General features: G+C 40.9%; 3 protein-coding genes across 3 annotated transcripts; 2 read left to right on the forward strand and 1 right to left on the reverse strand.

The window, feature by feature from the left end:
• Positions 1-26184: 26184 nt before the first annotated feature.
• CRYBG1 (crystallin beta-gamma domain containing 1) lies at positions 26185-69461 on the forward strand. Its single transcript, XM_065631216.1, has 21 exons — positions 26185-27646; positions 33230-34685; positions 34774-34950; positions 37473-37520; positions 37629-37747; positions 39138-39300; positions 40270-40409; positions 43136-43262; positions 43543-43578; positions 43948-44090; positions 44346-44472; positions 44564-44709; positions 51185-51311; positions 51481-51513; positions 53267-53376; positions 53641-53770; positions 57429-57568; positions 59906-60029; positions 61216-61374; positions 64181-64343; positions 67831-69461. Exons 1-21 carry the CDS (start codon positions 26895-26897, stop codon positions 67917-67919), a joined length of 4509 nt encoding a protein of 1502 aa, XP_065487288.1. The 5' UTR covers positions 26185-26894; the 3' UTR covers positions 67920-69461.
• A 1198-nt stretch (positions 69462-70659) lies between these two features.
• On the reverse strand, positions 70660-96341 carry RTN4IP1 (reticulon 4 interacting protein 1). Its single transcript, XM_065632027.1, has 9 exons — positions 95993-96341; positions 93333-93484; positions 92445-92513; positions 92111-92235; positions 86686-86734; positions 85000-85136; positions 82635-82818; positions 81188-81280; positions 70660-70793 (listed from the first exon to the last, which is right to left on the reverse strand). The coding sequence occupies exons 1-9, from the start codon at positions 96246-96248 to the stop codon at positions 70677-70679; spliced, it is 1182 nt and encodes a 393-aa protein (XP_065488099.1). The 5' UTR covers positions 96249-96341; the 3' UTR covers positions 70660-70676.
• Positions 96342-96428: 87 nt separating this feature from the next.
• QRSL1 (glutaminyl-tRNA amidotransferase subunit QRSL1) lies at positions 96429-110510 on the forward strand. Its single transcript, XM_065631584.1, has 11 exons — positions 96429-96548; positions 96766-96925; positions 98176-98274; positions 99527-99623; positions 101360-101536; positions 103847-104022; positions 104142-104254; positions 105792-105984; positions 106375-106492; positions 109281-109486; positions 109975-110510. Exons 1-11 carry the CDS (start codon positions 96525-96527, stop codon positions 110184-110186), a joined length of 1575 nt encoding a protein of 524 aa, XP_065487656.1. The 5' UTR covers positions 96429-96524; the 3' UTR covers positions 110187-110510.
• Positions 110511-144179: the final 33669 nt, after the last annotated feature.

Below are 144179 nucleotides of genomic sequence, written 5' to 3' on the forward strand. Positions count from 1 at the left end.
TCCATGTACTGGTAAAGAGAAGATGTATGTACCTACAAGTTTCTCCTTCCTCCTTTTAGTGCCTCATGCTCTCTTCAAAAGCGTGGTAATTTCCAAGGCCTCCTACCTGCTCTTCTTTTGCTTCACTGTAAAATCAGTTATTGTTTTCATTAGCTATATGAAAACATGCCAGACACATATTGCTGTAGACCAGGTAAACATACTCTGAGCGTTTTTGACATAATTAGCTCTACTATTTGCTAGCCAAACATATGGCAAACAATAAACTACTTGGTCTATCATAAATATTCACCCCACCATTTTTCCTGATTTAAAAATTCTTACCTCCACAGACAAAGCTCTTCTCCAAGTGCCTCCAACAATTGATAGGCCTTGCAAAACATCTGGGAGAGTTTCATAACACGCCTAGCGTGTTGCAAGCTCCCTTTTTCCCCTGGGCCCTTGAGGCTCTGAGTGAGTGGGTATGGTTACACAAACAAGCCCAGGTGAAGAAAGCCAGGGTGTGGGCTGACAGCGCATCAGCTCCTTTACGGTAACTGTCCCCCCGCCAGCCCTTGCCCCATGGCGAGTTTCTCTGCAGTGGGTTGGGACAAGCTGCTCCATATTTGGGCTGGAAGGAGAGAATTTGGCTGGGCAGTCAGGGCAGAGGTGGTGCAGCGCTGTGCCTTCATACCCCAGCCTGCCCCTGGGAGCTTGCGTGCCTGCCCGTGCCTTCAGGCGGGAAGCGTACCGCAGCCTTTCCCTGGAAAACTGCCTGGTGCCATAAAGTAAAGCTTTTGGGAGGCTCTGGTGAGCTCAGCTCATCAGCAGATTGTTGGGAGGATAGACGTTAAACCATGCAGAAATTCAAAGAGTGCTTCTTCTCACCCATTTGGAAATCTGGAGTTGGCTGTTTTCCAGCGTACCATCTTCGGGATGAAACTTCTCATGCTGCTTTTGACAGATCCAGCTTTCGGCGTGAAACTGTGTCCTTCAAAAAAAAGGCGTCTGAAAGAAGCAAGTGCTGCCTCACCATACTCTGAAAGCAGCAGCTTCCTGGCTAATGCACCATGGACCTGTCAGCACCCTGAGGTCTAATGGTGTCTCAGGGACTGATGGTCCTCCACTGTAGCCTGGAGTGGGCTCGTGGGGCTGAGGTGTGGGGGTCCCCCCCGGGGGCCCCTGCCTCAGTTGCTGGAAGGGATCCAGCAGCTGCCTCCCAGGTGGATGTTGCTGGCTCACCTGGGGACCAGCACAGCCCCCTTCCGCAGCAGGACATGGGGGATCCTGTGGAAGCATCATGACTTGCTACCTAGGAAGTGTTTGCTCCCAGAGTTTCCTCCCCTTGGCACTTTGACATGTGGGATTGGTGGCACGTTGTTTTCTGACATACGTGCATTATATAGCACTTGGGGTGCAGACGCTTGGCACCAGCCCAGCAGTGCCATTGCGCATGGTGGCCTCTCGCAGAGCGTTGGTGTCACCTCAGCGTTTCACAGCTCTTCCAGCCGCTTCCCACGGTGTGACGTTATTTTCCTCCTTCTTACTTGGACTTCAACCAAGCGCCGTCCCAGTCTCCTGCCCATACTATAATTTGTCACTTGTTCTTCTGCCACTGAGTTGATAGTCCTCAGTCTGCAGTTGCTCCCTTGAGCAATCTTACAGAGGTCTCCAGTATATACATTAGACAAGGTGGGGTGCAACAGGATCTTTCAGCACTAGGTGAGCAGCTGGTTAATATGACTTTTGAATTCTCTCATATACAATGTGTGTGGAACCACCCCAAAAACAACCTCCTCTGGTGGAGGCAGGAAATGAAAATCAGGGTGGAAAGCTCAAAGTCAGCTATGGCTAGAGGAAGGTAACCAGCTATTCAGAGCGATGCAGTTTCTTCCTTAGAAATAACTAAATAAACAAAATAATTGCACACGTTTATTGGGATATGTGTTAAAATGTGAAAACATTTTCACCACAATTATGCAATAAACCAAACACCTCAGGACATTCTATGATTCTATGACAAATATGCCTGAGGCTTTTCTGCTCCCTTATTAACTCTTTGAAAACTTTTTCGCAGTCAGTTATAAAGCTAAATTTGAAGCTAAAGCTGTACAAACAGAACTAGATTTGGGACTTCGCTGTGTCTGGAAAAGAAGCCTATGGGAAAGGGAATTTTGATCCAACTCAAATGGAAAATATACATATTTGAAGGACAAAATAAAACATTTTGGCACTTTTTTTTTTTTTCCCTTGAAAGTAAAATATTTGGTATGGGTATTTTCTGCCTTAAGATCTCCCAGTGTTTCAAACTGGGGTGAGTTCATCGGATGGCCACCAGTACAGTTGGAGGCTGCCTGTGAGGCTGCACTTGTCCTGCAAGGAGAGGATGGAGAATTTGGGCTTGTTCAGTCTTGGGGAAGAGGCAGCTTTTGGGGGGCGATGAGGAGCCTGGAGTTCCCTGAGTGCATGTGAGGATGTCATCAAGAAGACAGAGCCAGACTCTTCACAGTGGTGCATGGTGGGAGGACAAGAGACAACAGGCAAAAATTAAGAAAGGTGAGATTCAGGCTGGCTGTAAGGGAACGACATATTTTTGCCATTGCCCAGAGAAGTTGTGATGTCTCTGTCTCATTTTCAAGAGTTGACAGGTAAAAGCCCCAAGCAACCTGGTCTGATCCCGTTACTGACCCTGCTTCGGGCAAGACATTGGAGCAGAGACCTCCTGGGCTCCCTTCCAACCTGAATTGTCCCATGATCCTATGAAAAATACATCCAATTTTGAAATAAAATATCAAAATACATAAATTTTTTAAAATGCTGGATTTTAACTAATTGTTGAATCATCTAAAGGACTAAATCTATAAAATGTAATGTTTTAGGAACCTTTTTAATGAAATCATCTCTTCAGAGAAGTCTGTATTCTTGCTACTTTGATTTTTCAGAGAGTGAAATAAAAGGGATGATATAAGTTGATCAGCTTTTGCTATTTTATTTCCCTCTTGGGAGGAGACTAAGTGAACTTTGCCATGTTCTTTGGATTCAGAATTTCAAAATTGACACTGCAGAATAAACATAAGCAAAATTAGGTCCACTAAGCTTTAGGACTGACTTGCTAAAAATTAAAGTGTTGTTTTAAAGATCATATACACTTTAATTGTGACAGCATCTACCCAATAAATGTCCTTCTATTTCAATAATTCAACTGATTCTTTACCGAGACAGCTTCCAGAAGGAAGGTGAACAGAACGTGTGATGTAATGTGGAACTATAAACCCAAATGTTGTACTGTGTCTGTAGAGTTGGAATGACATAAAATGACTAATATTTCTGCCTTGTGGCTCTGATGTGGTTGTCTTGATGAATATTGTATTCAGTTTTCAGTTGTTTTGTTTTCAGGAAAAAGCTGATAAGTTAGAGTTTCAGATTGCTAAAGCATCTGGGACAAATAAATGTCTAAGAAGAGGAGCAAGTAGTTTGGCTAAAATAAAGCCATAAACTTTAGAAGTACCAGAGGCCTGGAACCACTACAACAGGAGAAAACAGCTTAGTGTGTTTTGTCAAGAAATAACACAGATATTAGCTCAGACTTTATTTCACTAGGATGTCTTAACTGAGCAATGTTTACTCTTCTTTCAGGTACTATGATCTCTCAGGCAGACACTGTACTGTTCAAGAAAACCAAACACCAGCAGTAATCTGTCCACACGCTCATGTTGTTCCATCGATATCAATGTCTACTGCCTCATTACCAGCAGCACTTAGAAAGGTAAGAGAAAACTAAATATCTGTGTTTATATAAAATATATATATACACACACATATATCATAAAGAAGATGACTATTCTGAAAACAGAATTTAATGCCAGTTATATTTTTAATCTTCCTTTAAAGGACCTGTGTTTGAAGTGCTGGAAAATTTTCAAATCAATATCTTATATGGAAATAAAGAAGGTACATAATGACTATAGCTGGCATGAAGAGCCAACAAAGGAAATGGCTCAAGGAGATCTTCTACATGCTCTCACAAACCATATGGCTTTTTTCTTTTGTTCATAAAATATGTATAAGCCAAAATAATAATGGAACAGTGTCTACACTTTTGCAGTTTTTCACTTAACCTGTACTGTTTTCTATGTTAAGTTTTATTCCAGAGAAGGAGAAACGGCTACACATTTGTTTTCTAGTGTTCATTTAGCTCATGTAGTATTACTCATTTGCTTGGCAGAAGTGTTACTGCATGGAAGCAAGCTAGGGAAAATGCTAATTACTTCTGTCCTAATGTGAGAACTTAATTTCAGATTGCAGACAAGGTTGTGCAATGCCATTCTTGTCTTTATTGTAATCTTTCCATGGAGAGAGAAATACCTTTTTTTTCCACATTAGCAAAGGTAAACAGCAGGCCAGTAATTGAAAAAGTTGCTTTTTTCTTGGTCGCGGAACTAACGTTCATCTGAATATATTTGATGAGGGCCTAAAATATTCTGTCTTTAAGACAAAAAAATGTGTTGTCTAGTCTTGTCAAGCCAGAAAATCTCATCTACTAATTTCTATATGAGGCCTTTGGAAAAGACTCATTGGTCTTTAGATGAATACTCAAATAATATAAACCCCAAACATCCTTTGTGGTCTCATTTAACATCTTAATTCTATTGATACTGTAGAACCATGCCTACAAAAAAAGCTCAGTTCTTCACAGTTATGAAACAGCAAAATGGTGCAGTACTGTGGTGGGCTGAAATTTCTATTGCAGTAGAACTAGCTGGAGAATTAGATTTCCAGCAGAAAAAAAATGCTGTTCACCCTATTGCTGTCTTGGATGGGCTTCTATATTAACTACTTGCGAAGACTTCTCCTAGAAAAGAAAGTACGTTTGACTTTTTTTTCAGTGGAAATTTAAGAAAGGCAGAATTCAGCCGTTACTTAGTGAGCTCTGAGTTGGCATTTTGTTCTTCTTTTGGAATAAATTGCTTATACTTACAGCTAAGTTAAACTGTTAGAGTGTCATTCCTCTAAACTGGAACCAATCTATTTGTACTGAGAACATTTAAAAGCCTTTAAAGGAAGCATCAGAGCAGGCCACATCATTTCATAATTTGATGCATAAGATTGTTAGTTAAATCATAAAAATAAAGGAAATTCTGTGTGGGGTGTGTGTGTGAATTCAGCAGTTTCTTCTGTCTTGGGATAATCCGCTAATGTGCGTAATGATAAGGAGTCACCTGCTGATGATAGATGGTTCATGGGGATCAGGATTTAATGAAGCCCTGCCTTCCCTCAGCGTTTCTTGTGGGAGAGCAGTAGAAAATGGTGCAGGACACAGAACATAAGCTGTTTGCACCAGGCTCCTCTCTGCTGCTGTCCTCTCTATGGAAATCTGTTCGTAAGTGTTTCAAAGGTGAATGTACTAAGTAGAGTCTTGCAGACTAACTTACACAGCCTAATTTGTATTATCCTCTATTTTTCCCTAATTTAGGTTATTCCCTTTACCTCGGATAATTAAGAGCTGACTCCAGCAATGACTAAAACAGACAAGCACTCCTGCATTCTTTTATTAATTAAACAGTCTTCCTAAGACACCTTGCTTATCAGTCTCTGGAGCATTCTAATGTTTGCTTTTGCTTTCTGGGGGGAAAAAAAAAAAAAAAAAAAAAAAGCTAATTTTATTTTGCCGCTTTCCTTTTCCTTTTTGTAGTAGCGATCATTAAATGACGGAGTTCACTTTCACCTAAGTTCCCTTCTACTCTCAGCCAGTTCATGCCTACTAGTCAGCAGAAGATCTAAAATAGCCACTCCCTTAATAGTTTTCTTCACCTTCTGAAGAAAAAGCTGTCCCCAGCATATTCCAAGAACTTGTTGGACTGTCTGTCTTGTATTTCTTTTCCAACAGAAAAAAAAATTAATTCCAAAAAGTAATTAAAGCCGCCAGGTTCTGTGCTTTTGGATGCTTCCCTTGCTTGATCAAAAACCAGTCTTCTCTCCACCCAATTAACTAGTGTGTAATAAACTTCTATCATAATACAACCTGGTTTTCCCCTTTCATCTTCTTCCAGGGTTGTTTAAGAAATCTTCATCTTACTATTCCTGTACTTTACAGCAACTGTTCTTGATATACACTGCAGCTTTGGTTCTCTTTCTTTTTGTTTGACTTTCATAAATAGTGGTGGTAAAACACCAGGAAATTAAAAAATGTTTTAAGTCACTTGTTTGATAGTGTTGTAAATGTTGTGTTGCCCAAAGTATAAGGCAAAAATATTTCCTCTCACTACATCATTGTTTTAGGAGAAAAGCAACATCCTTGTATATCAATATTGCTTTGTCATCAAATACCTCTGATGCTGATTCAGATGTCCTTCTAGATCTGTACTAGGATTTCCACATTCTCTCTCTTTGTAAGGTGTTCTGGAATTTATCACTTCGTTCTATTGCAAGCTTCTGATTTGAACAACTGAAAATGTCAGCTATATAATAATGAAAGATTTTAAAGTGCTCTTATCAAATATATAAATAACATATGTTTATTAAATCACTGGAGGTAACTAGGTCTATGATAAATTGATAAATCATACACATTTAAATATAAATTTCATTTTCTTGACTCTTCTAGTCCTGTGCTATTCAATGTGCAAAACATTTGTTTAACAAAAACGAAGGTTAGCAGTTTCTATTTTGGTATTTTGGCAAACAGAAGTTTGGTAACATACTATTAAATACTAAAAAAACCCCAGAAATAATTTCTAGATATCAGTTCTGTGAAATACTCTATTTCTAGATTTCTAAAACTCAGGTTATTCCTTTTCCCGAATAATGCATTCTGTCCCTGGTTACATTTGCACAATTCAGTTTGGCTCAATGGAGCTAAATAAGAGGATTTGGTGTCTTTGAGTTTGTTTGCAAATGAAACCAAAATAGCTTGATTAGATTCCTGTTTATATTTAGAATGTCTATGCAGATAGCTGTGGCCATAATTTTATGACTGTTGTGGGTATTTTATATCTTTGAGACTGTTTAATAAAATGATGTGGCCAGCATTCTTACTATGAATGAAGAAACAACTTCCTGGATGTTTGGTTCATTCTGTTCTCTTCAAATGAATAACAATGCTCTTTGAGGACCAAATCACAGATAAATGTATATTTTTGAAGTCATACAGCTATAATGGTGACAAAATAATAATACCAATTGAGAAGGACTCCTACCTGTGATATGGCAAACTCAAATGACCTTAAATTATGTAGTTAAATAGGCTTTAGGCTGATAGGTTTCCAAGTAGTTAAGCTGAAAGGCATTTATTTCTGTAGAGAACAATTTCAGATGTAGATTGGCTTCTGCTGATAGTAAAATGAGTGAATAGATTTTGTAATCCTTCATTATTTATACATTTCCTGTGGATTAGGACTAGTGATCACAAAAAATCTAGACTTTAAAATTCCATATAGATACTTAGGTCTAAACAGGTTTTTTTTCTAAGTCACATCTATGTGCTGTAATGTTGTTTCTCCTCTTATATTCAGGTGTTGATTAGTCATATTTTCAGACCTATAACCCAGTACCTGTCTAAAGGTTTCTCAGGATTCTCCATCTAGATAAGAGTTCTCACACCTACTTGCTACCTGAATACAGCCACTGCCTTTCACACAAAGATGCAGTCCGATGACATGAATATTTAACTAAGGAAACTGGGTGGAGTACTTCTAACACCCAGGTGTGGCTCTGGAAGCCCATTTTGATTCTGTGTCAAATTACTGGATTAAATGAGTTTATTCTATCACTGCCTTTGCCATATTCCTGAGACAGCAGATATGCAGATCCCTAATTCCTTCTGCTCTTTTAACATATCTGTCAAGATGATAGTTTGTCAAGGTCTAGGATATTTTCAGTTTAGGATTCCTCATCTGCTTCTTTAATTTCATTTCTGCCTTGCTTAGAGCAATGTTAGCCAGACATCCAGCCCAGGTCCTCATACTGCTTCTCCCTACAGTGCTTTATTTCCTCAAGAAATAGTGAAACTGAAAGTCTATTGGGGATCCCACAGGGTTATAAAATCACCTCCCAGAGTGATGTTTACATGGTAGAAACAAAGTATTTTATACTGCCATTTGATAAATTTCCAGTGCCAAGTAAGTGAGAAAGCAGGTGAGCCACTTTCCAAAGTAACAGACAACAAAATTATTGGTTTGTGGACAGGTGAGAGGAGCCTGCCCTGAGGAGAACAAGTCTTTGCCTTAAGGTTCACCACAATTTTTAACAAATAAGGCCTTTCAGTGGTTAGCTGATCTCCTCCCAAAACTCAAAACTGAAAGAAGGCATCCTTCTCCAGCCTGGAATCAGAAAGCCCAACAAAACCTTACAGCCGAAGTCCTACAAAGTGAGTCACGCAGGAGCTGATAATATTTGCTGGTGTAGGTTTTATAAGAGGACGGGAAAAAAAAAACCAAACACAACAGTTTCAGAGCACTAACCTGCCTTGTGCAAAGACCGAAGGGTGAAAAGGAAGGGGAAATTGTATGATGCTATAGGATGTTTTTCTTTTGTGCTGGAGGGATGGTATAGCAAGGCAGTCAACTAAGAGGGGCCTAGATGGAGTGGGGGAGTGTGCTTGTTCTTTGTTTTCTTTTCTTTTAAAATCTGGGTAAGCCCTCAACTGTTTGGAATAGGTTATACCTTTCCAGCTAATGAAATGTTGCAGCAGGACAATGTTTCATTGTATTACCTGAAAAAAACCCAAGGAACAACCAGGGAAAAAAGCCTGCTCAGTGCTGTTCTGGACATCTGGATTCTTGCCAGAATTTCTACCTGCTTAACTACACTTACGCTCAACTTCTGTATAAAATAATGCACTTTGCTCTTTCTTTTGTGCAGACTGTTCCTTGCTACTGTATGATGCTTCCAGTCACCCTCCTCCATGTCTAACTCGTTTCCCTGAAGTAATGGTTGCACTTTCCATCTCCCTCCCGGGCTTAACAAGTTGAATCATTTTCCTTTCCTTTTAAATTTCCTTTTTTCTTTTTTTCCCTTTTTTTTTTCCTCACCAAAAATTTCCCCTTGCTACTAGACCAATAGATTCAAAATCCCATGATAATCTCCACAAAAAGCTGGCATTCCTTTACTCCCTTTTCAATTAGTCATGCTTGTGCTCACTCTGGTAGGGCTACTTTTTAATCACGTTGCTCCCCATTGTCATTCCTACAGAGGAGAGAGCAGCCTTGCAAGTTTTAAATTTTAAAACATAACTTTTAAACTCTTCCAATAGCCAGGTCTGCCTATGACAATCATCTACATATTATGTGCCTCTAGTGCACTAATTTCTGGGAAATCTGGAGAAGTAAATTTCTTCAGTTTAGATCAATCAAAAAATACAGCAATAGAGATATTTATAGGCTAGAATATATATAGGAATTTTATTTACATTTATATATTTACAGATATATATGTATGGATGTATACTTAAATGTATGAGCTGAAGAAAGTTTGGGGGATGTTACCCATAAGCCATGGATTTGGGATTGCTGCCCTGATATGTTCATATGAATTGAAGAAAACAGCATATAGAGAGAATAGAAAAAGATTAAATGTGATGAAGCATGGATCACATGAGAGCTCTTTGACAACATTCAGAGTATCTACATTACTAATTGTCTGTATGGCTTTTAATATGGATTTTAACAGGAAGTTATTGTGCTTGCCAGCACAGTAATTCCTTATTGTGGTTTAAAATGTCTAGGAAAACATGAGAATGTTATAATAGTTTATCTTAAGTTTCTTTTTTTTTTTAATCTTTATCCTATCTATGCAATTTGTTCCTATTCTTGGGCTGCAACCATGCTGTAGTTTGGGCAGGAAAGTGATGTTAAAAGAAGAACACTGAAATCTTTACTTTGAAATTCATGGAGAGGAAAAAAAAAAAGTAATCAAATTTTCAAACCAAAACAGTTGAGTAGGGTAGAGAGATGTGGGAAGGAAAAACTACTGCCTCATTTTGTCCTAGCAATGCCAGAATTTCTTACATGGTTGACAAAGGATTTATACACTTAGCAAAAATTTAATTTGCTCTGACCTTTAAACTTTTGAAGTTTTTATAGGATGTTTAGCTCTGAGTCATGATATGTTTTGCAATATTTTGAGATGATTAATACTGAAATATTCTTTCAGAATTATTTAGTTGATAAATATGCAATTCATAATTAAAAACACACCACCACCACAACCAATAAGATGCAAACAGAATTTAAATAGTACTGAAATTATCATGGAAACCAGAAAATACAGAACTGGGACAGAATTTAAATGCTGACCATTTAAGTCACAGTGATGTCTCCCACAAACACTTGTGCTCTGAGAAGCCACTGTATCTTAAATTACTTGTCCACAGTATTTGGTGAGTAGTGTCACAAACCAGTAACCTGAAGTGATGTGGTAAAATGTTAAAACCCAGAAAGTACAGGGGGAATAACTTGAAGATGGCTTCTATTGAAGTGCATTCCACTGAGAGAATTTTTAAGAGCACCGTCTACAGAGATATAATGGCAGTGTTGACTAATGTAAGTATATTTGACAGAAAGCAAAATTGGCCCCAGCATGTACAGATAGACTTTGTGTAATACCACCAGCTTGCAAGAACCCACATGTAGCCCAGCTCTTCCTAAAGAACTATGCTAAATAACAGCAGAGGACTGAATTGCATTTTTGTTATTTCTTTTAGTTTTAATAACTTATGGTGCTGTCTTTTAATATAAATATTTATCAAAATTGACAGTAAAAACTGTAGAAGTAGCAGAGCCCCTAAACAAGCAACTTACTTTTAACAGGGCATGGGTACTGCTGTACCTGTAGGAATGCTGAATCAGGACACTGGGACAGCCAGCCATAGTTGTAAGTCACCACTGGCGATGCTTCTCGGGCTGACAGATATAATTTCTGCTTTAAAGAACAAATAAAGATAAACATGATATGAATTTGTGTACCTCAAGCACTTTTGCTTTTGGGCTGCGATAATTGCATTTCCATTGCTTTATCTGTTTCTGTCTTTGTCAAGGCCTCAAAAGGAGGAAGGAGAGGGGACAAGAGGGATAGCAGAGAGGAGAGACCAAAAAGATTGCACCAAAGGAAGCCAAAAAAACCAAAAGCAAGAACAATTACTTGTTTATAGATTAAATTCACAGCAGAAAGAAAGCAAACCCAAAAAGATAAATAGGAGTGTTCAGAATACTGAATAAGCTGTTTCTGTCATTTAAGTGCTTTCAGTTACTGATATCAGGTTTCTGCTTTTCCAGGATTCTACCGTAAGTCGGGTTGATTTTATGTCTCTGGTTGAAGAACTACAATTCTAGTAATTGCATCCTCAGAAGAGTAAGCCATTCATAATAGAATATTCTTTCTAACATGATTGATCTGTCTGAGGCATACAATGGAATAAAGAATTCCTGAGTTAAGCATATCTATAATGATATGCACCTCTGGTTAAGCATCATTCTGCCCAGATTTCCCAGGACACAGCAAGCATCCATAGCATTGCAGCAGAGATGCTCTGGATACAAAACTGTGATTCCTTCAGAGAAGAAAATGCCAAGCGCCCTCAATTCAACCTATTTGTTAATAATGAAGGCAGGAGAATCCAGCAGCTGGTTATACACATACAGTCATACTTACTCTGTAGGCAGAGACCAAAATTCTGAGAAGTCCCAATGTTAAAAAGCTTGGACATCAGGTCCACTATAAAACTGATTATTATGATTTGGCTTTGTAACACAGCTCACTAAGGACCTGCTCATCCCTTTACCTTCCAAAAAGTCTGTAAATTTATGGCTAATTACAGCACAAGAGAGGTTCTCAGCTATCCATGACAGAACCTCTCTGAGTATTGCTCAAGAAAATTACTTCTCTGCTTAATAAAATAGCATTCTGCTGACTAGACTGATGGCATCATTGCAATTTCCTTGTCTGTCCACTTTTTTCCATACTCCCAGCTCATTACTCCTCTTATCCCCATTTGAACCACAAATTCATTTCAGTAGTAACTTAAAATGGTTTTCATTTTGCTACTTCCAACTCTCTTAGTTCCTAAAAGTTAGTTTCTAGGTTATGTCCAGTTCTTACAGCTGGTTCAAAGAGACCTTGAAACCATCTTTTCAATTTTTAGTGCTTTTTGGTGAGGAGTTTAGCACAAGAGCATTCCAGCTGTGGTTGATTGCAGGTGTACAGGACTACAGCTGACAGCTAACTCGGGCCTTGGAGAAGTGCAAAAGACAGGAGGGAAGATGACATGGAGTTATTTAGCATTTTCATAGAAGGAACATAGCTCCTAGAATATTGGCGCGAGAGGAATCTGTCTTGTAGTCTAACAACTTGGGCATTCAGGATGGCAACAGGTGTAGTGAGTCAAGAAGATTCGCTCCACCCCTTTACAACATAAATTTGAATGTAGAGTAGGAATACCAATAAATTCTTGTTCTGATAGACATCTTTCAAGTACGCCCAAAGTTTATTGAGGAGATTGTTGGGTTTTTTTACGTGCAGTTTAAAAAAAAACAAACACAAAACCAACCAACCAAACAACGAACACCAAACAACAACAACAAAAACCCGTAACATGTCAGACAGCTTACATTTATTCACTCTTGACTGGCAACTTAAGACAGATGTCACTTGGAGTGGAGAACTCTCCTTTCAAGCAGTTCAACACATCCACGTTGGTGCAGAAGAATTAGAAAAAGCCTATGTCTGACTTTACATTGGACTTGCATCTTGCATAGTTTTCGTGTTGAGCTATGTTTGGAATTGAATTACATCTGAGTTTTTGCACGGTCCGTGCAATACGGTGAACACATTTAGAGGATGCAATGGGTGAAAATGTGCTTTTGTTTGAGAAGGTTAGAGACAGCTTAAAATGCAGTCACATAAGCAATGGTCCAGGAATGCGATAGTGCTGAGGTCTTCAGGGCTGGATTGCAGAAAAATCTACAGTCCTCCAAGCAGTGACAAAATAAAAGGCCTATCAAACTGGCACAATACTGCACTTTGCAGGAGTGAGATAATGTGGACAGCTACCTGCTCAGTGCGGCATTGCCCAGGGAAGGCAACGAACCATTCGTGCATTGCCAAGTATTAAGGAGGTCTGTCATCAAAGATCAAGCGTGGACAGTATGTAATGAGTCTGGTAATGGTGACATGGGAGTGTGCACCAGGCAGTCCAGTGTTACCAGTGGCCATCCTTTATCTGCCCCACCTTTGTGTATCATCGTGCCAAACAGCCAGCTACATAGCATTTCAACATTTCACTGGGGTTGCTCATGCTAGTATGTAACTCTCTCTTAGGATGACACCAGGCACTTCACTGCCTTCTCCCCAAAGGGCATACTCCTCCCTTCTCTTTCCCGTGGTGAGCACAGTCCTGTGAAGTTGTTCTTTGAATCACCGGGGGTTTGTTTCTGGCCTCCACACCAGGCTGCTCTGCAGTGTGGAGAGCTGTAGACTCTTTTGCATCATGCTTTTCTTGTACCACTTCCACACTTGTGCAATGTGTTGGAATGGTTTTCAGGACCTTGGCAGGTAGCTGTGCTGTGCTTTCTCTCTCCTTGGGTGTGACCCTATTTCCATTTTGCCATGCTACGTGACCAGGTGGCTCAGCATATGCACAGTACACCTGTGCACCCTCAGATCTGAGAAGATTGCGACACAAAGCTTTTAGTAATGGTTCATTCCTCCTGACCAGGCTTTTGCCACTTTATACGCTATATAATGCATATGACCATTAGAAATGTGTGTGTGTATATATATATATACACATTTATGTGTGATTTATTGCTCTGTAGTTCCAGCAGCAGTTTAATAATGGGTTTGCAAAAGGTAGTCATGAAAAAGTTCATCTTTCTGATTTTATTCTCTTGGGAACTGAATTATAGTGAATAAACTGGAATGCTCCTTCACTAATCCCTTTAAAACAAGCACTTGATCTGCCATGGCTCAGGATTTGCAAAGGCAAATGTGATGTGCTTTAATAAAGAATTGCCTCTAAACTACTGTTTGAGTAAGATTAAGAGATTTCTAAAAGAATTTTACCATTCTGACAAACTAGCACTGCTGATATAATTTTCAAAATCACAGCGGGTAAAATTTCAATAGGTAAGTTTTGAGTTTGTTGTGGTTGCAAACAATATCTAAAGATTTAAATAGAATATAATGTATTGTTCTACAAACATTGGTTTTTTTAATAGTGGAACTTCACATCGTAATTTCTTCTAAATTAAACCTTATGACATGCAAATAAAAATATAGCCTCTTTTCCTCTCCCATCTTTACAATTCTCCTCCCTTTTTTTTTCTTTTCATATTACCAGTTTGATTTCTAGGGTATATTTACTGAATAAGAGAATACTAGTCTAAGAGAAAAATAGAGATTGAAAAGTGTAGCTTTTGAAAAGTCTGACTAATCTGAACAAACTAAAATTGTAATTGTTTAGCAACCAGAATTTAGATAAAAAAGAACATGAAGATCTGTTTACTTTTTTGGATTTTGTCTAGAGAAACTTGTGATTTTAGAAGGCTTATTAGTGGTAATTCTGGCTATTCCCGTTCCCTCTACTCTGGGGGAATTTTGATTGTTTCGCTTCTGGAAATGCTGAGGATATGTTTTTCCTTTGGCTTGTAAGACTTAATTTTTATCAGATAAATTTCTGACTCTTGGACCTGAAAAAGAAAAACACTTTCCAAACGTGGAAAAGGTATAGGCAGTTTGGGAGGGCTTTTTTTTCTTAAGCAGCCGCCCAGCGAAGCAGCAGCTCACCCTGCTCATTGCTGGCTGTTGTTCGGAGCCTCGCACCCAGCTGGGAGACTGAAGAAACTTGTTGGGTTCCTGACGTGGCCGGCTGGGGAAGCCTGAGCTGCCGCAGAGACAAAAGATGGAGTCACCTGCAGATGCAAAGGGTAGGTAGCCAGGGGAGGAACCATGCGGAGTAGCAGAGGTTTGTCTTCCCACTCCCTTCCCACCAGGTGCCAAGAAGGTGTGGGAAGGAAGCAGTGGAGTAGGAGCAGGAGAGAAGACACACGCCTGCCTTCTGTCTGCAGGAAGCACTCGTCAGCTGCCAGGCTTTCATGGGAGACAACCAGGTCCCGCCTATGTTCTCCAGCACTGACAAATAATGGAGTAAGCTTATGCGAAGTGGTCCCCAAGAGACGCTAATGGAGCGGCTTTACCGCATCTTACTTAGAAAGGATCTAAAATAGTTTGAGCCCAACACTAGAACTGTTGTAGTTAAAACTGTGTTGAATTAATCACAGTGCTTCTAAGGGCTGGCTTTAAACTTGCCTTTGTAATGTCTCTTGTTCTAAGCCACAGACACCAAAGCCAATCCTAGAGTATGCTGGATTTGCCTATGCCCAAACTAACCTCTTATTCAGAAATTCAAGTGCAGAATCAATAATCTTGACCTTTCCTGGAAATGCTGGTATTTATGAACAGTAGAGTTTAACTCCGTTTGATCCAATTCCCTGTTGCATTATTTTTAATCAACAAAACATATTTTTAGAGGTAAAACCTGAATCTTTTTAAGAATACCAGGTAGGAATTTGAACTTTCATCCAACTATACGCTAGTAATATAGTGATATTTAAATGCTGTTGTAGTTAAATCTCTTTAGCAGCTAACATTCAGTAGTTTGGGTGCACAGTAGGATAATGCAACATGTCTGTAATTATACATCTGTAATAGCAGGAAAACATACATCTCCCTTTTTTTCCAGAAGTATTAATGTATCTGTTTTCTGGACAGACACGTATTGTTTAGTTTAATGTTTTATATACTAATAAGTTCTGTTCAGAGCCTAAAATAAACACACCTAAGAATATAAACGTATTTCATTAAAACATTTTCTCTTAGAAGTTTCTCTTGCTTAATGGTGAATATTAGGCAATACTGATGTAATTATGGGATTAAACGCAAAGAGTTTGCAGGACTATTCCACTTGATGTAATTTTTGCCCACTGCACTGCAGCGAACCAGTGGGTCTTGAGTAATTCCTATCTTCTCTGTACTGGCTTTACAAAGTTTACTCTGATTAATAATAAGGCAATTCTCTGTAATAACTATAATAATAATTAGTTTGAGGAAATCTGGGAACCTTAGATGAACACTGTTATTTAGAATAAATGCTAAATTATAACATTGTAATTCAAATGTAAAATGAGATGTCCAGCCATTTTTATAAAGTCAGGATAAGGTATTTTCATAATAATAGTTCCTTGTACTTAGTACAGTTCATCTGTACATGATGAAAAATCTGTACATCAAAAAAGTTATCAAGGAGTATAAATACTTTATACATTTTATAAAAGGGCTCTTTGAAGCACATAGACTATCAAGCCCAAATTTTCCAAAGCAGCTGCTATGTTGGGTGCCTTTATACTGGGGATTGACTTGAGATACATTTCAGTTGAAAGGTTCTGTTTGTTTAAAGATACCAAATGGTACCCTGGGATAATTTCTAATACAAGTTACATTGCGTGATTTTTATCTATTTAATGAGAACTTCCATGGGGGTTCTATTCATTTCATATTTAAATACACTTTGGTTAAATATTGTCTTTTTTCATCCTGTTGGATGGTTTTCAGAATCATAAACATAGCGTAATTTTTTCCTGTTTCAGGATTGTCACATCTGCTTCCTAAAACAAGCATGTCAAACATGCAGTTCGCTTTGTTGTTAGGTTTATGAAATTTGGCTTTGGTCAGACTAGCAGTCCAATTTGGAGCTTGTTTACGGTCTTTATTCTTTTGCAGTTTTATAGTCTCACATTAACAGCACAGTGCTGAGAAGGATGGCTTTCTACCTCTTGCCCTGTGTGCCTGTGACAGCTTACCTTCTGCTGTGCCTGACCTGGGGAAAATCCTCATGTTGCTGGCAAAAGGCTTTTAGTTTTCCATTTATAGTTTCAGACAACCTGTTTTACCCAACAAAAAGAACCCCAGTTTTCTAAATTTCAAATGACATAACAAGTTAGTTTTAGGTACCTGGAGCTAGAGCTGCTGAAGGACTAAAACACTTAGGTGCTTAAGTTAGTTAAACTAACTCCTAGGCATATTTTCCCGAGACCAAATTAAAACTTAAGGGAAGGACCCAGGTTTCCTAACTAGAGCAAGCAGAGAGTGAGACAATCTATAGCCCTCATCTGCTGAGCATTTAGAGCTACCTAACAAGTAAGACTGGGCACAGGAGCTTATTAGAAATCCTGCCTTGCTCTTGAGCTACATGCAGAATCATGCAGAGATGCCCCAGCGAGCCCAGGAGCCAGCCCAGTTAGCCAGCACAAAGCAGCCACATCAGTACCATGTTTGGAAAAGGCTAATAATATATGTGGCTCCTTAGGATTATTTCCTCTTTGTCCCGTAATAATTTAATGTCAAAATGTGTAAACAGTCTTGAGGAGACAGATTAGAGTATCCGGAATGAGATTCAAGTACTACAATGAGTCTGACAGTTTTAATACAATTTCCACAGTCTGATTTCAAAGATGTTTTCAGTCTACATGGTTTTTCTTCTGGGAATATACATCGGGTTTACTGTATCTAAGTGCTTAGCAAAGAAATAAATTCAGATCGCTACTTAAAATACTTTTTCTTAGATGAGAACAACGCAGAATGGTTAATGAGTTGTCACCTGTGCATTTTTAGCTGACCTAACCAGCAGTTTTTGTTTGAATGTAAGCTTAGTAGTATTAGTGAAAACTATCAGTTTTTGCCACAGTACCTGATTTTGGGTTGCTCCGGGAATTTACTGATGCTTTTATGAAATTCTTGCATGTGCACTGAAATGCTGCAAGATTTTTCCAAAAGTCATGTACTTTCAACACTATGGAGCTCCTGCTGACAGCAACAATTTTGTGTGAAAGCAAGAGGAAGAGATCAAGATTGATGGTGCCTAAGAAAGGGCTGATTTCCAGAGATTTACAGCTTCATCTGCCGTACACTCTTAGATTTGCAGCAAGATAATCCTATTTCCTCTCTCCAGTAATTATACATAAGTACTGAATCTAAAGGGAATTGGAAAGTGTCATGGTGAGCTATAAATCTAAATTAGACAACTTAATGTTAAATCTATACTTAGCAATATACACCATTCAGAGTTAGTGGCAGGACACTACGCTCTCACAAAACAGAAGAGAGACCTACAAACCTACAAGAAAGAGACCTAGTAAGTGCAAAACTACTTATGTAACAGATTCTTCATCATTCTAAATTGCATTCAGGATTGAAAAAAAGGAGTTACATTTATTAGTTGTGGCTTCTGGTTAGGGAAACCTAAAAGACTTCCAAGCCACTCTCTTCCTCTCCCAAATGCTTTTGCCATTTATCCTCTGTTGCTCAACAGAAAAAGTACTTTCAAGTTCCTGTCTCTTAGAACAAAACACAGATAATATATGTTTATTTTCACTCTTTACTTCAAAAGAATCTTTACACTGAAGAGATTATCTAATGATACAGCTCTGACCCAGCAGCAAGACTCGAAATCCTGAGAGCAAAGATATGAGGCTAACTCATATCAAAATTCTTCACTTTCTCTTATATTGAAACACAAAGAGTTACAAGTACAATAATCTACATTAATGCTATTTTTGCATATAATTTTATATCTGGAAGTCTTCCAAGTTCAGAAGAGTTTAAATATTCTGTCAGTTCTTCAGTGTTGAATAATCCCTGCTCATACTTCTGGTGCTGCTTCTTTTCTGCTTTTTTGAGTCTCTTTTATAGTGTTATTTTACCCCAAGTTGCTAGAACAAATACAGATTTAATATACCAACTCAGGAAGGTGAAGAACCAAGGATGCCTGTATAAATCAGTCTCTTACTGAATAAAGGCACATGTAATTTTTTCTTTAGCCATCTTAAATGTGGACCAGCAAACAGTAATCGAGTTTGTGAGAAACAACGTGTGTGGTATATTTTTTCCTCCTGTTGCATATCTGCGTTCTAGTATTGCATGTTAATTAATGCATGCAAGGCATTTGCCCAACACTGACTTCACAGTTCTTTGCAACAGGTTCTCTCTTCCTGTGGAGGCACTTACTGAAGGGCTTGCTGCCACCCTTCTGCAGCTCTTTCTCCTATCCTCTAATTGAGTCCCTTTCATAGTTGTAATTTGTCTGCCAAATGACTTATCAGTTGGAAAGGCTCAAGTCAGATACTACTTCCTTTTTTGCTTGTTTTTAACTGAGTGCTGCCAGAAGAAAGAAGGGGTTAAAGTGTGGGAGGATTGCTAAGAAAAAGGGTTTGGTTAATGACACACAGGACTGCATCTCACACACCATAGTTTGTTTATCCTTCTGTAAACAGCAAAAAGAATTATCATCATCATGGTAAGGCAAACAGCACTCTTGGTTTTTTTCCCTCTTTAAATCCCACCAGAAATCTTTAGGTTAATACAAGATTATTTTTTTTTAAATCATAAAATCAACTGATCTCCATTAGTTTTACAGAGTGTCTCTTTAAAGAAACTGACAGACGCTACTGTTGACAGAAGGGGAGGGGGTAAAGATTTTAGTATATGGAAATAACTAGCTCTGGGGAAAAGGAGATGGGAGCAGGCATGCCTTTTCTGACATGCCTGCTCTTTATATCAGCCTCCTTTCCTAAGTACGCATGTAAGGATCTTTTCAATTTTTATTTATGCTTCTTTGTCTTTCCTGAGCTTTTTCGAAAGATTTCTATTTATTTGATTTTGCATGATTTGCTTCTTTCGGTTTTGCTGATACATCCAATATCTAAATCTGTGTTTGACACCTAAGAAATAATATGGGATTTATACTTACATCTATGCTTTTTTAACTGATTATTTCCTTTCAAAAAATCAGTTAAACATGCAGGCTCAGTATTCTCCTTAGTCTGTATGCTGTTGCAAAATGGTCAATTTTCAGTGTACATTTGAGCTAAAAATGTAGTTTTACATTGAAAAAATAAATTGGAAGCAGATAGGTCCTGTTCTCTTGAAGACATGAACTGCTTTGCTAAAACATCCTGATTTAGTATAAAATATAAATAGTTTGTAGAAAAATATGACTACTAAGAAAGCTTACGTTTGTTTCACTTCATCCTGCTCAACAGTGTCACATTTATTCCCTGTATACAGAGCTCAGGTGAAATTGTTTAAAATGAAGCTATTGCTATTTATGTTCTCTGTGAAGTGTAGCAGCCAAAGACCTGGAAGAGGCAGAGAGTGAATTCTGTGCTAGAGTGGACTTATTACATTTAAAGTGTATTGCTTTCTGTGCCTCTGAAGAGGACACTGTCAACCTGGAATCTGATATATTTAAAAGAAAATGCTAAAAAAAGTTTAATGTGTATTTGCCAAACTCTTGGTATTTGGAAGGAGGCAGTGTGTGGGTTCAAAAAACATAAGTTGTACTTTTCGTAATAGAAACCCTCTTTTGTGGCTTTGTGAAGGGTCAGCATAAATGAGGAAAAATTGTTATAGTGAATTGAAGTAACTCAAATCTAGTTGACTGATGGCAAGGTAACTGGTTAAGTTTAGAAATCGTTTAGGTTAAGTGGAAATATAATTGCTTTTTTCCCCCTCAATGAATCACCAAAAAAAAAAAAAAAGTTTCAGGTCAAATGTTTTATTAACTATATTTTTCTCGTGCTTTTTAAATAAGAGCACGAGCAAAAGCAGCAAGCCTTTATTTCTGTCTACAACTCCCTCTCTCTGCCAGTAGTTAGGGCACTCACCTGTGGGAGAGCTGCATGAATTCTTCTCCCTGTAGGGCTTGAAACAGAGACTCGAGTGGGTCTTGTGCTCCTCAGATTTTTCTCGTTTAGCTTTTATTTGTACATCCTTCCTTCTAGTTTTTTTACTAACATTTTTACAGCACATTGTGCTAGAAATTAGTCCAGCCAAATTTTCAGCCTAACAAAGCCTGACACTGCCAGTGTTGAATATTTGAGCCTCAGCTGCTGCAGAGCCTGAAGAGTAGTATATTTATTTAAATGTTTTTGGCTAAGGCACTTTTTGGGATATCACGTGACTGCTAGAACTCTGAGGCTTTCTGTTTCTCATGGTTGTGAAAATCATGATACTGTGATTTAAAGACAACCGAAGTTCCTGGTGTTCCAGTATGAACTTAGAAGGGTTCTACATTATTAGAATTGTTCAAGATAGAAGGGTCTTACAGGTTTTCATGTTACTTGAAATCCAGTTATTTAGGACCTTCTAGTGAATTACAAAGCTCAAACTTCTCTTCACTAAATAGTTTATTGCTTTTTTCCCCTCTGAAGGTGAACATATGCTAGCAAATAAATGTTTCCATTACAGAACTGTCCACATTAGATATTAGCGCCTATTAGTTACCACAGAATTGCTAATGACTAGTAAGAATACTAGTTTTTTCTATGATGTCTGCTCTAAGAAGTGTTTTCAGTCATGTTCAACTGACTCAGATGAACTAATCTAAGAAAACAACATCCAATTGATCCCTTGAGACACAGCCTGAAGTTCTGATTCAACACATCACAGTACCTTATGCTTTCTCTCCACCGGAGACCAGCAAAGCACATGTTTAATTACGTTGTTAAATTAAGGGTTTGGCTGTGGCAACTTACATTAACTAATGAGAAAAAAAACTCCAGCCCAAAACAGAGGAAATATTTTAATGCTCACATAAAGAGGTATGAATATAAATACAAACAAGATTTACATTTCTTGGTTAAGAAGGCGGTGTTTTCCTTTCAGATTAGAACACCGCTTTAAAGATTCATGCAGTGTGCTTGAAACGGCATCCTCCATGCTGTCCGAGCAATGGGTAGGCGAGTCCTCTGGCTTGTTTAGTTGCCAACGCCTTTGATCAGGGATTTCTGAAACAGCTAACGTCTCAAGGGTAAGAATGCTTGAGCAGAAACACGCTGAAGGAGCCTGATCCGCAGAGCAAGGGTACTCCTTGCCTTCTGAAAATCAAACATTTCAGAGCTGTGCTCTTGAAATCAAGTGGTCCTGTGCTACGCTCTGTCAGGCTGGGCCCCACTTCGGGACCTCTTGAGAAGCTCGGTCTCTGTGCCCTATTGCACTGGCAATACTGGCTCACCTACATTTATCTGAGTTAAAATACAAGCTCTTCAGGGCAAGCACCCGGCCTTTTATGTGTTTTGAAAGAGCTGTATATAATTAAGGTACTTTGTATGAAGAAATTACTTCAAAACAGTTTACATAGGGCAGCTATTTCAAGATCAAGAAAAAATCCTTAGCCTTGTTCCCTGAGGAAACAAGACTTATGCGACTGGACTGGCTGGCTGTCCCTCCTCCCTTCGATCCAACACCTTTTAACTTGTTGGACAGTTTAAACTACATTCTAAAGGGGGAGACGTCTCAAAGATAATTAAGTTCCCATGGACTTTATGAAAATCAGCTGCTGGGAAGAGAGAAATCCAGATCCACAGTTCAAATAACTATTTTTTTTTCCAAGTGTAATCTTGCAAACCTAAAACTTGACTGCAAGTGTAATAATGATGGTCAGGTTGATAATGTAATCCCAACTAATTTAGAAGACTGACAGCTATTTTACATCCAAATATTAACATGCAGATCGACACCATAATGAAGTTAAATTTCCCCTATTTTGGTGTTTCACCAGTTTTTAATATGAACAATATATGCATCCTCCTCACACTTGTAGCTTTTTAAATTTTTGGATAAATTAGGGTTACTTATTTCTTATTGGCTTAAGTGTTGCTGAAAGTTTCATATTTTAACTTTTTTTTTAGCTAGCAACGTTCACTACTATCTCCTTATCCTTTCTCTATAATTAATTAGTACTGGCAATACTTACATAGAATCAAGAAATTAGACAGTAATTGGGCTGCATTACTCATGATTGTTGTATCTGATAGGGAAATTTATAGTTGCTTTTGTTATCACTAAAGCACTTAGTAACCGTCTGAGCAGTATGAACTCAACGCAGTCCTCAATGTTGCTCTTTATTTCATAGAGTGTTTCGGTTCTGCTGCTTGAAAGAAGCTGGCGAAGGGAGGGAAAAGACAGATTTTCTCATTTTCTAAAAAACCAAAATCAAATCAAACAGAAAACAAAACAACCCCAAACAACAGCAAAAAATAACACCTCCCCCCCAAACACCCCCCCCCAAAAAAACCCAAACAAAACCCAAAAAAACCCAAACCCAAACCAAAACAACCAACAAGAAACAACAAAACAAACAAAAAACCTCCAACAACTTAAATTTAGGGGCATGATTATAGACAAGCCTATTTGAAAGCCACTGGGGGAAGATCACTATGTGTGTGGACAAAGGACTTTGTTGGTGGTAGTCACTCATCAGTTGTGTAACAGATGTAAGAAAGGCAGGGTAAGACACGGGTTCCAGTGGATTTTGGTTTGATTGTAGCATGGTAAGTTAACTCTACATTTTCCCCAGTTCAGGTTTTCTGTATTTTTTATGTGTTTGGGCAAGCTTTGCTGCTGCACACCATTTCTCGGGCAGTAAGCAGGCTCTGCGGGGCTCTTCCAGAGCCATGTTTCCCAACTCATGTTTGGTGGACTTACAGAAGAGAGGCCAAATATTAGTCTGCTGATGAAGCAAAAATAACCAGCTTAATACTTTTTCACCCGGAGGAGGAAGCGACCGTGTAAAAAAGGCCCTTATTTTCTTCAATAGCCAGAGGGCCAGACCGGCCGCGGGCCGGGCCGCCCGTCCAGCCGCGGGCAGGCTGACCTGGTGTCTCTCCCACCTCCGCGCAGAGCCCTCGAACGCGCCCAAGTGAGACCTGCGTGGCCCTTCCTGTCGAAGCTGTTCCACTTCATATAAGTAATTAAGCGTTAATTAGAAGAGGACTTAGTTTAGCATTCATTAAACGTTAAATACTAATTGAATGCCCGGGGAGAGCGCCGTAACCATTAGGCCGCGGAGCCATTCTCACGCCGCCCCGGCCGGTGACGGGGCGGACGGGCCGGGGGGAGCCGCCCCGTTCCGCTCCCCTGCAGCCGGGGCCCGGGCCGGCTGGCGGCGCGCCAGGGGCAGGCTGAGGCGGCGGGCACAGACGGCAGCCAGCCGCGCCCGCCGGCCCCGCGGTTGCGAGGTGGAAAATGCGGGTTCGTCTCCCCGCAGGGCTTTGAACCGACATCTCCCACACGGGCTCCAGCCGCCGGGCGGTGCCAGCCCCAGCATGCCTACCCGGGCAGGCCCTGCCGTGGGGCCGGGGAGAGCGACGCCTGCTCCCGGGCGCTTGCTGGGGCTCGGCACCTCCGCACCGCCGGGGGAGGCAGCGGCCAGGGGGAGGCCGGGCCGCCCCCTCCCTCGCACACCGCACCCCCGCGGCCCACAGCCGTCCGGCAGACCGCACCCGCTGGCAGCCGGTGCGCCCGCTGCGCATGGGGCGGCCGGACGCAAAGCGGTGCCCGTGGGCCGCGCCACCCCTTCCCCTCGCCCTGGCGAAGGGAGAGCGCTGGTCCTCTCTCCTGGTCCAGGTGCTGCTTCGCGCCGGGCAGCCCTCGCTACAGCCAGGCGGCGTGCCTGCGCGCCTTCAACCCTTGGCGCTTCTCCCTTAACATCAAAAGTTCGCCGGTTTTGCCCGCGGCGGCGTTTTGCCCTCGATAACGAGGAAGCCGCCGCAGCGCGGGTCGCTGGGGCACGTACGGGATGCCGCGCCCACTCGCGCTCCGTCGCCCCCTCGACGGCCTCGCCTGTGGCCGAGGGCGCCCGCTTTCCCGCGCTGCCCGTCAGCCTCCGCCTCCCACCCTCCGCGGCCGAGGGAAGTGGCGCCGCCAGGTAGCGCCGCTGCCCGCGGCCGGGGCGGTGGCTCGGGGCGGGCCGGGGCGCGCTGCGGGGGCGGGCGGAGGCGGAGCGCCCAGACAGCTGGCGCCGGGGCAGCTGCGCGGGTAGCGGCGCGGTGCGTGTGGGGCAGCGCCGCGCGGGGACCGCCGGACCGCGCCGGGCCGGGGGGTGAGTGTCGGGGCCGTCTGCGGGGCCCCGGGCGGGAAGGCGAGGCGACGAGGCGCCCGCACCTGCGGAGCCGGGCGAGGATGCGGTGCGGATCAAGTCCGCCGCGGTTCCTTCCTTCCTTGCTTCCTCCCGCCCGCCCCGTTCAGGGCCGGGGAGGAACGGCGGCAGCTTGTGGCGGGGGGGAGATCCGCCTCCCGGTAACGCGCGGGCCGCGCAGGGTGGTGGGTGCTGGGGTGGTACCGGCCCGGCACCGCCGGCTGGGCCCGTACTCCGTAGCCGACCCCGCGGGGATGGAAGCGGCGGCGGGGGGGAACCCTCCCGACCCCGCAGCGGAGGTCGCGGGGGTTTCAGCGCCGCCCGGCCTGGCGCTCGACCGGAGAAGAAACTCCTGGACACTAGGCAGGCGGTCGCGGCGTCTGCAGGAAAAAAAAAAAAAAAAAAAAGTCTAAAACGTGCTCTCCTCGGGAGGTCTGGTCCGCCGGAGTAGGAAATACTGGCGGTGTTTTGAAATGGACATCTCAAAACAAGTATTCATCGTACCGGCATGTAAAATGTGCTAATGTATTAAAATGCAAATATGTATGTATACTCGGCAACGCTGTTGCATGTTTCCTGTTTACCATGTTAATTAGAAGTTATAAGAGAGAACTTCACCAGGAGTAATCCAGGGCAGTGTTTGACCCAGTAATGCTCATTGACTGATGCAGTGACTTTTATAGTTCTTGGTTTTCTAGCTCAAAACACAAGCCAAGTATTTATTTGACTTCATTAATGAGAAATGTATGAATTGTAATGCAACTTACACCTTTGAAGCTATTCTCTACCAGCGCAAGTGTCAAAACTTACTTCGCCAGTGTGGAGAGAAAGTTAAGCTCCCCACTCTTGTTTTTGTAAGGAAGATTTTGACCAAGCAGGTTGTCCCCAGTCTTGCAGACACCAGGGTACTTTCCTGTATTATTTGGGGTGACAACTAATTGTGCAAAAGTTTGAGATTTGAGACATAATGTTGGTATTGTAAGGCAAGATGAGTGTACTTGCAAGCAAACACAGGCAAAAACATACAGAAGGATCTTGGGATTTTCATTGGTTTTTGAGGGTGTCCTTTTTTGAGAGCTAATGTTGTTCAGTAAGTTGTTTTGTTCTCATTCACTGTGTCCTTTTAATTTATAGGTGGTGCCAATACAAACAAATGTATTGCAGAGACAATTTTTACACTAACCAAATGTTTGTTTGTTTGTTTTTGTAGTCCACCTCGCAATTTCCAGATTCTTCCAGAGAAGAGAATAAAAAGAAACCAGTTTTGGAAAGACTTGGAAATTTTTTTGGTACAGGGAAAAGGAAAACTGTCAAAAGTTCAGTAGAACACACTTCACATCAGAAAAGGGAGAGGTCGATTTCACCTCACAGAGTGCAGCCGATACACTGTAGGCACCTACAGGAAGTATGTGAAGCTCCTCAAGTACAGAAGCAAGTGAGAAACGTGAGTGCTGTTTCTGAGACACAAGAATATAATTTCAGTAGGGAAGCAGGACTGCTGTATCACGATACTGTTTCAAAATGGAGTAGTAGGGGAGCCTCTTCTGACAGTGGGTGGTCAGCAGATTGGAGTGGCAGCAGTGAAACCATTAAAGACGCTTTCTGTGAGAGTAACCTGAATGTGGAAACCTCAGAACTGGAGACTCAAGAATCCATCACAGATATAAATAATTCCACAACTCCGGATTTCATAAAAAGCCTGAGAAATTTGTCTAGTGAAGACTTAGAAAAGAGTATCTTAAGCCACAAGGAGCTCGTGGACACGTGGGTGTCTGAGGAGCCCGGGCATGCAAAACCAAAGGATTTGCCATACGACTTGGAATCTGTGACGAGTGAACACACGCATTCTGCTAGAGTGTTAACAGTCGATATCTATCTAAGGAAAACAGATGAACTCCTTAATGAACCTGTGACTGTTACATCAGAAGAAAATTGTAGTGACTTGGACACAATGGATAAAAAAGCTGCTAATAAAAGATCTGGAAAAAGGAGAAAATCTCAGTCGTCTAGTGACATTCCAAATGGAGAGAGAAACCAGATTGAGACTACTGCAAGAGAAGAGTCTGTTTTTGAGGATGATGTCCCTTCTGAGGTGTTTTCAGACAAGATAATAAACTCAGAAAGAAAAGCGAAGTCTCCGCAACAGACTCCTGAGAGGAATTCCTCTTCCCTAAGTAATAATCAGGACCTAAAAGTTGGATCTGCTCACAAAGGGGCGTCTAAAACTGAAGCTGACAAAGGCAAGCAGCAGATCTCAAACACAACCCCAGCAAGGAGAAGATCATATAAAAAGAATCAGTCAGATGCTGTCCCCATTTCCCCTACTGGTTTGAAGGGTCAGGTAAAAGATAACTCCTCAAAAAGGCAACCTTTACCATCGCCAGAGAGTAACCCAGTGACAAAAAGAACTTCAGTGGAAAAGGGAACTATACCTGTGGCTTTTGGGGAAGACAGCTTGGAGTCTCCCAAAGTTTCTTTGTCTGATAAGACAGAAGACGCTGCCTTGGTGTTTGCTGAAGGCAAGAATGAGACCAAGGCAGTAAAACCTGGTAATGGTTCGGATGGAAGAGCTTTCTTGCGTACTGATGGGATTAAAAATGGAGACTTGTGTGTGTCAGCTGAGAGACAGACAAATTCTGATTTAGACAGCTTGAAGCTGAAGAGTTTGGATGCTTCCAGAACAGTCATGACAAAGATTAGCCTGTAAGTAACATAAACCAGTTTACCTTATCCTGTATCTGTAATTTTGCTTGCATCTGTGTTTAGGATTCTATAGGAACACTAGCCATGTATCTTTTCTCTATCTAGATTATTTTCAGTTAAGAACTGCCCTTTTTTAAAACAAAAGTCATAATTTATCACTTAACAAGCATTTTAGTTTACATGTGTTAGAAAAATATTTTATTTTCCTTTTTTTTATAGGCATGGAGTTTCTTTGTATGTCAATACCATTATATGAAATAAATTAACATACATAAAAGCTACTCTGTCATCATCATCAATGCCCTTGTTGTTGCTCAGATTAGTTCGACTGTCATTTATCTTAATGTAGTTTTGCCATCTGTAACTAGCTGAGGATATGGTGGAAGATTTTCTATGTGAAAATCATTGAATAAGGAGTGTTTTCAAGTTGTTCTTTGAAACAACGTAAGTTCTGCTGTTATTTTATGAAGAAACATAAGATGCAATGTAGAACTCAATACTTCAAATCATATGATTTGAAATTTGAATATGCATAGTTGCTTTCATAAGTATGCGCAGGATGAGTAATGTAAATTTTTATGCATGTGAATAACATCAGGCATTTGCAGAATTATGCATATATTAGTTTGCAGGATTTGGTTTTACACTCAAAGACATTGTCATCTGTCAACAGAGGTGATTGGTGCTTTACTTAGGATTATAAAAAAGTGGATGTATTTATAACTGTAATCACTAGTACGAGTCCAGCAGTTGATCTCCTGGATTTTAGTTTGTTCTCTTCTATAGTGAATCATTTTATTACATTTATCGTTTCTGTTGTTTGATTGTCACAGCAATATACTATCTATTACTGCTTTCCTCATTCTGATAAATTCATTTATAGGTGTCAGAGTACACTGAATCCTATAGGTCCACCTGAAGTACACCAGCTGTTCAGAATTGTAATTCAGTTGTGTTAGGGGGATGTGAAGGTTCAACATTATGGCTTAAGAAACACATATGTTTCCAACTACGCATCCCACATGTGAGAAGCATAGGAGCATTAGGAGCAATGTCCTGTGCACGATTTGTAATACTCCACATCTGATTTTCTCATTCGTAACTGAATTAAAAGCACCTAGTACTGAAAATTAAATTGCGGTGGTTTTGTACATGGCGATGCTTTGCCATTGGGCAGTATAGATCACAAACCTGAAGTTTTCTATCTTCATAATGTCAGAGGAAAGGTAGCTTTCATATTTTTTTCTTTGTGTTGCAGTCATGAGTGATGATGAAGTTTATAAATGCTTGTGTAGCTAGATTTCGTTTTTCTGAGTATCTCCTTGGCTTGCCATACAGTGAATTATCTTCTGCTGTACCCGTAAAATAATAGACAAGTATCCTTTCTGACAGATTTAATGAATAAACAGCTTGTCCTATTTCACCTGATTTTATGGGGCGTGTGGCACTCCGTGTCTTGGCCTTATCTGCTGCTATAGGAACTTTAGCCCTGGGTGGGGGCTGCTGTGTTGCATGCAGGGTTCCTGATGCATCTGATAGCTGTCATTGCATAGCACCACACACTTTCTTTAGCCAGACAAATTGATATGGTCAGATTACCTGGTATAATTTGTAGTCATTCATCAGCCCACGCGAACTATAAACCTGGATGTGGATTAAGCTGCTGTAAAACGGGAGAGGAAAAGATGGTGCCGTTACTAGAAAAAGGTGTGGTTTTGTTCTCTTGTTACTGCTTTGAACTAGAGAACAGATAACTTTTCCATTTTCAAGGGTTAAAAATATTCTTGCTAGATTCTTCACATTAATCTCTTTCAGGTTGAAAAATACTTGTTTACTCACAGACTCATTTATCTCCTATAAGTTGGATTTAGTATAATCAAAGTAGCTTTTAGTTAAAAACGAGTAATGTCTCTTACTAATGACATTGTGCCAATTCTGGGAATCAAGTTTCTTTAGAAACAATTTTAAAATAAGTCAGTTTTGCTGGTTCCCTGTAAGTAATGATAGCATTTCCGTTCTTTTCTCCTTTTATGTCTGTATACTGGGCAATTTGGAAGTCACGAGATACTTTGCTTCTAGCTTTTGAAAGGGAAATCTGTCAGGTTTGAGACTAAACTGAGGTTGATGGTACATCTTAATCAGCAAATAAAACCTCAGGCAGTAGTTACTTTGATGTGCTTAGCGGAAAACTTGGCTTCAGTTGTCATATTTGATGTTCAGACATGGTTTTGTAGTTGCCTTTGCATTTATGCCCACTTGTTGATTTATTCTGCTCTGTTAACATGCCGTTTTTCTTTGCTCACCTCAATCGGATGTTTTGGCATCAATGCTTTTTGGCATCGGTTAACGTGCTTGACAGGGTCCTTTGGATGGGATGCTTCAGCTCTGTGACTCACCTGCCATGTATGACTGTTCTGGGAGAGGTTTAACTGCTTGCTTCCACAGGTTAGCTGCAAGGTGTAGCCAAAGAGAGGGACATCAGTATTTCTCTTGTGCCGGCTTGTTCCTGCCATTGCAGATCAGCAGTGGGTGGTAGGAATCAGCCACACTGGGCTGTTTGTAGGAAAGTGTTTTTGCTGCTAAGTGAATCCATCTTTCAATATTTTTCCCCCATACTAGAGGGGAGGCTTAAAGGATACTCAAACAACATCTCCTTTTAAACAAGCTTGGAGAGACTGTTCTTGCAATAAGATGCATCTTTTGGCTATATATAAAATCAATATTTCTTAGTAGTAATGAAAAGATTAGAGGAGTCCAGCTGTACTGGATGGAGCTCCAGGGCTGAGCTTTCTATTGCTCTTCAGTCTCAGCTGTTTTTTCTGCTGCTGCTGTGCAGAAGTACTGCAGAATGTAAAATGCAAAGTGCTGAAGTGGTTGTTTCTGTGTAAATTTACAAAGCTTGAAACTATACCTTTGAGGTGTTAGCTGTTCATTTAAAACAGGTTTTAGGCATGGCTGATAACTATCAGTGTTAACTATTACACTTGCTTGTGTCAAGGCACAGAGGGAAATACGGATTTTGTTAAGAAGATACAAGTTACGTTGAAATGCACGAGAAGTGCAAGTGACACTGACAAAAAGGTGGTATGGAAGCGAGTTGGTTAAGATAATGAGGCCGGTAGCAATACCTCTTGAAAATACAGGTAGAACGAGAGGGTAAGTGCCGCCTTCTGGTCAGAAAAGGACATGAAGGGTCCTGATGAACAGCAAATTCAGCATGTGTCAGTAGTCCATGTTTGTAGCAGATGAAGGCCAAGCCTGTGCAGGGCTACATTGGCAGGAGCGCAGCCAGCAGGTCAAAGGAGAAGATACTTGGTGCTTGTAAGGCTGCCTCTGGGGCATTACATCAAATTGTACCTCTCCCTTCTCTTCCAGCTCTCTTCTGGTACAAGAGAGATGTTCACAATTGGAATTAGTCCAGTGGTGAGCCATTAAGAAGGTGGTGGCACTAGATCATTACCATGTATGAGGAGAAGCTGAAGCAGCTTGATTTGTTTGGCTGTGACAAGAAGTATATGGGTAGACCCCAAACATCTCTCGCTACCTGTAGAGGTGTTATAGGGAAGGCAGAACCAAATTCATCCTAGGTGTGTGGTGGAGGGGCAATGGTCATGGTTCCAAGTTGCAACAGTGAAGTTTCGGTGGGATATAAGGGAAAAATAATTTACAGTGGCAGTGGCTGACCTGCTGCAATGCTTCCCTAGTAAGGTTGTGAGATCTTGACCCTTAGAGGTACTCAGAACTTGGTCAGACAAAGCCTTCAGCAACTTGATCTAACTTTGGAGCTGTCCTTGTTTTGAGCAGGAAGTTGGACTAGCTGGCTTTTAGAGATCCCTTGCAACTTATATTAATTTTCCAAAAAAGAAAAATCATAGAAAAATTTGACTTTGAAAAGTTTAGGAAAAACAGTCTTACTGCAAATGAAAAGTAGGCTCTAAATATATTTAATTTTGTGTGGTGTGATAGTTGCCTCCCTACTTTCCTTCCCCCTTTCAGGAATAATTTTTTTCTGTTTCTAGACTTACATTTTCCAAGTGTGTTTTATTACCTCCTACCTGAAGTAGGGCCAGTCCTTTTAAAGTTTATTATTTCCTTCTTTATTGATCACTTACCCTTCATAAGAACTTTCCAGTTGTGAACCAATGTAAGCAGGCTGGTGATTACAGTGAACACTGTTGGAAAGTTCTCTCCGAAAAGACATGGTGATTACAACAGTTGCCTTCTATATAGATTCTTAGGCAGCTGATTTTGGGTTCCTTCATTTATTTCAATAAGTTTGTTCCTCATGCTTTTCTCAAGAAAAGAAACTTGTACAAGTCTTGCTTTAGTAGAGTTTACTTTCTTACTTGGCATGAATTTCTTGAGGAAGAGGAGAAAGGAGTGGTCTCAGGTTTTGGGTCATTGATGTTAACTTGTACCTCACGCTTCTTGGGCTAAAGAACTGTGTAACAGCTCAGTGAACACAGTTCGTGCAGGTAAAAAAGAAAGCGCTTAAATACCAGAGCCATCCGTTGATTGATAGGCTCTGGAGATCATTGCTGCAAGCTATTACAGTTTCTTTTCTCTCCTACCACCATCAGTTTTCATGTGGTGCTGTTTCTGCCTATTCTGCCATTGCTTAGTGTCTCCAGATTTCTCTATGGAGAATAGATCTGCCTTTGAGGTGATGGTGGGCTGACTAATGCTGCTGAGATCTGACTGATAAATTTTGAAGATGTGTGCTCTGCGTCTTCCCAGCTGTTCATGCTGTTCCTGCAGCAGCAAGTGACATGGACAATTTTTCCTGGGTATAGGTATTCAGAGGCTTAAAACCCTCAGCCACATGTCATCAGCCATCTGCCCTTGTGCATGAGTGCCATGTGCTATGTACTTGTACATGCTTCTGTGTCCACACTGACAGAGAAGTTCTATAAGTGTCTCCTAACTCAATTGTTGTAAAATCAACGGGGTTGGCTTACACAATTTGTTAGCTGACTTTACCTGAAGGGAGAGTCCTCACACATGGTGTTTGCCTAGCCAAGTGGTGATGCAGTGATTGGGGACAGTTACTCCTTCCACCAGCCCTAATGAGGCCAGCAGAGGTCTTTCACTTGATTTAAGGTTGCTTCTGCAGTGTAAGGGCTGCAAATAATCTGGGCAGATGTCTTCAAAACTTCTTGGAGAGGTATATTCAAATGTTAACCAACTCATTATCACCTTAATGAATTGCTATTTGTTTCCTAAACTCTGTAGGGAATTGCGTGCATGTAATTTATTCTGCCTATTCACTATTAAATTTCAGTGTCTGTCATAAGTAAAGTTCTCTGCCTCAGTTGCAGATACTGTAGGCTGCTGTGCTTTTTGTTTTACTGAGCATTAAAGAACTGCGTACATGTTTGAAATGTATTCTCCTTTTTAATGATTAAATTTGTTGTTGCTGTAGTTGCTCCTTTTTTAGTTAATTCCTTTTGAGATACCAAAACTTAGACTGAATATGACTGTGGAAAATTTTGTTGTAATACTACCTCTTATTGTTTTCAAAATTGTTACAGTCTTTCTAAGATTAATCAAAGATGTAACTCTCTATCACTTTGCTTCCTGTAGTCCAGCCAAACCGAAGAGTGTAGAGCTGAATTTTAAAGCATCTACGACTCAAGACAGTTCAGAAAGTGAGCAGGATACTCTTGAAAAACCAGTTAATAGAACTAACAGCAACATTGCCAACAAAATTTCCTTGTTTGAAAATAAATGTGCTAACCAGAGCCAGAAGCCTACTGACATCCCTGCTTCAAAAAATAGTACTGTACCAAGCACATTTGTGGGCAGAGCAAAGCTAAAATTTGGAAAACAACCTAAGGAAAGCGAACAGCCTGATAAAACGTTGGATAAGCAAAGCAGTCGCCAGAAGTTATTTGAGAATGGCATACCAGAGAAAGAAAGAACTGCAGAATTAAAAGGCAAAAATGAAGAAGGCACTGCTCCTCATGGGGATGTTGGGAAGACAACAGAACTCAAAGTAAAAGCTGCAATATCCCTTTTTAACCAAAACAGCAAAATTGATGCTGGTAGTGTCTCTGTGAAGCAACCTGATCCAGAATTAACCACAGCTAAAAAAGAAAGTTTACCTTTTAAACTGTCATTGCACTCGCCTACTAAAAGTGAAAATGCTCAAGATACTTCCCACCAAAGAAACAACACAAGCTCAGAATTCCACAGAAATGAAGAAAAGATACTGCCAAACACAGAAGTTTTATCAGCTTGCACTGAAGATAAATATCCTCTACCATCTCATCAGGTTCCTAGGTCAGAATTTAGGAAGATTGAAAATGGAGATAAAAAGGCAAAGCCGGGAGATTTGAGCCTCGCAGCACTGCAGTGTGATGACAGCAGTCAAGACAGCATATTGATACTAGAGCACAACACCAATACACCAAAGAGCCCGGGCAAAACTTGTAATGGATCTGCTGAAGATGATAGCGTTTTTGATTCCCCATCTGACATGAAGAAGTTTGCAGAAACAATAAAAAACTTGGACAGCTCGGTTTGTTTACCCCAGAAAAAGAAAAGGTCAAAGCTTCCCAAGTCCCCAGCACCCCACTTCGCAATGCCTCCCATTCATGAAGACAACTTAGAGAAAGTATTTGATCCTAGTGTTTTTACTTTTGGTTTGGGAATGAGGAGGGAAAAAGCACAGGATCTGTTACCGGCCCAACAAATGAAAATGCAAAGCCTGGAAACGATAGCCAGAGTCCGGCCCAAGCGTGCATCAACAGAGCAAAGCATCATATTCAAAGCCCTGCAGTCATGTAGTAGAGAGGAACCTGCCTTCCCTCAGGAAATAAATGGAAAGGAGAACGGTGATGGTGTAGATGGTGAAATTAAGAGATCCCGGCTTGAAAAAAGCTCCCTCTTCTCAAGCTTGCTCTCTAAAGAAAAGTTTTTAAATCCTTCTGTCACTTCAGTAAATAACAGTGCAACAGGTTTTACAGCTGACTCCTCAGGGATGCCTCCTCTACCACAGGACGCTTCTGGGCCATTCAGCATGTCTCAAAAGTCTGAGGTAATAAAGATCATTCATGAAATGCAACCATGTAAAATTTTGTCTGCTGTTAATTTTGATGACTCTTAATTTTGATTTTGCAATTCAGTCTCTTTCAGATACGAAGTTTCCAAGTTTTGTGGAGAAGTACATGCAAGGAGATGGTGTGAAAAAAGAACTAAGCTTACAAATGCCCAACTATGGGAACCCTGAGAAAAGTTTTTCCAGCTGGTTAGGGCCGAGCAGATACGAAGCAAATGTCCCTGCTGGTTTATTAGAAGTGGATGTAAGTATTGTGTAGTTTAAAATCTGCCTGGAAAGCTATCCAGCTTTTTAATTTTCTATAGACAATATGCATACATTGGTTTCTTTTCTCCTCCAAGGGACATACATAGATTACAAATACAGAGGTGAATGTAGATATGATACCAGTTTCATCTGATGTTGGCTACACATGAAAATGAGATGGCATTTATTAACATGATTATTTTTCCTCACAGTGCCCTTGATTTGAGACTCTTCACAGATATTAATTGAAAGTGTGTGTTTGAATATGTCTTCATACTTGATTTTGTATTATTTTGTAACAAATCTCATGCTAACTTTATTTTTTGTTGTAGATTAGTAGAATGTTTGTATGAACTCCAGAAAACCTGTGCCTGCTTCTGTTGTCAATAACATCTCTCCTTTTCCAGTAAGATGTTCAGCCATGGCACTGTTAAACGAGTAACAGGGCAAACTGTTTTTAGCCTTCTGTTTTCATTCCTGCTATTCCCATGCATTTGATAGAAAATACGTATTATTTAAGAACACTTTAAGGAGTGGATAGTAGTGATTATTGAAAGTGCTGCTACAGTGGAGGGCTGTTTGTTTGACTGATTATGAGCATCTTTTCATCATGAGTGAAGGCAAACGTGCGTTTTCCCTTCAAGGCAACTTTAGCCTAATGTGGGAGATCTTTGTCATTTCTATTTTGAAAATGATGAACCAATGTCTTATAGTACCTGTTGTTTCTGTTGTTGTGGGCCCTTACCGTTACCTGAGAGGAAAACTATAATCAAGAGATCTAAGAGGCGTGGGAAGAAATATAATCTCCAGAGTTTATTAGCCCCATTAATGTGATCCGTGGAATTGAAGCAGCGTATAAGAAGTTTGAGAAGTACCTTTCCAAAGCTAATGGTTATCTGCTGTTACAGTTTTATTAAAAGGGGTGGGGTAGGGGTAGAAATAACTCTTTTCTACTTCACCTTGCAGAAGGAAATCACCCATGATACCTTGCCATTGTGAGGATGTAGACTTTCCTTTCTTGGGAAGTTTTTTAATTAGTGTGGGGGTGAAAATTAGGGAGGTTATTTGTAGTGGTGTAGACTTATGCTGTCAGTTAAATGGGCTTTCTTACTCTGGGTGGTCCTGCTTGGATTTAAAAACTTGAGTTTAAAGCTAAATCACTAGTACTGATTTTTTTTTTTTTTTGCTACTTAAAATGTTATCCCTGCGTGGGTTTCAATTTTTCAGTAGTGTGGAGGCCTGGTAAGGCAAGGGGGTAGGTACACACGTAAGGCTGCTCTTGAGAGAAGCCCGTTAGGCTCTGTCAGGTCCCAGGACTTCTACAGCGCTGTTGCTGACTCTGAAGTGTCTTGCTCAAGTTAGACAGAATCGAAAATGTTTGTATGTTGTGTGCCTGCTGTGCATCTTCCACTGACTAAGAAAATGGTGATGCAATGCCTAATGGGCAATGTGAAAGAAAAGAGTAAGGGCAGCCCAAAACAATGGCTTTGGCATTCCTTGAAACGCAGAGCAAGTTGTGACTGGCATTGAAGCACAGGTTAAAAAAACCAGTCATGCTTCAACGTGTCTTGATGATGCCTACAAAAATCTGGTGGTGCTTAGGAAATCTGTCCCGAGACCACTGCCTGCCCTGCACGCTGAATGATACGTTCACGTTCGTTCCTTGCACGTGTTGCTGGTTACCCTAGGCTGTAACCTATTTAGGGGCAGGACCTCTTTATGTTTTTTTGTTTGTTTGAATAGTTCCTAGAAGAGCGGAACCCTGTCCCAGAATAAGCACTCTGGTGCCTGCTAGGAAACCAAACACATAATTAAAACACTTCATTTGTTTTAAGATGATGTGATGCAACCACAATTTTCCCATATATTCTGTATCATGTAATTTACCTGTAACTTCAACATTGTTTTAGATTTTGTTTACCTCAATGTGTTTTATTTGTTCTCAGCATTTTTAGTCAGTCTCATGCTTTTTGAAGAAACCTATCTTGTTACAAGGTATTCAGCACAAAATTCATTATGCTAATTAGTTCATACATGTATATGCCATCATGCCTCCTCAAGTGTTTTCATATATTCCTTCAAAATTATTTCATGCTTTGTGGATACCACACATATAAATCTTCATTAATAGCTTTATAATTGTAGAACATGTACTGTATTAATGCCAGTTTTTTAAGTAGTCTGTTGGTATAAAACTCCTGAAATATATAGGAAGCTGATCATCAGGATTTTAAAGCATTTCAAGCCTGAGGTTAGTTGGCATCAGATTATAATTTGAAGTTGTTTTGGTTTGGTTTGGTTTTTTTAAGTGTGTAAATTTGTACATTTGTAGCAAAATATTGATTTTCAGGAGGAAAAAGGAATTGAAGCAGTAAGTAGGTGTAGTTGAAGTGTTTTTTACTATTCAGACTAATTTTTGTTTTGTTTCGCTAGCTCTTTTTTATAGCTGAGCATCTTTATTGAATATGTTTTTGGTTTGGGAGTTTGTTTTGTGACTTTTCTCTCCCCACTGTCTCCTAGGCACTTTCAAGAAATGGACAAAGTAAAATCAATCCCCGACCTGGCAAGGTAAGATCAATTTTATTATCTTTATTGTTCCTCTGTATGTTTAAAGCATAGCAAGGTGAAATTATATGTTTGGGTTTTGGTTTTGTTTGTTTGGTTTTTTTAACACAGCTGGTGATATACTGTGAATCAGACTATCAGAAAGATGGTATTGAAGTTTTCCATGATGTTCTGGATTGCAGTTCATGGGTTCTGTCACCAACAATTTTAGTTAAAGTCATCAGAGGATGGTAAGAGATGAATTTTTACTCTTTAACACTGGTCTATCCAAAAATCTTTTTGAAAAAGAACCAGCATGTAATTCACAGTAAGTCTGCCTTGCAAGTGGTCATGTAACGTAGATGTGAGCAAGAAATGTGGCATTTTACCTCTGCAATAAGAAGTTTTGGATCAGGAAACTTATTTTGCTGACTAATTGAGTGTTACCATATGGAGGGATGCAACATTTCACCAGGTGGGATGAAATGGCAGATTCTTTCCACCTGTGCTGCTGTTTGACTGCTCTCCCCTTTATGGGTTTTTGCATAGTATTTGGATTGGGCTTAAAGCTGGCAAAGGATTTGAAAGCCAGGTCTGACATGGGTTTGGATACAGAAGATTCATTCCGTGTCCAAAGGTATGAAGTGATGCTGTAGAGATAATTGAATGTTTTCTCTGATAAGTCCAGGGGGAATTTTTCTCTAAAAACTAGATTGCCTACGAGTAATTCAAAACAAGTTAATCTCCTACGTTCTTCATCGCATTAACAGAACAGTCATTACTGGTGTGGATAGGTGTCAAGTTAAGTTGTGGCCAGACTATAATGCAGTCAAATAGCAGGTTCTCAAAAGTAATGATCTGATAGTACACTGCAGAAACATGGGCTAGCGGCAGTAGGAGGTGCTGGGAAGCACACTGATTGCTGTTTGGCTTCAGAAAATTGGAATGAAAATCTTCTGGTCTGCGTGAACCAGGTGTCTTCTCCAGCATGGACTAGGGGACTGGATTTTGTTTGTTTGTTATTTTTTGTTTTGTTTTGGTTTGTTTTTTCCCACTTTAACTGAGAGCACCAAGGTGGGGGGTTGTATTTGCAGATGGATATATTTTTTTATAGAGTTATATATTCAAGCCTACCATGAAAAGTTAAGTTGTGCTTGTCTTCTGAGCAGTCTTATCATCCTTTGACACATCTACACCAGTCCCTGTGGAACTCCAGGCTGCTGTTCACAGGATCCAAGTAGCTTGTCTTTTTATTCAATGATGCAGCAGTCTGCAGTGTCAACATTTTCTAACCTGCAAATTGGTTCTGATTAGTATCTTATGCAAGAGTCTGGTGTTCATAGACAGAGTAGTCTTGCTGCCCCAAGTCATCAATTTAAAAAGGTGGAGGAGTTTTTGATGAAGTTACAAAGTCAGCAGTAGGCATGTTTAGTTTTTATCATGGCTTTTAAAAGTATCACAGAGAACAGAAATGGCTTGCGTCAACGACGTTGGGCAGATAAGCTATACTGAGGTGGTGGGAAGGGTCTGGAAATAATACTTCTTGTGAAAGGATTTGTTGAATGAGAGCGTGATTTTTGCAGATCGCATTTGATAAAGCAGCATTAAAAATGAGATTGTTTTTATTATTATTATTTTAAGCTGGATACTCTATGAGAAACCAAATTTTGAAGGCCCGTCTATTCCCTTGGAAGAAGGAGAGCTGGAACTCCCAGATATTTGGGGTGCAGGTACTTCTGAAGAGCAAAATGAATGCAAATCTCTAAAGCCTGCAGTGATTGGTTCAATGAGACATGTTGTTAAGGCAAGTAATATAAGTAAAGAAAATTTTATATAGATCTTAATGTTTGGTGATGTTTTATACTGATACGAAGAGTGATTGGTGTATTAGGACATAAATGTAATGTGAGTTGTAAATGTAGGAAACAATCTTCCACATTGAATTTCTTGTTTAATCAGAAATGTGGGGGGGTTTTGCACAGTGGGGATTATGGTAACATCCACTGGAAGGCCAGGGCAAGAAAAAAAAGTGTTTTTCTTTAGAATAGCCTCCAAAATTATATGTACAGCTTATGCTTTTTAGCCTGGTCAATGTCTCCTGAAAAACATCCCTGAAAACCATCAGTAGTTCCACACTCCTATTTTCAAAAGCATGTGTGTGGGGTTTTTTTCTTTTTTTAAATATAAACTGAATTTATACTCCACATGAACTTTAATTTCAAACACCAAACCTTGTTTGATACTCAAAAAATAGCCCTGTATGCACAGACTTACCAGGGAGTTTCACACATGGTGAAACAGCCCTCCGACACGCACTTTTAACCTGCTATTAAGTAGTCACCCTTGCAGGCTGCCTAAACAAGCGTGAGCTATAAAGTTGTTTGACTAGTAAAGGAAAAAAGAAGAATATACATTGCTTGAAACTACAGTTCTTGTTTAAATTGCAGTTCTCTTCAAGAATGGCTTGCTTGGTGTTATATTAGGATTTCATTTGCTAGAGGGAATGTTAACTGATGAAAGAAGATGCATTCCTAGATGGCAGAAAATAAGCAACATAAATGTTGGTTAGAGATGGACCAACTGTCTTGGTCCAAACAGATACAGGCAGACTGGCCTAGTTATACTTCTATTGTAAGTGTCTAATAGCAGTAGTAATTGACAACAGGGGAAATAATTTAAAATAAACAGGTGTTTCAAGACTGATTTAGTTATCCACATTAGTTACAGAACTTGCAGCACAGATTAAGTGATTATGGCAATCTTCGTTTTTCAGGATTACAGGGTTTGCCGAATTGATTTGTATACAGAACCTGAAGGGTTAGGAATCGTGACTTCCTTTTTTGACGACACTGAAGAAATCGGGGTGTTTGGCACCACTCAGAAGACTTGTTCTATCAAAGTACACTGGGGCACGTAAGTGCATAGTTCTGCATGACTGTGTACTGCTATGAAAGGAATTTGTTTTAAGCCATTTTTTATACCTATCAGACTTGCAAGCAGGGTATATTTATTCTAGTCCTGTATTTTGGTAGCATTTGTTGACAGTAGCATTAGTACGTCATTGTAATGCTTCACCCTTGGAGAGTTTGACCTCTTAAAATGTTTTGTGTTGGAGCCAGTTTTTCTTTTGCTGGCATGTAGTAAAGACAGAGTAACCCTTCTACGTTTGTAGCAAAAGAATGAGTTTACCTCTCCTGCTCTTTCTCATTCAGACAGACTTATCCTAAAGGAGAGTCGGGGCATGAACGGTTGTGATACAACCACATTTCCTACTTGCTTTCCTCTAAACTTGAAATTACTGTATTAAAAGAAGAAATTTTTCGAGCCCTTGTGTTACAAAATAAGACTTAGTGCCATGTGTGGACACTGGAAATCGTTCTTATATTTCACAGCGCACTTTAATCTGTGTTTTTATGGTGATGTTTAAGGCATGTATGTTCTGTCAGCTGAAAATACCTAGCTTTATGAGTTTTGAGTGTAATATATGTCATGAACTAAGCAAGCTTTTATGAGAAGGGAGACCCCTTAGGAACAATCCAGACACTGTACCAATGGTAGTTTGGGTAATTTAGTAAGCAAATTTGTAAACTGGTACTGAAAATATGCTGGTAAAGGTATGCAGAAGAGGGGAGGCAGCTTTCAGAAAAAGTGAGAGAGTGGAATTGCTTTCAGTGGTGTTGGGTCCTGCAGGATGTTCTACAGGGTGTACAGACTTGGTTGCTACCTGTTGGCCATGTCATGTTTGGGCACTGACAGCATTTGCCTTGCTGCAAATAGCGTATTTAACGATCAAAAACTAAAGATAAGTATCACATACCGCTGCAAAGATGTATTCCAGTACACCGCATGATGGATAGGGCATTTTAGTTGCTAGGTAAAGGGTATTTTATCTGATTAAATCTTCGGGGAAAAAATGAAGCACTTGTGTATATAGGAAAACTTTGAAGTGTCCAAGTAGTAAGTTCTCTGAACTGCAAGCTTAGTCCAAGTAATGGAATCAGAAATGTAGTCTGGAGGTTGATTATTAATTGACTTAATCTACCTCTCCACTTTTTTTCTGTCCCTCGCTTAAAAGCATTCTGCGAATAGCGAAATGACAAATTTTTTGGAAAGGAAGCAGGGCCTGTGCACATCCTGCACAACTGGTCATTATTTTGCATCAGTGTGAGAGCTTTTTTTTTTTTTTTGCACTAAATCTGAGTAAACTCTTACAGTCTTAATTTCTCTCTGTTGCATTTGAATCTCTTGAGAGAAGACAGACTAATATTTGTACCAGGAAGCAAAATAGACATTTTGAAAATAGTCTTTCTCGGGCACCAGTTCGTTAGTCAATTGTAGAAAGAAGTCTCTTCTGCCAGTTGCTTGCATGAGAAATTCAGTAAATTGCTGCTGCTTTTTTGCATGTTGCAGGGTTTTTTCTTTCCTTTAGTTTACAGGCAAGGCACAGTTGACTGTGTTGGCAGTTGAGGGAGGCTCTGACTCTGAGTCACCTTGCCACGTGGGTGTGGTTGTATCTTCTTAAAAGTTTTCCAGTGTTGGTGCCTAATTGTTCTTTACTAAAAGCTGCCAACAGTAATGAGTCAATGCACCTTCACCTTCTGATTGTACTGTCTCCTTGGTGTCCAATGTGTTTAAATTCTTGCAGTGGAGTTGAGGGCTTACTGAGCGGTTCTGCTATAGGGCGCACAATATATCACACATTTGGCTATAGACAATGCTAAAACTAAAGCTCCTTCTTTGTTTCTTGGAACTGTATGTCTGCAATGCCACGATGCCAACTTGTGCCAGTTTACATCAGCTCGGAATCTGCCTTTTAAGCATTGTAGAGTGATTGATTATTTTAACATCTTTCTGATATCACCAGATTTATACATTATGATCATTACACAATGAAAGGGTTGGCTGCAGTAAGTGTTCCTGTTTAGTATGTGGTTTATACTGCTCCATGCTGCGCTTCTGAGAGATCAGTAGATTTAACCGTAAGAAATATATTGCCATCGTCTATGCAGAGATCAGCAGTATGCCTCTTCGTTTCCAGTAAGTGGTTACTGGTTAAGATTTTCTTGAAAAAGCTTTGAAAAATTACTGTTGCTGTTGCAGTCAGGAGTTTTGAAAATTATGTCTTTCGAAGCAGACTTAGCGGGTACAAACCATGAGGAAGTAGATTTCTAAGGAGTCATCAGATTTTTCTACATTTTAATAAATAATACAAGTTCAGAAATCTCTGTTGAAGAGTTTTTGCAGCAAATCCAAGTCCAGGTCCATGGTTCTGCATACTTTAAAACTATTCAAAAATAATATGCAGTAACTAACCTTAAGTCTTGCAACTTCAGTCTAAAATTTGTGTTGCCCCAGATCAGACAGGGTCAAATTCTTTACTGTCGGTTCATTGTACTGATTTTTTTTTTTTTAAGCCCGTTCCAATGAAACACATGCATTGGTGGTGGTTCTTGCAACGACACGGAAGTTTGCCAATATGTCAGCTTGTAGTTGACAATTTTAATGGTAAAGTCAAAGAAACAGAGTTTTATTGAGAGTACAATGATGTGTTTTCTAAAGTAAGCACATTGTCTTGTTCTTTACTGTTCAGAAATATTCTGGGGTTTTTATCTTTTGCTTTCCTCTCCCTCTTGCTTTAGATGGCTAATTTATGAAGAACCTGGTTTCCAAGGAGTCCCTTTAATGTTGGAGCCTGGTGAATATCCTAATTTAGCATTCTGGGAGAAGAAGGAAGCCTACATCAGGTCTATGAGGCCCTTGAAAATGGTAAAATACTATGATTGCAGGTTACGTGACCTGCATTTCTATGTTAGAAATAATGTAAGTCTTTATAAATGAACATTTTTAGCCTATAAAATTATTGAACTTTTAACATTTGATTGCATCTATTTCTGCCTTTAATCTTCTTATGCTCACTCGTGTTCTTCAAGCAAAGATTCAACTTAATTCTGTGTTTTTATGAAGAGTTGATGACTTAAAGTTGTCTGTGAATGGTCCAAGTAAGAATAGACAACTTATTTTTTCTCCCAATTTTTTTTCTTCACAGGGTGGCCGCAAAGTTGAATTCGGTCGAGAGCCAAAGGTAGAAGTCATTATTTATGTGATTGTCCAAATGTATTTTATAACTCATGAGCTACACAAGGGTAGATAAATAAATCTTGATCACGTACTGACTACTGATGGTTTAGTGGCTGGTCCTGCTGTATGTGACTACACCATGAAGCTGCAATTCCGCTCACATTCATGCATCCATCACATATATATTAACAGCCATCTGGATAATGCAGATGAGTAATGAACATTCAAGCCCTCACGTTGCATCTCTAAGGGAAAGAGAGATCCCACTAATTATTTTTGTCATCTTGCCTTCTCTCTGTATGTGCCCATGCGAAAGAAACTGTTGGCAGAATTTATCATGCTCTCTGCAACTTTTACTTCATTTGTGTTACAGATAATCATTTATGAGAAGCCTTTGTTTGAAGGGAGACATGTGGAAATAGAATCAGAAATCTTTATGCTCGATGACAAGGAATCCGAAGAAAATACAAGACTTCCACTTAAATCAGTGGGATCCATGAAAGTACTGGGAGGAGTGTAAGTGTGGGAAAACACCAGCAATATTTCCCCTTCAAAAGAAGTAGTAACCCCGTAGATTGGAAATTGCATTTGACAAATACAGTACGCATTTATTTTCTCTCTTCCTTGTTTTGGGTTTAGACATATGCCTGGGTTAAATATGCAAGTACTCCCAGCAAAAAAAACAAGTTTCACAAATCTCTATCTGTTCTATAACCATGCAGAGTGGCAGTTGTCCATTTTCACACGCAGACTCTTGTTGTTCTTGTTTAGTTGGGTTGCTTACGAGAAGCCTGGGTTTGAAGGCCATCAGTACTTGCTGGAAGAAGGAGCGTATCGGGACTGGACAGACTGGGGTGGCTATGATGAAGAGTTGCAGTCACTGCGACCGATTATTGGCGTAAGTTCCAAGAATATGTAGTAGGCATCTCCTGAGTGCACTGAGACATCACGTTGCATTTTCCTTATGATGCTTCTCTTTGTTTTAACAGGACTTCACAAGCTCCCATATGATAATGTACAGTGAAAAAGACTTTGGATCAAAGGGTTCCAGTATTAATGTATTGGGAATTATTTCCAATTTGAAGGACACTGGATATGGGCTGAGGACACAGTCTATAAATGTGCTAAGTGGCGTGTAAGTGATATTTTTAACAGCTGTTTAATTTTAAATGTGCTATTATTTTAGAATTTTATAGTATTTGTAGATGTTTTTCGGCACTCTGACTTCTAATATCTGTGTGGAGTCTTCAGATAAAATTTTATGCCCTTGACCATGGAATGTGAAAAGTATGAAAAAAGCTCATTGTTTTTGTGAATGTGTGCAGTAAGTTGGTTTTCTTCTCACGGCAAGATCGGACGGTCCCAGGAAATGCTATCTGACTGATACACAAAGTATGAAAGCGTATGAGATGACATTTCGTCACAGAGGCAGAAGTAGTTCGCTCTCACGGCTGGTGGTTTTTTTTTTTTTTTTTTAAGCATTTCAACAGCAAAACTGTTATGGAACTAATTTCCAGTTTTGAAACTAATTTCCAGGCTTTTTATGTTTGACCAGAGGCAAATACCTTGCTCTTGTTCAGTTTTATGTAAAATGAGGATAACTCTTCCCATGCTTATTAATACATTCTGATATTAAGGAGACTTTAACTGTTCTGAAAAGTAACACTGCTTTTGCAGTGAATCCTATAGGTCAGGAGTGTCAAACTCATTTTCACCGGGGGCCTCATCAGCCTCGCACTTACCTTCAGAGGGCCAAATGTAATTTTAGGACTGTATAAATGTTAGCTACTTCTACATTTATGCAGTCCTAAAATTACATTTGGCCCTTTGAAGGCAACCGCGAGGCTGGTTTGACACCCCTGCTGTAGGTTAACAGTGTTTTAGTACCATGGCAATGTTATTTATTGGCTTTTTGTTTGTTGTTTTGGGGTTTTTTTTGTTGTTTTTTTAACACAGTGGTTCCCAGAACTTTGCACTGGCATGGCCATTAACAACTCTTAGTCTCTGTGCCACGTGTGTTGTCACATGCATGTGACAAGTTGACAGAATTTGCTGTTTGATTTGTTCGGTACGTCAGTTGCAGATTGAGTTTCACTGTATTGCAGACTGTATTGAAGGATTTTGGAAATACAAACAAGTATTAGCGATCATGTCTCCAAGCATACAAAGTTACTTAAAGTAGTAGAACCAAAAGAAGATGAGACTTGCAGTCTCTCTCCCTGCCTGGAATGCAGGTGACTTGCTGAAATCTCTGCCTTACCCAGCCACACCCTGCATCTTTCTGAGTGTTATCTGTGCGCTACCTCTGCAAGTTTTGTCTGGATAAAGATTGCAGAATCGAGCTCAGGGCATTCCAGAGGAATGCTTTTGATTATGAATATGGTGCGACAGTGTGGTGTTTTGTGTTTTTTTTCTGCCCGGTGACCTTTGAAGCCACTGTGCCCTTTTGTCTTCCGTATCTTACAGAAGAGAGATTAATGGGAGTCACCTCTGGAGGTTGGGAAACAACTTGTGGGATACCTATCATGCCCTTTGTGCAGTTGTTCTAGTAAATGTCTGTTGCAGCTGAGATAGGAATCATGCTTGAGTTTGAGTATTGTAGTAATTAAGAGTGAGTGTAATATTGTGGTAAAGGCAGCTAGAAGTCATTACAAACACAACTCTTGTCCCACAGACTCTGCCACTGCTCCTGTAATCTCGCCTTGTGGTCTCCTAAAGGTGTTATTTGTAGCAACAAGCTTTTTAAAAATTTAGGTGCATTGTTCATAACAGGTGATGAGCACTCAACTCTTTAACAGTCTTGTGTGACCCTTTTGTTTCCAAAAAGTTTGTAAGTGTTTGGGGTTTTGGTGGTGTTCTTACTAAATGCTAATGTGTCAGAAAGGTTGAATGATTCACATTAAGTCATGCTTGGTAATAAAATGCTTTATTTTAAGGGTTAAGTTACTGTTCAGGTAGAAAAATTTTATATCTTTCCTTCCAAGAAATCAGTCATAAAGCTATGAATAATCCATTGAGCAATTTCCCGAGCTGTTTAGACTTTAATGTAGATGATGTCATAGTGAACTGTGACAGATTCAGTAAAAGCTTGTCATAATATTTTGAAGTAACTTTCCCAGTATCATGCTGAAAGTACTTCATTAAAAAGAAAAAAAAGTTAGAAGCCCTGAACCTGTCATAGCAATTTTTTAACTACAGGTATCTGGGGTAAGCAGTTACAGCAGTAACAGATAACAAATTATCTGTATTTCCCACATAATTACTTTGATTGCTCTGTAATTTAAAGGGTATATCAAAGAAAAGAAACCCTGACACTGCAATGCACAAATATTACTGAGCAAGTTTCAAGGTAAACTGCATCTCTAAACTGTATGCTGAGGACAGCCCAGCTCTGCATTTGCAGAGTGAATATTTCATTTTGGGGTAATTGAGCGCTAGCTGCATTAAAATGTTCACCTATTGCGTTTCTGAAGAATGTTTCCAAGCAATATTTTAACATCCATTGTAAAGACATCCTGAAAAAAATATCCTAAGGTGGTAAGGACTGACTTATTTAAAAATGAAAACGTTTTGCTCATGAGCATTCTTCAGAGATTGTCCAAGCATAAAATCCAGGATATTTTATTATTCTGCCATTGGGGCAGGAGAAAGCAATCCAGACTGCCTGAAAATAGGAGAGACCTGCCTTCTTTTAAGTGGGGTTTGATCTTCCCTTCCAAATTGGCAGAATTTTAAGTGAATGAAAATGAAAGTATTTACTAGCAACAGGTAACACCCTTTACAAGTTTAAGCAAGTACTAAAGTTGACTGTTGTACAATTTTGATTTCCTCTCTGCTTAAAAACTCTTCAAGTTTATATTTAATAGTGATCAAAATCACAGGAATTGCATGTTTGAAATGTGCCTTTTCTTTATCCATAAACACACCAAACGTTTGCCAAAACTACTGAAAAAGCCCCTGTCTTTTTGTTTATCCTTTTTGAAGTCACTGGAATAACTTTTCCAGTAGTTGTTTTTTTGGTTTTTAATATAGGCATTCATTTTATTGTGGTCCTATAATCAGGTCTGGTTTTCCCCTAATTTTCAAGTAATTAATTGACAGCACAAATTTGGCTGCTTCTACATATGGATAGTAGTATTAAGGAAATAATTAGATGACGAGTAGTTCATATACAGGAGCCAGAATGTAGTAAATTTAATATAGATGCACTTGGGAAGGTAACATGGGTGAAACTAAAGAGACATGAGGTACAAGAACAAACCTCCCCTGGCAGCTGAGAAGGGCAAGAGCCCTTGGGTACCCCGTGGGAGAACATTTCGAACGAAGTGTCCACTTCCCTCCATCTCTGAACTGAACTGATGTTCAAAGAAACCTTTCAAAGAGTCACGAAGTCAAAGTTTGCAGGTACCTGGGTACAAGGAATCACAACCACAAAGGGATATGATAAAGAATCTGTTTTTCTTTCTTTCTTATAAGCAGAATTTTATTACCTCACCCTCTCTGTTAATCATGCTACAAATCTGCAAGTGCCAGTTCACTCCCTGGCCCTTCATGGTCTATTTGATTGGCATATGTAGACCAATTTAAACCTATTGTCTCCATGTAGTATTTAAGCTTGAAAGATTGTGGATTCTATTTCAGACCTGAAGGAGTGCTGCTGTGCCTGAAAGCTTACTTTCTACAACTATGGCTTTTAGTTTAATGAAGGTGTTGCCATTTCTTTGGTAGCTGAGAGAGAAGGTCCTTCCAGGACTCGGGTAATCTGTCCTGTTCTAAGATGAGTCTGAGCAATGCAAAAAGGGAAGTTACCCCTTGCAGCTGATGTTTGAAAGAGCATGCATGATGAGAAATGGCCAATGTTTTAAAAGGTGAACTTAGGTAAGATGAATCTGTGGGCAAAGCTGACTTTTGTCAGGTTATCTGTCTCTGGATTCTTTTCTTGGCTGTTTCTTCCAGACCCTGCTTGGAGCCGCACTTCTTAGACACCAAATATAAAAACGATGCTTTTCTCTGCATCTCTGGTTCCAGGGGCATGGATTGTGCAGAGAGTGAAGGTCTCCAGCACCTCCCTGCCAGCAACCTGGGCTGAGGTGTTGCTCAGCCTAACAAAGGCGATTTTTAGGGCTGGGGGTTACAAAACCTGTTGTGTTAGGAGAACTCACTCCCTGTGGGGCAGGGTTGTTATTGCCACGCTGCAGAGCATTGCTCCAGTTTTTGTGGTGCCTGGCAGCTGGGATATGACTCTCTTGCTGAGATACAGAGGCAACGTATTGCTCTCCAGGCCTTTCTGTTAGTGAGAACTGGGGTTGAGGCAGAGCTTCTTCCTAGGGATAGTCTTGAGGTCTGACAGGTTTAGCTGGTACTGAATTCATCTGCCTGTCCTTGATGTTGTTATTACTACTCTCAGCAGCTTGCACGGGCTGCTGAATGAAGTGGAAAAACACAAGTATTTCACCAATAAGCTCTGACTCTAGAAACTCTCTAACTGCATGGGCTGACTTGCATGGGAGAGTGATACTTACTTATTTAAATCCCATTGGCTTCAACATGAACGTATGCTTAGAGTGAGATACATTGATTACTTCTATATTCAGGCTTCTTTTTAGATGGGGAAAATGAAGTAACTGGTATTGAGAGATTCTTAAGAAGCATCTGGCATGTTTTATTGTTCACTGAATATAAGAAACACTTGTTTGCTTAGATGTCAATCAAGTTAAACTGTCATGTATTGTAGTTGTACCCTGGCAATTGCGCATTGAAAAAAACTAATGAATGTCTGCTGAAGAAATTGGTGAAGGAAACCTCATTTTCACAGCCTTTGGTGTATGTGGCGTACAGGTATAGGCACACCTGAGACATTTAAACTGTCTGTTCAATTTATTGTACATACCGATGTCTCTTTGATGAATTACAATGAGGTGATTTTGAAATGTGCTTTGATGTATGCCTTAAATAATTAGTGTGCAACAGGTTAGAATAATTGATTATATCTGAGGCAAACCAAGAGATGCAAATAGTGATAAGTGTGAATCACTGTATGAGTGTTTGCCATGGACAAATAATACAAAGTTCATACTCTCAGTACCTACGTGTTGATGCAGCTTTATTTCGGTTTGAAGTTATTCCTTGTATTTGCAGAGACTCGGGCGTTTGTTCTTGGAATAAAACTGCAGCTTAATAGAGTCTGGTTGTTTGACACACATATATCATTTTATGGTGAATTTAGATGGTGAGAGTTGGCCACCACTGCAAATTATAAGTTCCGTATAATTTTACTGCTTTATGATGTGAAATTTTTCGGTATTGTTGAAACTCTCTAAGAAGACTGCACTGAAAGTAGGTTTTGGCACAAGCTATTATAGCATGCACTCATGCAATGGATTGGCTAAAATCAAAAGCTGGTTGACTATGAGTAGAAGATTTTCTTGTAAAACCAGGAACCAGCAAGAGGTCCTGATCTCCGCATAAATACAGTGAAGGAAACTCAGCTGTCACTGTGGCCAGTTCGAATATCAGCACTCAAAAAAAACTCCAAACAACAAAAAAGGATGAGTTTAAAAAAGAGCCAGAATGTAATTATTGGAAAATCTGGGAAGTCTGGCAATGAAAGGCGACAGAAGTTATGCAGGTTATGGCAAAAATAAAGGTAGTGTCTGTGGGAATGCTTTATCTGGGCTTTCAGTATGGAGCCAGCGTTAGAAGAATGCTGTAATAGAGGGTTTATTGACTATGCATAGCAAGACTAGGTGATAGGAGATACTTCAGACTACAAAAAAAGTGCTACTGGGGTAACAATGTTGGAGAGATGTGTGTAGTGATTTGGTTGCATTTCTAATACTTCAAGTGTGTATCTCAAAAGTTCAGTGTCTTTCAAAAAGGCATATTCTGACTGAGACTGGGCTTGATGCACAAATCTGAGTTTGTGGCCTGTGTCAGGCATGAGATCTGACTGAGTAGTCATAATAATGGCTTTGAGTTTAAATAGATTAAACTGGTCAAATTTGTGGTGGTTTTAACTCTTAACTTTCAAGGATGTTCTTCCCACTGATGCCTTGAGTCCTAGCAGGGAACAGCTTGCTTTCGTTAGCATATATGCCTGTTATTACAACTCAGCTTTCTGCTGTGGTGTGTGTTTGCTTAAACACAACTGAACTGTAGGTACAGGCAACATTAAAAATCAGTATTCCTGTCTTTACTGCCCAGATGGCTCTGAAGATCAGCTTTATCCAAAAAAATTGTATTCTGATATCTGTCCGTTTTTCTAGAGAACTTGATCTAGATAAAATAATAGAATTATGAAACATCTCGAAATATTCTTACTGGAGACAGCTTTTAGGATATCTAGCAGATGATGTATTTGAACTCGTGGTCTGCTTTCGCTAATTCACTCTGATTCATATTGACATAGTAGGGTGAATGGAGGTGAAATTTGCATGGGGTTTGGGGTACCAGATACACGGGTTTGCTTCGGGTTTTAATAGCATCACAGTTCAGCACTGGAGGGGAGAAAGTTTTTATTTGTTCTTACATTATGTAATGAATATAGGCTTCTGTATTTTGGAAAAGTAGTGTGACTTCTGCCCATCGCTCTCTTCTTCTGTCTCTATTAGATGGGTGGCTTATGAGAATCCTGAGTTTACAGGGGAGCAGTATATACTGGCTAAAGGGCTATATCCCAGCATTGAGGCATGGGGAGGAAAGAATTGCAAAATATCTTCAGTTCAACCCATCGTTATGGTAAGGAGTTCATTTTATACTTGTTTTGCAAGTTTCTTTGAAGTATTTGGAGTTACACTTTTTCTACTAAATTGAGTTTATTTACATTTTTAAACAATAACTAATAGTCAACTTTTGTATGTTATTTTACCACTGTTAAAAATATTTTTTCCCTTCCAAACTTTTGCAGGATATCGTTGGAAGCGAAAGGGGTAAAGTCAAGGTAGGGTACTTCTTTAAGTGCATGAATGATACTGTGTAGCATCTGATATGTGTATAAATAAAGAAATGGCTTTTTGTCGAGTGTGACACCCAGGTATTTGCACAGATGGTTGACTAGTCAGACAAAGAGTGAGAACTGCAGATGAAGGAAGGCTGCCTACCAAACCTCTTAAGTAAGGCGCATTAAGGCCCAAGGAAGATAGGATCTAATTCACAGCTGCCATTAGAACTTTCTCAGGGCACAGGCAATGCTTTAGTTTAGCAAGTGAGCTGTTTTGGGGTATCAGTGGTTGCTCTGAGGAGCTGAAGCCCACAGACCTCTGTGCAGGGGTGCAGGTACCCAGCATCTGTTGCTGAGACGAGGGCTCTGCCAGGTTAGATGTTGTTGTTCATGGTACAGTTGTGACTTAATTTGTCTTGAACCTACTTCTTTAGTTAACAGTTCTGCTAATGGTGGTCACACTTTAAAGGAATCTCACTCACAAATACTGCTGAGTTGTGCTTAAAAGTTAGTGCCATCTTTGTCCTTAACTAAGAGAAGGAAATGGCAGGGACAACTTGTCTGTTCAGTGAGTTAACATATTTTTATGTTGGACTGTCTCCTATGTGCAAGTACTAATATGTAGTTTTGACAGTGAGGCTAATGTGTGGCTTTTTTCATCCTTTCATAAGTCTGAGCCTTTTAATGTTTGTCCCTGTGCAAAGTTATTCTTAATTTCAGTCAAAATGGCGAATATGTCATGGAACTAAAAATGAGGTAGAAAAGTCTCAGCTGTCTCGTTTCACATTCTTGATTAGTAGCATGCCTCACTGAAATCTCCTGCATAGGGATAACGTATAAACTATGGGGAATAAAAAACTCAAGGCTGCTTATTTTCAGCTATGTGCATGAAAAAATATTTGCATCTTTATGTTATGTGCCTGTTAAGACTTTATCCTAAGGAAACAAAGAAATAATGGCTTGTAGTCAACAGCCGGCATTCCTTGTCAGCATGTTTCTCTTTGGAGAACACTGTACATGCCCACACTCGTATCTCTGCTAAGAGTGAATAAAGCTGGTAGGCATATGATAATGTGAATGACTTCTGTGTGATCAGGGTTAATTATCCTCTAACCAAATTGGCAGGTTTGCTGCTTAGAAGTTGTTTTTTTCTTTTTAACAAGGACAAAAGCCTCTGGGTGCCATATCCTCTCTTATCCTCAGAGAAGAGAAAGAACATCTGACGTGACTGTAACTGTAGCTGCAATAGGCACATAAAGCCCATCTACCCTGGGAATGTATACCATGCCTGTTGTCATGCTGTTTGAGTACTTTGCCAAGATTATGCACCGTTCATGTTCTGAGAAACAAATAGTTTTCATGTAGTGGGAAGAATGCGTATTTTGGAGATTAAATGGATTAATAATCCAGAACAAAACTGTTTATGGCCTTTTAGTAAAGATGTGCCTATTCTGACCTTTCTGTGGGAATTTAAAAATCTTGTCCAGCAGATGGTCCAAGGAGCTATCTTTTTTAGTGTTGTGTTAATTATTTTGTATGTTACTGAGTAATTTGCAGCCAGAAGTAATTATTGGTATTGTTACCTTTCTGTCTTGAACAAGGATTGCAGCACTGAAGAGCTAACAAAAAATATATGTAACTGAGGAAATCTGAGTGGTTTAAGTATGTTTTAGTCTAGTTATAGAATGGTAGAGACATGTTACTGAAGGTTGACGAATTAATTTTTTAAAAATATGTTTGTAACTTTTTAAAGGTCCAGTTATTTTCAGAGCCTGAATTCAAGGGTAACTGCCAAATATTTGAAAAAAACACAAGATGTATTGATTCATTTGCTGTGAAGTCTTCAAAAGTTTCAGATGGCAGGTAAGTTAATATTGAGTGAATATTGAAAAAATCACTAAAATAGTAAAAGTTTTAAAAAAGCAACCAGCTTTCTAACACCTGCAGTGATTTCACATATGGGGACTTACAGAGAACAATGCTTTGCAGTTTACACATCAAGCTTTAGCTTGTCAGGACAAAACATTGTAGATAATGTTTCTGCTAAAGACTGAGAAACAGAAACACTAGCATCATTTTACTTGCATGGAATTCTTAAGAGGCAATTTCTTCTCCTTCTTCCTGCAGCTGCATAGTGTATGACCAGGAAGAATTCGCCGGTAACCAGTATGTGTTAGAAGAAGGAATCTATCCTGATCTGATGGCGATGGGTTGTTCACCCCAGGCAGTTCTAAAATCGTTACAGATTATAAATATTGTAAGTAAAGCTATTAGAAATATTGTAAAGATAAGTACACTGATGAGTCTGACCTTCCTGTTTTTTGCAACAGTGAAAATGCTAGGGATGCATAGACAATGGAGGAGTATTTTTTTTCTTTTCTTTTCTGTGCAGTGGCAGTTAAATGTCCTAGCTGCAGTCAGTTTTTTTTTTTACCTTGGTGCTGTTTTTCCAGAGGAAAGGATATCACAGAAGCAGCTGCCTGGCATCACTGTTCTTAGTGACAGCTTATAAAAGGACTTCCTTAAACGGAGTCAAGGATGTGTCAGACTCTTTATTTCCCAGTAGGAAAGACCACTTAGAGTGGATTGAGAAATGTCAGTAGGACAGTGTGAAGAAATATCTGTACTGTGGACCTTGGGTTTTATGCATATTAAAAGAGCAGACTTAACTAATCAACTTTGCATTAAATACATGTAATTATAAAACAGTATTGCTGTCATCAGGGAAATGCAGTTTGACTTAATCACAAACTAATGCACCCTTCTAGATAAAGTAAAGCAACACCTGGTGCCATTTGGCAAAATCAGGCGGTGGTGGTGTTGTGTGTGGTGGACACAAACTAAACAACATTTACATATTTTGTAACTCATCGGTGGTGAGGAATGAGTTTGCTCAAGCCTATAACCAATCATTATGATGGATCACGTATGTAACCTGCAAGTATCTTTTAAGATCAAAGTAATTGCTAGCAAAATGTGGTCAGGAATCCAGGAACTTCTGGCAGTATGAAGCGGTGGTACTCATTTTAAAAAAGGAGGAGCACGCTATTGACTCTGTTCTTTGAATTTGGCAACTTTATTGCACTCCACTGTAATTTTGGTAACCCATCAGTGATGTAGCAGTTGAGGAAGGAGAACTAAAATGTGTCACCCTCTTTCATGTCTCTGGAGCATTTGGATGTACAATGTAAGCAAATATCTGCAGTGAGTATGTCTGCCTTCCGAATTCTGGCTGTCCCGTAGACAGATCCTATTCAAAACAATAGATGTGTTTCTAGCCAAGCTTGGTGGGTGATGACCGTGAATTAAAACGGGCTCTTTTGTACATGTCAGTATTGAGTTCCTGGGTCTAAAATGCTTGTTTCAAGCTGGAAGAATCAGCTTACTTTTGGCAGATTTATTATTTGTGACAGAAACTGTTGTGTTAAAACAGCCAAATGCCAGTTCTGTGCCTCTTTAGGGTCTTATAACTTCTGAAACTTGCTCTAGCCTTAAAATTTATCAGACTTCAGACAGCAGCATGGAGCTGCATCTGTCTGCCAGTCACGTGCTGCTGCTTCCTCCTTCGGAGGCTTCCTACCTGCAGAGAAGAGGAAAATGGGTTGCTTTGCTCAGCAGTTTGTTAGCAAGCCAGAATACAGAGCGTAAGGAGTTAGGTGGAAATGATCAGTATAATATACTGTTCATTTTTCATAATTTTTACAAAACCTTGAACCTTATTATTCTAGTTACTGGTTTAACCTGTCAGATTTATTTTGAGACTGTTTTTTTGGCGGCGCCAATCTTAATTCCTCCCCACCATCTGCCATTCCCATAACTTTCCTTGTGATTCACTGTGACATTTCAATACAAGAAGCACCTTTGCTATTTTAATGTGTAACATTACTATACTTACCTAGTTTAACTCCCCTTTGCAGGGATCCATTTGTAAGGGACTGCAGAAAAAGGAAATGAAAGGGATTTTTGATAAACTTGGAAGTGGAAGTTAAAAGGGCCTTTGTTCATAAGCTCAAGGTTTTTTTTGTTTTTTATACCACTGTATCTTTGCTTGATTGTGCTTGCTTTGCATGCTCCACATATTTGTGTTACAGATAGAAACCAGCATTTTTCCTTCTTTTTCTTGAACATACTATAAAAACAACTGTGAATGTGGTTTATACTTGAACAGTCATGCTGAAAATACTTCTTTTTAATGGGCAATTCTGTGAAATAACTAGGCGTACAGGAGCACCAACTTCGTACAGTGCAGTACCTGGGAAGTACTGAAAGAAAACTCGTGAGCAGACCTTGCGCTTCTCTCTGTGGGGAGCATTTTATATAACAGTGTTGCTGCTGAGTCTAAAAAATGCCCAGAGTGGAAGGTGTGGCGGAAAACTGGAGGATTTCCTTTTCTGTCTGGGTGTTTTCTTTGTAAGTAGGTTGTTTCTGAAGTATTGTGGATGGCTCAAGGGCTGCTGCCTGACCAGTTGCATGTCTGGGAGCGCAGTGCAGGTCTGTAAAAGGGCTGAGGGGTCAGAGACACTGGGACATCATCGTGGTGTGACTGTTCCCGTTGGGCTCTTTACCTGTGATGAAGCGCGACAGTCTAAGTGGTGTTGACCTGTCATGGTGGGGATGAGCATACTCCGATTTTTGGATTAAGCTGAAAGGCCCCTCGTGGCATTTTCCGCAGCCCTGCAGCCTGTGTGCGATTGGGAAGCGCAGCTCAGCTGCCGCGCGATAACCTGGCCTGCTGCGGAGACAATGGCGATGCTCGTGCAACATCGTCATCCGGGCCCCGAAACATCTAAAGGAAGATTAAAGAGGAATTTAAGCACTGTTCTAGAAGTTGGTAGACATGAGGCCTTGCCTAACGAAGTCACAGGGAAGCGCGGATATCTGCCGTCACGCGTGTACAGTCAGCTCTGCCTTGGCGGGCCCGTTTCCATGCCTGAGGCCAGATGCGAGTCTGTCGAGACTTCACGTCGTGCCGGGCGTTCCCGGTGCAGTTGGTGTGTTTCGAGCGTGCCGAACACATGCCAGCGGGAAGGAGCTCTGCTGGCTGTGGCACTGGTTTTATGCAGTGGCAGACTTGTGAGACAGGGCCTGGCAGGGTCGTTTTTATCAATGAGGGATTTCAAACCCTTACCTTCCAGCTTCCAGGGGAAGGCCTGGATTGTGAGAGGTTGTTTCCAGTCTGCTATAGATACCTTGCTACATGGAAAAAGAGCCCAAGGTTCATTATCCAGAAGGCATTTAAGATGGATTCAGTAATGCAGGGAGCTTCTTGTGGGCAGAATCCCTTTGACACCAGAAACATTTTGACAGCAAGGAAGAAGAATCATCTCCTCACAGTAGTTTGGATGATTCAGATGTTACAGTTTTTGCTCGAGTCATGAATTTCACCTCAGAAGTATGAATCTCAAAGCTTTTGTCTATTCAGAGATTGATGTTGCCTTAACCTACTGTAAGAATTAAAAATGAGAGCAGTAAGTGATAAGCAGTGCTGACAAGGCTTTCATCATTTGAAACTGTAGAAATCAGTATTATCTTACTGTGTTTTCAGGTCTGAAGATAAAAATTCCTACACTGAGTGGGGTTTAGTGCAATGGAAAAGGGATATGCCATTAATTAAAATGTATTTTAAAACATACTCAAGATATTATGCAAGAAACAACCACAGAAGACATTTTTGTGTGCCTTAGGGAAGTTTTATGTTCCATGCAAGAAGATGCCTTGTGCATTTTGTATAAGGGCTCTTTATTAGGTTTTTATTTCTTTTAAGTAACCTGTTGCAGAGCAAAAACATTAATTAGGGTCTTTGATCTCATTCAAGAAGAAACTTCTGAAATAAAAGGGCTGTGCGGAGTAATGATGTTCACAGGCACCATCTGGAGTTGTAACATCCTATAAAAGTGCTCATCTTCCTTTTGCAGGAGCTGTCTGAGCCACGCATAGCTCTTTTTGAAAAGGTGGGTTTCCAAGGAAAGAAGATGGAGTTCAGTGAAGAAATCTTAAATCTCCAGTTCCTGGGATACAATCCTCAAATAGCTTCAGTTCAAGTCCTTGGCGGCATGTAAGTTTAAAATCACTTTTTGATTTCTTAGAATTATGTACTTATTAAACAGAAAAATTACAGGTGTTAGAAACCAAGGAATATAAAATTAGAATATCATAATGTATATAGTGCATTAATGCAGTTTCTTCTTACAGAACCTTTTAACCTCCTGTTTCAACAACTTGTTATCACTGACTGGTGCCCTGTGCTAGATGTTGAAATGAATTTGAATAAAGCTCACAAGGAAACTGATGGCTTCTCTCATGCCATATTATAAAAGCTAGCTTGCATAGCACCCTTAAAACCAACTTCTGTGTTCATGGTTTAGCTCTCAATCATTAAGAAATCATTCAGTTTGTGATCTGTGTCGTAAGTTTAAAATGCTCTAATACGTCTTCACGTTCATCCTTTTACCTGGATGTCATGAACACAGTGGTACAATCAGATCATGAGCTGGCCCCTTTTGGCTTCAGTAATAATCCTTTTTACTTCAGGAATTGGGTCAGACTCTTGGTTGTAAATCTAGCAGTTAAATTCATTAGCTATTTTTAAGCAATTGTGCTCTCTAAATTTATTTTTGAAGAATCATGTAAAAAAAAATAGTCCATGATGAAGCTTAAAAACTGTCTGGAAGCATTTTGAAAACTACTGTACTATCTTCCAGCATTCAGCAGATCTGTTAAATTTATCTTTTTGTGTTTTTCCTGTTTTTAAGCTCTACCTCCAAGATACTTGCCCCAAGTGTATGTTCAGGTTTTTTCTAACTTGAAGAATGTAACTTATTTTCTTTAACGATAGATCCATCTTGCTTTGCATTTAAATGTGTTCTTTGGAAGCGGTGGATTTCCAAGGTGTGTGCGAGAGATGCTGATGAATAGCTTAAGGCTGCCCTCAAGTGGATAGCTGATACCAGCTCTGTAGAGCAAACCATTTTCCCCATCTGGATAAACAGGTCAAAGGGTTTCCTTAGCACACCAAAGTTTGACATATAAAGGTCATAAGAAAAGGTACATGCTCCGTATTTAAGTCTTCTGAGATTTCAGCATCTTTCACCAAAATCACAATATAGTTGATTTTTCACTTTCCATAACATGAAGTCAAACATCAAGTTACTACTTTGCCAAGAACATGGTTACCATGATTCCAGGTAATGGAGTTGTGACTTGTGCATGTTTTCTGTCCAATTAATATATATATTTTTTTCTGGTTGAACACTGGAAGCATGGAGAGTATGATATGAAAATTCTTATTTCATTATAGCAGTGTCAGCTGCTGAAATGTGTCAAGGTACAGGTTTTGGAGAGTCCTTACCCCTACTGCTTCCCTTATTGAAGGGTTTTTGTCTTCTTTTCCTTATGCTGACACCCGTTTATAATCCTCTTAATTTCATACTTGGGGATAGATGCATACTAAGCTGTGAAAAAGCACCAAAATTAAGGTGAGTGTTCTTGTTCCACATAGAGATGTCTACTAACAAATCAGTCGGAGGAAAGGAGGTAACATGAAAATGTGCATCTTGAGTGTTCATGTACTCAACCTACGGCTGTTGGACAGTCCAAGCAAATCAGTGTGAGGAAACTCAAGAAACTGCACTGTATTGCAGCCTATTTCAAAGTCTAGTTGTAAATTACTGCCTGTGCCAGTAGTAGAGAAGTGTGAGTCAGGTTCTGACAGGTTGCTGTCAATGTGATTGTAAGTGTGGTTGCACGAGTGCTAGGGAATGTTAAACAAATTTTTTCTATGTGCCTTTTTTTTTCCTTCTCTCTTTCTCTGCCCCGCCCCCCTTCAGGTATTTGGAAAGAAGAAAGGTGCTCTGAACTAAAACTTCTGTCAAAATACCCTAGAGAGCTCCACCTTGTTGCAGTTCCAGTATTTGCTTGTTGCAATCTGCATCCCCAGTGGTTCTTTCCCATGTGGGTCAGGCCTGTCAATTAAGACACGCAGAGCTACTGGTTCTGTACATGCAGCAATCTGGCATATGCAGCATATGAAGCATATACAGATTTGCTCCTTGAGGAGTCACAGTGCCTCCTGAAAACAGATTGTATTTAAAGTTGGTTTCTCCCTTTTAAGGCAAGAAAATGCTTTGCTTCATTCAGCTTTTAATTATTAAATAGCACGACTTTAAAATATCTAATATATTCATCTTAATGCTGTTGATCTAAATCAGGACGTGATTTTATTATTTTTGAAGGCCTGTTAAAAAGAAGGTCACTTGCTTTCCAAAGCTAAACACTACTATTTTGTGGGACAGATTCCTATAAACCCATTTATTGATTCCAGAGCAGGATTTGGCAGTAAAAGCATTGTCTTTTTTTTTTTTCTTCTTATTTTTCTTTTCTTTTTTTCTCCTAGATGGATAATTTATGAGCACAGTAATTACAGGGGGCGTCAGATGTTGTTATCACCAAATGAAATTCCAGATTGGTATAAAGTGAGTGGCTGTTGTCAGATAGGTTCTCTGAGACCTTTGCTGCAGGTGAGTAGGCTCTGATGTGAGATTGTTGAGTACTAATTTATATTTTCTAATGGGGTGGGGGGATATTATACAGTTTAAAACAATGTTACAGTTTTGATGCATGTCACGAGCTTCAGCAATGGCAAATGTATAAAGAAATGTCTCTACAGTTTTGCTTGTAATAAAATCTATTTGATTATGCTACATGGCTTTGCAGTTCTACTGCTTAAACTGTTCATTAAGCATACTTTAAACCAAAGTATAGAAGACAGCATATGAAGGATTTGCTACATTATTTTAACATATAAGAGCTATAACTAGTATATATAAATTACTTCAAGTTGTTTTATAATTAGCGCCCAAACTGGTCACTGGTGTACTGTCTGTACTATCTGCACTATTTTTGGAACAACAAGAAAATTGGTCAACAAAATTGGATACTTCAATTAGTAGTGATTTTGTGTTGATTTAGAGGAAAGGTCCTCACCTGCTTATTACATAGCAGCATAATTCACAGAACTTAATCTCGTGGTATCCTTTTCATTTTGTTTTCTAACTAAGGACCACATGATTTGGTCCAATGCTGCATCAGTCCTGTAAGCTTTAACATTTGAGGTCCTTGCTGCGCCATATTTCATTCAGGAAACAATTTTTTCTGATTCACAGATTACTTGTATCTGTAGCCAAGTGCATTTGCTTGCTGTCATAGCGTTGTCTCTGCATAGCCCTAAGCAGAGTTAGGGTTAATGCATTTTGACTGCCCAGGCTGAGAGCTTGTCTGCACAGAAACGTTGATGTGTAACAAGCTGCAGCATGAATGTGCAGGGTAATAGTTACTTGCTGCCAGTGAAATAAGCAGCATTGCACAAGTGCACCCTGAATGAGAGCCAAGAGCATCTATACAACAAATTAGCAGAGAGAAGTTAGGACTGCTCTGAGTCAAAAATTCTTAGCTTTCTGCTGTGCTGATTTCAGTGCCTAGGAAAGCCTAAAACTCTCCATGCCAGAATGGCAAGTTCTCAAAGCTTGGCTTGTTCTAGGCATTTACGGACTTTGGAATTAAATGCTAAAATAGAAAAGTTAAGCTTTCTGAAAGAAAGAAGGAGGCACAGGGTTCAGCACTGAACAGTAATTGCTCTGAAGTTAACCAGAGCAGGATTTGTTCTGCGCTGAGACTGTGCTTAAAGAGTTGTGTTGTTTTTTGCAGAAACGTGTGTACTTCAGGCTTCGAAACAAGGAAACAGGAAAATTCATGTCAGCTGATGGAAACTTAGACAATCTGAATCTTCTCAGAATACAGGTTGCAGAAGATACAGACTCAGATGCTCAGATCTGGGTTTATCAGGATGGATTCATAAGGTGCCAGGTGAGGTTCAAGTTCAATGTGAATTTTCTCTTCTCCAATAGTAGGGCTTTCTGAATTCAATTCCTACTGCATCATCTTAATTTATTTTATAGGCTTATTCAGTTTCAGCTGTAATATCATCTTCAGGGTGGTTGGTTTGTTTCTGTTTGGGGTTTGGTGGGTTTGGGGAGTTTTTTGGTTGGTTGGTTTTGTATTTTTTTTTCCTTTTTTTTTTTTCTTTTCATGTTGAACTCTGGCTTTTTCATGTAATATGAACTAGTTGTATGATACCACTTTTGATGTAGTTGAAATTTTGAGAGATTTTAGTTAGCCTCATAAGCACAGTCAACACCAGAAGATCATTGTCTTGTTCTTCATGAGCATCTTCCACTTTCATGCCCTCGTTCTCCACAGCGAAAGTACCACAAAAGCATCCAAGCAGGGGAGACCTTTTAAAATGCAGACCTTTCCTGATAATATTTTGAACTAGGCATACCTTGTGGCAGGGCGATTAGTGTAATGCAGGTTAAATCCTCTGCTGCATTAAGACAAGCTTAAAGATAAAATCCTGCTCTATTGTTTTTTGGGGGTTTGTTTGGTTTTTTTCTGGTTATCGATGTATTTGTTGAATTCATCCCTTTTCCATCCCACTATACAAGTTTCCAAATGAAGTCCTACTTTTCTCACAGTCCATGAAACTAATTGTGTGCGATTGTCATTGAGGAGAGCAAAGGTATGCGCAGTTCATAATGTTTAAGCATGAACAGTCTTAGGTAGGGATGCCAGCCAAAGAAAATTAAGTTACTTTAATACTGTTAAAGAGCTTGACTGCAAAGAATCATGTGAACGTTTTCTATAGGATTGTATAACTTCAAAGAAGCCATTTATAACTATGTCATCTATGCTGGAGGGAAGAATCTTACTGTTAATAAGCTAAGGGATTGTTTGGACATGTTTACAGGACACATGCAGTAGTAGAAGGGATTTATGCAGACAGCAAAACGATGCAAAGTAAGCTAAAAGCTTTAATATCGCATACAAAAGACTTCTTTCTTGACAGCACCTCTCAAACATTTCACTGAAAGCACTCATATCACGACAGCGTGGTATAATATGGCTTTGGATAAATGCTTTTGGTTTTTGTCCCCATCTCTGCGTCTCATAAAGCAATTTTTCTGTGCACAGAAAATACACAGCTGAGCTCCATAGCAATCGGGTAGCCCAGCGAGGAGTGCAAGCTGGCAACGTTCATCTTAAATGAATTGCAGTAAATGTATTTTGCACAAAAATTTGCTTTTCACCACATTTTGAAAAGAAAATTAAGCCGGCGGGTGGGGAAGGACATGCACGTAGGCAGAGACAGGTCATCGGAAGAACTCGTGCTCTTCCTCCTGTAAGCTTGGGTCATCTCACTGACTCTGAGTCACGGGATCTGGAAGTACACCCGAGGTTTCCAAGGAAGGTGGTTTAGGTGGGATAACGAGTAAGCAGCTTATGAAAGACATTTTCCTCGTTTTGTCAGAAACAGATACAAATAGCAGATGCTAGTTCAGGTTTCCTCACTCTACGTGGGTTTCCTGGAGATGGGTGAAGGAGTGGCCTAGATACACATGAGAATTTCAGAACTGCAGAATTAAATTGACTTACTTCAATTCTAGGTTATGGCAAGAAGTATTGCTTTTTCAAAACTGTATATTTAATAATTTAGGGCCATATCAGCAATGGCAGATGGGTGTTTGTTTAACCTGCCACTGAAGTCCATTCAGAAGTTACAAGCTGTCTTATGGTGATCTATTGAAAATCACTGTTCATGTAGAATAATTAACTGTAATGTACTACTAATACAGCCTTAATAATTTTTTCAAGTAAACTTGATTTTTGCCAGTTCTTTTTTTTAATCATAAAGACATTTTCAGAGTCTTGAAATCAAGTAATAAAAATTACTAGGAAAACAATGCAGAACAAAGAAGAAAATATTATTGTGATACACCATGAAATTAATACACTGTATACTGTGCAGTTATGTCCTTTATGTCAAAAGGTTACTGCAGAACTAGAAACGATTAAAGAACAAAAAAAGGACGAGCAGAGGAGATGGAGGGGCTTCTATGCAAGGAAGAGATGAAACAGCTTGGACTTCTAGCCTGCAAAGGGGGCAGTTTGAGGGATGATATGATTCAAGTATCTGCAAACATAGCGTGGACAAGACATCCCTTAAAATAAGGGAGGGGAAGGGGGGTGAGGAGAGTATCAAATAAAACTAGTAGTTGCCTATCAATTTTTTTTTTTTTTTTTTAACAGTAGTAGTTAAGATTTGAAACTGCTTGCCACAGAAGGGTTATGATACAGAAAGTTGTACATGTAAAAGGGTTACATTGATCTCATTGCGAAGTGACTAACAAACGCACATATGGGACAGAAACCATCCAGATATTAAAGGCACCAGCTCAGCATGGAAAAGTCTCTGGGCTGGAAAGTGCTGTAGACTGGGAGGGTTTACCAGGAACATCCTGCATACAAGAGCAGAGTGAATGTAATCTTCCCTAGCATCTATTATTGGCCATTGCTAGAGGCAGGTGCTAATTGCACCTTTTGATCTGATACAGCATGGTTATTTTAATGTTCTTATGTAGTGGAGAGTGTCAGGAGAAACAGGAACAAAAGAAAAATCAGTAGTCTTGAGTTTGGGGCAAAAATACATTCCTTTAGGGAAAGTAGTTCTAGATTCTGTTCTCACCTGCTGACGTCTCTCCTATCTGATTAAAAAACAGAGGATACTAGAAGCAAGACCTTTTGAATAATTGTTGTTGTCTTTCTGATGATACAGATGGCAGAGGATTGCTGCCTGACAATTGTTGGAAATCTTATAACTCCTGGCTCTAAACTTGGTCTGTCATTTGAGCGGAATGAAGACAAACAATATTGGCATATTAGTCCAGATGGCAGGATTTATAGCAAGATGAAACCTAAGCTGGTTTTAGATATCAAAGGTAAGCAAATGTGTTATCTCATTACATTGTGTCTTAATTACATAGTATTTACAGTGGGATAGGCACTAAACGTGCCTATAAATTAAGGATGGTGTTATAGTTACTTTAATCTAGAATCAAAAAAGACCCGATGAGCTAGTCTGACCTCCTGAATTATACAGGCCCTGGGACTTCATTTCATTTTTCCTACATAGAGTTTAGTAACTCACAGTACTTGCTTATCTTGTATTCCCAGTGTCCACTCATTGTAGATATCCTCAGCTAATTTTACATGGCACTGGGTGATGTGAATATAATTATTTAAAAACACTGAAGCAAGAAAAACCTAGCTTCTCATTAACTTTAATTTGTATAGAGCAAATTTTCTTATATAGTAGTCGTAGATGCAATAGCCACAGGATATTGGGAAGCTGTACACTGATGTGATTAGATGCAAAAAGTTTTTTCATTTGTTTATTAATGGCTACACCTTTATTGCAAACATGAGATTCTGCTATAGGAGCCCAGGTTCTGTGTGCACTTGATGCACGTTTTACATTGGCTTTTGTACAGCAATTTGATTCATGTAGATACAATTTCTTCACTTTGTTTTCAGAGTTTCATAGAAGGTATTTAAAAGCAGCAAATGGAATGATGAGCAGAACTTGCATTATCAGATCTTATATAATACTGCATTGGGGGTGGATGGAATAATAATTTCCTTTAGCTGTTCAATTTTTTTTTTTTTTTTTAGTTGTTTTAAAATTAGTTTTGGATTGATACTGTGACATGAAGTGCAGCAATTACAAAAACCAGAAAAATACCAGGGTGAACAAGTCAGCTCTTTGGAACTAAAAAGGGCAACACTGGGAGAATTGTGGGAAAATTCTGTGATGCAGCACTGGCACAAATATTCACAAATTCTCTTTACTGCATGTAAAGCTACTGGTAAGTTTAAAAACTTACCAAAAAGACTCCAGTTCAAGGGAGTCTTTGGTCACAATGACCGCATAGCTTTTTCTAGAGTCAGTTCCGAGTGGCACCAAACAAGCAGAAATACTGTTATGCTCACTTGTCTTCAAGTAATGAAACTAAAAGCAATTATGTATTCTGCAGTTATGATTGAAGAACTTCACAATGGATAGGTCTGGTGCTGAAAGTATAGATGCAGTCTTAAAAAATAATACATCTGTACTGTAAATATGAAAGAGTAGGTACATTTAGCTTTTATTCGAGAGAGTCTACTAGGAACATTAGCTGTTTCTGCCACTTCTACGGATCCATTCTTGACCACAAATGGAGCATCTCTGAATTCTTCAGCAAATGAAGGGAGGTGTTCAGCTGCGTAGTTTCCAGTGCCACCCAGTGGATACACACAGCGCAAGGCCTTGTCCAGAGCACCCTCTTGTTCTGCTGAAATAAATCCCATCTTTGCCCATTGTAACATGTTTACATTCTATCAGACACCGCTTGCAAAATATTTTCTGCCCTTGCAGTGATAACGGAGCCATGTTATTTTCTGTAGCTGCTGGTTTTTTTGTTTCCTGCAGTAGTATTTGATCTGCTATTCCCTTTTTTCTCCTCTTTTTCTGAAGAACTTTGCAAGTATTTCTGCTGTGTATCTCCACTGCTTTTTAGTAATTGGGAAGGAGAGAAATAATGTTGCTCTTAACCTTCTCAGAGATGTTTCTGATTTGAGACAGTGGCACCAGAAAGCCTCCTGCAAACTCCTGAATTGGAGATCAGCTAAGGTGCTTGAGAGGCCATTAGTACAAAAGAGCTGCTCTTGTATGTACCTTCCCATGCAGGGCTCAGGGGCTTAGCAGATTTCTTTCTGAGATTTGATAGAATTTGTATTCATTAGACCCATTGTAAGCCCTCAGCTGCCAGGCGTGTTTTCTGCTCATTCGGGGGGCGGGGGGGTGGTGAGGCTGTAGGGGTGCAGAATGAAGGACCGGTTCCAGTATAAGTTGGGGAACGACCTGTTGTAGAGCTGTGTAGGGGAAAGGGACCTGGGGGTCCTGGTGGACAGCAGGATGACCGTGAGCCAGCACTGTGCCCTTGTGGCCAAGAAGGCCAATGGCATCCTAGGGTGTATTAGAAGCGGGGTGGTTAGTAGGTCGAGAGAGGTTCTCCTTCCCCTCTACTCTGCCCTGGTGAGACCTCATCTGGAATATTGTGTCCAGTTCTGGGCCCCTCAGTTCAAGAAGGACAGGGAACTGCTGGAGAGAGTCCAGCACAGGGCAACGAAGATGATGAAGGGAGTGGAGCATCTCCCTTATGAGGAAAGGCTGAGGGAGCTGGGGCTCTTTAGCTTGGAGAAGAGGAGACTGAGGGGTGACCTCATTCATGTTTATAAATATATAAAGGGTGAGTGTCACGAGGATGGAGCCAGGCTCTTCTTGGTGACAACCAATGATAGGACAAGGGGCAATGGGTATAAACTGGAACGCAGGAGGTTCCACTTAAATATGAGAAGAAACTTCTTCTCAGTGAGGGTGACAGAACACTGGAACAGGCTGCCCAGGGAGGTTGTGGAGTTTCCTTCTCTGGAGACATTCAAAACCCGCCTGGACGCCTTCCTGTGTAACCTCACCTAGGTGTTCCTGCCCTGGCAGGGGGATTGGACTAGATGATCTTTCGAGGTCCCTTCCAATCCCTAACATTCTGTGATTCTGTGACAGTGTCCGTAGGGGTGTCCTGGTCGGCTCAGGCAGCTGCTTCCAGCGGGAACACTGCCTGCTGCTGGGGGTGTGTCGTACTACCCCAGCTGCATGTGTATGTACTAGAGATATGATAAGAAAAACATGTCAGTTCTGACTTCTCACTCCAGTTGAATGTTTCTTTGAGTTCCTTAGGTCAGAATACTAACGGTGTTTCTCTATGGGGACATTTTTGGCATTGCATCACATGAGCAAATTAAGCCCCTCCAGGAAAGGGTTACATTTTTCATTCAGGTATGTTCAGCTGCTGGTTGAAACAGCTGAATGTTGGGTGATAACTCTGAGTATGGCAACTTGTGATACAGATGGTCAAAATACAGAATTATATAATAATGGCTGCGAGTAAATGAGTACCAGACCTTGTCCCTGGTGTGGTCACACTTGTATTGCCTGTTAGTAGCAGGACTCAGTTCATCCTGTAAACATCATCTTTAGAGCGAAGTGACAACGGACACGGTTGAGGGGAGACCGAACTGTTAAGCTTGACTTTTGGGAAGTGACAGTCTGAAAGGAGGTACACATGACTGTACTGGAGTGTTTCCTTCCTTTGCCATCCGGGCTGAAAATGCCGAGGTACTTCATTACTGAAGGGGTGGAGAGGAGCAGAAAGGCTCCCTTGTTTCAAAATTAATTTCGTAAGCAGGCAGTAACGAAAATTAGTTTGTCTTTTCAGTGCCGTGGGGAGAGGAGAAACTGTCTGCACCAGCACTTTCAGAGCTGCCGTGAAGCCCAGAGTACATCTCTTATGTCAAAGATAATTTACACTCTGAAATTTTTCTTTACAGGGGGCACACAGTATGATCGTGACCATGTTGTCGTCAACACAGTCAGTGAAGAAAAGTTAACGCAGTGTTGGGAACCACTTGTTGTATAAACCCAAACAAGCAAAGGTGATGTTTGAATTGGCCACTGTTCTGGGCACTAGAATTGGCGCTGCCGTCTCTGAAGGATACAGGATTGACAATGAGAGTTTTGTCTTTTCTTTGCCATTTTAAAAAGAACAAGCAACAGAATTAGTTCATCTCTCTAAGATTATTATCCCTATAAAAGCTTGAGTATCTCTCAACCTTTTTTTAATGTATTTTTTAATCATCACAATGCAATGTGGGAGAGCGAGTGGTAGTATGCCTCGGGCTAGAGTGGAAGAACTAAAGGTGGGACAGATCCCATGGAGAGACAATTGTCAGTGAGTAGTTAATCCAGAATAGTCAGTAAACATAATTTTAAATTATTTTTTAAAGGTTTTTTTTTTTTTAACTGAGAGAAGGGCTAAAAAACAATTAAAGCTTATTTTATAAAGGACAGGAGTGCAATGTGTATGTGGGTATAGCAACCTTGACCTATGGGCTGTAGTACAGAGAAATATTTACTACTGGAAAGTAATATATTTGTTTCACTGGAACGAAGTTATGTTTACTGAAAGTTTAAAGACTTCTAGCACACAGCACATCCAAAGAATTTTTCACATGTGGCTTCAAATAGAGTTAGTATGCTAATATAGTAAGTCCTAAATTAAGAAAAAAATCTGGATTTTCTCATGTAGAGAGATGATGTAAATTAGTAGACGTTTGTTAGAAAAAGAGAGGGCTGGCAAAAGGATACATCGGAATGTGAAGAACTTGCCCATTTCCCAGGCTGCTTAACTTTTTGAGTTACAGGTATTTTATTTCTTTGCCAAGTCAAGTTTTTACCTTCTAAACCAGTTCCAGTAAGTACAGTCTTCCTGAACTCCAAAAATCATATCGAAAACAAGAATTCCTAGGGAAAGTATCACTCTACATGACTGCAAAAGCACCTAAGCGCTGTGGTTACTGAGCTTTTCACAGCCATGGAGAGTGCCGGACTGCCAGCTATTTCTGGTGATGGTGGAGAGCAATGTCTGTGGTGGGCGGCTGGCTCCCAGTTGCTGCTGGGAAGGTGTCAGACTGCTCCAAGCCTGGTCATGGGTCCATTCGTAAGGGCTGTGCCGATTCACAGTAAGGGTTACTGGTTTAGTACAGAGTTCATGACAAGTAAAACATACTGGTGATTGCAGGAGGTTCTTCTGTTGCCCGGCTCTTAACCCGGTTTTGCTCATTTTCCTTAATAACATTGGCAAAAAGGTAAAATACAAAGTCGTGTACTATGCTGCTGTGTTTTGTTCTGGCTTAGACCAGTGTTACTACAAGCTGCTCCTAGGAGCATCCAGGCCTTTGTCTTGCATAGTAAGTCTGTTTAAAGTTAATATTTTCATTACTATTGTATTGCCTCAAAGGATACTGGTGCTTTTATTATTATCACCCTAGAGGAAGTGCCTTACTAATTTTCTTCCTTTTGTACAGATGTACTGAAGTTTTGTTGCTCTGAAATGTGCTGCTTTTAGTTCTTCATAGAAAATGTGTTGTTATTGGTTCCAAACGGTGGTACTTTGTCATATTGATGTGCTCTTGCTATATATAATATAGCATTTTACAAATAAATATAAGTTAGGTAACTTTTTATTGACATTATTTTTAAAGGTAGAAAGCTGACATTGGACAGTTTTCCTTCTGTCTTATGCTCTTCTCTGTCCATCATTCCTCTATGCCAGCAAGCTAACGGGGAGTGAGTACATGGTGTGGAATAGTTGTCAACACTGAGGAACGGATGCTTCTCCTGTACAAGTGCGCGTTCAGTGCAGTTGTCCATGTCGCCACAGTTCACATGGCTGCTGCTTCTATCCTCTAGTGGAAGCACTGCATGATGTGGTTTTCCATCAGTGGAGCTGTACCACAGTAAACATGCAGCTCTCAATTGAGAGGTTACCGTTTTCCTTTGATCTACCTGCATAATTGCAGGGGAAGTCACTCCGTAGCCGGTCTCTGGCAAAATGGTGAGTTTAAAACCAGACCCACAGACACACACCTCTCAAGCACTTCGCCCCCACCAGCAGCAGGAGCAGCATCTCCTGATTACTGACAAAAATCATGTCTAGCCTACCTGCATGAACGCTGTAGGCAGCTGAATCTGTGCCAGGAGTTAGGCAATTAAAATAATTATCATAGACTGATTTTGTTCCATGCTTCTACTGAGATTATGGCAGGAGAGATTTGGTCAAAGTGTATCAAGATTAAAGTACTGGTCTTGAGACAGCAATGTGACCACTTAACAGAGGAAACGTTCACAGATTCTGAGAGTGAACTAAATTGAATTGTAATATATAATAAGGGTGGACAGAACTAAGAAAGGCCAAGGAAAAAAAAGGACAGCACGATTTTCATATGGACAATTAGGTAAAAGCATCCCTCACCATTTCAGTACTTAGGTAAAACATCTGGAAAATAAAAGTTCCAAGATCTACAAACTGAAAATGCTGCCAGCTGTTCCTCTTGTCCCAAGAGTGAGGAGCATCCTGCAAAAGTCACAACTACATTCTTAACATGAATGCAGAAATACCTAAGGGACATTAGTATTTCTTGTCTGCATATCAGCAGTTATTAACAGGCAGAGTATTGAGGAATCAAAGAGGCTTTTCTAAAACAAGACTTTTTAAAAAAATTATGCATCCTGTGTGAGCTCTTAAAGAAAAAACAGTTGCTACGTACCAATTCATGTTCAGGCATAATTTACCAGTAAAGGATTGACTGTGGGCAGAGTAATTATTAGAGAAATTTTATTTTTTACTAATTACATCAATCACTGTTTTTCCACGTGCATGTCCTCCTTCCAACTTCAGAAAGGCCTTTGGAACTTCAGAAAAAGAGAAGACTTGATCAATAACTGGTTGAATCTACAGAATAAAGAAAAAGTGTCACTATATTAGGAATAATGTATCACCTTCACATTTCAAAACTCCATAAAGAAAGAGGTGAGGTTTCTTTACAGTATTTAGGGCAGAAGTTGCCCAGTGATGTAGTCTTTTCTCTGAGACCCCTCTGCATCCAGGAGAAGGCTTTCTGCTGCTCTTTGCCCACATTTTGAAACATCTCTACTAGCACAGTTAAGAGCCTTCACCTGGGACTCTTAACAATACAGTCACCATGCAAGGCTTGAACTTCTAAGTCCTTTTAAAAACTTACACCACAGTTGTCCACAATGATACAGTGAGAAAAGGAAGAACATTTTTTTTCTCAGATTTCTCTACTGCTTTTCTTGTTAAGAATTTTCAAAAGGTGAGATGTTTTAAAGATACCTATGAATCTAGTGCCTATCTGCATCACTACATGCCTCAGTACCTTTAAAAGACTTGGCCACAAATGAAGTACAAAAAAAAAAAAGTCCACAAACCTTTGTTGCTGAATCATTTAGATACACTTGAAAACTCAGCCCCTGTGTATTCAATAGGCATACATCATTAAGCCCAGCTTGCACTGACTGCTACTTCGGCATTAATTTTGTAGAGTAGCCTTCTGGATTGTTTTAGACTTCATTTCTAATAATGAAGGTAAAACCACTCTATTCACTGTCCCCATTATTAACTAAGGAGCTCAAAAACCCTACAAATATTTACTTTAGATGTCACAGTTTACTGACAGAGGCAGAAGAAATCCCAGCTGCTTCTGAAAAATACTTGCCACTGCTGGAAGACACTTTTCCTATCATCAAGTTTTGAGTCAAACTAAAACGTGTGTACAAAAGTACTTCCTACACATCCTTCCAAACCTACCCTGAGGTTGGTCTCTTGGATTTCCTAACACCAGCTCAATGCATGTTCTTGCATTGATGAACTGATCCTAGTCTTCTGATCAGAGGAAGACATGAGGCATAGATGAGTCTGCAGCGAGTTTTTGAAGATCTGAACCAACAAACACCCTATTTACTGTGCTAGAAAAAGATCCTTGTTACTTTTATCAGTGAAAAAATACCTTCAGGCTTTCCCCTCACAGCTACTAGCGTGCACACTGTCTTATTGAATACTCCAGAACTGGCAACTGCCCTTTCCTGGTAGGATGCACATCTTGCTAAATAGAGAAGGAATACAACAGCAATAAGGAGACAATTTGCCAGTGTCAGTGCTGTCTTTCAAAAAGCTTGCTTGCTTTTCACCAGAAGGCAAGGGCTACGTACTCAGACACGCTGCTTAGAAGGTGAACGTGCAGCACCTACCAAGGAAAGGTTTGGGTATGCGCGCGTTCTCCAAGCAGCAGCACTGACCACCCAGCACCCTCCCCAACAGCACAACAAATGCAATCTGGTAGTTGTCTGTGCTCACATAGGTCCTTTTCTCACCTTAATTTTCTCTTTATTCATACACAGTGCCTTACTTTGAAGTCCATTCACTGCACTGAAGTAACTACTGGTTTTGCTTATATAGCAGTAATCCAAGACATAAATAATCAAACTATTACACCACAGTATCTTCTAATCTTGTCACTTGATTTTCCTTTTCATTTTGTTAAGGCAAGCTTAGCAGTAGCGTGAAGCTTTACATGGCAGAAAAATGGGAATGCGTGAACCCCTCCAAAGAAAAAGTCAGACTTAGCAGCCAAATCACTATGAAAGCAACTGTGCAAATAAATATATTCACTAAGTGCCTCAAACTTGTCATGCTGCAGGGTACAAGGCTGGGTAATTTCTTCCCCTTGTTCTGCCAGGACAATCTCCACAGACAGACCTGTAGCAGAGCAGCCAGAAAGGTACCGTGTAACACTTTCTGCTGCTCAACTGGGAAAGTAATGTGGTACATGAATAACAGAGTTCAAGACAAAAGCATGTTTGGCCAACACCCAGCATCAAATGGATTTGTTGTCTTGGGCATCAACAAATTCAGGGGCGTGGACCCAGGGCAGCAAAACCACACTGAATGAGACCATGGTTTGGGGTAAACTCAGCATCTGAGTGAACTGTAGCTTCTGTGACTATCAGCAAGAGGAACGTGCTGCTGATCACTAGCGACTGTTTTGGGGAAGACAAACCCTTGTTTTCATAGCAGAAGCTTGGGGAAAGAAAACAATTCAGTAACCTTTTGAGACAAGCACAAGTGCAGCACTTGTACAAGTACTTATTGTTAATAGCAGTTATGTACAAAACTGTGCTTCAGTTAAGAAAAAAAAAAAGAATACAGAAACTCAGCCTGCTGGAGCATGGACACAGCTGACCCTCGCAGGCCAAGAGGCTGGGAGGAGGGGAAAAGGTATTTGGGGAAGAAAGCAGTGAAGCAGCGCAAGGGATGGGAAGCACAAGGGATGCCTGGGAAAGGCAGAAGTTAATTTCAGACACTTGCAGCCACTGAGGAAAAAAAATGAACAAGACACTTCAGCGTTCTGCTACCTGCAGTTCATTTATGGTTGGCTGCAGTTTATAACCCTGACAGAACAAAGTATGTTATGTCCTCAGCCGATTAGATAAAGTTCAAAGCATCACATTTCAAAAGTGGTGACACAGGGATTCAGAGGAACCCTGAATTCAGCCTCACAGTTCAAAACACCGTGTGTATTGCAGCCACCACATACTCAAAGCCCATCTGCTACATTGATGTAACCTCTTGCGCCATTTAAATGCCGGCTTTAGGCTGTGCTATAGAGAGACATGAATACTGAATTGATGATCCTGACAATGTAGAGCATTAAATATTTTATCTGGCTGGCTGGTCAGTCCCATTGTTTGAATAACCCTGAAAGGGCTGACCGTGTTGCGGCACAGTGATTCACTCAGCCTTTACCATAATCCACTGACTAAGATAAAATTTCTTCCTGTGAGCAGACAAACAAGTAGGGGAGCGTCTGCTGTTTGTTGAATGTGTGATAATAAATGGAGATTAACCGGATAATAAAAACACTGCCTATTTACAGCCACACATCAGTTCCTTGCCAGGAGACACCTATTTGTTCAGGGAAAAGGGATTAAACTAAAGTCTGGGAGAGAAAGGATTAACAGACCCGCATTGAAATGTTTATCTGAAAACAGACGGGGCCTGAAAGGTATTTTCTTCCTCTTCATTCTCTCCAATGCAGGACATACTATAGAAATGAACCTCAGGTCTCTTGAAATGAACTCACGTGTTTGGAAAAATGAAAAAGAGTAATTGCTGATGCTGATTAAGGCTATCCTACACAGAGCACAGAAGTGATACCCCAAACAACCCAGCCCTGAACGCAGCGGGCAGCGAACAGGCCCTGGCAGGAGTTCACTGGTCTGCAGAAACGTGCTCCTGCTCATGGCAAATTCACGTCCGCCCTTGGAGGTCCCCATTTCTGTGGTAGCAAGGACACAGTCTGAACCTATCCAGAGGGGACAAGTAAGAAAACATGAAGGGAATGAAGATGGCTTTAACCCTCATATTACCAACAAGTGAGTGTGGAGCTGCTTCCCACCACTGGAGGGAGAGCCAGAGCCTCGGAATTCTCAGAGGAGGGACAAACTGAACCTGGGAGGCCCTCAGAGCAAGCCCAGCTCAAAGCAGAAAAGAAAACAAGTGCTCTCATCCAAGGGCAATGACAATGCATTGGGCTCTCCCCCGGGTTTGTAAAGGATGGCTGTGTCAAACCTGCAGGGCAGGCTTGCTTTGCAGAGTGCCTCACGGCTCGTGTACACACTTTGGAAAAGATACTTGCACGTGCACAGAATGAGAGCTGTGATGTGCTCCATCAGACCTCAAAATCCTCTCAACGGCTCGCCACAAAGGAAAAGATCTGCTTGCCATTTTGGCTAGCTGAGTTAGAAGATAAAGGCTGCCTTCCTCCCAAAATTACCACCATGTCCAAATGTGGTATATGAGCACAAATGCAGAGCTTGATACTCCCCTTTGGCCTTGACTGAGTCTCCCTTTAATGTCAACAAGAGACTTGAACAGAAATCATTACAAAGAACAGTCCCTGTCCTGTAACTACACATTTAGTTATCCATTCAGTACTTTATTGTCATCTCAAGGAAAATGTTGGTTTGGGACACTACTGTTTCTGTCATTTCTTCCTTTTAGCTGAGCATCTCCTTCTCTACTGTACTCAAGTTCAATGTTCTTTGGGTCTCAGTCCCACCCCTTTCTTCATCCTTCCTTCCCCTTAAAATGGCACACAGCAATGCACACTGAGCTTGCTATTGCTTGCCAACATTAGGTTCTAGGGTCAGTCCTCACAGAAGAAAAAGATTAAAGTTCTTATCTTCTGGAACAGCTGGCTCTGGTTGCATGTTGCATGGGTAGCTTTGCAACTACACAATACTATGCTTTTTACCAACTTGAGTTTCAGAAAATATGCATTTCCATCCAAAAGCACATTAAAGGGTAGCGGGTACATGATAATTCTCTCCCAAATACCTAACAGAAAGAAAAATGATCCAATGATCCAGTGTCATACACCCATAAAATGGTGGTGTAGTGGTTAAGACATGGGAATGGAAGGCATGTGTCATCTTACGAACAACTGTATTACCAGGGGTTTTTTCTGTTTTCCAAGCCAAGGTACATTCTTTCATATAAAGCCTCTAACAGCAGCCTACAGCAACTCATAAGTATCATCTACAATTATTAAAATGCTATAAGATAAATCTAAATTAAGCAGGCTATCTGAGTATGGTTTGGAGTGTAGAAGAAGCTTAAAAAAATCTCTAGTTCATTACTTAGCCCTGGCAGAACAGCTTCTACAGAACACAAGAGCAGTAGGAAATTGGAACAAGCCCAGAATTGTAGTGTGTGCCAGCCCAGCCCAAGCTTCTATCAGTAGAAGTGAGTAAGATCCTGGGTTTAGTTACCTACTGAACTATACTGAAAAACTATTAACTCTCTTTTCTGGAATCCCCTAGCAGTCACATTCGTGGTAGTTGGCCTGCTATTTATGCTAGTAATTCAATCAATCTGGGGCAATGCTACCATGTAATTAAGACAGAACAAATCATAGAATCATGGAACAGCTTGGGTTGGAAGGGACCTTCAAAAGTCATCTAGTCCAACCCCCCTGCAATAAGCAGGAACATCTTCAACTAGCTCAGCTTGCTCAGAGCCCCATCCAGCCTGGCCTTGAACGTCTCCAGGGATGGAGCATCTACCACCTTTCTGGGCAACCTGTACCACTGTTTCACCACCCTCATTGTAAAAAATTTCTTCCTCCTGTCTAGCATGAATCTCCCTTCTTTCAGTTTAAAACCATGACCCCTTGTCCTATCGCTACAGGCCCTGCTAAAAAGTCTGTCCCCATCTTTCTTTTAAGTACCGAAAGGTCACAATAAGGTCTCCCCAGAGCCTTCTCTTCTCCAGGCTGAACAACCCCACCTCCCTCAGCCTGTCCTCACAGGAGAGGTGTTCCACACCTCATTGTGGTTTATGTGAACTTACATATCCAAACCCTATCTCTCTCCACAGTATGGAAAATTTCCATTAGTCTTCTCCACAGACATTTTAGGATGTAATCACACAACACTCTCATAAAGAGCATAAACAAGCTACCATGTTCTGCAGGAAGAGGAGCAGATGTGTTTTAATAAAAATCACAGTGGTGTTTTTGGTGGCTGTGACAAAATTCGGATAGAGTTTCCTTTTGGAAGAGAAAGGACTGAACAGAGCTTTTGGCAACCTCTCCTTGATCAACATCTCTGGGCTCTTGCCAAGCAACCTGGCAAGCAGAAGCACTGCAACAAGAAAACACCAGATTTTTTAAAGTGCAAGCTTTGCGGTTTAGCATGGAGAAAGATGGTCATCAGAACAAGTGTGAGTGACTAAAGAGAGCGGGAAGAAGAACTGATCTCTAGTCAGTTTAGACATTTAAGTACAGAATTGCTACCCTGGTGTCCTTTTTCACACAGGGAGAGTAAATCCAGCACAACCCAAGGGCATGTCACCTCAGGTACCTCAAGATGCCTTAGCACAGCCATAAAGACAAAGACTGGAATTACTGCAGAGAAGGCCACATTTAGAGATGACAGATTTGGAGAACGTTCAAGGACTCAATATGTTACATTAGCTGTTTGATATTCATACAGATGAGAGAAATCTGCAACAATTGTGCAACAAGAGCCAAGGGAAAAGCTACTTGCAGAACTATAACAAGATGAACTGGAAGCAAATCAGTACGCACAGGTTAGGACAGAGTCAAGAAGCTGCGATAACCTCTGCTTGCAGGAGGAATGTAAACCATCTGAAATCATGGCCATCCAAACAACTGAAAAACCAAGTAATGTCAAAGTGGATTACCATATCCATGTGTGTTTATTTCCTGAATAACCAAGACTAGCAATAGAAAACAACTGAATTCCACATTTTAACAGGGTATCTAAGAGCAGATGACCAAGAGTGGATAAAGGGCATTAGCCCTCATTAGTAGATAAAGAAATTATGGTCACAAAAGGTTATGTGATTTGTACAGCATCGCACAGGAACACAGCGGCGAGGCCAGAGAACAGTCAGCATCCTGTCCTCCAAACCACAACAGCAGGTGCTAAGGCCAAAGCATCCAGTGCCTTCAGCAAAATGTATAATCAACACTACCCACAAATTACATTAATAAAAGCATGCAATTGCTTTTCTCTTATGTGTGCCTGTGCTGTAACATTTATCTAGAAAGCAAACACCACAGAGAATGACCTATTCATGTCATGATCAGACTCTACTTGTCCTTTACCCTTTCTTCTGCAAAACCAATTCTCAAGCCCATCTGATGCAGCTCTGCTCTGAAGGAAAGAGTATGAAGCCACCAGAAATACTGCACACTCACACACCTGCACTGCATTTAAAAGGTACTGAATTAAAATGAGAATTTATAATTTCTGTAGGGCTGCAGGTTGACCCACATCCTATCATGGTCCAGCAGGAATATACAACATTCTTAGTGCTCCCCCTTACTACACTAAGGAGTCTTTTGAGCCCGCCTTCTTCCACCAGGCTTTATAAAAGGCAAAGTAAAAACTGGGTTATAAGTTAGAGGCTTTCTACAAACTTACATAGTTATATGAGTTTGGTACATTTTCACCAAGGACTAAGCAGCACATCCTTAGAAAGGAGGAAAAAGTTAAGCAAGTAGCAAAACCCAAGACTGTCAACGGTAAATCCACAACACAGACCACAAATACATCCAACTAATTTCTAACAAGCCTTTCAGCGGTGACGCTGGCAGCAGAGCCCAGTGCCGATGCCTCAGCAAACAGCCTGCCAGCAAATCTGTGTCCTGAACTAACGGTGCTGTTGATCTCACTTGTCTTTAGATGATCATTCACCAGGAACGTCCTGCCATGGAAAGAGATCCCCAGCTTTGGACACGTGCTTCATCAACTGATGTGGTGGAGCTCGCGTTAAGCCAGTCCTTACTGGCTCGTAATTAAGTGGCAAAGTTCAACCCACAACAGGGACTTTCCAGCAGTACAGAAAGTAGCCAGTATCTCTAAAATTTGACAAGGAAATACTTGATTTTCTCCATGCCCACTACTGTTGCAGTAGCCTCCCAGCCCCTCAGTCTCAACAATAGTCTCTTTGCAAGATGTTCAGCTGCAAGGCAGAGAAAACAGCTCATAAACAGAAAATGGTTTTATAATCCCCAGAACTGAGCTGATGTGCATGTAAATTGCAAAAGGAAAATTACTCTCCTTTCTTGTACCACCAGCTGCACTACTATTCTTCTTCTTCCCATTAAAAATGCTGTTAAAAGAACTCACCAGCTGACATTTTGCAAATCTCTATTCCTTCCTGCAAAGATCATCCATGTGAAAACCAAGTATCTTTAAGCAAAATACCCTTTTTGCTTATTCTTCATCCACTAAAGGATTGAGAACACTTTTGCTTTCGCAAAGGAAGATAATGAACCCATCAGAATTAAAAATCTGTGTTGGTGCAAAAGGACTAAAAGAAAAAACACTGACAAATCAATATGATCTGTAACTGCTTCAGGGGTATGCTCCTCAAAGCTTCACCTACTGTAATATCATCTCTTTTAACCATCAGCTCTTCTTAATTTCCTTCCTTTAAATCCCCCCTCATGATTAATACTTTCCTGAAAAAGCCTCTCATTTCTAGGAGCTCTCCAGTTGCTCTCCTATTCACACTTCATACAATTTAAAAATTAAGATGTGTGCAACAGAAAAGACAATTCACTGAAATTTCAAAATAACTACACCTGCATTACTCAAAACTGTGTTCACTCAAAACTAAGTTCAACAACATGAGCTCCCTTTGCTGGCTTCCCCAAGTCTTCTTGCTACATTTATTGCTTTGTGTTGTTCATGTTTGTTCTGAGTTTTTGGTGGTGGTGGTTTTGTTTGTTTTTGTTTGTTCAGGTTTTTTATTATTACTTATTTCTTATTTATTTTCATTTAGTTATGGGAAATTATGGTACACTTCCTCCAGCAATTCTCTCCTGCCTTTTTTCCAAATACCTACTCTTCTGAATGGATGATCTGTCCATTCAAGAGAACTCTTGTGTCTAGACAATAAAGGTCATAGTCTTACTCTTAACATCTGTCTAAATGGAACACATCTGGGTCTTATACTGATGATAGCATGGGTGTCTACAACATTTTACAAAACAGAGTAAAATACTGCTAGAATAATGACTGTGCAGATAAACAGTCTGACATTACAACCTGTTTTTGCAGACAGACGATAAAAGACCAAGCAAACATCTTTGTCCTCACAATCATCTTACAACAAAAAGTACATCAGGACACTTATATATGTATGGCGTACATTTTACATGGCATTACAGTTCACCTGTCCAGATTATTAGGCAGAGAACACCGATTAAGCCCTATCTCTATTGCATAAACAGGTGTTTCCCAAGAGGCTTTTATGGGCAAATTCTGCATTTGTTTTGCATACAAGGTAGGAGCAGAACACAAAACAATAACTGTCTAAGAATCAGGACTAATGGTAAGAACGAAGACAAGGGCATTTCTGTTTCTCAGTTAATTATCATTTAGTAGTGCGACTGGATGCAGTCACAGGATGAGGAGTATCTTCCAGCGTTTCTTTCTCGGACATGGCATAACACCTACAGCACTGGGCACAATGCAAAGCAGAGCGGTGCAAAGCTGTAGCCAGGAACATGCTTCACCACAGCTTATTTGCTGCTGCAGCCTCTGTTTACGAGTAGACTTTTTAGGAAACACTGACTTTCCACTGGCTGTGTCAGCAGCACACTGGTCACAACAGGGGAACAGGCGTGGCTCAATTCAGGAAGATTTTTATTCTCAGCAGCAGCACTGAGGTGGCAAATAGAAGCAATCAGGCCTTAAGTACAACAACAATTTAGTTACTCTTCTCCAAACTCTGAAACATAATGTATAGCGAAAAAGGAGATCAACACTCAAACTTTGAGAGAGATATTTTTTTTCTAATATGCACAAGTTTTGAGCACAAGGTGGCCTGACAGTTTGCATATTAGAATTACCAGCTGTCAGGGCAGACTCTGCTTCCGCCTCCGCTTAGGTACCAGATAAAAAGATTAACAGCAACTGCCCGTATTCTCTACTCTGAGAATTTTGCCAACATGAAATTCTCCAAAAGAGGACACTGCCAGGACCTACGGTACCACACAGTCCCATAAACAGGCAACTGACCGCTCACACTGACACACATTTTGTAACAAGCTCATGAACCTGAAAAGATCAGAAAAGCAGTAATCTCTCTGCCACTTCATACCTTTCCCGCAAGTCCAGTAAGAGATTCCTCAAAAGCTTATGAACACTCACAGTATTGCAAGTCACTATGCTGAATTAGCACAAACATTATACTCCGAAGCACTAAAATAATGAAACATAAGATTCTTGTCACCACTCTGCCAATGCAGATAATCTATGACCTGCAATAACCTGGATATTCTAGTTCTGTAGACATTATGGGCAGGACTAGGCAGTTTTGCGTATGCAGATACACACAGTCATGTTCATTCTGACCAAATGAACCAAGTGAGGCCTCTTAAAACATTCCATTTGCAGCACCAGTGTTCATGCCAAATGATTCCCACTGGCAAAAACAAACAATCGCTGCACATTCTTACATCATAACTTAGTAAGGTTTGCTTTTTTTAAAGTAAGGGTAGCATAGAGAGGAAAAAGGTAGGACAGTCTTAAGGATTATGAACTCCTAAATTCCATGCAATAGGCAGAAGCTAGAAACCGGAGCAAGTAAATTCTTAACTAGTTTTCCTCACTGTGACTCTCGTAACATTTTACTCCCTAATTGTGAAATACACCATTTGTGAGTCAAAGCAGAACCCTTATAAGAGCTGAAAGGCACAAAGAGCCAAATAACCATTATTGACATACCTTTCCAGAATTAACTAGTTCTGCTATTTGATCCAAACTTGGGCCACTTGGCATAAAAAATGCCCATCGATAATGGACTCCTTTAAAGAGATGCTGTAAGAAACATCAGAAATACATTAGGAAAATCATGAGACGAAACTGAAATGGGAACTAAAATTAATGACAGATGCACTAGAGAAGTAACTTAAGAAAAAGACACAGAAATTATAGGCCAGTGTCTGAAAAGAAAATGTCATCTAAGCATGTGGATTAAATGTACAGACAGGGATGTTGTATTACCACAATAGGATCAGGGTGAATTTTGTGTCCAATTGCACAAGTCAGCTAGTTGAGAAAAACAACCACCTTGTCTCTGCAGCTAGGAAAAGCATTATTTGTTACGTACAAGAGAAATGGTGCTATATGTTCATACACATCCGCAAAGAGGGTGAAATAAACCCAGCAATATGACACTTAGAACCTTCCACCTCAGTGTCAGTGATTAAATTTTCCACCATCACATCTGGCAAAGTCATCACTGTCCAATGACAGATGGCAGCTCATATGAAAAGCATTTTGGGAAGACCTCACAGGCAGAAGTGAAGAACACCTCCTCTAAGTAAGTCATTATAGGAATAAGAGCCTTCATCTGCCAAAGACAGATGATTTTTAATACATGGCATACAATGCTCCTCATCATGGAAATGTGCGCACTGAGAAATAATATTACATGATTTCTTCCCAGCCCTTTCATTTTGTTTTGGAGCTTTCCTTTGCAAGTATTGGTGCAGGCCTTAGAATCTCATTCAACCATGCCATCACAGGAATACCATGGCAACTGCTTGAAAAGTATTCATTTGGAGAGCAAGTACACACATTGACAGAAGAAAAAGTTCTAAAAAGCCTCACTGATCGGGCCACTGGCTGAACATTTTAAGGTCCACTAATGAAAACTAGAAAAATCAGTATCACCATCTGGACACATGAACATGAAAGAGATGAAAGACTTTCTAGCCACCCTCAACCACTTTTATTAATCTCTGGTGCTGGAATAGGATGAAGAGAGTCAGTCATGGAACAATGTTTTGAGAGAAAGTCTGACCAGCCTAAAGCAAATAGCAAAATTACCCTCACTTCAGTAAGGAAGGGATCTGCGCTTGTTTACCATGAAACACGGGCTGTCAGCAGGACTCACCAGGGAGGCTTATGGAGAAGGTCACAATGAAAAGCACAGTAAGAAGCCAAAACTTCAAAGCACCCCAAACTACCACATACACCAATCAGCACCATCTCAACACATTTTTTTTTTCAGTGCAACAAAGAAGGAAAGAATAAAAATGCATCTGAAGTATACTTAATGATATATGAGGAAAATAAGACAGATTAACCACATGACTAGCACACAAGCCACAAAGGAAGCCACTAGAGTACTACATAATATTACAGTATATAGAATTTTGTCAAATACCTTTACAGTTTTGGAACCAACAGTGACTCCTGTTCGTAACATGCCATCAGCCACTCCAAGTTTGTCCATATTGATCAGGAAAGGTGTCACTAAGGTAACATATGTTGCTCCCGACCATTTCTTCAGGAGATCTAGAGCCCACTTCTCAGTGGATCCACCGACATTATCTAGGATGAAATCAAATCTGCAGACACAAAGAACAGGTTTAAAATCATGATATGGAGAAAATAATTTCATCATAATTAGACTAATTCATATCAGAAATTTGTTGTAGTTTATATTTTTATATATCACTGCAATGCATTAAAATAACTGCCTGCAAGACAGTGGCAAGAAAATCCCAAGACTTCAGCTAAACCCCAGCTTTACTGTACAATGGGAGCTAAATTTACAAGTTATTGCCCATTCACTGCACAGCAGACATGGGCTATTTAGGCAACTTAAACTGCTCTTAAACTCCAGAAGGCAGACTCTTAGAGGCACAACTACATTCTCCACTTGCTTAATGCCCTCTAGAGCTCTATCTCTTCAGCCCTCCCACTGAGACCACTGGAACAGCCTTGAGGCCTGGTCCTAGCACTGAACAATATGCTATGTGCGTGTAAAAACTAGTCTGGATTCACACCCTGCTTAGGAACATCTCCTGTACACACTGTAGTCACGTGCAAGTCAGTTCCAGGGTCCAAAGTTACATAAACGAATTACCCTACTAATCTTTACTTCCTCACATCTTTTCTGTGACCCGATCCACAGCTTCACTTCCAAAGGTATTTTTTGACCTCCCTATTTGTTTTGGGACCATTTTACCTTCACTCACGGTTCTTTTCTTCTAATCTACCTATCTGACATAGACTCTAACAGCAAAAAGGGTCTAAAACCTTCTCCCCGTGGAATGGGCATGTGCACCCTCTGGCAACAAGCCACGGTGTCAGCGTTCCTTCTCATTAACCCAGCATGTGAGCCTGTAAAGCCTGAATAGGGCAACAGGGAGCTATGCACCTACTATGTTAAGAGGCACAGCTCGTTCTCATTTCCATCTGTAAATTTCCAGAAATCTCCAGATTGCAATAGATATGTATACACACATAGAACTAAACTAAATAACCTACAAATAAGAGAGAAAATACTTTTATTGAAATGAAATAGAAAAGTTCTTCTCTCTGGAAAGACACAGCTTTCCTGCCTGTCTTCCAAGGATGTGATTTCATGTTAAAGTTCAGTCACTCTAACAGGTAGCTGCCAACAAGAGAAATTAAAATAAATAAAACTAATTGCCCAGGAAAAACTAGCTTGCTATGGGGTCTGAAGAGTCAGTACAACTGAAAAGGGAAGGGAAGAAGGACCATCTCTCTTAGCATACCTGGCTGATCGGCTTAGTTATCCCATAAAACTGCACCCTAAGACAGTGTTATTGAGAGCTCCTAAAAAGGGTCACTTGCAGGAATGGGTGTTTGGCATTTCAGATGTTGAACTGCACAAAGGCAAATTTAGCACTGCTTGCAAATGGCTAAGTCAGTTGCTGCACATCCTGCCCATACAGACATTGCTGGCACCCTCACTGTCAATCTCAGGCCTGCTGACAATCACACCGTAGTTAAAGGGCACACGCCTTCTTAGCACACTTATCAGGAAGATTCTTTCATAGATTAAACGGCTTCTATTTCCCCTCACAGAAAGTTAACTCAAATCTAGCTAAAAAGAGCTGTGTAAATACCATATTCAAATACAAGTCACAGTAGACCAAGTTTAAACAGATGGAAAGATTATAAAAGAAAAAAAACAACAAAACCTTCAGTTCTAGAGAAAACCTCCAAGCTAGTTTAAACATAACTGCTGTGACAAGATAAGTGTGATTGTTTATCAGAGGCAGCAGTACTCAATGTTACAGAAGAGAAATTTACTCCCAGTTGAGCCACACAGTGGCTAAAGACCTTCAGGCAAGTCACTTAATTGCTTTGTGACAGAGTTCTTCCCTTTAGAAGATCAATTTTACTATTTACTAACCTCACAAAGGATTTCTGAGATTTATTTTAATTTAGTCATGCTTTGTAAATCCTCCAAGATCCTTGGATGGAAGCTGACAAAACTGTTCAAATCACAGCCATTGAAGAGAAGCATGTGAAAGTGAGTTGCCTCCACAAGCCCAATTAACTGGCTTAGTCTTACAATGGAATCCGTGCTTGGGATATTCACTTGGCAAATTGCATTCAAAAAGGGCTGGGATAAATTTGCTTTATAACGCTTTAGAAATGGGGGGAAAAAAAAAAAAAAGAGGGAGTTCTGGTAGACTGGTGTCAAGCAATCAGAAAGCAGAAGGTCTGACGCCAACTCCTTCATCTTAGTATTAAGCGACACAAACACGTACAAGGGTAATGATTTAAGTTGCTCTTCCAGATTTCCAGATTTGTAATCAATCACATCATCGGCTCCAAGCTTTTTCAACAGTCCGCTGGCATCGTGAGAACAAACTGCTGTCACATGAGCACCCCAGGCCTTCACTAGCTAAAAACAACCACATAAAAAAAAGTTCAAAGTTTAGAATTTAGTGAAACATCGAGAACAACTTAAAAAGCCAAAGTCTCATATTCACATAATAAATGACCACCTTTACTAAGAAGCGGGGAGACTGTGCTCCAACACAGTGTAACTTGTCACACATCCCACAGACAAAGGGTTAGAATTTATCAGTATTTAAGGAGGTTTTGGGGAGGGAGGAGTTGGTATGGAGGAACGCAGGTGGGTTTTTTTAATGCTACTTACAGATACCAAGTCTCAGGATAAATAAGGCCTCAAATAAAATAGTTTGCCATCTGAATCTGTCAGCTGAATGTATACCAAGAGGTACTGTCCAAGTTACCCACCTACAAAACTGTCACCAGATCAACCATTAAATATTTTAAGTATTTAAAATTAAAATATTTTATATTCCTACCTGCTCATTAAATATTTCATACATCTACCTCACTGTAAATAGCTTAAATATTCATGAAAAGAAGGCAGTCATCTCTGATGTACCACAGGGAAGATGTCAGGTTATCTTCTACTCCAAAAACTATAGCAAAGTAAAGGATTTTTGCTAGTTATTTACCTCTTTTGTAATCCCATTTTTCATTCACAATAATCTTTTTTACGTTTATTCTGGATTAATTCACGTAGTTTACTCGGGATTAATCAGGTAGAAATCAGAACTAGTCAGTGGCTGGTCAGCCTTCAATGCGGATCTAATTCAGCCACCTGATTTATCACGGATCAGGCAAACAGCACACCACTAAAAATTCTCCTGTAAGCCTCTTCAAAACCACTGTGTTTATGGTCTAGTAACACGGAACGCAGCGACACAATCACCCAACTTCTATATTTTTCATATTCTCAAGAGAAAGATGTTTCAGCATGAAATGCTGAACCAAAGCATTTAGAACCAAAATCCCCAAATTAAATGAGAGCATGAAACGAGGATGTTCCACAATTAATGGATCAATAAAACAGTGTGTTGACTCTCCAAAGTTTAGAGCTGCTGGAATGAAGACAGACAAAAGGACAGCAGGGCAAAGACAGTGAGGGAAAGCTAATCGAAGCCACTGTGCTTTACATTCACTGCACAGACAATCCCGATGCCTCTCATATCATTTGACCACCTGCAGCGGTTATGGTGGATGATACATTCTCCATCAGTTTTTCTACTCATACACCAAGTTCTTTTCGTATTTATGGAGCAGAGCTGACTGAAAGATAAAGAAAACAGGCTACATCTTTCAAGTTACACCAGTTAGAGATTTCCTGCACCCGAACTGTGAAATGTAATCTTTCACTACCTACACTCACAACTCCTTTCTTTGAAAGTCTTTGCTTCCTTCTTTAAACTTACACAACATAATGAATGGAAAGCAATAAATCTGAAAATATCTCACTTTTAGAAACACCAACCAGATTGATCATGCAGATCGATCGGTAGCTTGCTATTTCACTATTCCTTCCCTCAATTCCCTTGTTAATTTTTTTTTTCATATTGAATACTTTGAAGATGCATCCTGGTCATGCTGGTTTATATTACCTGTACAGCAAACGTACCAACTCCTCCTGAAGCTCCTAATATTAATACTCTGTAAGAGAAAATTAAAACATATTATAGTTCTTTAAATAAATTCTATAGTCACTACGTGTTCTAATGCTTCTTATACGTATCTAATACCAAATTATTTTAAGCAGAAGATCGTATTTGTCATTCCATTTACTTAGTGGTTAACTCTTCAGATAGCCAGTAATGTGACTTAACCTTGCTGATCGCGTTTCCTGTGCCAAGAGCATTATCTCAACACAAAGAGACCTCCTGACATGTGCTTTCCACTAAATCCAGGCAGTGGAGCTGTCAGGCAGCAACATTTAGCACACAAAACCCCTGTCACTGTCCTCAGCTTTACCCAATATAATCGCTTTGTTTGGGATCAAATCGGTCTAGAGTCCTTCTGTCTCCCAGACTCTGCTGTCGTATCTCCTAAGGAAAAAAAATTTGGTTCACCAAGATTTTACAAAAATTGGTATTATCTAAGAGAAAAAGTGGTTTAGGATCACATTATTTAGGGAGACTGAGACCTTCAGAATATAGGGAACGTAATTTTCTCATATTGCATAATATTTATCTAGAAGAAAGACAAAAATACAATGAAGTAGCCTCACCATAAACAAGTCTAAGTTCTGTTAAATTAAGATATCTGCCTTTTTCCTTAGAAAAAAGGCAGTCAAATTTTTCTAGTTCAGTATAAGTCAACAAGACCATGTAAATTCCAGATTGTGGGAACTGGCACACAAGCAAAAAAATGAAAGAGTATATTACCAGATTATTAGCAAGTGAGAATTCATTTTGACTGAACTCACTACCCTAAATTTCATAAAAATGAATACAAGTTTAGTAGTGTGAGACCCTTACTGCTAGCAGCCTAATCACTGCTCAAAAATTTCATCCAGATATTTTATTAAATAACTAAACTTCAGAAAGGGAATTAGTAAGAAAGCCTTGCCACTGAAGCTACAAACACTGTTTGTACTTTGGACACTTTTGCTAATTCTAGGACAAAAGGAAGATCCAAGACAAAATCTTGGCACGGGACTGGGGAACATGATGTTTCTCAGAACTTCTGTTTGCCAGAAAAATCTGAGTATCTTCAGAAGCTGGTGATGTTCCTGTTTTTTAAAATCTCACTGTGCTGGATGTTGAAGGAAATTGGCTTTTACAGTGCAAAACTGGACTACACAATCTGGAGTCTCAGTTTACAAAAATTCTTTGAAGTAACCTAAGAGACTTGGCTTTGGTTACAGTATCCATTTTAAAATGCTTCCTCTTTTGTAACTGATCAGATTCTGTTCCCTCCTATTTCACTGATCCGAGCTGCAAAATTCAGATTAGGAATCTGAAACCACAATGCCTGCAGCCTTTAAATCTGCCAAAAAGCACTTATCCTCAGAATCACACTTCTAACGACAGACGCCTGAAGCAACGTTCATATTTAGATTTTATTATACTTGAAAAGACTCAGGAATGCTACACTCAAGACATGGGGATAAGCCCATCTCTATCCTTACAAAGGACAGTCACAGTTAAATCCTTTCAAAGAAACCTTGTCAAACTGCCTTTCCAATTTTACTCCTTGCTTAAAGGGCATTTCTTCCACTTCAGATTTTGGAGAAAGCTGTCATTTTAAAATGTACATTTTGCTCAAAGATTTAGGTAACATTGTCAGTTTTGGGGAGCTGCTTGGTTAGGACTTTTATTTATTTTCCTCTTCAATAAAAGCCCTTGAGATTCTTCAGGTAGAAATAAGGTCCAGATTTGGTTTGTTCCTATGTTACATGGGCTACTTTTTACCAAACCTTCTAATTATTAAAACTCTCTCATACATCGTGATTTTAAGAAAGCTGTTCGCTTCAGAGACAAATGATGTCTGCTCAAGAGATCCATGTGCCGCAGCTCCGCAGATCAGCATTTTAACAGCACTGGGGACAGCAAGACATGTTGTTTGGCACAACACAAGTGGGGAAGCGTTCAAAGGTGCAGGACCTGTTAGGACAGTACTGAAGGATCACAGATGGTGGAAAGTGCCAAAACAGGCCCAGTTTTGTTTGCACTGCCTCAGGAAAACACAGGATCAAAAATAACAGAGACACTACCTGTTTCACTGCAAAGATGAGCTCTGGAGTAAATAATATGTAAGCGTGTGCACAACGAGGGAACAAACCAATGAATTATTTGACCTGAACAGAGATCCAAGAGAATTGATTCTCTAAAGAACAAAATAAACGTTCATAGCCCAGGCTCTGCTCCCTTCTGACAGAGGCACATAATTCACCAAGCCCCATACGAGGCTCTAGCTGTTCAAATAACTGGGGTCAGCAGATCTCTCCAGATGATCACACCGTAGGATTTAGGTTTAGCCTTTTCTCCCTGGGCCCTGCTCAGAAATATGGCATCAGAAACCAGCATCTGAGGAGCCAGGATTTGTTTCAGCTGTGACTCCCTCCGCGAAAGTCACAGGGCAGAGGGGTGGCGAGTGGGTGTACAGATCAAGAACTAGCATTTTGTCCAGATTATAAACAACTAACAATTTTCAGTGATTCAGCTACATGCCAAATCAAATATATATACATTTATTGAATAAATATATCTATTTTATATCTATATAAAATCAAATTCCATTTGATTATGCCAATAAAATGTCCCTAAGAGATTTATTTTTGTATCAAGAAGCATTTACCCTATCAATAAGTTTTACAACCTACACTCACTTCATACTTCTCACAGAATCACAGAATGTTAGGGATTGGAAGGGACCTCAAAAGATCATCTAGTCCAATCCCCCTGCCGGAGCAGGAACACCCATGTGAGGTTACACAGGAAGGCGTCCAGGCGGGTTTTGAATGTTTCCAGAGAAGGAGACTCCACAACCTCCCTGGGCAGCCTGTTCCAGGCTGTTCCATCATAAAATGATGAAATAACACAAAGACTTTGAAAAATTATTGTCTTGGGGTATTATATAATTCAAATTATCATTGTAACAATATAAGCCACGAGTGTGCATTTAATAGCTTGTAGCAGCAGAATCCAGTATCTCTCTCCCGAAACCCTTAAATGTATAAAATATTCCCTCTGCATTTATATAAAAGACCTTTACTTAATGTGAAAGTTTTCAAGAGTTTCTCCAGTTGTGAAGTTTGGTTTTATCATGCTTTTTGTGAATACAGCAAACAAGATATTTAACAGCTATTGCTGAAGAAGCATATCCCCTTTCTACTGAAACAGGACACTGGCACATATGGGAAGCTCTCCAGGTATTATCCACAGAAAACTTCAAAACAACAGACTTACTCTGAACGTTTTGGATAACAAGAACATTCACTTCTAGCTTATGCAAGAATATTGACATAAATTGCAGTGATATAGGATAAAAGTTCTGGAGAAACAACTAGAGTTGTAGTGAAGCAGGAGACATCACAAATGAACAATTTGAGAGCACACTTCAGGTAACTTGTAAAAACAAAACTTGTGAAAGTGTGTGCAGATACAGCAGATACTCCTGTCACATCAACATAACAGTCAGACATTGGACTGTTGGCACGTATTTCTGGTTAGCCCACCCTTCCACCTTAAAGAGGCAAAGAGAATAATACACACCAATAGAAAAATCTCGCTGTTTCTAAGATGTGTTAACACTGCAATAAAGTATTAGTGAAGTAGCTTTCATCAAGGCATACAGATGCTCTTTCAAAGTAAGACACACTCTTGTGTGTATATACACCCTTCTACATAGCTATTTACATACACCTACAGGAGACAAAGAGACCAACATAAAATCACGTAAGTAGATACCTTCTTACCAAACATATTAAATTATTTCAAGAAATTAAGAAACATTACATAAATTCTTGTCTTGTTAAATTAGTGCCTTGAGAGAGTAATATGAAGCTCATGGAATATACTTTTGCACAACCCCTTCGTGCATCTTATGTATTTTCCTACAAAAACAATTTCAGTGGAATAAAACTACCATCACCTAAGTCATTATCTGCCATTTTTACAACTCAAAACTACTAGATGGGAAACATTATAATTTTGTAAGTACAATAAATTTTTTTTGCTTGACAGAGTAATTATTTATTGGGAACATAAAAGTAAATCTTAAATGTGAAGACATTATATAAATGCAGTTCGAATTTCATTTCTAACAATCTAAACACTTGCCTGAAGACTGGAAAGATACTTTAAACAAGGCTAGCCTATCAAAATATCTTTAGGTCAATTCTATTTACATGTGACAGTTGAGATAATAAAAGAAGACTAAATACTGAAAAATAAAAAGGACAGCACTGTATCTAGAATTTTACCACTAGCTGGAAGTTAATACTGATGTCTCTTTGAAACTGCTTTAAATTTTGCAATTTCATTTTCTCAAAACATTGTTTATCTTTAGAACAAACAATTATTGAATATATTCATGATGAAATTTACTGTGACATACAAACAACAACTTGCTCAATTATCTTCTAACAATGCGGATGAAGAATTTAACTAAACCTAGTGTCCTTTGCAATGTGTTGCATTACTACAGTTACACACAAGATAAGAGGAGGTCAGGCATCTAGACTCCTACGGCGCAGTAATTACTTTATGACCTAAATTTTTGGTGCAGCAGAGTAATTTTAATGATTATTTTTCAATTTCAGTATTTTTACTTTTACCCTTCTTCCAATTCTGAAGATTTTGCTATCTATTTACGCAAATATCCAAAGGCCAAAATAACCGCAAATTTCAATTATTGGGAGAAAAATGGTTATCTGCTCTAATCTTTCAATGCATTTTTCCTCTTCTGTCCTCCATCTGCCATTGTCAGATTAACAGGCTGATAAACAAAGCCAATTTTTCTATTTGATTTGGCTGCTCATCTTACACATTCTTCTCTTGTGCATTCCTGACCTCATCAAAGTTCTGGCCTACAGGTCAAACAAGACCCAGGCACCTGCTCATTTCTTTCTAAAAAGCTGGAAAACCAGTCTGTTTCAAATGGCCCGTGCATGCAGTGAACCACATCTCTGTGGTTAAGAGGGCTTTTTGCAAGTTGCAAAACAACTGAGAGAATATTATATTTGGCTAGCTGTCCTAGCAGGCAGAAAGGCAAAGTCCCTACAAATTCCTACAGATACCACCCTTGAATTCTCTCTATAGTCCTATACAATGATATACAGTAGACTACCTCTGTATAGTCACTATATAGAGGAAGCAAGCAACTGGGTACACTTCAGTTAAGGTCCTTGTCTGAGTCTCCCTCTCTCTCAGCAGTTGTGTAGACTGAATCCAGCATCTTCAGGCCAGCTGGTCCTTGTGAGCGTTGTGGTATAATAGCCTTCATCACTGTGGGACATGTCTTAGAAGCGGCTAATTAGTAAGAAAATGCAACTCTAAAGTGTTAGCACCAGAACTAATTACTTACCTTTTCCCACTGCAATTACTTCGGTTCAGTCCTCCAACTTGGTTCACTGCAGACCAGGCTGTGAGACCTACATACGGTAAGGAGGCAGCTTCTACGTGACTGAGACATTTGGGCTTAAAAGACACCTGAAATAAAATCAATCGTACCTGAGTCACACAGCAGATCCTTCGTGACACTGAAATATTTAAACAAGCTTTACTGAATTGCAGATTGTGCATTCCATGTTTTCAACTATCTTTGTAACTAGCTGGAGTCTAAATCAATCCGACCACTAAGAAATAAAAGTTACCTAGACACCATTTTTTGTCTTTTAGCCACAGTTCTGGAGGTTTACCTCATTTCCACTGGCTACCACAAACTCTGACAGAGTGCCCTGTTTCCATGGAGGAATTGCTGCCCACACCTAAAACCAAACAGAAAACAACTATCAGTTTTTGTGACTTCGCACATGCTTGTACCTTCATAGAAAAGTTTTCTTCACTAAATAAATATTTTTTCCAATTTGCAGAATGTCTCCACTATTGCTTATCAGAAACCAGTATAGCTTACTCTTTACACAAAAAGCATCACAGGACTGACTAAATGAAGTACTGCAGAGCTATGTAAATAAATTGTACCATACTGTGTATAAGACATAACTTTTCAAAAAACGCAAACAATTCCATGCCAGCATAGCTCAAATTAGAGGAGAGGAATCAGAATTTGCTATACTAAAACTGCTGAAATGTGAAAGCGACAGGTAAAGGGGAAAGCAAACAATACCAGGATTTATGTGAGCACTCATGAAGTGTTTCTTGGGTAATGCCAGAGTTACTATTCTAAGTTACTCAAGAAAACCAAATAAAACATGCACATGATTAATCTCTTCCTGTTAGAATTCTATCTTTGGTCAAACATGAAGGAGCATCTTGAGTGTGCACTTATAAATAGGTAAATTCCTCTATTGCTACCACTGAAATCAACCAAAAACTGAAAACCAGAAGGGAAATCCACTTGCAGAAGCAAGTCTGGGAAAGAGCAAGTTTTTCAGAGAAAAAAAGGTAGGGAAGAAAGCATTCTAGGGATTTACTGCCAGATAATCCTCTAAGAGAGTGCAAAAACATTAAAAAAATAATTTTCTTCAAAGGAAAATGAAAGCTGATCATCTCATAGTATATTTTAACTATGCACTGTAGAAAAAAAAAAAACAAAACAAAAACGAAAAAGAGAATGGTGGTGTCACCTCATCTCCAGGTTTGAAATAAGACACACTCAGTCCACATTCCATAATAACACCAGAGACATCTCGTCCAAGTGTTAGTGGAAATTCAGTGTCCGCACTTTTGAGTTTCAGGGGATCCCGCTTCATATTTAATGCAGTTGCACCATAACCACCTGCAAAACATGAAATTAATTACGACATACTGACAGGGGTTTCATTTATTAACTGTACAATTCCAGTTAGAAAGCACTGTCTTTACCTAATGTGCCTCACTTCTGTTGTAACTTCAGCATGCAAAAAAACAGCAATATTTTATACTTTCACAGATTTTACAAATAAAGAGCAAATCTCAGTTCTGGTTTATCTGTCCATGAAATGGTTCTCCATTATAAAAATATTTAGTATGTGATAACACTGTCAGAAATTCTAAGAAGTCTGCTAGAAACACTCCATTTTCCAACAGCATCATGTAGGTAGGAATCCAAAAGAACTTCCAAAATGGAAACTTGCCTTTTCAGATTAAGTACTGTAAACAAAGCAACATGAAATAATCATAAAAACTATTAAGGCACACATCCTAAGATGATTAACCTGAACTTCTATTGAATAACCAAAAGCTAAATGCTGCAAATTACCCATCTAATAACTCTGCCCAGCCCAAAAAAGTCTACATTCGGGCATATATGGCCTTTCAAGCGTTTGGAGAAGTCTGCCTGGGTGCCCTATTTTTCTAGAAAGTGTTTTTATACTGAAAAAAACAAAAACAAAAACAAACAAAAAAACCCCACAAAAACAGGCATCCTGAAAGCACAATGAAAATGTAGTTTCTTCGAAATACTTCCATATCAACTCAAAATACCAGTAGCAGCCCCACAGTTCAACTGGGTCGTTCAGCTGGAATCTTGAGATAGCAAAAGTTCCATAATCAAACCTACAATTATATACAAATATTTTTTTAAAAAATAATTTATTAGAGACCCAGAACACAAACTACAGCTCTGTCAGTAGGCTTCCTGCAGGTAACTCTGCATGTGCTACTACATCTGATTTGATAGGTAAGGTCACTTCTCAACATGAAGCATAAGGTCTTCTACTACCACAACTTCCTTCCTGTGTTTCATTCCTCGAAACTAAGGAAAGAAAAAAAAAGTCTGATAAAATGTGTCAAATACAAAGACTCAAGTCAGTCAAAGATGCAGATTTCCTGGGCCAGATGACAGCAGGTACTCGGATACCAGTTCAGGAAGAAAGCACATGAACACGAACGTGGTCTGGATTAGCTCACATGTGCCTCATTTGAGGTGGAATCATAGAATCATTTTGGTTGGAAGACACCCTCAGGATCATTGCGTCCAACCATAACCTAACTCTAGCACTAAACCACGTCCCTAAAAACCTTGTCTAAATGTCTTTTAAACACCTCCAGGGATGGTGACTCCACCACTTCCCAGGGCAGCCTGTAACTGACCTTCAGCCCCGTTCACCTCAAAGAGATGGGAAAACCCAGCACCTCTCGGGGGAATGCTGCTCCTTGGAAGGACCAGTCTCTTGACAAGCGAACACCAGCACCCAGATGGTGGGGACGGGGAGAAGGCCATGAAACAAACCCCACCATGGTGATGCTAGTGACAGAAGGAAGCTGGCTTGTGAGCTGCAAGCCTGTGAAGAACAGCAATTATCTATTCACAGAATCACAGAATGTGAGGGATTGGAAGGGACCCCGAAAGATCATCTAGTCCAATCCCCCTGCCAGAGCAGGAATAGCTAGATCAGGTTACACAGGAAGGCGTCCAGGTGAGTTTTGAATGTCTCCAGAGAAGGAGACTCCACAACCTCCCTGGGCAGCCTGTTCCAGTGTTCTGTCACCCTCACTGTGGAGAAGTTTCTTCTCAAATTTAAGTGGAACCTCCTGCGTTCCAGTTTGTACCCACTGCCCCTTGTCCTATCATTGGTTGTCACCGAGAAGAGCCTGGCTCCATCCTCGTGACACTCACCCTTTATATATTTATAAACATTGATGAGGTCACCCCTCAGTCTCCTCTTCTCCAAGCTAAAGAGCCCCAGCTCCCTCAGCCTTTCCTCATAAGGGAGATGCTCCACTCCCTTCATCATCTTTGTGGCCCTGCGCTGGACTCTCTCCAGCAGTTCCCTGTCCTTCTGGAACTGAGGGGCCCAGAACTGGACACAATATTCCAGATGTGGTCTCACCAGGGCAGAGTAGAGGGGAAGCAGAACCTCTCTCGACCTACTAACCATCCCCCTTCTAATACACCCCAGGATGCCATTGGCCTTCTTGGCCACAAGGGCACAGTGCTGGCTCATGGTCATCCTGCTGTCCACCAGGACCCCCAGGTCCCTTTCCCCTACACAGCTCTACAACAGGTCGTTCCCCAACTTATACTGGAACCTGGGGTTGTTCCTACGCAGAGTTTTTCCCCTCAACACACGCACTCCCGTCTTCAGAAATGTCTTTTTGCACCGTTCTTTCCCCAGCACTTCGTCTCGGAGAGGCGGTTTCCCACAGGGCTGGGGGTTGGGGCTCCGGCACTGCCGAGCCAGGTGCCCACCGGGACAGGCCGGCGACAACGTCTGGGCGATTTCGGACACCGGGGAGGGACACGTGGAAGCCTCAGCTCAAGCACAGCCCCCTGCCGCCGGCCCAGCCTGGCCGCGCAACTTACTTCTCATGCTGAGGTCGATGGGGTTCAGGCTGGCGGCGTGAACCTTAATGATGACCTCGTTGGGGAAGTCTATGGTGGGGAACACCATGTCCCTGGTGAAGCGCAGCACATCGTTGCGGCCGTACCGGTCTATGACCCAGGAGGGCATGGCGGACCGCGCCCGCGGGGAGGCGCGGAGCCCGCGCAGAGGCGGCTGCACCCCCGCCCGCGCCGCCCCGCGCAGCGCCCTGCCGCCCGCCGCCCCCCGCGACAGCATGGCTGGGGCAGCCGGGCCGCGCAGGATCGGGCTGGGACGCGGCGCTGCCCCCTGGCCCCGGCACTCAGCCCCGCAGCCCCGGCCTGCCCTCCTCCTCCCTCGCCCCGGCGGCACCCACGGCCAATGGGCGACCGTTTTCTTGGCCGCCCTGCCAATGGTGCTGCTCGGTGTTGGGGCAAGATGGCGGCGCCCAGGCGCCGCGGCGGGAGCGGGGTGTCGGCGGGCCGGCGGGCGTGAGGCGGCGGCGGGGAGCGGAGCGGAGCGGAGCGGGCCGCCATGCTGCGCGCCTCCCTCCGCCAGGTGAGTGGCGCCCGCCCGCCCTGCGAGCCGCCGCGGCGGCGGGGCGGCGGGCGCGCCGCGGTGTCCCCTCACGGCCCCACTCCCCGGGGCAGGCGCGGCGGGGCCCGGGGGAGCCTTCCCGCTGTGTCGAAGCGGCAGCGGGGATCGCGCTTTAGCCCCGCGACGCCGCGGGCGCTGTCACCGGGCCGCCCTGAGAGGGGAGTGGATGCGCTTCCAGGTGTCGGCAGCCCTGAAGGAGGGACATGTCACCCCCACGGAGCTCTGCCAGAGGTGCCTTTCCCTCATCAAAAGCACCAAGTTCCTCAATGCTTACATCACCGTGGCGGAAGAATCTGCTTTGAAGCAGGCTGAAGAATCGGAGGAAAGATACAGAAGAGGTATGTGCCAGGGACAGGAGTTGGACTCAATGAGCCTTGTGAGTCCCTTCCAACTCAGGACATTCTGTGATTCTGTGTTTGCTCCTATTTGGTACTAGTCCTTAAAAAGCTCTCGTACAGGAGCTCTTCATCTTAGATGAAGCAACTTTGCTGTTTAAAGCAGGTGTATGTGCTGCTGGTTTAACTATTAGGGGATGAGGATTGCGGTTGATGCTTCAGTGAGTCCGTGCTCATGGGTCTGTGCTTGGCACCCACTAGTGTATTCGCTTAAAAAATCAAAGGCAAAATGTGGGCCAAACCAGGTGAGCACTGTGGATAAAATGGGCTCTGTGCTTCTTGACCCGCACAGCTGTTGGTTGCCGCTTCTTTCCCCCAGTTATTTTAAACCAGCAGCCAGCAGTTGCCGTGCACAGGGAGGTGCAGTGGGTCTTTTGCAGGCCTGTGGACAAACATCTGGCTCAGCCTGTCAGGTTTTAAATTAAGAAAGCGGGTGAAAATAAGTCAACTTTGTTCATCGCAGTGATGAGCTGGTGAACAGAGCAGCATTAAATCCTGTCATCTGCAGCATTTAGAGGCTGACCATCCTCATTTTCCTTTGCAGTTCCTGGAAGACAGAAAAGGGAAATTTTCACCTAATAGGGTAATTTTTTGTCTTTCCTGGATGACACTTGCTGTCCTCTGACAGCTTAAGAAAATTGCCAGCCAGAGTGTTTTGCTTCCTGATGTAGGCATTTTAATTTTTTTTTTTTTTTTTTTGCTGGGTGGTGGAGAATCAATCATGTAGAGGAGACTTTCTGTGCTTCAGTGATTTTTTTTTTTTTTTAAGATCATATCTGCCGTTTATGCCAGGTAGGCAGAATTTATAGCTCCCAGCCTGGGGACGGAGTAGATTTAGGCAGCACCTATGGCTGAAATAAGAATTACATGGTCACATTTGAAGAGGTAAGCACTCCTTTGGGATAGCTAACCTCTATGAAAGCAGCTGCCTGTCTTGCAGACTTAGACACGTTGGCAGAGCTGTTCTTTGCAGGTCCAAGTCCTGTCTGGGCAGAATGTTCGACGCTGGAGTAAGAATGGAAGGTGGTTCTAGCAAACGTGCCTGATAGCCATCAAATGCCAAGTGGATAGCGTTTTTGTTTCCAATAAACACCCAAAGGGGCATGTAAAATAAATTGTAGTTGATGAGAAGACTATACATATAGCACACTTCGCTTTAATCACTGTTGTCTTTGCAATAATTCCCAATGCAGGTCAGCCGCTGGGAGTTTTAGATGGAATTCCTATTGCAGTAAAAGACAACTTTAATACAGCTGGCATTGAGACAACATGTGCATCAAACATGCTAAAAGGTACAGTAGAGCTTTTAATGTAAAATCAGATCTCATTTTGGAGCTCTTGCTCTTCTCTTTAGGGGGATTATGGAGTGGAGTCTTCCAGAAATCTAAATATTTTTTAAAAATGAGCTCAACTAATTTGTGAAATTATGGTTGTCAAATTTCTTCTGCCAGGCTCGTCTGGTATTATAGATATGTCTTTTTTATTGTGTAAGCACATTATCTCCTTTATTAAGATAGTTACATGCTTTTAACAACACAATCTTCATTATAGCCCATATGCTAAAATATAATTTTCTGTAGTTCACATTTTCCTTCATGTTACTTTTAGGTCTGCAGGAGAGCAGTCAGTACTATTTGCTGCTGTTCTGTTTTGTTGATTTAAGTAGTTTTTTCATATGGCTGTAAGAAGAGTAGACATTTTCTCTATATTCCTGATAGATGGACTTGTTCTATAAGATCTTTTAATTTTTTTGAAATTTCCTAAGCTCATTGTTTCTATTAACATGCCATTAACATTTTCAAGGCGTTAGAATGTTTTCATAGTAAAAGCAAAAGTAGAAAACATTTCTTATATCTCTTTTATTCTGCACAAAGCAGAACTGAAAAGTTTTGTGGAAGATAGCTCAAGTAAATTAGCAGAACCCGAATTTGATTATGGGGGTTTTTAATAGCAGAAGAAACAAAATGTGACTTTGCCATTTTAAAAAGTGTTATATTACCTGAAGTGCTTTTCCTTAAAGCACATTGTCAGACCTGTTGTGATTGATGGCAATGTAGTGGCTGAGAGTATTAGGAGTGATGTTGTCCTTGTTGTTCCCTTTGAACGTGGGGGTGGAGAAACCCCTGTCAATATTCACAGAAGGAATTGGTTGCTACCTGGGATCTCATTTAAGTGTCATGGTTCTCATCCTAGTTTATGTAAGGTCTAAGTGGTCAAGGGTCTGATCACAAGATAGCTTGTGGTGAACCATATGCTCCTTTATCTCATGGTAATGAGAGACTTCTTCTAATTTTAGACAATTCCTGCAAATTGGCTGAATACAGTAATTTGCTACCTTTGTGATAACTTGTTTATGTGAAGTTTTAGCTCCACACTCTAGAAATGTATAATCCATTACTCATGTCATCTTGAAGCAAAATTTTGGCACTGTGAACCGACAATTCTTATGCACAAATAATGACAACTTCGAAGTGTTCGGAGTAGCTACTTCTAAAAATCAGCTATATCTAACCAATCACACTTAATTGTTCTGATTGTTTTCAGGTTATATTTCTCCTTACAATGCTACAGTAGTTCAGAAATTACTGGATCAGGGAGCTGTGCTTTTAGGCAAAACAAACCTAGATGAATTTGCAATGGGGTGAGTGATGTTTATTATTTTTAATGTGTGATTGCACATTAAATAGAATACACACCTTCTGTTCCAATCTACCTGTAATGCTTAACTCCTTTCTGTGAGATCAGAAGAGAATGCTTACCTGTGAAGAGTATATAGAGTTGTATGAATTTCTCCCTGAATATTTATACTGTTGTGTAAATGATACTGAGTTTTATGAACGTAGTGTTCAACTGTAACTGTGTTTGAGGGGAAGGAAGCGATACAGCCTTTGCGGAAAGCCAAGGACAAGCAGACTTCTTCCAGATCCAGTCATGTGTTAGTAGAATTGCTTACATTGCCAGTTAATTGCTGCCTTTTTCTCTCTCATTACTGGTGGTTTTTGCCGTTAGCTAATTATTATCATGCCCCCAATGGCAATCACTGCCTCTGCCGGTCAGCCACTGGAGTAATTGGTACAAGTACTTCCTGATTTGCTGCAAAGATGCTAATCTAGAGCAGCACTTTAAATTATCTAAGCTAATGTTGGTGACTTTTTGTCAGGAGCACATTGGAAAGTGCTCTCACAAATTGATTCTCCAGCAAATGGGTGAAAGCAGCCAAGCTATAGCAGGGAACAGCATTGGGCTGTTAGGGATGGGAGTCTGTCACCGCAGCTGCTGGGTCTGGAAAGGAATGTCTGGGACTTTAGCTACCTGTGAGAAACAATGAGTGTTGTGTTTTGGTTTTGTTTTTATTTTAGCTAAACCAAAGACAGAGGTTTGATTGGGAATTCACATGGATGGAGTGAAAATACTTTGACCGTATTGTTTGGATAAAGTAATTTCTGTGTCAAAGACACACTCTTCAGAGGAAGAGTAGGGCAAAAGCCTGAAAAAGCTGATTATGCAGTGTTACAACTGGTCTAAGCTCATCAAAGCGCAGGATTCTCTTAAAAAAGCTTGTCCCACCCCTGGCTTCTCATTTCTGGTCTGTGTGTTTGCCTGGTCTCATGCTAGCAGGAACACCGCTGCATCGGGGAGCTGATCCAGCTTGATAGTAAAGATGTCTCAGTAAGGTTAGTTTTCAGCTGTGCACTCTGATGACTTGGCTGATGACACTGGCACCCTGGAGCCAGGGGCAGCATGGGGTGGAGATGGCAAGGAAGGAGGAAAGTACCCTGTGCCTTCACTCCTGGTGGCAGCTCACGCTTAGGTAACCACAGGCTGACTAAAACCAGTTTCTGAGAAGCCAGTCTAGCGCTCTGAACCAGTGAACTGTGGCCTCAGGAGAGGGCTACAGAGTGAGTAATAGTGTGTTATTTACAGAGAAGTGATTGTTCCTGCTACTGCAGGGTTTTCCACATCCCCCCATCTACCAGTAGCATGGTTTTCCACAAGATTGTGGTCATCTTCTTTTGCATGTTCCAAATGTGGGGCTAGGAGATCAGAAGACCTTTGTTTTGAAGGAGACATGCAACTTTACTGTTACGTTGCTTAAATTGGTTTTATGGTTATGTTCTTTTCAGAGGTATTAGCAGAAGTTAGAAAGAGGTACAAGTTCAGGTTCCGTGTCAGAAAGGGATGAAGATCTATAGACTTTAGAATTCTGTGTAACATTGAAGTTGACTGCACAAGTATTTACGTACACCAGTCTTTTTGTGTTGAAAATGAATTTGCTAGGATGAAGGATAAGGAATTTGGTAAAGAAAAAAAAAACTTGGTGAATGCAGTGTGTCATCTGTCACTTCTGTCTGTATTTGTCCTGTCTGACTATCTTAGATCTGGGAGTACGGATGGGGTATTTGGACCAGTCAGAAATCCCTGGAGTTATTCAAGACAGTACAAGGAAAAATCTGTCCCAAAATCCCATTCTGAGGATGAAGAGTCTAACTGGGTAATAACGGGAGGGAGCTCAGGAGGCAGTGCGGCTGCTGTGTCATCTTTCACATGTTTTGCGTAAGAGGCTTTTTAATTTTTTTTTTTTAATTAATTGTCTCAAAATATGCTGCAAGGTTTTAATTTTATAATTTTATCTTAGTCTAGTTTGAAATGGGAGGGTTATTTGCACTGGTATGAAAGAATTTATTTCAGCATCCCTAGTTTATTCATGGCATATCATGAAGCCAGAAGGAATCCATGTAGGCAAATTCAGGCTCATTCATTTTAGAGTATTATTCGGCATACTGATATGACCACTTCGGACTGCCTGTAATAAAATGGTGATGACAGTAAAGGAACAACAGTTTTATTGTTATTCCCACGTACTGTCTTAAAATTAACATGGGGTTTGTGACACATCCTCTTCCTGAGTAAGTGCATTACACGAATATACCCTGAAAACGTAATTCAGTAAATGAGATCCCTTAATTTATAACAGTATAGTAGTCTTTCCTCCCTGCTTTTTATAGCAGAGATATGTAATAAAACATGAGGTTGGAGTTCTAAAACCTTTCAAATCCCGTTCTTAATGAAGGGATACACAAATACTTACTACACAGATACTTATAAACCTATCTGTCTTCAGAAGTTAGAAGACAGTTTTAGTTTTGGGGGTTGGTTTGTTTGTTTTGGGGGGTTCTTTTTTTTTTTAAAAAAAAGGAATTTAAACAAGACAGATTTTTTTTTTTTACAACAATTATTATCTACATGGAATATCAGCACACTAACGAATCAGTTGTCTATACCATCGTCTCCATCCAACTGTTAAATCTGATCCTTAAAGCTTTACACCTTTCATTTTGTGCAGCTTTTAGAGCTACATAGTGAAGCACATTTTAGAGAAGATTATTTCAGTTGTCCTCTTAACTGGAAGATATTTAAGAATGCTCTTTAGTTACTGTGTCCTTGTTTACCCATAGAGTATATTATTAAGTGTCTATTTTAGTGTTAAAATATTTTTTGCTGGTATTGATTACAGCTTTTTAAAAAAATGTATTTTTATATACAACTCCCAATTTATTTTATTATTTTTTTAATGATACCTTTCTTCATCAGATTGCCCTTTGCTAGGATGTAGTCTACTCAACATTTTACTGCTGTTGGAGCCGAACTCGGTGCAGCCATTCCCAAGGGCTGCTGGTCAGAATGGCCTGATCCTGATGGGGTCTGGCACCTTCTCTTAGGTTGCTGGGTGTGCTGAACTCCCAGTGTGCGCTGCTCAGCACTTTGTCAGATCAGGGAGATTTTTCGTCCAGCTTTTTTATTGCCTATAAGCTATGGTATGTCCACTCTATTAGTTTCTTTCAGGCATCAGGAATGCTGCCAGTATTTGGCTTTTCAATTTGATATTTGGATGTACATAAAGGCTACAAAATTGAGGATGTTTTATATCAACACAAAAGCTTTGAAAAAATTCCGCTTCAGCAAAGTCAATTGAATTGTTTCAGCCATCTCAGAAACAAATGGCTATGGGAGAAGTCACATACCCATTTCAATAAAAATTATACCTCCTTCTGAAGTTTAATTTATTTTTGGCAAAGATTTGGATGAAGCTGTTTTATTTTTTAGATGGTGCTTGAGTTAAAATTATTAAAAACAAGAGAAGAGCAGGCTTCACTTCAATATGAATTTCCAATTCCATTACGGTTTTTGAAATAAAAAAATCAGTTTAGAAAGAACAAGGTTTTGCCTGTGAAGGAACAAAAACAACAAAAAGAAGTCAACTTTAAAACAAACAAACACAAATAACTGTATTTTAAAAATGCACATAAACTACTCAAAACTGGGAGTTCTGATGCAATGCTTTGTAGGTTTGGAAACAGAAAAACATCCTAGACTTCGAAAAGTAAGCCCTATTATTAGGAGGAAAAAGTGTGCTATGTTTCTATTTATTTGTATACTGGAAAATGCTGCTTCATAGTCTATTGGCTACTGCATAAATAAGATATAATTTTCTGAAAAACATACACTAAATCTTATGAGACATATCTTTTGGAGTCCACAGAATTGGAACAACAGACCAACAGAGAAGGCAGAAGTAGATATTTAGGGCCATATTCGGATGGCCTAAATCCTGCCTGTTTACCTCTGCTTTGTGGAGACAACTGGGCTCTTGTGATGACTAATTCAGAAGCCCCGAGAAAAAGAAGAGAACAGATAAAAAATAGCAGACATAGGGAGCAGACTGAATTTTAGGCTGTATGATTATGACTTCTAATCTGGAAGAATTCACGTGTTTTTAAATCCATGCATCTTAAAGCCACACAGTTTTATTATTTTAAAACGTTCTGAATTATTTTACTAATGATGATCCTTTTGAAACCATAGAGCCTTAGGGTCAGACACGGGAGGATCTACCAGAAACCCTGCTGCTCACTGTGGTGTAGTAGGTTTAAAGCCAACATACGGACTGATCTCTCGCCATGGTCTCATTCCTCTAGTGAACTCCATGGATGTGCCAGGAATCCTCACCAGATGTGTGGATGATGCAGCAGTTGTGTTAGGTATTCCTACTTCATATGTCTTTGTATACAACATGCCTTTGTTTACAACATTCTCTCAAAACAAATTGAATTCTGGCTGCCCAGTGTGCATTTTGCTGTTCTGTCGTGTCGTATTTCAGGTTCACTTGCTGGGCACGATCCTAAAGACTCCACCACAATTCAGGAGAACTTTAAGCCATTTGAACTACCCAATTTGACTGATGTCAGCAAGCTCTCGATAGGAATTCCAAAGGTAACATTTAAATCCTGTCAACAGTTGTGGACAGGAACAGCAGATAGGACACGTAACCAACAAATATTTCTGTCTTGCCCACCACCTCCTGGTCTGTCATGATTTGAAACAGTGAAGACAGTACAAGCAGCTTCTGGAAAAGAGCAGTATGTGCTCTGTTGCCTGTGCAGGCGATTTGGAGTGAGCATATGCTAATGCTTCATCTAAAACATTTTGTCATGGTTGTGGGAAGCACTGTCAGGAAGTTCCAAGGGAAATGGGGAACTTGGTTCTCTCTGTTGGTCTTTCATCAGTCACTCGTATAACCTCAAACAAGTTGCTCTTAGTGCCTTCTCATATGGTGAGGTTAGTGCTGCTTTGTGCAGTGCTTTGAGAGACTTGTCTAAACGGCACCGTGTTAACATGAAGCAGAATTTTAAAGGCAATTGAGTGGCACAAGGCGCTGTGATTCACAGAGCTCTAACAGCGTTTTAAATATTTAATCTTTAAATAGACAGCTGTAATCTGATGTATGCAATTCAATCATGTTTGTAACTGTAAGGATACTTGCAATTTGGGACTTCAGCCTATTTTTAATTTAGTAAAGGCTCTGCTTTCAAAGAGACAATCTGAGTAATATTTGTTGGTTTGACTCTCAGTATTTGAACCTGTGCTAGAACAGGTATAACAAAAGATTTAATTTGGTAAACAGAAATGTCCACTGACCAATTATTCAGGATCTGTGAAATGCAAAAATTGTGTGCCTAGAAAACTAACTACCTGCATACTGTTTAGATTTTGATAAATCTAAAATAGTGGTATTGGTTAATTATTCATATCCTTTGGACAGTTGTTTTCTACTGCTAAAGATTATCCTGAACAGATACATCCATGTATTAAACATGGGACATAGCTACTCAGAAATCAGACAGTATTCCAACCCTGATATTGTGAGTTAGAACTAAAGGAAGTATCTTCAAAACTACAGAATTTTAATAGAATATCTTTAATTTAGCTCTTAAAGAGGAACAAAGCTTATCTAAGTCTTCTCCCAACACATTGATTATAGTTCTTCTTTGGTAGGCTGTGGTGTTCATTTCAGTTTGCCGGTTGCCATTGATCGGCTGTGGCCATCATTTCTTTTTATTTTTCCTACTCACAGCAGCCCTAGTATTAGGATTTAAACCTGAACTAGGTTTAATTAGGATTTAAACCCATGAACTGCAAAGCAGTGCAGTATATTCTCCATGAATAGACAAATAAGTGGATAACTGGGCAATTTCTCCTTCAGAAGAAAATGCTGAAGTTCCATGGTCTGCGATATGTGGGTTGATCCTACTGAGATGAACATAATATTCTTAAGAAGACTGAATCCTGTTAATTTAATACTGTTTGATTGTATAATATTTAGTAGATGCAAGAATCTTAATGAGTACTTGAAATCGCATAGTGGTGAGGTGAGAGTTTCGATGTATTTTAGCAAGGCGTATTTGCATTTTGGTGGGCATTAGAAGTAAACCAGTATGTAAAATCACTCCCCTTCTTGTTTTTCTCTAAGGAATATCATGCACCAGGGCTTTCTAGTGAAATTCTGGCTCTCTGGTCAAAAGCCGCTGACCTCTTTAAGAATGCAGGGGCTAAAGTAATTGAAGTGAGTCTACCACACACTCGTTACTCGATTGTCTGCTATCATGTGCTGTGCACAGCAGAAGTGGCATCAAATATGGCCAGGTTTGATGGACTGGAATACGGTAAGGCCTTTAAAAAAGCTTTTTTCTCAGACAATAGAAACCTTGCTGGATGCCATTAAAAAGTGTTGGTTTTAATATGCTTTCATGGTTGAATGTTTGGTGTTATTTCTCCAAGATGAAATAGGGTAAAAGCCCTGTCCAAATAACAGTGAGTAAATAAATACATATTTTAATATATTTCACTTCTAGACACATGAGTGTCTGGGCTTAAAATCTGTTTAATATTTCTATAAGAAGCCAGGGATATGCTTTGTTGGTTTTCCAGAATAGTAGCATGTCAGACTGCAGCAAACAGTGGCCCATTGTATTACTATGTGTAACATTACATTATGTTGTTAAATCTTAAGGACTACAAAAAGTATTCATTTCCAAATTGCTTTTTCTTTTCAGGACACCGTTCTGACATGAACAAGTCCACAGAAAGTATGTATGCTGCAACACGGCGAGAAGGCTTTAATGATGTTGTAAGAGGAAGAATTCTGTCAGGAAACTATTTCTTGCTGAAACAGTAAGCAGAACATCTTGAAACTCAAATTTACTAAGTTAACAATTTTTTAAGAAATGGTGATGAATTGTTCATCATGACATGAAAAAAATTGTCCTTACACTAGTAGCTACTTGTATTATTATTATTGCTTTAGCTATATAATATCCAGTGAACTTTTACAAATGAATGAAAATGTTTTCTTGATAGTGAGTCTCCTGAATTAAATAAGCAAAACAACTTAGTGATTTTTTTTCTTCCCCTACCAGAGTATTATTGGCACCCATTAATTAAATTAAACAAAAATCTATCCTGTGTTATCACATTGAAGGCATTACTGTCCTGGTGTTAAAAGTTCTGTAGCTGTTAATCTCATTAAAATTACATAGGAAAACTGCGTGTGTATTCTAGTGAGGTCTTCCAGAGAAAGCCAGAAGACATGGCAATTAAATTAACTATAGTTCTCTGCCTCAGTATACAGGGAACGGAAGGCACTGGCGAAAGTACTGAACTGGTGTCTTTACAGAAGACAGATTTTTATCCAGCTTATGTAGAGAAGCTGGTGCATGGATCGATTTGACTTTTTTTCCTTAGTTTTCAGTCCTTATCCAGCAGTCCTAATTCATGTTAGTAAAAGTGCTGTTTTTCTCTGTCTTTATTCAGGTAGTAACAGAACTATTAGTCCTGTAATCAGTTTCAAAGCAAGTACACTACAGAGAGAGCTCTGTCAGCAAGAGTATTCATCAGATGTGACATCTAGTTGCTCTCAGAGGCACGGATGTTGTCAGTCAGTATCTAACAACCAGCTTTTTATGGAATGCTGATATTTCTGCCAAATTTCCTTCTGGTTACAGTGGTCCAGATCAGTTTTCCTAAGCCTGCTTTAAAATTCATGTAGTTCACTCTTCCGTGAAGGAATATACAGTTGGCTTCCATCAAGACTGAGCAGGAGAGTCCTGTTCCTGTCCACGGTGATTTACTTTTGAAGAACAGAAAGCATTCTTAAATAGTAGAGAAAAATCATCTGTGTCTCCTGCCATTGTTGCATTTTAGAGATCATTTTTATCTTGCTTTTGAAATCTGGAAAATAACTAGGTTATTGTTCAGGAAGTTCTGTTTAATATTTTTATCAGTGATCTGGATGAGGGGATCAAGTGCACCCTCAGTAAGTTTGCAGACAACACCAAGTTGAGTGGGAGTGTTGATCTGTGGGAGGGTAGGAAGGCTCTGCAGAGGAATCTGGACCTGCTGGATCGTTGGGCTGAGGCCAGTTGCATGAGGTTTAACAAGGCCAAGTGCCGGGTCCTGCACTTGGGTCACAACAACCCCAGGCAGCGCTACAGATTCGGGGAAGAGTGGCTGGAAAGCTGCCTGGTGGAAAAGGATCTGGGGGTGTCGGTCAGCAGCCAGCTGAACATGAGCCAGCAGTGTGCTCAGGTGGCCAGAAAGGCCAACAGCATCCTGGCTTGTATCAGGAATAGTGTGGCCAGCAGGATTAGAGAAGTGATTGTGCCACTGTACTTGGCACTGGTGAGGCCCCACCTTGAATCCTGTGTTCAGTTTTGGGCCTCTCACTACAGAAAGACATTGGGGTACAGGAGAGAGTTCAGAGAAGGGCAACGAAGCTGGTGAGGGGTCTGGAGCACAAGTCTGATGAGGACACATCTGAGGGAACTGGGGCTGTTTAGTCTGGAGAAAAGGAGACTGAGGGGAGACCTTATCGCTGTCTGCAACTACCTGACAGGAGGTTGTAGCATGGAGGGTGTTGGTCTCTTCTCCCAAGTAGCAAGAGATAGGGCAAGAGGAAATGGCCTCAAGTTGTGCCAGGGGAGGTTCAGACTGGGTATTAGGAAAAAAATTCTTCACGGAAACAGATGTCAGGCATTGGAACAGACTGCCCAGGGAAGTGGTGAAGTCACCATCCTGGAGGTGTTTAAAAGATGTGCAGATGTGGCACTTAGGGACTTTCTGCAATTAACAGCTAGGATGATTTCATAAATCTTTAGATTACTCTAGCGAAGTGGCTTTTGGGCAGTTTCAGATGTTTTATCTACAATACCCCATTCCCTTTTTTTTTATTTGTTTTGATAGCTGTGGTTTTAGATGGCAATTACTTTTGAAACTGAACTTCTCTGAATTTAAGGATTCCACATTTACCAGTTCTGCATATGAAGTTAATAGGAACAATAGACATAAAGCTGACTAGTTTGTTTCTGCTTCAGAATTGTGTAAAGACAGTTTAGAAATCCACAGAGCACATGTTTACATGAGGAAAAAAAGGATAGGAAAAATCTGGTCTTTATAGTATTCTACAGAGAAGCATACTACAAACACATACATTGTTTTAAGTCCATTTGGAGTCCTCTGTAGATGATGGGACTTTTTCACATGCTTTAACTATCTTGTTGGATTGAATCCTAAATGATTAATGCCTTTTTTCAGGCCTGCTTAGTTCTGTATTGTTTCTAGGCTTTGCTGTGCTGCCCTGCAGTGAAATTCAGTACACGGTTTAGTTTCAGAATGGTCATAAGTGTTGTTTTGATTTTTAGTTAATTATTGTAAACTAGGTTTTGTTTTCCCTTCACCTTTCTTTAGCAGTATGCCCTCATCTCTTCCTTCTCTGACAGCTTCATTGCTATGAGACCATAAACACCATGTTTGATGACTAAGCTTCTGGTATGTCAAAAACTCAAATACCAGTGTTAGTCTCTTAACCAGAAGGAATACTGGGCTTGTCTGTTCTACAGTAACTAAGAAGTTCTGTATTTGGGGAATTAAAGTGTCAGGCTCTCATGCCCATATTTCTTTCTAGGAACTATGAGAATTACTTTGTCAAGGCACAGAAAGTCAGACGGCTCATTGCCAATGACTTTGTGAAGGTTTTTGGGAACGGTGTTGATATTTTACTCACTCCTACCACTCTGAGTGATGCAGCTCCATATATGGAATTCATCAAAGAAGACAATAGAACCCGCAGTGCGCAAGATGACATCCTAACGCAGGCTGCAAATATGGCTGGTGAGTAGGGACAGGGATTTAACTACGTTGTCCCCACCTAGTAATTTTTAATGTCCATCCCTTCAGCTATTTAACCTCTTCTTTAGCATGAAGGTATTTCACCCCTGTGTTGTTAAGTCTTACAATGATAACCAGGTGTAAGGTTAGTTTATTGATTAAATGCTTTAAAATGGAAGACTAGATTTTAAAGTGGGGCACCTTGGAGCTGAGTGTGGGCTGCAGATAAGATGAATCCATTCGAGTTCCAGAGACGGAAATCTCTAAGGAGAGTTGATTCTCTTTTCAGAGGATGCTGACTCCTTAAGTCACTCTAATTCTTTTGTTGCGATCACCTAGCAATATCCTTAGTTCATTGACTCAAATTATTTTAACTAGTCTTTTTCCTCTATATAGCTTTTTTTCTGGTTCTTTTAGAATTATTACAAAAATTTCTCCAACTGGATTTGTTTAATAGTAAGTGTGTGTATGTGTATCTTTTTTTCCTTCAGGACTGCCAGCCATAAATGTTCCTACAGCTCTTTCAGAGAGGGGCTTGCCAGTTGGGCTTCAGTTCATTGGACGTTCATTCCAGGAGAAGCAGCTTCTCACTGTAGCCAAATGGTTTGAAAAACAAGTAAAATTCCCAATGATTCAGCTAGAAGAAGTGAAGAGGCACGATCACGGTGTCTTTCGGCATCAGAAATCTGCTTCTTTTTCATAACATGGGACTTGCTAGTCAGCAAAAGCAAGAAAGCCTGTGGATTGGTCTGAAAATGGTCTCCTGCAGTTAGTTCTCTTTTGCAGAAATAATAATCCATTTTAAGAAGACCAAATGCAGTAATTCAGGATGGAATCATAGCAGCTTGTTACTGTGTAATTAAGGCAAAGTGAATCATTAAGTAAATATGTCTGGGTTATTAAGAATCCTTTCTAACGGATATTAAAAACACCAAGTTGAAATTATGTATCTTATGGCTGTGGAGCTGCTTTTTTCCATCCCCAGAGAGTGTGTAAGGTATCTGGCCCATTAAAGAACTAACCTGGACTTTTGTGTGAAAACTGCATGGCTGCCAAAGGGCTTAGTTTCCTTCTGGAGCATAGACTTTTGTAATGGCAACAACCAGACAAGCTGTCATGGAACAAAGGTATCAAGGATCTGTTCACCAGCAGGTAAATACAAAAGGAAATGGGAATAACATACTGATAGTTCATTAAAAAAAAAAGTCCCTGCTTCTCATGAACTCTTGTAGGAGGTGAAATAACCACCAGGTTTACAAATCATGCAGATTGCTCTGGTTACATCCATTGTAAGAGTGATGAATTTCAGATTTCTTCTGGGGAAAGATGCCTAGTAGTCCTTGAGTAGTTATCTTCTTCCTTTGCCTCCATTCTTTGTAATCAGCACTTAAAATGAATACTTATTAAGAAAGAAATTATCTTCTTCAGTGTAACTCTCCCTAAGAGTAATACCACCTATTTCTTCATGGACAGTCATTCAACACAGTAACAATTTGAAACAAATTTCCAGACCATGATGTTGGTAGACTGGAAGACCTACTAAACTTGTTGTAAATGTTGTTTCCATTTTTGAAAGTTGAAAAAGTATGAAGGATTAAGTTTGTAGATTTGTTTTTGTATCAGATTCGCTTTCAGTCATAGTCTGCAGTGTGTACAGATGTAAAAAGTATAGGGTGGGGAAAATGATAGAGATGTTGTCTGATACAGTAACATCTTCCTGAATTATGTCTTGCCTTGGACTGTAATGTCAGCTATATAAAAAAAAAAAATCACCATATTTCTAAAAATTGCAAATGAATTGGTGAATTTTCCACACCCAAGGTGAGTTGTTCCAATACCTTTCCCACATGATAAAAATGGTATGCAATTAAAAATCCCACATGACTAAAATTTAAAAAGTGAAATTAAATTTTAATATTAAAAATCAAGGTACACCTTGTTTCTAGTCTGATGCTATCTGGCTTTTTTTCATAGCAGAGTCTTCAGGGAACTTGTTTTTTCTGTTAGTGGGCAATGATGAAGTGAGAGTCCTAACAGACTGTTTTCACCATTGTCTCGTTCAGTAATTTTGAGATAAAATTGTGACTGTGGAGAGCATTCCTGGAGGGATGTGAAGAGCCTTGGAGTGTTACTCACAGAAGAGAACAGGCAGAGAATTGTGCTCTCCCTTGGAAATTAATTCTGCACTGACTTATGGCCCAGAGGAAAATGCCTGTTTATGCTTGGCAATCTTTCTCTTAAAACCTCCCCTGACATTAAGGGGACTCTGATGGAAAAACTGGGTCAAGGCAAAGATCCCCACTCCATGTTTCTCATGGGTAGGTGAAGGGGAACTGTTCTTACACTGGCACTACTTTTTTTTTTTTTAAAGCAGGGCTCAGATTCCAGTCTCCAGCGTCCTCTAAACGAGCATTCAGATGATCAGAGCAGTTGGCTGTTCTGACATGGGTCCTTCAGAGTTTCTTCTGTTGGTAGATTTCTGAATGTAGAATAACTATGCAGTGAAATACATAGTAAAGAAGGTACAAACCAGACAAACGGACATCCATTCTACAGCTCTGAATAGCATGGCATTTATAGCTCCATGTTAGTAGTTGAGACCCATCTTTGAATTAAAGGTTGTAAAGGCTTGAACACAAAACTCCTGGGTAGAAACTAAAATTTCTGGGCTATTCAAGGCAGCCCCAACAAGGCTTCTGCCCTGCTGCCACTCCCAGCTGTTTGGCATTTTTGGGAACCACATACCTGATACTCTTTCTGCCCTTCCCAACCTGATGCTGGAATTTCACCAAGCCAGAGGCGAGAGCTTGGGAACCAGCACGGTCAAGCAACTCCAGGATGTAAGCAAGAGTTCCTCAAGTTTTGCAAGAGGGTATTTAAGAGACTCTTGCTGTCTTCATATTAGAAAGCCATTTTAAAGTAGTTGACTCGGGGCCCCTCAGCAGTTCCTGAAGTAGATTAACACCCCAGCTTACCTGTACATATAGCAGCTGCTACTAGTGCCAAGTCATGGCTCCAGAGTTACAAACAGTAAAGTTTCTATGGTGGATAATTAGACTCTCAAACCCCCTTGTTACAGAAGTAGAGAAATTCCAGTGAGCAGGAAGGGTGTAAAAAAAAAGAAAAATTAAAAAAGGAAAAAAACCCTGCCTATACAAACATTTTGTACAGCTGCCTCAAAAAACAATCTGCTGAAATGACAGAGTTGGAAGTTTTATGGCATTGCAGCAGGGCCACAGCAGGGGGTAGGTGTAACCTTAGCACACAGTGAACCCAGGTAATTCCAGTGTTTCCTGAAGGAAACAAAAGCTAGAGCTTGAGCAAACAAGCAATCTACTGAAATGTTTGGAAGTGAAAAATTTTTTCTTCAGGTAATGAGAAACTGTAAGGACATTGTATTGTGGAAAAGTTACTTTTGAAAAGAAAATTGTTAAGAGCTTTCATTGTAAGGTTTATAGGTACAACTTCAATTTGATGTTGCAGCCCATGCAGTTTCCATGTGTGTGTTTTTTCCCTCACCCTCCTTAACAGACTCATAGTAAGGAGAAATTCGGAGGAAAATTTACCCTGGCTGCTGCGATTTCTCTGTTCCTCCACTTCTCGGTTTTCAGGCCTTGGACACTCAGTAGTTACTATGACTTCATTGTAGCTTCCCCTTACATAGTGCCAGTTACTTCTCCATCACTTTTATGATTCAACTAGGAACTAATCTGTCTGGAAATCTGCACTGGGGAATGAGCTTTTTACCATCCCTGGGGTGTCCTAGGGCCCCCCCCTTCAGTTCTGCCCCCCAGAACACTGAGAGCAATACCACTGGACTCACATACGGGAGATGGGCAACTGAGAAAGGATTAAGAGCTTCTGCACAGCGTGTCTAAAAATCGCTGCTTGGGTTACACAGCAGACTTCATGTTAGACTAGTGCCCACAATGCCAACAGAGAGGGCAGGGAAATAAGCAAAAGAAGTCAGGAGCAAAAAAGGTTACCTAAGTTTGTTATTTTTCACTATGTCTCTCAACTAAAAAGGAAGGTATCCAGTTGCAGGAATGTTAGCGGCAGGAAATGAAAACACCATCATCTTAATTAGCTTACCACACCTTTGCTTGACTAATGTCCAGATGCAATTAAGGGATTCCAAGCTAACCGTTTCTTTTGTAAACATTTTTTTTTCCCACCCAGCATGAGCATCCCCGGTGCTCACTGCTGAGCAGCGATAAAAGGTGTCTGTAGCTCGGCAGTGCGGGGCATTCAGAGAAAGCAGCAGGGACCCAGCCAGGCGGCTTTGCCTGCTCCTGCCTGCAGTTTTATAGCCCAGGCTGTGGTCTGATACTCCTACAATAAAGGTCTAAGTGCTGTTGAGAGTCACAAGCAAATGCTGAGGCACAATCTGTGCTGAAACGGACTTCAAAAAGCTCAGAACCGAAATTTGTTAAGCTAGAGGGACTGTTCTTGCACATCATCACTGTGTTGGTGGGTGAACAGGTTTGCGTGGCCTGCCTCACGGCGCTGCTCGTGGTGTGTGATGCACAAGTTGTTGTCACGTGTGCCAGCTCAGACACCTGGGATGACGATGGCGACTCCTGGGTTAGATGCCTCTCTTTGGGGGAGGATGCACGGTGGTGGGAGACAAGAAGCACTTGGAGTAACAGGGCAGAGGAGAGACTGGCTGAAAGGCTGCTGCAGGTGGGTGTGAGAGATGCAGCGATACGGGAGCAGAAGCAGAGGTGGGGAGGTGGTGACTACTGGCCAGGCACCCCCCAGCACCGCACTGTGACCTGGGGCAGCTGCTGGGCTGCAACTGCTGTTTGCCCACGCTAATCCCAACGGGGAGACAAGCTCCTGCACTGCAGTCTGCGGAGTAAAAGCACTAGGCACTTTGTTGTGCCACCCGAGAGAGGAAGTTTCAGCTTGGGAAGAGACACAGAGAAGCACAGAAAGGCTGTCTAGGCAAGCTGTGAAACACCAGGAGGTAGAAAACACATGGAAGAGGAGAAGGATTGTCATAGGAACTGGTAACAAATCTGAGAAGCCAGAGGCTTAGGTGAGGAAGGCTGAAGAGAGAAAGGACATGAGGATGAAGAAGCAGAAGTATTTTGGGTGAAAGAGGGGCCCCAACTCTATGTTCCTAAGTTGAGTTCTTTGAAGGTGGGTACCTTTGTGAATTCTACCTCTCTGAACTAGAGTCTCTGCTTGATTTAGTCTAAGACCGGAGTCTTTAAGACTTGCATTTGCAAACTCTTAGTCCAAAAGTGAGTGCTGTTCAGGCACACGTAATGCCTGGCACAGATGCACATAATACATGCTTAACAAAAATCAAAATGAAAACATGTTCTTAACAATATACTTCAGGAAGCTTAGGATCACAGTGCAAAAGGGACCTTGTGGGCTTGATTTGGTTTTGTAGGTAACTATTTCATACAGTCATTTCCACACATTTATTAAAACCTGTCTAAGGAGTATTTTGTTTTCTTCATCCTATGAGTATTGTAGAACCTTTTGTTAGGAACTTCGATCACAACCAAGCTACACACACCTATTTGCTCAAGGCAAGATTGTTCTTTTGTTTAAATATGCCTTCTCACTCCTTGTGTTTAATTCACACTTGTATTTATAGAGCACAGTTGCATTCTTCCTTAGCCTTCATTCTGCTAGAACGAATAAGTCAAGTTCATCCAGTTTACTCCTGTATATTACAAGTGCCCAGTGCTAAACCCTGTAGCCATTCAATGCACCTGCTCCAGCTGAATTCATCTGTCTTCCAACATGGGTGACAAAGATTGTAAAGACATCTCCAGGTGCAGTTTTACGAGCACAACAGCATTAATATTTCCCCATCACTCTTCAAAAATTCTTCTTCAGAACACTCTGGAATAGCACTTGTCTTTTACTCATCCACATTACACCACACCAATAGCTCAAAGACAATAGATGATTAACCAACGCACTCAGGGCTTTCTGTGTCTCCATTGCTTTCAACAGATAAGCATTTCTGGTATGAGCTAAGAGCTCATTATTAAGCCTCCAGGTTCATGACCCTGCACTCCTTCTTTTACTGCTATTCAAATTAATGTTGTTTTCCAGTTTTTCCTGTAGAGTCCCACTCCACTGTTTTGACAGTAACTCCCAGTTTCACGTCACCAGAAACAAAGAATGTGCCCTTCAAACAACTTTACATATCGCCACAACTTTAACCTCAGTGCAAACATTTTCCAAGCCATTGTTGCCAATGGACTTAGAGGACAATAAAATCCGGTTTCTCCTGTGTGGCCTCTGTAAGTGTCACCTGTGCCCTGATGAATTGTGATGATGCACTGCCTGTTGACAACAGCTAGATACAGGCTGAGGAGCTGCAGCCACCCTTAACAAAAACTTGGGGGTTTGGTCCTTGCTCTGTTGCATAATCGGCTTGCTTTGAAGGCTAAAAGCAAACAGAGCCCTGTTGCGATAAACGCTGTGCAAGGATACCAAGAAAAGAACCTGCCCCTCAAAAGAGCTTGCATCTATTGTGCATCTATCCACACACTCTCATAAAAAGAACAACGAAAAAAAACCACTCCAGGATAATAAGCTTTTGTGAACAAGAGCTGCCTTTTTGCTTTGTATCCACAGCACTGGAAACATAAGAGCCTGAATGATCTGCTCTCAACTGCGAACAATGGAAACACGCTGAATCACTAAAACCAAAGCTTCAATAGGCAAAATACAGCCTTGTCACTAAGACAAACTGCTAATAGCAGCAATGAGGCTTGGAACAGCTTGTATGGAGCTAAACTGGCTCTCATACTTCAGCCGAAGTTCATCCAAAGTTGAACAGGGAAGTCTCCAGATGGTCACTGCAACCGGGGCTAGAAGGAAAGGCCATTATGTTACTTACTTGTTCATACACCAAGTGTGGAATTTTGATTAATGCTTAAAATTCAGACTTACACCCACAGAAGTCAACAGGATAAGCCATGAAGGAAAATGGCATCACTTAAACAGGGAAGATGTTACTACTTTAAAAAGACATTGTAGTCATAGCACTTTGGCAGTTATTAACTCAAAAAATGGAGGGAAAAGCACAATTGTGTCGCAAAGTTTGTGCTGTGCTTTTTTCACACAGCATGTAGAACAATGGCATTTATTTTATAGAAGAAAGCATCTAGCTTCACAATATTTAAACAGCTGAGCAACAAAACCCTGCATTGCAGCCCCACTCAGGAATGTGACCGGCAGGGGTATGGACACCCCCGTCGGTGAACTGAGCTGGCAGCTACACTTCATTCTGGGTCTTCCATTTCAGGTCGTATTTGTGCCAGTCCCCTGTGCTACACAACCATGCTGACAATGCAGACTTTGCCGACACAGCCTGGCTCCGGGGGAGCACAAAATGCCTCAAAAAGACCTCCAGAGGGAGGCATCGGCTCTGAGTCAACCTGCCCACTCCCAGGGACACCAGCTTGCCTGCTGCGCAAATGAGCAGCGGCAGGAAGGTGCTGGGCTCCATCAGCTTGGCCGCACAAGTCAGAAAAGATATTTAGGAGGAAGAGCTGTTACCAAGAGGGCTGCCCACTACACCACGGCAAAGGCTTTTTGGGGAGACAGGAGGACAGACCTGGTGCCTCTCCAGCAGTGTTCATCCATAGGAAAGCTAATAGCAAGTTTAAGAGAGGGGCATTTCTCAGGACTTTCAAAAATAGATCTGGGCCTACAGTTTTCAAGCATAATGATGGTAATAATTAGGCTTCGTAGCTTCCAAGGACTCAATGATAAATTTGTGTTTCTTCATTTCCCACCCCAGCCTTGAATCTTGAATCAATCACAAGGTTCAAAACACCCATAGTAGCACACACACGGTCAGTGCGAGGAAGATACAAAAACCAAAAGGGCTTTGTGAAACACTGACTGTGCAGTTGAGGTGATAATACATCCCAAGGCGTGAGGTCTGCCCTGGGCAATGTGCCTAAACATTCTCAGGGAGAGACAAGGACTCAGCTGTGCTCATGCCTGTTTGGTTTGGGACTTAAAGCATCCAGTTGACAGAATCACCCTCAAAGCCAAAAAAACCCATTCACCCTGTGTTGTAGCCAATGCTGCTGTACACCTTTGCCGTGAGACCTTCTCACCTGAGGGCAGCCCAGCAGGACCACAGCACGTCCTGGCACAGGGGACTCCCTCACACAGCAAGCAAAGAGGCCGTACTGATCTTTAGCCAAAGGGAGAGGAGATTACACCTCCTAGTATCTCTCCTGGGGGAGGAACTCAGTGAAACACACTATTCTTAGACAAAAATACTCTTTGTTTTGTTCCCAGGATATTTACTGAGACATTGCAGGTGCGAAGTGCATTTCTACCACCTGGTATGTTTTTCTTGAAAATCAGATTCCCCCTTTCTAGTACATGCTACGAGAAGAAACGATGATGATGAGGAACTTGTAGCATGCCTTAAAAAATGAGGGGAGACAAAATACCAAAGGAGAACATTATTTTTGCAAGCAAGTCAGCAAAATAGTCTAATGCATTTGCTCTTCAAGCACAGTTACATTTGGAAACAGCCTGACGAAAGGGAGTTGTGTTGTTCCAGTTCCATCATCTTAGTGAGACCAAATTGGAATGCTGAAGGATTAGGACTTGATGTAGCATGCTTTGAACCTGGTGCAAAACAGACTTCAGCTGAACCTGCACTGAACTAGCACCCCAACAGAAAATAAAGAACATAATCATTTCCCTTTCTTCCTCAAAAGTGGGACCGTAAGACAAGTTATGGCATAGGGGAGCTTCAGGGAACCATTGCTCTTGTCTGTGCAACTGTTCCGCTTTTCATGTAGAGCATCCCTGACTCCTGCTCTTCCAGTCTGAGACTTCATTGCCACTAAATTTATTCAGTTTTAAAACAAGATTTCCTAATGAATTTGACTAATAAACATGGAATTTGTTGATAGACCAGAGATGGTGGAGGAAACCTTTCAAAAGTGAGAAGAAAACCAATTGTACTTGCTGCAAATGGAATGGATGTGCTGTTGTCAAGAAGAGACATCAGTAAACATAGTAATGTGCATGCTTGTCTAACAAAGGTGTCCAAAACTTCCTTCTCCTGCCATTCTTCACTATGAGAGCACAGACATTCCCTAAACCATTGCCTGTGGCTTTTGTGAGCAAACTCACTAAACAAACATCAAGTTTCCATGCAGTCTAGTATTACCAGAGTGAATGTGCTATTGAATTAACAACACTTTGAAGCCATTTTAGAGCATATTTCAATCTTATTTAAGCTATGAGAATTTAACTCATGTCAAACTCCAGTTCTTGCAGTTAGAAATTGCTGTCATTGCCTTAAGTATCAGTTAGCATAGTGGATGGATGGGGGACAGGGAGACTAAATACCGCTTAATTTTTCTGTTATCTATTCAATTTTTAAGTATTTTTTTCCAGGACCTGCTGCAAGCACTAACCTTTATCTGCAATTACCATTAAGGAACACTGGCAAGAAACAGTCCTGAAAAATTATGAACCTTCCGAACATGAAGATGAAATCTGAAAATGAGTTTCATTATTCATGAATAGCCTTTGGAGACATCTGTTTCTGTAAGGCTGACATGGTCAGGTCCCTACCCATATGGCACTTTTATAACAACTATTATATTTTTCAATATATTAATCTCTACCAATAGGTAGGAGGCACTGGTTTTCTCTGCTTTACTGAGGAAGAGCAGCTGCACAGAGAAACTGAAGATATCATTTTCAAACTGGCCTTTTTTCAGAACTGTATTAGCTCTGTACTTCTGGCACCCCTTCTGAAAGCTTGAGCAGCCATCAGACTTGAGGTTGCCTTCCAGGACTCTGATGAAACATTACAAGGACAAGACCAGTATTCAAAGACCACACTTGCATCACTTTGCGATAAGTAATTTTCCTTACTATCCTGCTGAAGTGTGCCATATTTACTTTAGCATGCTGTACTGATTTTCCATCACTTCCTTTTTCTACAAAAGTGTCAAGTACCATCCAAGAAAAAAAGTCACTCTTTATCTCTAAATATGTAAAAGCAACATTATTTTTATCAATCACCTCTTGCAACAACATTACAAAGCTCTCAGGTTAGTTTGATGGGAAGTATTTTTCTATCAGTCTGTTGACTATTGACATTATATAGAATAATAGAATCACTTTGGTTGGAAGAGACCCTTAAGTTCATCAGGTCCAACCATAACCTAAACCTGGCATTAAACCATGTCCCTAAGAACCTCATCTATATGTGTTTTAAACACCTGCAGGGATGGTGACTCCACCACTTCCCTAGGCAGCCTGTTCCAATGCCCAACAACCCTTTCTATGAAGAAATGTTTCCTAATATCCAATCTAAACCTCCCCTGGTACAACTTGAGGCCATTTCCTCTCGTCCTATCACTTGCTACTTGGGAGAAGAGACCAACCCCCTCCATGCTGCAACCTCCTTTCAGGTGGTTGCAGACAGCGAGCAGGTCTCCCCTCAGCCCCTTTTCTCCAGGCTGAACAGCCCCAGCTCCCTCAGCTGCTCCTCATCAGACTTGTGCTCCTGACCCCTCACCAGCCTTGTCACCCTCCTCTGGTATATTGTTTTCAAAGTGTTACCAGTCCGGTCCCCCCATCATGGTTTCTATTATTTTTCCTGTAACTAAGTCCCAGCAGACTTTTGTTTGGCTGTGCCCACTGAAATGCTCACAGGTTTAACACGTGAGCTTCCTCCTCTCCTTCCTTGGGACTTCCCCCGTGGTGACCCCAACACTCCCCTCTCCCCACCCGCCCAGTTTTCTGGAGGGAAGTTAAGCATTTTCAAATGTTTATCTGCAATTTAGCATTCTCCCAAATTATTACCAGAGGGGAAGATATCAAAACAGGTCTATAACATCCCTGGTTTGTATGTATAAATATCTTTAAGTCCTTTTTCTGCTGTTAGTGACAAAGCTTTCGTTTCGCCAGTGGCAGCGGTGGGGGACCAGGAGCACAGCTGGGCTGAGCAGGGAAGGTCGATTCTTATTTTTAAGAAAGCTTAGGGCTCAAGTGTTTAATATCTTACCTTATCTCAAGTGTTTAGTATTTTATCCCACAGAAAGAGCTGTATCAGCTCTTCCAGTTAAAAGTTTCTGTCTTACATTTGTCACTCTCAACTTCCCCATTCTTCTACTTATTATGTATTCACGGAGAGGAGGATTATTATTTTAACAGCTCCCTCTCAGTCAGGATGTTGTTATTTTTGTTGATACTAACATACCCTTATTTTTCCCCAGTTATAGATTATTAGGCAACCTGTGAAATATTCCTAGACGTTTCCCAATTATCATTTACACTTTTCCCCCCAACTGACTTAGTTCAGAATTGTTTCCCCTCTGCTGAGGCAAAAGTCTAGTCCAGAGTTTCCCTGGTCTCTGGTTCAATCCTTTTTAAGCAAGAACATTGAAGAACGTTATTCAGTGATTCTGAAGATGCTACAGTGCTGGCAGCAGTAGGCTGCCAGCATTTGTCATTTGGATTAACGTCTCCCACAAAAAAGCAACTCTTTTTCCTCCTATACATTACAGATAGTAGCCGAAGGAGCCAGTCATTTGTTCCTCCATAAAAACGGCTGCTCTCTCACAGACAGCAACTCACACTCCATTTTGCACTTTTCATGGTGGGAAATCAATGCATGAGATCATTTCTTTGTCATTTGTCACTAGTAAATAAATCATGCCCTCCCCACCCCCCTTTTTTTTTTGGCCATAATGTGCCATTTCTCAATCCCTTCTGTCCACTAAACCTTTCTTAAGAGATTATAACCAGTGATTTAAAGATTTCAGCCACCAGAAATTTCCCATCCAGTTCCAGTAATGCCACCTCTGTTGAATTTATGCTCATAAATGAGCAATTCCAGTTCCTTTGTTTATTATCTAGTACCCTCGCATTGGTTTAAGCAGCTAAATAATTTCTCCTTATCATGTCCTTGGCCATTTGGGTTGGTTTTATTCACCACAGCACAGTTTGGGGTTAAACAGGTGCTCATGTGTTTCCCTTTTTCACTTTTTCCTGGTGTTGGGGCTGCTGGAGGTGCCACACTCTCCACTGTCGGTCCCTTTCTCACACAGGGCAGAAGCAGCGGATTTTCCCTCAGCTGGCTCAGGGTCTGCTTGCTCTGCCAGAAACCCTCTAAGGAGAGGAGCCTACCTTCTCCCCCCTTGCACAAAGGCAGGAGACATTAAACAAATTTATGCCTGCAGCCTTTCTTCAGCATGCACAAGTGGTGTCTGTTGTTACTCCAGTTAATACACGACCATGTGTTGCTTTAGCTTTCCATCCTACCCTTAAAAAAACTCTAAAACATTGCCCCATGAGTAGTTTTACACCTCAGAGAAAGGAATGAACCTTTAAAGCAAAAATCATTCTTTGTGTATATCCATGTCTTTGCTCTTAGCTTTCATTATTTCATAGGAAAAGTGGCACTGAAAATATCAGAGGTCAGTTAAAGGTAGAAGTTGGTTTATTGCACATAAATTAAGGCATTAATGATGCAGTCCTGTCCTCTGATTTGTAGTATGATACAAAATTTCATCACGATGATTTTCCTGCACAAATAATCAAAATTGCAGAAGCCCATTCTTGAAATCAGTGCTGCGTCTTATCAGAGATGTATTGGATGCCAAACAATAATGGCTTTCGCAATCTCTTGTCAATGCCTTGTAAAATGGTGCTTTTAGTCAATGTGCTTTAAAACAGGACTGATTATTCTTATAGATTGTAAAACAAATTGTAGCGTAACTTGTACTTAACAGCAATAATGAAAGAAAGTGAGAAAAATAGTGGGAAAAAAGAGGGGAAAAACAATTTATTCAAAGTAATTGCACTTCCACCTATTTATTTAATGTTTGCCACTTTCAAATCCTGTCATCTTGTCAATACAGTAGCACAACATTCTGCTGTTAGCCCTTTATATGTCATCATAGAATAAAAACTCTCAGCTGCAGTATTCCCTTACTCTTAGGACAGAAATTATTCCTTTTTACTCCAAATCTCCTAGTGGCTCAGCATTTTGTACTAAGAGATCTTGCATCATCTTGGGACATCAAATAAGCAACTTTTCAGTTGAGTGTCCTAAAGGAACTATTGCCTATACAGCCACTTCAAAAGGCGGGACTTTTTTCCTCCCACATCTGAAGCATTTTCTTGTTTAGGAGACGTTTATTGCATTCTCTGTAACCGTTTCTTACTCCATTTGCTTAGCCCAATACAAAACTCACATTTAATTACCTCCTTATTATTTCAAATGCCTAGAGAAACTTGATTCAATTCAAAGCCAATACCACTGCAAGGGTATTGTAGGTCTAAAAGATTTCCTTGCAAGTCTATTGCAAGAAAGAAAAAGACATTAGAAAAAAACAGACTAGAAAATAGCCACCAAGAACAAAGGTACTGGCTGTGTTAACAAGCATGGCTGAATTTTATACTCTTTCATCAATATTCCGTGGAGCTCGGGATCCTCCAAGCCTCCAAAATGTAAAGGCTTTGTTTTGGTTTTGGATGTGTTTTCGTATCTATGGCTATGAAACATGAAACAAGCGCTAATCGCTGCACTGTTAATTCTCAAAGTTGGCAGCCAGACTAAATCAATGGTGCTCAGAAAGCATGAATTGCCTCACGCATTTCAATGGGTTGCTTGGTCACCAAGCTGCAGACAACCATTTGGATGAGTTTTGTAGCTGCTTCATCACTGATTGTGCTACTAAAACCATTGACAAAATGTGTTTCTCTCTGTATGCCAATTGCTTTCTAGCCAGTGGTCAAAGTCCTTCAGGTTCATCCTCCGCAATTCCTATGGCATATTGATGAACAGGCAATATAGGCCTTTTTAGGCCTTTTAGGTAACCTGAAACCCAGACATGGTACTGAATTTGCAAGAAGCATCAGGAAAGCAAATGTACGAATGTATTGTTCGCAACTGTGCAGAAACTCATCAATTTTCAGAGTGGCTGTTTAGACTTTCTAGCCTGCTCTGACCTCATGTCATACCAGCCAGGAGCCTTGAAATGACCTTCAGATCCTGCTTGTCACCGAGCATCCAGGTGTGTTTGCCTCCTGTAAATTGTTCTGTCAGCAAAAGAAATGGATCAGCTTTACATTTCAATGAAAAAGCTTATGCTTTTTTTATGCTGTTCAGGAGTGGAGACAGAGAACCTGGACTTGTTTGAAAAGTCCCGTGCTCATAATGTGTGGCAGTATGAACTTAAAGGTTTTAAAGACTGATTTAAAGCCAAACCAAGATGGGAATCGTTCAATTGATGTAGTTAGTGTGATTTACTTGGGGTGTGTTTGGAGTTTTTTGGTGTGTTTTTTTGGTTTGGGTTTTTTGGTTTTGTTTATTTTTAATCATAGAATCTTGGAATGGTTTGGGTTGGAATGGATGTTAAAGATCATCTAGTTCTAAATCCCCTGCCATGAGCAGGGACACCTTCCACTGGACCAGGTTGCTCAAAGCCCCATCCAACCTGGCCTTGAACACTTCCAGGGATGGGGCATCCACAGCTTCTCTGGGCAGCCTGTTCCAGTGCCTCACCACCCTCATGGGGAAGAACTTCTTCCTTATATCTGATCTAAATCTACCCTTTTTCAGTTTGAAGCCATTACCTGTTGTCCTGTCACTACATCCCCTTGTAAAAAGTTCCTCTCCAGTTCTTGTAGGTCTCCTTTAGGTACTGGAAGGCTGCTATAGGGTCCCCCCAGAGCCTTCTCTTCTCCAGGCTGAGCAAGCCCAACTCTCCCAGCCTGTCTTCATAGGAGAGGTGCTCCAGCCCCCTGATCATCTTCATTCTCCTCCTCTGGACTCGCTATCACAGGTCTATGTCCTTCTTACACTGGGGGCCTCAGAGCTGGACGCAGTACTCCAGGTGGGGTCTCATGAGAGCAGAGGCAAGGCAACCCACTGCAGGGCTTGTTACCTGCTGTAAGTTTGCGTGGATCTCCTTTTCTACATGGGAACAGCTATGTATTACAGAGCACTTATACAGTGTTGTAGTAACCATGGCTGTGTAACAAACGTACAATCTGCAAAAAGGCCGAAGTACCTGAAATCGTCTTCATTTTTCCCAGTGCATCAAGTGCTCTAACAAGAGCTATTGCTTTCCTTTGCAAACCTTGCTTATTATATACTGTACTGACATTAATGGGCTTGTACCACCTTGTCTACCCTGACAGGCCATAGCAGAATAAGCTGTGCTTTGTGGGCACATACTAAGGAGCGGGAAAGGTGAAACTAAACAGGTTCCTGCATTTTGGAGGTGCTTTTTAAACAACAGCTACTCCTTGCCTCCTCCATGACCATCTCACAGGGCATTTTTTTCCTAAAGTTTTTAATGGTTTCCAAACATCTGCTCTGATCAGCCTGCCTTGCCCACATCCTTTACCAGAGTTACCAGGGACTGCTCATGTGAGGAAATCTGCTGGCACAGGCATCCAGGATGCAGCCGGTCCCTGGCATTCTCCACAGACGCCGTTCTTGAACTGGGGTCATGGTCATTTGGAATGAATTACTCCGCTTGGCAATTGAAGAGCTTGTCGCTCAGCAAGTACCATGTGTGCTGTAAGGAGCTTTTTTCCCCAAATCTGATATCAAATCTCCCAGGCCTGCTTAGCTCCATGTTCAGACATCAGACCAGCCCGATGGCTGCTGCTCTGGACTCCCAGTGCCACCGGTATCCCCAGCAGCACTGAACCACAGCCTCCTTTTGCCCCACTGCAGCATCGCTAATCACTGAGCCCCAGGGCCTTCCCCAGGGGTGTGGGGGTGCACAAATACCAGCCCACATGTCCTTGTGCGTGGGCAGTCCTCATCGCGTTCTCCCGCACGTGATCGGTTGTGCAAGAGTTTTGCCCTTCCAGATCAAATAACCTGACCTAAGGTGTCTCACATGATGGGATGCAGGGAAATCGAGAAGTCTGAATTGCTATGGTTTCACCTTTCTAAAGTGAAGCATTGGACCTACAACATTTTTATGCTTCTGAAGCCTGGGGACCTGCATTTTTTGATCATCCCTCTGAAAAAAAAATGCAGCAGAACATTTTTTCACAGAAACAGAGAACAAAAAAGACTGACACAAAACCAGAAATCTTAGTGCTGAGGGCATACGCGTATGATTTGGCTGAAGGAGCAGAAGGAGAAGATCTCACTGAAAACACCACACAGATATCTTCTGATTATCTCCAGACTAACGTCCCAAAGCCACACTGCCATGAAAACTACTCCATCCCACCGGTGAATCGAAAGGCGTCCCTAAGCACCCACTGCGTGCTGCAAGCGAAGCAAAACTGAGCTGCTGACTTTGTGAACATGTGCTCCACGTGACGTAATTATCATATCATTTTGCAGTGCACTATCAAGAATTTGAGCAGTAAGAGCTTCATCTTCTCTGCTGTGCAACTCAAAAGCCAACAAAGTACAGTGTTCACCTTCTCCAAGCAGCACTGCTACTGTGAGTTTTAAAGTGGCAATGACCAAAGGTATTAATGCTTATTTATTCTTAAATCAGTGCTTCACATTTACTTGGATTCAGGGAAGAAATAAAGCCTTTAATCTTCCAGCAGTTCACCCAACTGAAAAATATAAATATACTGGAAATACTTTTGAGAGTGTAAAACTGAAATATGATTTCTTGCCACCTCTGATTCTGTTTTCAGCTATAAACTGAAGAATTAGAATATTACAGCTATGATTGTTGTATGATGGTATTTTTATCCAAGGCAGGAGATAAAGTCCTTTGCTCCCATCACCCTGCTATATTGCAAACATCCTTGATACCTGAGCAACCGTGATGTGTTGCCAATCTTTAAACAGCATCTGGCTGTTTATATCTCATGAACATATATAGTTTTCTCTTTGAAAATGCATCTTCTGGAAGTTCAGGATAATCAATATAGTCAGGCCTGGTCCAGCAATGATTTTCAAAGAAGGTATTCTGCAGTTCCTAGTACTGGCTTCCCATCCCACACTCAAGGAAAAGAGATTCAATGAAAACTGGCTGCTTTTTGGGAACATCAGCAGCTACTTTAAGGTGGCAGCATAGATAGCGAAAAGTGGGGCATGAGTAACTAAATAAATTCATTAGGAGCTACTAGCTACGCAGTATTACCTTAAAATTCAGTTAGATCCCTTTTCACATTCTAAAGCTTGGAGTTATGACCTCAGGTTTAGGCTCCTGAGTTTGGAAGTTTTGACGTTTGTTTTGGGCAAGAGAGATTCTGTCTTGAACTCCTGTTACTGCACTGTAAGACTCTCCTCTCGCATTCCATCTGAATTTGGTTTCACTGCAAGACCCAGTGTGCTTCTGACAGCTCTTCTGCAGGTGCTAAAGCAGCGTTGACCACCCGTGGAGTGGATGGCAACTTCGCCAAGCAACTACATCGAGTGCATCTTAACTTCACTTGAATTAGCACTTTGTTGGTAATTATTAGCTGCTGCAGTGAGTTCAACAGGCACACTTGCTGCCGGACCACCGGCAGAAAGAGGCCATTTCCATGTGAGAGCTGCCTCTGCCTGCGTCCCGCATGAGGGCTGCTCTCTGTCACCAGCCCCCACTATTTCAGCCTTCAAAATGTTTGTCTGCCTGTCTCATGCCTTGAGTCCAGGCCAGTGTGTGGAGATGTGCTGCTGGTGGGAAGCTGCGCGTTCGTAGTGACCAACAGGGCCGCTCTGCAGCCATGGTGTCTTAATAGCCTTTGTCTTCTCTGAGCATGCAATGCAGGCTTATGAGATCTCCTAACAGTGCACTGTGGTTTTACCAGCCCATTACTGCAATGGGACACATTCCTGGAAGAAAAGTTCAGCCACAACTAATACAAAGGCGTCAAACCTAGTGCAGGCCACCTGGGGCAATGCTGACCTCTCAGTGTGGCTGCTCTTAAATGCTTACATTTGCAACATGCATAGTTCAAGCTCCTTTTGCGTCTCTCCCCACATTTGCCACGATCTGAACTCTGTTCCATATTTGCTACCCACCCATGGAGGTCCTTCTGCCATCTCCTCCGGCTGCAACCCCTTTTGCCCAGGATGTCCAGCACCAGCAACCCACCATCCCTTGGCTGTCCCAGCCAAGCTGCCAGGGTGCTGGGGGGCCAGCAGAGACTCTGGTTTAGGTGGCCCTAGGGAGAGACGTGCCTCCTTGCTGCACACACACTGTGTGGCACGACTGGTCACTGATATCCAGACAGGGCATGAGCTCCTGCAGGGAACCCATCTGCCCCGGGAGCTGCAGTGCTGCCAATGTCACCTTACCCCTTGTTTCTTTTTCCAGATCATTAACTGTTAAACAGGGAGAGAAAGCAGAAGCGAGTCCTGCTGCCCTGAGAAGAGCGTAATGTCAAAAAGGGATCGCTATATGTCGTCAATCTGCTGCTAAAGTAACTGTAGGGAATATCTTTGCCAAAAAATAAGCAAGAAGGGCAAGAGTTAGTTCTACAGAAAAAAGCATCCCTGGGCCTTTTTCGCTTTCTTCTGCGAGCATATGCCTGTGTGAACCGAGCTTCCGCAGCAAGTTCCCACTGATTTTGTCTGACCAGGTGCTGCTGTGACCATCCCCGGTGTGCCAGCGGCTGCGCAGAGGCAGCGGGGCAGTGGGCACAGCTGGTGGGACTGGGGTGTCGGAATGGGAGAGCAACTGCTGCCGGGGGAAGCCTGGAGGCAGGCGTGGGCAGCATGGTCAGTGCAGCACGGTCAATAGCTGGCTCCGACTCGGGGTTTTCAGTGGACTGCAGTCACGTCTCGAGGTACCTTTGATGCTTCACTTTCATCCTGAAACCTGATTTTCTGCCTTCTTGAAACCCTCTTGAGAACACAGGAGTATCCCTGCTGTAGTGGATGGCTGTGTCCCCCCACAACCCTGCTGTTTTCAGCACAAAACAATTTCCAATTTAATGTTCCGAGTGGGAATTTCCAGCCGTAACCTGGTTGCACTTTCAGTGTGGTGAGCAAGCAGGCTGACTTGCAGCCACATGATTTGCTTTTGACATTGAACTGTTTGTTCTTTTCACATCCTGGCCACTTCTACTGTGCCTAAGCATCGCTCATAAAACATAAGGGTTTGAAAACATAACCTCCAAAAAACTGCAGAGCTGTTTGCCTTGTACTTCTCAACAAGTAAATCCTTCTCAACACTAGTAGTCTTTGTTTCTAGGGGTTTGTGTATCCCAAACACACCACGCTGTTGTATTCTGGTCACACAGCTCATTTAGATGTGTGAGTGTGTGCCGTACTGCACCCAGCTCCCTACCTCTGGGCACCAGCAGCCTCTGATGCAATTGCATTGATCAAAAAAAGATGAAACCAGAGGCATACCCAGCTATCAATCTTACCTGACCTGCAAGGACTGCTGATAGGGATTTTAGAAAGTCCTAGGCAGACTTTTCAACAGCTCCCTTTGATTTTAAGGATATCAAAGGCTGCAGGTACATCTGCAGGAGGTGTAGAGCAGAGGATCAGGAGAAGCCAGGCTTTGCCATCTGCTTCAGTAACGCGTTATTCCTTTCTTTGAAGGCCAGCCAACACGCTGGGTTAATGCTGAGGGAGACAGTGCCACCCATTTCCACCTCCTCCCCACACCTTTGGGATGGTGTGCCTGGAGGCACCAGGAGGAAGCAGGCTCCGCACTCTCCAGGGTGAGAGCTGCAGAAACAAGGAACTGTCCAGTCAATTCAAAGACATTTTTTTGATGTTTTTCTTTTGCACTGGGCAAAAGCCAGGGATTGCCTCCTGAAATGACTGAGGTACAATTCTTCAGACCCATTTCTGGCACTATGCCAGGCTTAAATAAAGATGATTTATAACATCAAGCCTTGTGAAAAAGCATTGAGAAAAATGCTGATTAGGAAATTTTGTGTAAGCTCTTGGCAAAACTCAAGAAGGGAAAGATAGTTTAATTTTTATAGATTTATGGTTGCCTATAAGAAGGCGAAAGGCTTGATGTGGCTGTGGTTCAAATAACTAATTTTCAGTGAATTGTTTCTGCATCCCATATTTTATCTGATTGATCCCTATACGTACATTGAGTCCTTCAGACAGAGTCTGTCCTCTCAGATGCAATGCCAGATTCCAGTATGAATGTTCAGGAGCGAAAGAAAACACAATATAAATCCAAACTGAACTGAATTTCTGCTCCAGCATAGCCTCCCATTAAGACCGCACTGGCTGCAGTTGCTGAAGTCCTTGTGTTACCCACACCACAGCCTGCAGCCGCTCTGAAGGCAAAACCAACTTCTCCCTTCATCTCTTCAAGCACTCCCCTGCCAGCATTAAAACTCCTACAGCTGTAACATCGTATAACATGCCTATTTTGTTATTAGTTCTGAGCCACTGGTTAAAAAAGCCATATTGTTTGACCAACAAATCCCTAAACATCTGTACTGTGTTTTTTAACTTTTATATAAATATGCATATGTGCTGAAAGGTCTCCCTGGTTAGCCAGGACTGCTGATAAATCACGGAATCATAGAATAGTTTGGGTTGGAAGGGACCCTCAAAGGCCATCTAGTCCAACCCCCCCTGCAATGAGCAGGGACATCTTCAACTAGATCAGGTTGCTCAGAGCAATGACGGACAGTGGCCTGGTGAGCACCTTCACCAGCTCCCTCAGTACCCTTGGGTGGATCCTATCTGGTCCCATAGACTCGTGTGTGTCTAAGTGGTGTGGCAGGTTGCTAACCATTTCCCTTGGATTATGGGGCCTTCATTCTGCTCCCTGTCCCTGTCTTTCAGCTCAGGGCGCTGGGTACCTAGAACGCAACTGGTCTTACCATTAAAGACTGAGGCAAAGAAGGCATTTAGTACCTCAGGTTTTTCCTCATCCTTTGTCAATATGTTGCCCTCTGCATCCACTGAAGGATGGAGATTCTCCTTAGCCTTCCTTTTGTTGCTCATGTATTTATAGAAACCTTTCTTACTGTCTTTTACGTCAGTAGCCAGATTAAGTTCTAGTTGGGCTTTGGCCCTTCTAATTTTCTGCCTGCATAACCCCCTGACATCTTTGTAGTCCTCCTGAGCTGCCTGCCCCTTCTACCAGGTGTCATACTCTCTCCTTTTTTTTCCTGAGATCCAGCCAAAGCCCTCTGTTCAGCCAGGCTGGTCTTCCCCACCGGCCCATCTTTTGGCACATGGGGACAGCCTGCTCCTCTGCCTTTCAGATTTTCTCCTTGAAGAGTGTCCAGCCTTCCTGGACTCCTGTGCCCTTCAGGGCTGCCTCACAAGGGATTCTGTCAACCAGGCTCCCAAACAGGCCAATGTCTGCTCTCTGGAAGTCCAAGGCAGCAGTTCTGATGACCACTCTCCTTTCTTCTCCAAGAACTGAAAACTCTTATCATTTCATGATCACTGTGCCCAAGACAGCCTTCGACCATCACATTGCTCATGAGTCCTTCTCTGTTTACAAACAGGTCCATCAGGGCACCTTCCCCAGTTGGCTCCTTCACCAGCTGTGTCAGGAAGTTGTCTCCCACACACTCCAGGAACCTCCTAGACTGTTTCTGCTGTATTGTATTTCCAGCAGACATCTGGCTATGCACTGAAATCTAATTATCTATTACTTGAAGTAACATTTATCCATTTTAGATTTTTTTTAAAAATCCATTCCTTATACAGGCAATATAAATTAGTTGGAAGTTAGCCTCAGTACAACTGTTATTTGTCAGTTTTCGACAGTATGTCCAAGTCGGTTTACCCAAGGGAAATATTCTTTCATCTATGACCTCAGGAGTAGATATGAATGTAGTATTTATAGACTTCATTGAGTAACCAAGAAAATTAGCTTTTACAGATAGCAAATTATACCATTTCTGAAATCAATACTCCGATAGCATGTAAACACATACTCCTCGTTCTCTCAGTACTTAATACCCTCACACCAATACGGTGCCCAACCTCCTCTCAAGTCTGCAAGCTCGAACATGCAGTAGAATTGCCTGAATTCTGCCCTATTTTTTTCCAAAGAAAGTGGTTGAATTAAACTAAGAAAATTGTTTTCTGAAATCAGAAGGAAGTCAGTTATTTTAGAGCTAGTATAGACTGTCACACAAAATGTGTTTTTATCTCACTGTGGTTTTGTATAGGCCCACTTAGAACCAAAATATTTATCATCAGTTCTTTAATGATCTGATATATTTATAGCAGTTCTTCCAACATATGACAGTCAAGATGTAACTATTTTTATTTTAGGGCTATCATAAAACATTTGGTATGTAGTTAAAGAGAAGCATTATGCAATTACCGAAAGAGTCTCTTCATCATCCTTAATAAACAAAGTTTAATTATTGTAGACTTACCTAATGTGCAGAAATAACGTATAGGAGCTGTAAAATATTTTAAGATCCTGTTCACTGCAGGATAGAGAGACAAACATCTTACCAGGGCGTACCTCAATATTTCCATGCATTGAGAGCTGACAGAGTGGTTCTCAAATTTTTTCTTAGGATCTGCCGAAAAGCAATCAAACGGTTTTGCTATATCAACTTCAGGAGTATGCTTGTCCCCTGATTTAAGTTGCCTATGATCTAGAAAAGTAGGTGGAAGCAAGCGTTACTTCTTATTATCTAGTAATCTGCAGACAAAGTCTCTTTTTCTAAATAGTAACTTTAGCTGTAGCAACTGCAAGCAGTTGTACATCAGTAAAGCTCAAAGCATCTGCCTTTAATGCAGTTTTTAGATTTTTAGATATTCATAATGATGTTTCACTGAGGTCTTGAAAAATACTCATTTAGAGAGCAAACTATTCACAATAAGTGTTGGAAACATTTGGATATTTCCAAGGTTTTGATGCATCCGTAGCCACAATCTTTAATTGTTTTCTAAATTGATAGAGGATCATGTTATCCACAGTTAATGAAGCTCTCACTCTAAAAAGCTAGGCTGCTTCAGAAATGCGTAGAAAATGTTCCTGAATTTGCTGTCATAGTCAAGCGATTTGTATGAGTGGCCGCAGAGAGTACAATTGCTGTTTGCTGCTTTTACAATGCTATTTTTTGTTGTCTCTAAAAACCTATTGAGTTTTGTTTGTAGAAGCTATATTACAATTATTTTTCTTCAAATTGACTCCATTTTCCTGCTCTCTTACATCTGATAGTACCCCATCAGTCATGAAGAAATATTTTCTGCTTGTGCTGATAAGCCTTATGTCCATGCACCTAAACTGATCCATCCAAAGTCATTCCACTGCTTAGGAAGGCAATGCAGAGCAGGTCTTCTGACACAGGCAGGAGTGAACATGTTGGGGAAAAAAACACCATCGTACTCATGGCCACGATCCATGCAGACCAGATAAACTAATGACATATCATTCATATTTCAAACTGGCCTTGTTTCACAATCAGCCTGCAGGCCACAGATGTACTCTATTTGGTCAATACGTAAGTCACGAGAAATAAGATTAAAGTCACCTCTAGAGCCTGGAAGCTCAAGCATTTGAGCATTATCACAAGTTCTAGTCTTTTACATAGGCTATAGCCATTTTGGAGACAAAAGTCAATTTAAAACACATTTTCGTGTGGAATTAATGACATTTCAGATCTTCTGCAATGCAAATGGTTGTTTGATCAAATTCAGAAGCCTTGGTGTTGCAATAAGAGCGGGCACCCAGCCTCCTGGCACTGTCTGTCGCAGGAAGTCAGAGAACCTTTCAGAAGAAGTAAACCTCTCTCTGTCTTTCACCCAGCCAGGCTCTTCAGCCTTCAAGCACAAGCCTTCCAACAACATCCATGGGCCGTCCACTCAGGTCTTCTGAAGGCATCCTCCCCCTCACATCTTTTCGAAACTCTCCCCCAGTTCTTCTCCCTAGCTCTGAAAGCAATGTTTTTCTCGTTCCAGTTCCATGACTAAGCCATGAAACCCTCATTTTACGACTTCCCTCCCTGCTCAGAAAGTGCCAGTAACATGGTAACTCTTTATGGGCTGGGGGCCTCACCTATTTATAGGCTGCAAGATGAACATTTCCAGAGGGCCTTGTTATGACTTCTGCGCAGAAGTTTCCATGCCGTGCCCGAGTGAATTGGCGTGCCACCACGCTGCGGCACAACACACTTTGTGAAATGCTGGATTGACTTTTGCAATAGAGCACATTACATTTACATAGTCACTCACATTAACTTTTCAGAAGTTCTTCTCCTCACAGAAGATTCCTTTATCTGGGATACAGGTACAACACTTAATGCATAGTGTAATATAATTTCGTAGGTAAAGTATGTCATCCTCAGCTACAGTTTAATAGCTTTTTCTTTAGAAGACAGATTTTCTTGGTATTATACAAAGACTGGGGCTCCTCACGCTAAAGACACATGCCTTCAGGGAAGACAAATCTCACTGAAGATAGATCCTTGACTCATAACTACAACATGCAGAGTTTAACGGGCGGGTTTGGTCCACTCACACACCACAAAGAAGTGGAGCAAGGGATGCCCCTGAAAATGAGCAGTGGATGATCACACACCCTGAGCACATGAAGTACCTTCTCCCACCGAGCCCAGATCAGCCCTGACAGACTCTGCAAGACCTCCTGTCACACAGCTCTGTCTTTTGTTCAGCTCTGTGTACAACAGTTGGTCAACGCGCTTACCTGTGGGTGCAAATGTAGCCTCTTAGTTCATCTGTCACTTGCCCATTTGCATGTGAGGGACCTTCGCCCTGCTCGCTGCACTGAAGAGCTCCGTGTACTGCACTGTTCCTCATGCAGGACAATCACATTGGCAGCCAGCACCACAGTCCCTTTTTCTATCAGGTTTGTCTTTCACTCCCTCTGTGTTACAGAAGTGCCACATACTCATAAAGCCCGGCTGGCAGTGGCAGCCCTCTATCCCAGGGTACGTCTGAGCCCTTCTAGCCAGGTTCTCCTGCTCTGCTTTCTCCATGCACTGCAACTACTGCTGTCTGTGTCCCGAGCTAAAGACAAACAAACACCCTATACCCATCTTTGCACAGCAACATTGGTTCTGTGAGCAAAGAACGAATGATGCTACCAAAAGAAAGGAAAAGCCAAAAGAAGAAAAAATAAGCCATTTTTTCAGAGGTCATGAGAAAGCGAGACTCCAGATTATTTCTGTTTTCCAAAATGTGTCATTAATTACAAAAAATTTAACATTATTTCTGTAGAGCTTTTCTGGAAAAACATAGCTGAACTCTTATAGTAAGATTCATGCAGATTCTAAAGCGTGTATTGGATTATCTTAATCCAACAAAGTCTTAATACAAAACTTCATTTCTCAGCATATTATGGACATTTGAAAGTAGAAGAACCTGGATTTTAAGACCTGTTATTAACAACATTAAGCCAATGTACATCAGGTCTTATGAGCTGAGGTCAGTAACATTTACGGCAAGCAATTATTCACAAGTCTTTTTAATAGATTTTAAATTCCAGAGCAACCCTTATGTGAATTCCAGCCTTTCCTAAACAGCAGATATTTTACTAAATTAAAGGCTTTTTATAACTGAATAACCCTTCATGCTTATGTAAGCATTTTCAGTGGCCTTATATGTTTTATTTCTGGTATAATTCTTCTAGTTTAGGCACTAAACTTTCTTATGACCACCTTCTAGGCTGAAGAACTCTATTATAAGATCACCTCTCACCACAAGGTAATGAAAGTTTCTGGACAGCACACTTGTAAAAAACAGTGTGCCAGGTGCAATGCCAGATATTGCAGACAGTAGTAATGAATTACTGAGTTTTGACCGACTTTACTAATATTATCTTCTAGTTTCATTCAATTTTTTTTACTCCTCCCATTCCCCCAAGAGCACTCATCAGTTGATGCGCATAGAACCACAGAATCACAGAACGGTTGGGGTTGGAAGGGACCTCTGGAGATCATCTAGTCTAACCCACATGCTAAAGCAAGTTCACCCAGAGCAGATCACACAGGAATGTGTCCAGGCGGGTCTCAAATGTCTCCAGAGAAGGAGATTCCACAGCCTCTCTGAGCAGCCTGTTCCAGTGCTCTGGCACCCTCAAAGTAAACAAGTTTCTCCTCGTATTCAGATGGAACCTTCTGTGCTTTAGTCTGTGCCTGTTGCCCCTCATCCTATCGTTGGGCACCACTGAAAGGATTCTGGTCCCATCCTCTTAACATCCACCCTTGAGATATTTATAAACATTGGTGAGATCCCCTCCCAGCCTTCTCTTCTCCAGGCTGAACAGACCCAGCTCTCTCAGTCTCTCCTCATAAGAAAGATGCTCCAGACCCCTAATAGTCTTTGTAGCCCTCTTCTGGACTCCCTCCAGTAATTCCTTGTCCTTCTTAAACTGGAGAGCCCAGAACTGGACACAGTACTCCAGATGTGGCCTCACCAGGGCAGAGTAGACGGGGAGAATAACCTCCCTTGACCTGCTGGTCACACTTTTTCTAGTGCACCCCAGGATATCATTGGCCTTCTTGGCCACAAGGGCACATTGTTGACTCATGGTCAACCTGTTGTCAACCAGAACTCCCGAGTCCTTCTCTGCAGTGCTGCTTTCCAGCAGGTCCACCCCTAACCTGTACTGGTGCCTGGGGTTATTCCTTCCCAGATGCAGGACCCTACACTTGCCCTACATCTTGGCCCTTGTGTTAGAGTGAATACAAAGGTGTCCCCACACAGTCTTTCCTGATGGAAGTGAGCTACTGCAGAGGACCCCGTGGAGATCCCTTGCTGTCACCTGGAGGACAACCTCCTCTTCTAAGAAGGGCGATGAGACCTCTTTCAGCTCCCAGAGCAACACTAAGATGTGGGTTTCCAGAGCTTCCTTGTCCTGGTTTAGTGGCAAATATTTCCTGGTGACAGAATTCCACCTGCACACAACAGTGATAACTCATGGAGGTCATCACAAGGGAGTCATAGAAACTCACCCTGGGCTTCTTGCTTCTGTGTCATGCCTAATAAGAGACCTACATGTCAGTCTCTGCTCTCATTCAAGCCTATATATATATTTTTTTTTTAATTTATGTGAAGCTGCAGCTGAGGAAAGAATTTTTTTCTGGCATCCAGAATTTAACAATTCACCCCATAAATACACCACTTTGTAAACCCCATATATTTATCCAGACATCTTCAGATTCTAGTAATAAAAACAAACAAACAAACAACAACAACAAAAAACACAACAACAAAAACCAGACAAGCATGCAAACGTACCTTCTTTCCTGCTTGCATTTAGAGGCAAAACCTTTGACCAAGAAAGTCTGTTTTTTAGTGACAGTAAGCAGTCAATTCAGTTCTCCTGTTAGACTCTGGAGTCTGTGACTATCCCTGTCTTTTGAGAAACAAGGTCCTGAATATACACAAAAAGCAGCTACACAGATGAATAGAATGGTCTAATACTTGCAGAGCATTATTCAAAATGTTTGTGTATGGTTTGAACTACTGAAAACCTACTCCTGTACTAGAGAGAGAGATAACAAGGTTAAAAGTATAATGTGCCAATATATCTTGGAGGTATGAAAAGATCTAACGTCACATGGAAGTCCTTGATAACTGAGAGGGTATATAAAAACATAAAACAGATTTGGTATTACTTATCCATCTTTGCTATGCTTAAATTAAAATTTATAACTACTATACAAACATGTTCCTGACATCTTGGCACATAAGGCAAACTATTGTAAGAGAAAAATACATTATAAACCAAAAATTAAAAATGCAGACATAATCAGTCTTACTCAGCTATAATTTAATTTTCTAGCATTCCTTCTTCTCCTCCCCCTTCCCCAACTTAGGCATGGTTATAAATATCTCTAGCAAATTCAAAATCGACAGGAGATACTTTGGGCCATATCTGACCAATGTAGGATTTGCCCGGAAACCAAACCAATGAGCAAGAACATTGTTGTTTGAAGTCTAACTACAAGCAAAATTTTCATCCCCTTCTTTCTTGGTCAATTTTTGTTCTCTTATAGAAAATCCAGCAAACAAATTTCTTCTCCACTACTTTTCCTGTGATTTCTTACTCTCTCCTTGGCCATCTGCTTCAAAATTGACAAACATTGTTTTAGAAAGTAAATTAAAACCTATTTAACAGGAACATAAATCAAGAATTGGAAAGAGAATTTAATGAAAGAAAAACATATTAAATAAGACTGCTATTTTACTGAAAATATACAATTATGAGACTAACGTGCTTTCTTGGTGACAGCATTTAATGTTTTTAAACAGATTGAAAGCACAGTCTTAAGTAAAGACTCAGTTACATAGTACTTTCTGCAGTTTTTACAAGATTCAAGTAATTTTACCCCAAAACTCATAAATTTTCCAATCAGTTAAATCTGAATTTCAAAATTTGAATATCTAATCTGCTGAATTAGTGCCACCAATAAAAGACTTGAGGACAAAATCATCTTCTGTTGGTCTTATTGCATTTCTGACAAAAGCTTAAGATCTACAAAATACTTTATTTGTGATATACTGCTGTCTTCATATAGAAACCATACACTTCACAGACACACAATAAACCGGGCAGCTTTCCTGAGCAGCGTCTCCACCTTATATGAGCAGGGTGGGAGACTCATTGGCTTACTGTTGTAACGCAAGAAGTCTTCATATTTCAAACAGGCCCTTCAAAAAGTAAGCAGTTCAGAAAAGCACCATAACTATATTTACAACCATTTTGTGGCAAACTGGTTTTATATTGCTTCCATTAAATTCTTTGCCCCAAAGTACATTCTTCGTACAGGTTTTGCGAAGATTACTGCATACTGAACCTTCTTCTATCCTACTATTTCTATTTCGGAGACATAACAAGGGAAGAAGAGTGGTGATACAGGCTATTTTAAATGTCCGTAAGATTTTCAAAAGCCTGCTGAAATTATTTATCCCTGAAGAGATTTTTCAAACTCATTTCACCATCCTTTCAGTTTCCTGCAACTCCACGTCAGCCAGTAAAATTGCCCATTTTGTATAGGAACCACCTGTGTATCTCAGTCTTCAGCACTTTCTGAGCCTGCCTTTTCATGTACTTTCAGTCAAAAATGTCATTTTAATTTTGAAACAGTCAGAGACATCTTAAGAGATTAAACTCCTCTGTGCAGAAGAGTTCGGCCTTTCAAAACAGTTTTGTCCCCAGCAAAATTCAGAACTCTGTCAGTATAAAAATATGTGAGATCTTCACCAAATGCCAGCAAAGAGCCTCTGCCTGGCCAGGTGCCCCAGTGCTGTGAGGCTTGGAAACCTCCTGCCAGAGGAACCAGGAAAGCAAGCTGTTTGGAGTCAAAAGAGGGACATGAGGAAACTTGGTCCATGATGACCCAAGTGCCACAGGAACTCACGTTTCGGGGTGTCCTCTCCAGACTCAGCCCTACAGGTGGAAGAGGTTGGTCTTTCCCAGGATTTTCCTACCTGAGTGCTCCCTCATTCATTTAAAACAAATTTCAACAGTCAAGCCCATTATTCCCCACCCACCCCTTTGATTTGGCAGGATTGGTTTTGCAGGACAGGTAATAGGGAGTACTTGGCCAGGAGCTTGCCTGGGGAGCAGCCTACAGCAGAGGAGTTGCAACAACCCCTTCCATCAAGCGCAGTGGTCCCGCCAGAAAATATCTGTTTGTGGCTTCCACTGAACCAGAGCCATCTCCACATAACATTTTAATTTTGACAAAAATCAATACATTCTGCTGAGTAGGTGTTCTATTGATTTTTTTTTTTTTCTAACCAGCTGTACAATTGCTAGGAAACTAATGCACCGTCAGACATTTCGGTGACTAAGTAATGAATAATTGGCACTTAATCCAACCAACTGTCACATTAGACAGTCTCTGAAAGCCTGTTCACAGTAAATACCAGTTTTGAGTGGGGAGTTGCAGGTACAAATATTCCCAGTGAGCATTTCTTGATTCTTGCTTCTTCAACTATTGTCTCCACATAAGCTCATCTCTCTGTTACGTATATTGTAACATTTTAGTTCTGTGACATTTTCATCCTGTGAGATTTTCAGCCTGAAATATTAAATCCCTCAACACTTGCCTGCAGAGGTCTTTGTCGTCATTCATGGGTCCTTATAATCATACTGAAGTGTTTTATTCTCCCCAGAGAAACCTATAGGAATAAGGTTATTGTATGATAAACAACTGCCTGTTTGCTTTCCTCAAATAAATTGCGTATTCTATAGCCAGTGACATATTCCACAGCTAACGTCCACAACCACACTTGTGGCATCATTTGAAACTTCCTGAGAAGAGCAAATAGGCACAGAATTTGAGTCTTGGATACCTGGAACTTTCAAATTCACTTTCCCAGGAACATATTGTTTTTCATATTCCCTTCCTTAGCTGCACCGGAAAAAAAAAAAAAAAGAGCTCTGTATAGGAATATTAGTCCAAATGATAATGTGAAGTGAATTACCTCTCCATTTATGCCTTGCACAGAAGAAGATACGAATGGTTGAAAAGAAAAAAAAGAAAAAAAGAATAAAGAAAAAAAACCCCTATCTGTTGGCTTGAATGATCAATAGTACATATTAGCGTAAAACATTTACAAGAATGAAATCTTCCTTGTATGGAACAGAGCAGTTCTGGCAAGGTGTCTTTCTCTAAGTACCTTACCCTGAGACACTTATCTGCCACATAAACCTACTGTATCTGTTCAGCTCAGGGCATAAAACTTTCCTCCCTCCAGTTTCCGTAAGAATGAGCAAGCACTGCTACTCACAGCAAAACATGCTCCATGCACACCTCCTCATCTCCATTATTTTTAGTGCAAATGTTTGAAGCAGTTCATTGAAGAAAAAAGCTATTAAGGAACAACAAGCCCTCATTTCCTTTCAGCTTGCAAGGTAATTAGACTGGCAAAGCATTAACAGTGTTAATTTATTCCTGGCAGATAAATTAACTGCTTCTTTGCAGACACTGGAGGAATGACTCACATCGTTAACACAAGTTACAGTCTTTCCCCCTTCTCCACCTCCCACCTTCTTCTCCTTTGGGCATAAAGCTAAGACTGGAAGGTCAGCTTCACCTCATTTCACGGCATTTTTGGAGATTACCTCTGTCTTCTCTCACCAGTCCCAGGGTTCGGCCTTGCCAACATTTAGGAGCAGCTTCTGCTCCGGGTGCAAGCGACTGGCTCTGCTGGGAGCCGGGCCAGGGCCTTAATCTGTTCATCTTTTTCCACAGTCATAGCAGTCAGCTGAATATCTTCTACACCACGGTGGCAGGTCTGCCAGGAATGTTATTAGGATCTGATTTTTAGGTGTTTTTATACAAAACACAGCTAGGAAAGTTTCCTATGGACTGAAACTGGAGGGCTGAGTCCTTCAAGCAGGCATTCACACAAGCAGCCCTTACCTGCAAGCTTCGTCAATGGCACTATTCACGTGAGATTTTATGGTTTACGGGATTAGATGCTGTATGTAATGTCTCAGGCTGAGACACAGCCATGCAGCACAGCCCTTCTACCCTCTTTCCACCAACCGCTGAGAACTTCTGAAATACAAATATTTTTAAACAAAGGGAATGGAAGTTGCCTTTTAAATCCTCGATTTTGTCATCACTTAGAAAAATCCAACTGCTCGACACATGTATGCAGTCTCACTTTAAGACCACCATGATGAATTCAGCCTTCACACAGGCCTGTGTTGTAAATCATAGTAAATAAATTGCCCTACATAACTGGTGAATTCATTTTCTAGGCTTGCCAATGTGACATGTTTCAACAAGACTTACATTCAGTTTTTAAAGGTATCATGTTAGTATGCTTGTGTAATTTTTTTCTCATACAAATCCCAGTAGAGATGGGGACCATTTTTAAGGACCTCCATTACTGTAAATGCTGCTTTGTCTTTGTCGTGGGACCTTTGCTTGTCCATGAGCCTTTTGGCTCAGCAAAATTAGCCTCTTGCCACATCAAGAAAATTTCAGGTTCTGTTGTTTTTTAGGTTAAACAAGATGCTAGGGCAACTCTAAGTAGAACCTGTTATGCTGGCTCAGGCCTGCTGGCATGGTATGCAAGTTTCAGGTGCTCATTTAAATTAATAGGGATGATGAAGGAGGCACTTGTAGCTTAACTCTTTGCAGCCTTTATGGGAATAAGACTATCAGGGACTGCATTTCACTGGTGACACTCCCATGGCATAAACATTATTTCCCTGTGAGTTAAGATTTTGGCTACTGTGTCTCTCAAAGGAGGTGTTTACCTCGTCTGCTCTCAGGCAAGCTTCTGCAATAAAAACACTGCAGCAGGATTTGTCATGGGTTCTCAGTCCATACGCTGCCCACTGCCACCAGCCCCAGCAGTCCACCCCAGTGCCCTGGGGAACACCAGGAGCAGCAGGTCTCTGGCCAAACTGCCCTCCAAGCTAGACCAAAGGAAGAAAACACGAGGTCCCTTCGTTACTCACAGGGGAGCACGGGGTGCTGGTGTGGGCAGTGTCCTTGCAGGGACCACCCTTTCTGGACCACCCATGCAGGCTCTGTGGGATCCAGCAACAACCCAATCTCTTCAGCACACAACAGCCTAACTCCAAATCCAAACTTTCTGATACCCTCAGCACTGCCCACAGCCCAGAGACACATGTACAATCAGTGTTAAAGACAAACTTTTCAGCCCTACTTTGACACCTAATTCCACCCCAAACTCTAGCTTTGTTGGCCTTGAATAATAAAACACGCCAGCCCTTAGTCCCGGCCATGACTATAACATGACTGCTGACCCAGACCACATGTGCTTTTTATTTGCTTATTAACATCAATAACAGAGTTGGCAACAAACAAGGAAAGAAATGATGCTGAATACAATGAGCTACAGTGTGCTTTTAAAAAAAAAATAAACACCAGGCTCCAAAAAGATTCACAGTCATTTGGCAAAAAGCCAGCACCAGATCATGCTGGGGTAACAGGATTACTGCTTGCACTGGCATTAGGGCTAGGTTAAGACTTGGTATTTAGGAAAGCAGAGAGTGAAGAGTTGGATTTATAGTAAGGAGAAAGTCATATGAATGGCGTATGGGGTGGAAGGTTTAATTTTAGCTTTTAGACTGAGCAGCATTTAGGGTTACTGACAGTAGGGTCCAAGGTTTGCTGCCAGATCAGAAAATTGCAAGGACTAGAGTAAGACCTGTGTGTGAAGTCTAAAGCTTATCTCAGATGTGAGCAGGGCTCATTTGCCCCAGGGTTGGCGTGAAGTAGCAGGGGCTGGACAGCAGGGACATGGACAGTAGGGATGAGAAGCAGGAGAAAACCGCTGCTGTTTACAGGAGGGATGAGAGGGCTGCTCCGTCCATCTTGCTAATGAATTAGGGATGGTTTGAAACGTAGAGTGTGGAAGATGGAAGAGGTAGGCGTATTGCCTGCTGCCCTAAAGTTGCAGCATTATCACGAAGGATAATACCTTATATTTGTGTTGGTCTAGGTTGGGCTTACTGGAGGAGGTCTAAGGATGTTACTGTGTGAGTCTACAATAGCTTTTTAAATCAGAGCTACAACGTGCTTTTAAAGTTAATCCTCTAATCATTCCCACTGAGCATGCACTGAGCTGTACTGTGTGCAGCTTTGGTGCATGTAAATAGAGTCTTTGCAAACAAAACAAACCTGAGAGGCCCCCTCCAAGTGTACTCCCACCCTTAAAGCAGGCATGTGGGTCTGTAGTTGTCTTGCTACTGCACAAAGGTCTGCAGGACAGTGTGTTCTTGGGGATTCCTAAACAGGTTTTAGCAGCATGTCACAAAGCTGTAATGGGAGGCATTGTTATTCAGATAGTACTGTGGATCCCAAAACAACCTGGCCAGATAAACTGCTATACAAGGACCTGAGAAAAAGCTGACCTTGTAATAGAAAAGGTCTTGCTTGTCTTTAACCTAGCTCAGTAAGAACATAAACTGGATGGAGGCAGTTCAGAGACTGTAGCAAGTTAAAAGAAGTGCCAAGTGAAAGTAACATATCCATAGTAGATGCGATAAAACCTCTGGTTGGATGTAAAAAACTGTTTCGCATAGCACATAGGAGCTTGTAAAGAGTGAATGATGAGGAGAGATGAGTGGAGAAGAAAACTAAAGTGGAAAGATCAGGATCCAACATCAAGGAGCATTTCCAGGACCTGAGAAACAACACGAGAACCTGGGATGCTCTATGGTGATATGTAAAATCTGATCAGCTCCCATTTAACTACAGTTTTGCTTATTTGTACTATAACAGATACAAAGGTAATCTGACATGTCCCATAGTTGTTGATGATAAAGTTGGACCACTGGCTGGACTGGATCCCATGAAAGGCACCAGTATTTTCCAAGGTCTTGAGGAAAGTAAATGCCTGGATGATTTCATACTTATTTCCCACTCTCATAATCCAGAAATAGGGAGTTTGAACAATAAATTCCGAGATCTTTAACACAACTTGGCCAAAAGAGGATTTGTCTGCCTTCGCCTGCTCAACAGACACCCACGGTGAGAGTCTGTGGCTGTGAGGTTTCACAGGGAAATAGCCACTCTCTGGAGCACAGATGCAGATCTCAAGCCTTGGTCCAGTAACAATGAAATTGTAACACCAGCAAGGAGCCTTGCCTGTGACCTTTGCAGTTTTGCACCCCTTGCTCAAGGATACCTTGTCTCAAGGACAATGTGATTCCACCAGACCAAACTTCTCTCCTGAGCCCAGATCCTCCAGCTTGCCATCAGCAAAGAAGCCATGGGCACAAAGACCTCCAGGAACTCATGGTTCATGTCTTCTTCCTGAAACAAACGGATGCCCAGGAGGTCTGCAAGTGGTTCATGTGGGGTGTTTTCC

This window comes from Caloenas nicobarica, chromosome 3, assembly GCF_036013445.1.
Source record: "Caloenas nicobarica isolate bCalNic1 chromosome 3, bCalNic1.hap1, whole genome shotgun sequence".
Taxonomy (NCBI): Eukaryota; Metazoa; Chordata; class Aves; order Columbiformes; family Columbidae; genus Caloenas; species Caloenas nicobarica.

What these genes read in the sequence shown, in the direction of transcription:
- CRYBG1 (XM_065631216.1), top strand. Translation starts at nt 26,895, where the DNA reads ATGGATAAAAAAGCTGCTAATAAAAGATCTGGAAAAAGGAGAAAATCT. An exon ending in CTATGAGGCCCTTGAAAATG is followed by an intron (nt 43,263 to 43,542) that starts GTAAAATACTAT and finishes TTTTCTTCACAG; the next exon opens with GGTGGCCGCAAAGTTGAATT. An exon ending in ATAAATGTGCTAAGTGGCGT is followed by an intron (nt 44,710 to 51,184) that starts GTAAGTGATATT and finishes TGTCTCTATTAG; the next exon opens with ATGGGTGGCTTATGAGAATC.
- RTN4IP1 (XM_065632027.1), bottom strand. Translation starts at nt 96,248, where the DNA reads ATGCTGTCGCGGGGGGCGGCGGGCGGCAGGGCGCTGCGCGGGGCGGCG. An exon ending in TTGGTACGTTTGCTGTACAG is followed by an intron (nt 85,137 to 86,685) that starts GTAATATAAACC and finishes GGTTGTTTTTAG; the next exon opens with CTAGTGAAGGCCTGGGGTGC. An exon ending in AACTAGTTAATTCTGGAAAG is followed by an intron (nt 70,794 to 81,187) that starts GTATGTCAATAA and finishes TTTATTCTGTAG; the next exon opens with ATTCAACCAGTTATTGATCA.
- QRSL1 (XM_065631584.1), top strand. Translation starts at nt 96,525, where the DNA reads ATGCTGCGCGCCTCCCTCCGCCAG. An exon ending in TCATCTTTCACATGTTTTGC is followed by an intron (nt 101,537 to 103,846) that starts GTAAGAGGCTTT and finishes TTGAAACCATAG; the next exon opens with AGCCTTAGGGTCAGACACGG. An exon ending in TCTCGATAGGAATTCCAAAG is followed by an intron (nt 104,255 to 105,791) that starts GTAACATTTAAA and finishes TTTTTCTCTAAG; the next exon opens with GAATATCATGCACCAGGGCT.